Source organism: Dermacentor andersoni, chromosome 3 (assembly GCF_023375885.2).
Source record: "Dermacentor andersoni chromosome 3, qqDerAnde1_hic_scaffold, whole genome shotgun sequence".
Classification (NCBI taxonomy): Eukaryota; Metazoa; Arthropoda; class Arachnida; order Ixodida; family Ixodidae; genus Dermacentor; species Dermacentor andersoni.
Genome location: NC_092816.1, coordinates 151,821,388 through 151,950,983, shown reverse-complemented (window position 1 = coordinate 151,950,983; position 129,596 = coordinate 151,821,388). Strand labels below are relative to the sequence as shown.

General features: G+C 46.9%; 1 protein-coding gene across 1 annotated transcript; it reads right to left on the bottom strand.

Annotated features, from left to right (window-relative positions):
* Nucleotides 1-46,680: 46,680 nt before the first annotated feature.
* Nucleotides 46,681-109,067, bottom strand: LOC126524621 (fatty-acid amide hydrolase 2-like). The gene is made up of 8 exons (XM_050172922.3): nucleotides 108,208-109,067; nucleotides 83,262-83,475; nucleotides 61,446-61,655; nucleotides 59,564-59,683; nucleotides 53,091-53,248; nucleotides 52,874-52,977; nucleotides 51,761-51,946; nucleotides 46,681-48,344 (listed from the first exon to the last, which is right to left on the bottom strand). The coding sequence occupies exons 1-8, from the start codon at nucleotides 108,394-108,396 to the stop codon at nucleotides 47,924-47,926; spliced, it is 1,602 nt and encodes a 533-aa protein (XP_050028879.1). The 5' UTR covers nucleotides 108,397-109,067; the 3' UTR covers nucleotides 46,681-47,923.
* Nucleotides 109,068-129,596: the final 20,529 nt, after the last annotated feature.

Here is a 129,596-nt window from a genome sequence, read left to right as displayed (position 1 = left end):
TGGTCGCGCCTTCTTTCACTTGTTTGACGTTCCACCGAGTGCATTACACGCACAAGCGAGTTATAAAACAAATGCATTTAATACAATATTATTAGTTAGTTTAACGTGGTTTAAAAGCATTTTAAAGCTTACAAGATGTACACTGAATGTGTATTCGACTAATTTGTAATTTAGTACGCTTCGCATTATACCACGAGGGAACGCTGTGGTGGCGTCATCACTAGAGTCACTGGAAAAAAATTCAGAGTACCGCAAAGGTCGGGATTTGACTGGCAACACTGAGCGGCCACCGCCATATACCTTCCAAGCCGACTGCGTCGCGTGGAGGCCGCCGTGTTGGAAGAGCTTGATATTCAGTGACACATCGGGTTGAGTGTTTAATGAGGTACAAATACTTTGTGCCCGGAGATAATGGTTGCTAAGAACAAAAAGAAAACGTTATTTTGTGCGAAGTAATGCAGCCGGCGGTTGTTTTGCACTCCGATCGTGTTTACTGCTGGAACTGTGCTATGATTGTGGGCAGCAGCTTAGCGCTGCTATCGGGAGCTTATGCACGCGTTTTTTTTTTCCCTTCCGCGGAGCGAGCTACGTGGGAAACATTTCGTCACTACGAGCCGGAATGAGGCAAGCTTGTGCTTTTGGCCATGAACATCGTGGACCGCCGTCGGCTTCTATTGAATGTTTCCAAGCAGGACGAAACTAACACCTGACAGTGTCATCGGCACGTGCGTTCATTGTATAATTTCACAAGCTAAATCGGATACATTTATTTAGTTTGTAATCGGATACCGCGCGTTCTCGACTCTGCCCGGCGACTTCGTCCGCCGTATACGCACGACACACTGCGACTGCCGTGTGCGCACCGGTGTTTGGCCGTTATCATAAGACGATCTGTGCGCAGCAGGCGTAAAAACCAACTTCGATTACCATTTTGGGCACTAAATCTTGTGGAAGGCCAATATGAGCCATTTGCGTTATTACAGCAACGTATATGTACTTCTGTACACTGATAATGCGCGAGAGTTTGCTACATTGCAATTTATGAACGCGCCTGTCTAGTGCGTCCATGAGCGGCTACTCTTAACTTATTTATGACTGTTTTCTTAGACTGCCAAGATATGCTGCCTGTGTAAAAAAAAAAGCAGGAACGCCGGCTGGTGACGCAGCACTCTTTTTTTTCTAAATTACATAGGCGATGTATAAAATTATTGTGCTTTCAGAGTGGTTTATGTAACATGCATAGTGACAGAGTGAAACTAAAGCTACTGGGCGTTCTGTTGTTTTGTATTTCTTGTTATGCATCAAGCACAACATTATTTGGGCATGTACCGTTTGCATTTCTACATAAAACATAATATGTATGCTGACTTGAGTTATTGCATGTGCTCGGCTTACAAGCTCAAAATTTGAAGCATGTGTTGTGAATACCACCTGGCCATTGGTCTCAAGCTCGAAATGCGTATGTACAAATGAGCAAAGGATAAGTGGAAAAAAGGAAGTATCATGGGCCTCGTATTGACCAGGTTTTTATTCACTGCGATCGTCACGATCTGCGAAAAACAAGTGCGATATGGGTCGAGTGACTCGAGGCGAGAGCGCGCGGAGAAATCATGCGAGTACCTGGTGCACGTGAGGACGTGGCATTCTCGCGCGACAAGTGTGCTTTCGCGTGCCACGAGCACGGAATAACCGCGTGTGTTGAGCAACAAACGCGTACACGTGTACCCGCGTCAAGCGTGCAATACGCGAACGATCCCTACAATGAACTCCTATTTTCGTAGCATCGCTAACACCGCGTGCACTTCGCTTAAGTATCTTCTAAAACAGTGCCGAAAAGCACAAGCAAGGTATACTTATACCTCGCACACGCGGGTGTTTGTTGTAGGCTTGAAATTCTCCCGGCCGGTTCTGTGTAACCACGCAGAACGACGCTCTCGGTCATTTTTCCCGGCCGGAATCTAGATAAAAATGTCTTTCCAGACTCAGTTCGGTTGCTGCATCCGAAGGCGCAAGCAGCCAGGCACGATTTCCTTCCAACCAAATGCGAGCGCGACAATCGGAACACAAAAAAACGTAGGGAACCTGCGCTGCCTGCGCTCCAACTCAGCGGGCCCGCCCGGCGCTTGGAAGGTGTATGGCGCCCCAGAGGTCACGTGGCACGGTTGGGCCAATGAACGCGCCGGCGGCGCGGGGAAAACGAATGCGGTACTCTGAAATTTTTTCCAGTGACTCTAGTCATCACATACATTCATCGGGCGAGCGTGGCGGCTAAACATCGAAGAGACCCAGTGTAAACAAACTCGTACAACGAGCTTGCAGTGCGCGACGTAGTGATCAGGCTCGACGATGACCACTATTTCTTGGATAGTTCTGTTCCTCCGTGAGCAATCTTTCCGTGCACCCCGAAAGACTGCTAATAGCTTAAGCGATTTTACAGATCGCAACGCGTACCTACTGTTCACGGCACAATCCTGAACAAACAACTTATCCGGTGCTGCTTCTGTGAGTGCGCCGAGTTCCTCTACTCTGCGTGACTGCGAGCGTCACGAATATTGCATAGTGTGTGCAAAAGGAAGACAGCCGATATAGCTACGATGCGACAAGGAGGTGGTGCCGACGATGGATCTCGCAACCAACACAGTGACGGAGGCATCGACAAACTGCAGATAAGTATATGTCTACTGTTTCATATTTAGCATAATAGTGCACGGATTAAGTCACTTTCGTAGTAACGAACTGAATGTCCAGCAGTTTAAGAAAGGCATGGAGAGCCAATGAGTGTTCGTGCTTTTATAGGTACGTGGGCCCGCGAAAATATGGAAAAGATAAAGGTAACCTTCACTAACTTATTGATATAACAGAAATTCATCAGTGACATTGAGCCCGCAGAATCTATGGAAGAGTATCTTTATCCAGGTGAAATATCAATAGCAGGTACTGATATAAAGCAGGAAACTTATACAAAAATTTCGTGGGTTGAACAGCACATGGGAGGCATTCCCGAATCGTGATCGCCACGTTACCGATATCCTTGAAAAATGTTTAGAATCGTTGCATTATACCGGTTATGCAATATGGGACATAAACCTGGAGGTTAACAAAGAAACTTGAGAAGTCGAGCGAAGTAACAAAAATTGTTGGAGATAGCATTAAGGCAGGAAGGCAGTGGCGTAGTAAACCGTGGCAACTGATATGCTAGTTGAGATTAAGAAAAAAAAATGGAATTGGTGGGCAGGCCATGCACGTCTTCAATCACTTGTTGCCAATTTATAACAGGTGATTACATAAGCGTGACAGAATGGATGTCAAGGAGAGAGAACTGCAGCCGAGGATGGTAGAAAATTGTGTAATGGGACCAAAATATGATGTTTGTAGGCATAGGATGCAATCAGCTCGCATAAGACGGGATTGTAGGGAGCGCCATTGATTTTGCAGTGAACAAAAATAGGTTTCTGGTGCTGACAGTAGAGACTCGTGAAGGTTCGAGGACATCTCAGCTCTTGGCACACTAATAAACATTACAATTGGCTCTGAAAAAAAACAACCCGTTATGAAAAATAAAGGAATGTTGTCCCGACAAATTGTTTTATTATGCATACACTAAAGGCTTCCACAGTTAAGGGCAGTTAGTACCAATAGTGCAATGAGCATTTTTATTTGTAAATAATGGTTTATATGCGGTTGATTCATTCCAACAATCCACTTTTTTTGCAGCAAAACATTCTGCTGCTGGAGGCACTCAACCGCCTGGTGGCAGTAGGCGAGCGCCAGGCACGTGCTCTTGAGAGTGTGGCAAGGTCCAGAGGGCTGCTCTGCAACATTAGGATCAGTGCCCTCACTGCTCGCCAGTCGAGCCCCCAGAACACACCTTATAAAGGAGCTTTCAGTTTATTATTTTGTTTATTATTCAAGAGCATGAATAAAATTATTGCAGCAAACATTGTGCTGTGCATATTCGGACACTTGTAACATGCACTTGATGTCTCTTCAAAATGGGCGAACATGTAAGACAACCTGGACCGTGTAAATGAAAAAGACACTAATGCAGCATATACGTCATTGTGCTGTTTGTTCTTTCTTTGTGCAAGAATACAGTGGGTGTTGATTAGCCACAAGATGAACGGTGTGTGTATTTCACAATGAAAAGACAGGAAACGGCATGACCTTAATAATGCTGTCACCTATAGACTGTGCACATTAATGCAACACTCCCCGATTTAAACGTGTCATTACATGCATGTTCGATACCACATATTCTTTAACAATGTCATATATTTGCATGTACTAATTTTCACACAGCTTAAGCGCATGCATAGCTCATTTGTGATGTATCCATTTCATAGGCCAAATAATTGTACACTTTGTCCTTTTGTGTTGTATGAAAAGCGGCATCGTCTAATCGGATACAACTTCACAAGACAGCAGAGGCCCCGCCCAGATGACCAAAGCGCAGCAGCCTCCACGTCTAAAGAAATAGTCCCTCTCCAATGAGCGGGTATTAGTGCGTCCAGCGGCACGACGTCAGTGTAGAGTGTGTGCCCATTGGTGCAGGCTTGTGTTCACCTGCCGTTGAAGTGCAGATTCTGCGGCCTCCTAAAGTTGTATCCGACTATAGAATCGCGTAATTCCTTGCACTGGTTGCATAGACTTTAGCAACTTGATAGCACACAATCATCAGGAACAGGAATCTATAAAGGCACCCAAGCAAAGCTGGCTGGCCACACTGCCATTATGAGGGGCTGTAAACAGTTCTCGCCAAATATTCCTATGACATCCTTGAAAAAGAGGTGGTGTTTGGCACTTTAGAATCAAAAACAGATTACAGTGAATGTTGTGTACCACGTTAAAACAAACTGAGCTTGGTTATCTGCACAGCATGTAATGGAAGCTTGTACTTCACATAGGAAACAAAGTGCTCTGTCCAATATAATTGTCGAGTTCGCTGTGGCACCTATTATGTCATTAGTGTCAACATACAAATTTTCAAAGGCCATTCATTTCACGATTATTTTTGTATGATGGTTCTTTCAATCAGTCCTTGTATTACATGAGCAGGTGGATTTGAAAGCGAAGCTTTGTTTGCAAACCTTCAGACTTCCACAATTGTGTGGCAAGGCACTGGCATCGTGTCGAATAGCTCACACTTCCTCGGTCCTGCACCAAAGAGGCCCAATGCTCTATTTGAAGTTGGATTGCGCAACAATTCGACGGCACACAAAGAAGAGTAACACACACAGCAGAGCGTTCTGCTGTGTGTACTTCTCTTCTTTGTGTCCCATCGAATTGTGGTGCAATTCAGCTTCAAGCTTCAACAACGAGTCTTCAACCTCACCAATGATCTAGTTATTAAGCCACAATGGCGCACATCTTTGAAATGTCCCAACACCAGTTAGCTCTCCAACAAATCACCGCAAGCATAAAATTTTGCTGCACAGGTGTATGCACGTGCCATATTCTGTACCATTAAACTCGCAGGAATCAAAGGGGCAAGCATTAACCAGCCTTACTGCTGCCGTTACCATCATCACCATGACACCAATAGAAAGACAGTGCTGTGTTTCAGTAAAGGGAGTGCCAGAGGGAAAGGCGTGACAGCGAAGCTTGAGGCTTACAATAAAAATAGCATTTACAAGACATGTTCAATGCCAAAATATGCTGCATATCGCTCATCCTACTTTGGTATTGCGGCAAGCTTTTACACGTTTGAGCATGTCACAGTTTGTGTAATCATTGCTCTAAAGCTGTACAAAAGGTCCAGTCGCTCTGCAATCTTTATTTTTATCATGGCGGGTTAAAGACCCACTTTTCATTGGTATCTGCACCACATTTCTCCCGACATGTAATTTTGCCCCGGTGGTTCACGACATCTTCACGCACACCGAGTTCTGCAGAGCATTGGATCTGCATTGTCCTACTGAAGAATTAGAGCCCCATTATGAGACGAAAATATACGATTTGTCCATACAGAATAACGCTGCCCCCCCCCAAAAGAAAATACACTGAACCACTGGCACATGCACCAACAGTGAACACAGCAAACACTCTGAAGTATTTTCTCCATGCAAGCCAGCACACTAAGATTTTCAATGCATTTTCATTTTGCCATAAATGCATAGGCACAACCGGCTTGGCGCGACATCCGCATCTCGCACTGCAACGAATTGTGCAATGCCTTGCTGTTTCATAGTGCGGCCGATAGATGACGCATGACCAAAATTCAGCATTATGCATACTAAGTAACTTGTACTAAGTACTAAGTAATCTCATAAAAAACCCCAAGTTCTTTATGAGATTAGCATTCACAGCGTACTTCACACAATTTGTGATATCCATTTATACTTCATTAACCTCTTTCCCCAAAAAGTGAGCCATTTGGAAGGCACCCTGATAGACAAGTAGAACAATCGGTAAAAAGTCAGCAACCAGCGAAAAAGTCAGTATCATAGGCTGCCGCATGTGTGACGTCGGTAACACAAAATTTAAGTCGGCTACACAGAAGTGACAAATTTGGCAATATGGTGCGTCTAGACATTGCTTCAATGCTAATCACAGTAACGCTGACATTGAAGGCACCTTAATTCCTACGTACGTTCCGTCGACACACCCGACTACGTTCGTAATGTTTCCGCGAAGTAAGTCAGCCGCAGTCTTCGGGAAAGCCAGCCACCGCTTCCGCACTGCCGCATCAATAAGCGCATCAGACATCTCTTACACAGAGGCTCACAGTAGTTTGATGACGTCCAATGTAAAGCTCGGCGCCGACGCTTCCCTGAAAACTCCCAGTCCCGTAGAAACGGAGGGCGCAGAGGACTTGCTCTTCAACGGTGAGCGAATGAAGCCCGCCACGCTGTCTCCATAGACGAGATCGGCTAGCTCGTCACACAGCCAGCGCACTGATGTCTTCGACAGGCCAAAATGACGCTGAAACTCCACGGCGGTCATGTACGCGAACGGGTCCAGACGGTCACACTGACGCTTGCTGCCGCTGGATGCAATAACACAGGCTGCTGCTGCCGCCGCCATGTTCCCGAGTTGAACTCGGAGGGGGTTTCGCGATGTACGAGTTTAGCACGAGTTCGCCTGTCAATCAAAGCCAGAGGTCACGCCCCGCGCGAGGCATGTAACTCTTGTGCGCGCACCCACCACGGTTGGGCCACGCCCACCTTATCTTTCGGCTACAGCGACGCGGTGCCGAGCTGATAGGCATCAACAATATTCACCACCGACATAAAACGCACAACACACTGTCATCGGTGATGTACTGCGCACTACTATCAAAAACAAAGCGTTGACTGTCGCTGGCTTATGCATATATCTTCTCGGGCTGAGATGGCCCCACAGCACGGTTTTATTACCTGCATTGTGGCGACGTAGCGCACAGTAAATAATTATCGGCACGTCTTTGTAGCTGCTTGCAAGGCGTCGATGCGCCGAGGGTGAAGACGATGCTGAGGAGTGCGTATCGCAGCAGTCGTTTGAGATGGTTGCTCTGTCATCGGTGATGTATCGGAGCCACAACGTCGTAAACACGATCAGCGTCCGAGAATCGCTCGCTCTTCTAGACCCAGTGCAATGGCATTTCTTTATCACAAGCACTGCGCACTCAACAGTTCCAACACCTTCCTCAGTTCGAAGTCTCATTTCATAACCGCACGCAAGAGCCCTCACCTGCCAATATGCGATTGCTGCGGTGTCGTTACGATATCCGTCTGCGATCGCTGTTGGCTCCAGCATAGTAATCCGCAAGCACCTTGGTGCGCACAAAACACTCAAATACTGCGTACATGCGCTCAGAGGCACTTTCACGGGGCAAGCGATGACAAGCGATGAATTGTGTCAATGAGAAGCACGCACTTCTTCGCAATGCATCGCCGAGGCTTCGCGCACAAAGATAAACTGGTGCATTTTCACTAAACTGCGTCACTACGGGGAGTACGGACCGCCATTTTGTAGCGACAGCCGTTGCTCCCGTATTTATGACTAGTGTATCGTTTTTAGTTGCTAAAGCGGGGGCCTTAAGGCGCCTGCGATGAACAGCCGTACCACGGCGCTGCGTCTTTATTCCCCTAATAGAGAAAGAGTGGTGATCACTGACATTATTGAGAATAGCACTGTAGCGCCCCTAGGCGACTTCTCACCGTATGAACTGCCTCGTGCGTGCAACCCGCTTCAATGTATCCGCTTCTAAGCTTTCGCCTCACTGTCGCCACTCGCGGCAAGAAGTGCAAAATTTAATAATTTGCTCGATCTCCGTTTGTCATCAGAAATTTCTAGCATTCAAAACAAAAAACAGACACTTAAAGAAATAAAAATGTTCGTTATTTTATTTGTTGTATTTTAACGTATTCGTTTGAGCGCAAGCGTAGGCGCAAGAATGCGCCGCATGTACCCTGTTCGCATTCGATAGAGGATAGAAAGATAGTTGCCGGAAGAGGAGGCACGCCCTTGACGCGCCCGGGAAAGGCGTGGCAAGCGGTTCACGGCAAGTGTGCAGACAGACAGCGGGACAGTCACGGTATTTTGCCAAGTTGCGATAATCCGTTGATAACAACACGCGGCGCTGGCGCGTTTCGTTGTGCAGCCGTCTGCGCTTGAAACGTGGAAGCAGCGTGCCGCGCAGGGTGCGCTCATGTTGTCATACGCGGCTTTTTGTCTACATATTTTTTTGCCTGTAGCCTTTGCGCGTTTCACGCTATCTCCGTTCACGGACTGCCGTCGAGCAAACTCGGGTAAAACTCGGGTGAACGAGAAACTCGGCGCATCCTGCATAGCACCCCTGGTCCCGTGCTCTATCTTGTTCCTGTTTTTGGCGCTATTGAAAATGAATGAGCAGGCACTGGCATTTTTCGTCATCGTGCTTCGCGGAATCCGTCTTCATTTTCTGACGTATTTTAAATGCAACAACCAGTTACATCATGACTGCAAGTATATAGAGTTTGAACAGAGATTCTCGCTCGCGTTGTGCGAGTTGTGTGTGTATTACTGGTTCTTGTCGCAAGAATGCGAAGTCGCAGACATTCCATGCGCAGTGCGTCCGTGCAAGCGTGCGCATTCGAGAAGGACTCGTTCCAATAGCACCGGGTCGCAGGAACGCCTTGACAGACGTCCGGTTACCAGAGAGGGAAAGCCGCCTCGCAGGTCCTTTAGCTCAGGAATGGGACCGGTGTTTTGGCTGGTAGCGAAGGCCGCGTAGATGGCGAGTGCGGGCCTCGTGAAGGTCCGGACAGGTCTCTAGGAGGCGACTCAGAGGTTGCCTCTGTGGATAGGACAGTGCATAAGGGGCAGATAAGTGGGTCAGGCTGTACACCGGACGTCGAAGTGGCCCAGATGGCAGGAATCAAGGCGGCGCCCACGCGAGTCCTCCTGAGCGCAACCTCCACTCAGCGAGTTATGCCTTCCGCAAGGTCCGGTCCACGTGGGGAGATGAGTGCACGCGTGGAGCGCTGGAGTGATTTTTTGCGCAGGAGCAAGCTGTCCTTTGTCAACAGACGAAGTAGAGGCAGCGGGTTTGTGCTTCCGCTGGGTGGCAGGTGGCATCTGCGTGCAGTTGCGTAGGTGCAGACCGACGGCTCCACAGTACCAGGACCGGAGAGGCGAACGAGTTCATGAGGCGGTCCACGTCTGAGGCTGTATCTAGGGAGGCAGTCAATTTTCTATGACATCCTGCGTGCCGCCTGTGTATAAAGCTGTCCCACGTAACTTGAGCTAAACATTGAAAATATGAAAATGCCACGTATCTGTACAGAACCAAGGTAATGTTGTTTGCCATTGCTTGGAGATACTCAGGTTATTTTTCTCATTCCATCTAATTAGATAATTACTCAACTTATCAATCATTGTAGTTAGATGAAAACTGTAAATGAGAAAATTGTAAAGCAACATGAAAAACTCACGATACAGGTTCCTTTTGCGCAATGCGTCCTACATAAAAGGGTATTGCGATCGCGAAAGAAGCCCAAAAATACACGCAAAATTCCCGCGCGAATAACTGCTCGAGGCACTTTGCCTGAATTCGCGAGCTTCCTTCACGCACGGAAATACACTTTTATGTAGCGCGTATTGAGCAACAGAAAGCTGTATCGGCAGTTTTTCATCTCGCTGTACAAATTTTAACTGACACTTTTCATCTAATTATATCATTTCAGATGTTGATTAATTAATAAGGACTAATTATCCAATTAGCCATCGGAGCCAACGCAGCCATCGATAGGTGTGTCTACGTGCACCTGTATTGAGTCACAGGTGGCTGTGAAGGCGGGCTATTGTACTGCCTGACGGTTGCATTGCCGCAAGCGAATCAGCGATCGGTTGTCGCTGGTTAGTAGTGCCTTGAGCCATGAGGGAACTTGTGCGACAGACTGTTTTAGTAGTAGCGTGCTAAAGACGTCACAGCCACTAGAGCTTCACTGTTTAAGCTGCGAGTCATACGACGATGGTGCACGCCTTCGTAGATCGTGTTTAGCTGTGCTTCCGCCTGAAGGGTCGAAATATGGGTGAGCCGAAGAAGGCATGTGACCACCCGTATGGCCTTTTGGTTCGCGGCTTCAAGCGCGTCCCAACCTCTGGATGCGAGGCGTTGAAACCGGGATTGATAGACAAACCGAGGTAGCAGGATCGACCGCACCAAAACGCTGCAAATTCTAAAACATGTACCCCCGGTCCTTCGAGAAATGCGGTGGATAAGATGCAGTGTATTAGCGCTCTTCCAACGTGCGGAGCGAACCCATGTACTCGCAGAAGAAGATGCTCCGATTTCTCCTCCGAGCACGCGTATTTTTGGTACAGTGGCAACTGCTTGGCCATTTAGGCTCAAAAAGATGGAGGCCTGCAGGAGGCGATGGCAACCTCGTATACTGGTGATGGACATCAATGTGGTATTTGTAGCAGGAAGTGTCAGTCCTATGCGGGCACACCAGTCTGATTTCTTGTTCAGGACAGTCTGGAAACTATCCTGCTGGCTTTGCAGGTCTGCCTGCAGTGTCCAAACTGTCACGTCGTCCATGTGTATAAGGAAGAATGTATATTGAATACCGACGTGTTGCCACACGAGGGACAATAATGCAATGGTAAACAGCATTGGAGCCAGCACTAACCGGTGCGGTAAACCTCGCTGCGAAACATGTCCGGTTCCTGCCCTGCCGACTTAGATATACTAAGAACAGTGTGCCAAAAAGGACATCACAAGTTCGATGACGAGTGGCGAAAGTTGAAGCCATTGTAATATGCGAATGATCACCGAGGGGCTAACGTTGTCGTAAGCTTTATGGACATCCATGGTATGGCAGGTTGGAACGCTGTTTGTTCTCCCTCTCACAAGCGCCATGGACATCAAATTTTCTAGGCCATCTTCCGTGCCCAAGTGCGTTTGAAACCTTGTGCCAGGCGTGCATTTTCGAACACCAATCGTCTCATCAATCCCTACCCTTTACCTTCATGCCCCTGCCATCCAATTACTGCGACCGACTCGAGATCCAGCGACTCAACCGCAGGATTTATCCTCCGCCTCACAAAAAGCTCAGCACTGAAGATGCCGTAGCTCTCCAACTTATTCAGACCAACGCATTTTCAAACCTCCACAGATACAGTAAAATGTTTCCACATACATATCGCGGCATTTGCCCCTGGTGCGGCGACACGCGCCCTACACTCTTTCACATTTCGTGGGGGTGCGGGGGCAAACCTCAACACTTAAAGACGCCTAGCGCGTCATTTGAGCGGTGGGAGGTACAGCTGACCGGCGATACCCTGGTGGGACAAGCTCTCGTCCAGCAAGTACGTCGAGCAGCCATGGCCAGTGGAGTCCTGGAATAAGGACACCACCCACTCGACCTCAAGAGCAACCTCCTCGATGGTCCGAATAAATGTTTTTTCTCTCTCTCTCTTTCCAAACACCAAGAAATGTGCGATGCCAAGATGCGTTAGAGCAACAGGTAGAAGATTACAGAGCTTGTCCAAAGGTTTTCCTGGCTTCGGCAACGGCGCAACTTCGGCATGCTTACAAGATTCAGGCAGCTCTACGGTCGTCTAAGCTACATTAGGCAAGTCAAGCAGCCCCTGTACTGCAGGGCAACCGATGTTCTTGAACAATTCATAAGAGATCGCATTTGTGCCTTGTGCCTTGCGTACCTTTACCCGGTTAATAGCTGCCTGGAGCTCCACCATTCTTAACTGGGCTCGCATGCCGTCGATTTCTGACTTAGTGGAAGTCGTGCCAACTTCCGGAGGAAGGCTATACGAACAGTTGAATTGTGGTGGGGCCTGATCGTACACTAGGAAAAAAGCCCTGGCTACTTCTTGCGCGAACTGGTTCGGCGTACATCAAGATGACAGGCCTGCACTGACTGCAAGGTCCGGCGTACCTTCGCCAAATTGAGGCGGACGAAGAAGATGGGCACCAGCCCAGATGCGCACCAGTCCAACCACCTTATCTGGGAGCGGCGGTCTGACGCGGAGGGTCTATTTATGTTTTCACAAAGCTCAGCGGCTACCAGCTCTCGGTTTAAGGCTTTTTCTGCACGACGGCGCTGGCGCACGAGAATGTGATTCGGTTGCTTGTCGGACGGACACTGCCATTCCATCTGATGTCATTGAACGGCTGGCGGCGCTTACGGCTACAGTGGACTTGGATAGACTTCTGTTTGATTGGACAGTCTTTGGACGTCATATCATGATCGTCTGTTTAGCACAGTCCACGTTCATATGTGGGCGTCTCAGCTACTCCATAGAGGCGTACGCAGAATGTGGGCCGGAGGCTCACATATGACCTGGGCGGAAACACCGAGCAGTGTACCACCCCATGGATGCATCCTACATGGAACTGCAGGATGCATCCATAGTGGAGATAATACGGCTCGGTGGAGTCCGAGGACCTTGTACTGTGTCCAGGCACGCGCGTCCATGACCCCTGTATTGAGCTGTCATGAACTTGTGCATTGAACAGTTCAAAGCATCAACAAGCCTTTCCCGTGAGTTGCCCAGGTCAATACGTGAGACGATATATCAAAGCAAAATGAAAAATTAAATTATGTGGTTTTACGTGCCAAAACCATTTCCTGAATATGAGGCACGCCGCAGTGGAGGACTTCGGAAATTTCGACCACCTAGGGATCTTTACCGTGCACCTAAACCCAAGTACACGGGTGTTTTCGTATTTCGCCTCCATCGAAATGCGGCCGCCATGGCCGGAATTCAATCCCGCGACCTGGTGCTCAGCAGCACAACACCATAACCACTGAGCAACCACGGCGGGTAGCAACGCAAGTCCGAGCCAGAATTCAAGTATGCTTGCACTTGAAGCGCCGTGGTTTGCACTTGAAGCGCCGTGGTTTTGAGGCAAGCGTCCAAGGCTGATTTCGATGTGTCGAAGCATTTCTGTGGTTTCACCATTACTTTATGCATCAACTCAGAGCCGGTGGACGCAGAAGCTGCCGAGCAGTTTGTTGCTTTGCGAGTTTGCGAGTTTGCTGGCCAGTGTTTCCAAAGCAGACGATCCACCTTCATTCACTTGTGAATCAGCCGTGCGCTTCGCATGGCCATTGAGACCATTCGGACAGGAGGACTGGAGGCACGGCCAATCGGATGGGGTGCACCGTCGTCAGTTCACCTGTGGCATGCGGCCAGCGCGTCCCCCGAAACCATATAGAGAAATAAACTGCCACATGAGCGGGGGTCTGTCTGCGGTGGCTGCTGTGAATCGCACCCATGCGTCAACCATGCGCTGTTTCTCACGATTTCCCGATTAGCCAGGCAGTCACGCCACACTTCGCTCTGTTTGCAGTGTGCCGCACGAGAGAGAGAGAGAGAGAGAGTATCCGCGCAAGCCACGCTAATCACAGCGTTCTTTTCCTAATACAAACCGCGTACCTATGTAATCATAATACAATATATTGGCAGGCATACTTCTTTCACGTATACACCTGGGCTCAAATTTCGCATTAGGGACAATCGTAATTGTCAATGATTTCTTTTTCGTTACTACAGTCCCTCCGGCTGGAAATATTATATAATGTAGTGCTGTCAAATGTTTGCCTTTCTCGTTGCCTGTTTGCTGGGGATAAAGTTGAGACGAAAGTTAAGACGCTCTGCCTATGAAGATGGCCCACATTTTTCGTACGATGAATACCTACAAAGTAGACATATCAATCAAAGACACAAATCAGAGCTTTGTACGACATAACAGAAAAATGAAAACGTAATGGTTACATGGGGGTTGCCGGTACCGGCTGGCTGAATATTATTTTATTTTGTTCTCGCAATAGACGGTGCAAGTTTTTTGAGCGAATAGTAGATAAAAGGTTCATGCCAGTTGTGCAGTTCCATTGCATGACGTAAGCTGTTATTGCGCATTGTTAAGAATTAAAAAAACATTGTAAAATAACCTACGTAGATACCTTGAGAAACTAAGCAGGTGGACCTGCCCTAACCCTTGGCTCCAAAAGCAGGCGATGGCACTGGCATGAATGTATGGTTTTTGCAGTTAGGTAGACTTCCTCCTCGAAGTGGTATTCCAGTAATACCATCAGGCTCACCTGCACAAGCGCCAGTAAGCCTAGTGGTGCGGGCATGCTGACTGTGGCACTAAAACTCAGGCGACGGATTTTTATCATGTCCCTTTAGGCACGACGTCACACCGGAATTGTACAATTTAATCCTGTCTCATCGAATGGCGAAAATGACTTGTTGAGTGGTGAGGGAATTCGGACCTTAATAACTAACCTATGAACATACACAGAAAAAAAGGTTATGAAAATTTCTTGCCTGTGCTCCTCCATTTCATTTGTAATGTACATTTTTGGTTTCTTTGTTACATTGTTGTATTTTTCGTCGCGGGATACCGAGCTTGAATGCCTCCTTTTCTTGGGCAACTGTTTCATTGCCACATGTTGTGTTTTTTTTTTTCATTCAGTCATCTTTGAGAAGTTGTGATCTATTGTATGTTTAGCCCTTGTGGTTAGTTTGTATGCAATATTTATGCAGCAGTATCACTTAGATGTCAAAGTATGATGCTATGGCTCTTTTTTTTGTTGTGAAACTCTACGACAGCATGTTCCTGTCACATGTAGTGATGTACTTATATAGTTCTCATGGTGCGTGATGATTTATGCACCTGTATATTATTTTTCTGGTGCAATTTCAGCCGCTGGCTATTTCTGTGTCCTTCTACAGTGCCCAACAGTTTTCTTTAACAATGCGTGTGATTACCTGTGAATCTTTTAGATGCAAGCACAGCGTGATGCAATATACATTTCAACGTGTCTGTGATATGTTGCATATGTCTCTACTACTGTAGTACTCGTGATTCTCACACTTCTTTAATATAGATACTGTAGCAGGTGATGTGTACATAAACAAGTGTTACTGTAAAAAAGGTCTGCATGTTGAAGGTTGATATAATACAGGAAGGTGCAGTTTTCCTCTAGTGCTTTTATTTACATGTCGCTACTACATCTTTAGTGCTAGCTTGTACAATAGAAATATTACTCTGTAACATTCCAGTTACTGAGTTATGCTATTTACAATTGGGAACACTTCGTTGAAACCTATCGACTGCTCATGCGTGAACACACTTCACAGGAGCCACAGCGTTTGGCATGTCGGGTGACCAGTTGGACGGCATTTTCATCACTAGAAAGGAACGTTGTGGTTGTTGTGAGACAAAATGGTGGAAGACTTGGAAGGTGCGCGTGTAACGTCACGTTCAATGGAGCGGAATGTGTTACGTACACTGTGTGTTTTGGCTTTCGTGAGCTTGTCAGCGTGAGTAGAAAGCGAGGAGACAGGCGCTTATGTCCATCATTGCGCAAGGAGACAATAGAACTCTCAGCGATACTGTGACGACAGCAGCAACAAGCAAATTATGAGAGACACTTTTAAAACGCCCCTATTTTTAGCTTGCTTTCAATCTTATATGTAACCACTAAAGATACTGTTTCACTTATTATAAATGCAGGCTTGGCATAGCCCTTCACTACAAAACTTTTCACTTCTCAACAAATGATGAATTACGTAGACATCAACTGCAATGAGTATGAAAAATGTCAGCAGTTTCACAGCATTAAATGCACAATGAAACTATTTGGCATCTGTTAAACCACCACATCTTACTGACACTACAACTGTGCGTAAGCACCTAGCAATCCTGACGCTGCTGTTGACGTCGCAGCTGCCACCGCACACTCCTCAAGTAACGCATGTGCGACGCATGGGTTGTGCCGAACACGCCACTAACAGTGTCTCGAACAGCCCGCCCTCTCAAATAGTGCATCCTAGACCCCGTGTTTGGGGCAGACCATGTGGAATGGGGTCGCCGTTACCGTCGAGCTTACTACTGCTGCTCCTGCCGTCGTCATCACTGTCATCGTCCGATTCTTTGTCGCCCTCAGAAAGGCGAAGGTTGTGCAACACAGCACATGCCGCGACAATGTTGGCCGCGCGTTCGGGCTCGCAGAGGAGGGTGCGGTATCGCTGAAGACAGCGGAAGCAGCTCTTTAAGAGCCCGATGCACCTCCCCACTACGGAACGCATGGCGGCATGTCCTGTGTTGTACTGCCCCTTGGCTGTCTGCACTGGAGGATGGCCGGGAACTGGGGTCAGGAGCCACGGCTCCAAGCGGTAGCCACTGTCACCTGCACGAAGATGGAAATAGTACATTGAGTACTCCTCTGACAAGAGGCAAGTTGACAATTGAGGAAAGCTACAGGATCATTAAACGAAGGTAGAGTTCAGAGGTTGGGAGTCCCAAGTAAAAGCACCAGTTGAGCATGTCCGTACCCGACACAAACTGTTAACGAATTTAGAAGCGCACTACTCGGTGCCTGCCAGAAGAAGAATTCAAAACATTTTGGTCCTATCAAGGATGCAGTATTAGCCCTAATGTGTGTTGATTTCTTCTACTTCTGGTAGGCACTGGGTGCAAGAGCAGCACTAATACGTTTTGCTTTCGTCTGCTCCTGGCAGGCACCTGATAACAGGCTTGTAACTTAAAACTTCGACCCTCGCCTATGGTGGCAGTAAATATTCTCATTTTTTGTACTCCTGGCACTTACTCATGTGCTTGTAATTTGATTAAGAGATTGTGTTGGAGCCGACACAGCGTTCTGTTCGCTACCGACGCATGACTGGGCAAAAAAAAATGTTTCGTCTCACCCCGGGATTCGTGATGCGCCCCACTTTGAACCGCCGGTGCAGCCATGTCATGCGCCACACGAACGAGTCGTGGTCCGACCCCGGTCGCACAGGGTCCACGGCCAGGATCTTCGCGTCCGCGTCACAGATCGGCGGCAAAATATGAACAGAGAAAGTGCCCGTTGACAAGAGCAACATAACTGTCAAAAAGAATCTGCACCAGAAAACGTGAGGTTTTTTTTACGAACATGCAGTTGAGGGCGTAGTATCCCTTGCAACACATGAACTCAGCGTTGCGCTCACCCTTGGTCGCGATAATGGCTATGAGGCTGCCGTCCACGCATCCGATGACGCCGGGAATAGCACTGCGCCGAAGGAAACCCTCCTTCACGGCTGCCTTTTCCTCGGCCGTTTTCTTGTTTTGAAAAAGCACCCATTGTTGCAGGCCCGTGCGTTCATGACAGCTTCTGCTACGCGTCGCACGCACTAGCTTACTTTCGACTGCGACACACGGGTGGTTTCCTCCTTCCCTACAGACGCTTGAAAGCTCCCGGTGGCGAAGAAGCACAGCGCACACATCACATTTCGCTCCACCAACAGTCCCATCGCTCGCTTCGCTTCTAGCTCCCCCGTCAGTTCCTCGCACAACAACCGCACCGTTTCCTTCGAGAGGTAAAAATGCCGTCGAAAATAGTCATCCGGCATGTCAAACGCTTCGTCTCGCTCTCCGGGTTCACGTCGGCGACGGCGGGGAGCCACTGCCATAGCGATGAGAGGGGCACCCATTTTTTATTCCTTGGAAACGACGCTGCCTCTGGCCGTGCCCAAATATTTGTGCCTTAAGCTCCGCATAATGAGTGCGTCAACGTCATTTTGACATTTCTGGTTTTTGTAGGTCTCTGACATCGCGTGCTTGACAGACAAAATGGGCGCGGCCCGGTCATTTCAGACCAATGGCTTCGCGGTGATGGCGGCAAAAGGCATAAAAAGTAGTGGCATTCCTACAAATCGCACCCTAGTTCTGCGGCTACGGTGGAGACAATGGAGACTGGTTGCGTGTGGGAAGGCGAAAGCTTGTAGTCTCTTTGTTGAAGTGTTTATCAAACGAACCATTTATTACCTCACGCACGGCGTCGTCGGTGTTGCCGCACGAAAATCCCAAGCTTTCCGAAAGTAAAAATTGGTTGTCGGGTTGTAGGTTCGAACAACCGACGTCCGGGTTGCGAGACTACCACACTAACCGATTCAGTCATTGTCGGATCATCATATAAAACAGGGTTATAAATGCGTGAAGAAGTAGACGCAGCGCAAGGCGCCAGCCAATCACAGGCGTGCCTTCCCTCCGGAGGAGGGAAAGGATGTGATCGCGTGTTCGCTCGCCTTGTGCCCGCCGTTTCCCGCCAGTTCAGGCCCGGCAGTCAGACGGGGAGGCCGCGTTTGGTTCGTTCTGCCGAAAAGCAGGCTGAGTTGAAGGAACGGCAGCCGGAAAGGACCGCGTGTCGTGCACTCGGCCAAAGAACAGGCGGCGTTTGATGAACGGCGCCGGGAACTCACCAGAGAAAGGTCTCGTCGTCAGGGAGCGCGAAGCCGAGGCGTTGCGACAACTAAGAGCCAGGTATCCCGAGCTTCGCTTGCACCCCTCTTCACAGTAGTGGACCATAGGCCAATATTTTTTACAGCGAAGCTGTTAAGGGCTAGTTCCCCCAGGATCGTGTCCGTGTGTAGATACAAAGCTCCACATACGTGGGCCGGTCAAGAAGATAGTGCAAGGCCTGGCCCACCCGCAGTTGAAGTGAAGCATGCGGTAAGCACTCTCCGTACGTTGGCCAATATAGTTCAATACCGGGCCGACCCACGGGAGGTGCAGTTCCTCATCAAGGGGCCTACATACACACCTTCGCTGGCCATCCTTATTCACAGAGTGGAAGGCTATCGAGTTTTTTTTTTTGTTTGTTTAGAAAGTGCGTGTTGAAATCATAGTATCAGCGAACCTAGATGAGGTCCCACTCAGAGCTCGCAAAGCGCAGGCCTGCATATGTATCTTATAAGGCATACGGCCACGGCAGCCGCAATTCGATGGGGGTGAAATGCGAAAACCACCCGTGTACTTAGGTTAGCATGCACATTAAAGAAGCCCTGATGGTCCAAATTATTCCGCAGTCCACGACTACGGCGTGCCTCATAATCATATCGTAGTTTTGGGACGTAACACCCTATAACGGCTTTCGGACCGCGTTTTCCACCTGACTCATAAATAACCTTGATCACAAATAGCAGATTAACGGAAGGTTCTGGGTTCAACCACTGAGTACGCTACAGTCATCGTTATTGACATATACTTTGCTACGAAGCGTCCGACAAGGCCAATAAACTGCCTACGGCCTACAACCGTCGATACGCGAGGGGAATCAGGTACCATGGATGTTGTTCACGCGACAGTGGACACACGAAGTGTCATCCTCCACCACCTGCTGTGGGTTTGCCCTACATTGAAACCGACGAGGATCCAGCACCTCGCAGCAGCGGGACTTTCGCCGCATAATCCTATCGATTACACTACGTGGACGCAGGGACCACATTATCGATCCCTCTTGGACTTCACTAGATCCGCAAATCTTTTTTTTTTCATTCATTTAATCATCCTTATTCGCCCGAATCCTATGCCCCTGTGCGTGCGTCTAAATGTCGTACAAAACTCCCTCAATTGACCTGATCAGGTGCCTAGAGACAGAATCCTTTAGGGATTTTTGAGCAGGCATTACGGCGGCGCCGAGCGACGCCGTGGCGTGTTCGTTCTTGGCGTGGTGGTTCTCCGGCCCGCGCGGACGGCGCGCTGTTCAACGTTGCTTATGTGATTGTGCTTGCGTTGCTTGTGTGTTAGTTGTAGGTTCTGTGTTACTTCGCGGAAAGCCGCGAGTAGTGGTGGTGCGGCAGTGCGGCTTTCGCCTCGGTGAGCTCTGGCAGTACAGAATATGTGGTGTATGACCCATGCTTCCTTGACAATTGAAATGTCGAAGTGGCCTAGCGCCTCGGCAGCGAAGTTCTGCGAACCGCGATGTGGCGTCGCCGTGTCCGACTTTGCTTGACGGACATCAAGGGATGTGCTGCTCGGTACCAGCCATGTAAATGCGACTGCGTCGACCGCCCACTGTTCAGCGCTGAATGTGTGTGCTGTGCTTCAAACGAATGGTGCAGCCGTGCAGCGGGGGTGGTGGAGGAGCAGAGTGGCTTAGGGGCTCCATTGGCACGTTCACAGATATATGCTCCCGTTTTGGTCTCATTAGCGGGTGTCGCGGCATTGTGGTGTGCTCTTTGCCTAGTATGAAGTTTACGGTGCTAGCACACAGCATGTTCACATTTTTCCGTGGTATATGTCATTTGCATGACGACCGAGCTGAAAACGAGGCATATGTCTGTGTTCTTTGCGTTTGTCTGTTGTAAATTACTTTCTATTTTGGAAGTTCTGGCAGTCTTATTACGCAAGGAGTGTGAACGTAAGCATACAAACATATTTCTGTGTGTCTGAAATTTTGAATCACCCATAATACCTTTTACGATTGATAATTGGGCTACACAGTCTGTGTCAATCAGCTACCTTTTGTTGCGACGATCTTCCATGTGGTACACTGATGCATTGTGCGCGTCTATTTCTGTAATGTAAAAACCATTTGTTTATTCACTCCATGCAAATGCACTGCTTCTTCGCCACAGTACATTTTAGTTACGCGGTGAAGCATGCTAAAAGTGGGAGAGGGCCGCTATCACTCAGCATAGTATGTCCACTCAGGCGACCTAAGAGGCGGCGGGCGCGCGAGTGTACAATTAAACTCTTATTATGCCCAGTGACAGTGGCCCCTTTCCACTTTTAGTACGCTTCACCGCAGTACATTGCTTATGCTTCACCGTGAAACACGCGTGTATCGCGAAAAAGTTAATCTTAATAAGCCCAATTATAACGTAGCTTTTGTAGCTTGCTACACCGTAATACAGGGGTGGAAATAAGCATCGTGCAGTAAAGCATACTAAGAATGGAAAGGGCACATAGGTTAACACTGTGCTTATTATTTTCAATTGTGCTATAATTTCCAAGTGCATCTGTGCTCTTGGTAACCTTAATTGACAATTCTTTCTACATTACAAATTCATATTGCAGGGAAGCTTACTAAAGCACATTCGCCATGTTGTAATGCATTATTCGCCTTAAATGCAGGAGCACAATGAGGATTCATGCCCATGCTTCTGGCTGGACTGAACATGCTCTTTCAGAATTGATTCGTTTTTCATAAGTACACTGGTACTTTACTCTAAACTGGAGGGCTGAAGTTGATATGGAAGCACAATTTTTATTAAGGGGACAAGATGTTGCCAAGATGGTTGCAGCACAGCTTTTTTTTTTCCTTCTTCCAGGAACCTTTTCTACTAGAAGCTTCCATTGCAGTGTTTCGAGCCTCTTTGAGCCAGCACAGTGTATATAAAGATCGGGCACCGTTTGGGAACGTCACCTATGCTCTCTGCAGTAAGCTGTGCACAGGAGAAGTTTATGCCTAAATAAATGTAGCATGACCAGACAAAATAAAAGAAAAGGATGGGCTGCAACAATACTAAGTGTTAAATGGTGCCTTATCCTGTCCCTTTAGTTTTCTGTTTTTGTACTTTTTGTTATGCATCCTCCACAGTAACCACGGGAGGGCGGAACTTGAGCTTGTTGGTTTCAGATCTCATGGTTGTTACTAAAAGAACAGTGTGATAAATGAACAAGGGCTTGGAGGCATCCAGTCACCTTGCTTGTCTCATGGTGTCGCTCCATGAGCACTGTGACCCTCCAGACCAATTGGAAGTGAGGTTTGTTGCAATCACTTCAGAACTGTATTGCCACCAAACCAACAGTGCTCTCAATGACAACTTTTGGCCAGTAGAATGCTTGCACCCAGCAATGTCTAAGACGGAAGCATTCAGGATGTGCGAAGTGGGCCTTTTCAAGCTGGCATCATTGCTGAAGGTGCTTTGCTTGTCTGCCCTCTTTATGGATACACAAAGATGATTTCCTCTTTGAGAGGGATTGTTTCAGAGGTCGTTACATGGTAACAATGCTGGATGTATAGTAGCAGAGAAGCTTGTCGTTGCCCACTGTAAATAATCTGTTCCTTCTCCACTGCCCCAGTGGAAGTGCCTACTTTTTGGACGCAAATTGCTGTCCATACATTCATGCATTTTTAGCTTGTAAAGACGTCTATAACCCCGGGCCTCAAGCTGGTCCTTGCTGATGTCATCCGAGAAGGCATTGGGGAGTATGGCGATGCACACTTACAAAACACTGTTGATACCAGTGAAACCAGATTCATTGAGCTGCTGTTTTTTTGTTCACTCCATCTTCGTCAGTTACAATGAGCAGTTTTTTGCCCGAACAGAAGGCATATGTAGTTGGTCATGCATAGCCTGCGCACAAAGACTTGTTTGCGTGTTACAAGAGACCTGCGTGAGAACCTTAGCACAGTGTCTATATGCAAAAACCTTCTGATGTGTTGATGACTTCCTTCCCTTTATCCCACTTTGGCTGATGAAGCCATCAACTGGCCTATCAGCTGTACAGACGGGATAGAGGCTCACGTGGTGGCGGCGTAGCTGGTATTGCTCGAAAAGGGGTCAACGTACAAGTACTTGACCAGATTGTTAACCACGAAAGCCTGTTTTCGAGAGTCGAGTTCTTTGATATTGCGTTTGTTCTTGTCGCTGTTTATCGCCCTCCCGATACTGATGACTTGTATTTGACCCAATTGTACGATCACGCGCTACAATTTCAGGGAAAAAGTATCATAATAACCGGTCATTTTAATTTGCCCTTCATTAATTGGCAAGAGCTTCATTATGGTTGCTCCACCCCTGGAGACACCATATTGGACATTATGCTTTCCCTTAACCTCGAGCAAGTCGTGAAAGTAAACACAAGAGGAAATGCAGTCCTAGATCTTTTATTTATCAGTGACATTTTCGGCGGAGGCAGTCTGCTAGTTGAGGAGGGTATTTCAGATCACAAATTAATTTTCTACTCATGGATTAAAGACAGATAGGCAAAAAAATGCTTCTGTGATAAAAGTTATCAAGGATTTCGCTCGCGCGGATGATCTGGCCATAATAGACTATTCGGATACTCATCTATGCGGTCCTATAAGTAATATAGAGGCAGCATGGAAGCGCATTCGTAATGTTATTCACCACTGCATCGAAAACTTTGTGCCACTAAAAGCGCTCCGTCAGCGTTGATTAAATCCATGGATCACCAGAGAAATAATTCAGAGTAAAAGAAAATTAAAACGATGGAGGAAGAAAGGTAAAACAGAATCCGAGCAGTTCAGACACCTTAAAGATGATTTGTTATGGAAAGTTAGGCAAGCTAGGAATATTTTTTTCAACAACAGCCTTGCGGAGTTCATTAAAAACGATCCTTCTAAGTTCTGGCGCTACTTAGGGAACACAAAAGTCGAAGTGTCCAAATTGAATGTCGATGGTGTCATCCAGACAGATCCTTCCAGCATAGCGGAGATCTTTAACGAGTACTTTCAAGGTGTATTTTCTGAGTATGAAGAATATGAGCCACGAACCACTGCATCGGACCTCCCGCAGGGCATTCGGGTAACGCGTGAAGAGGTTTTGGCATTGATTGTAAATGTTGATACGCGTAAAGCTACTGGGCCGGACGGTGTCCCGAACCTATTTTTGAGGCGATATGCCGAACAAATTTCTTGGTACCTAACAGAGCTCTTTAACTTTTCACTAGAAATGGGCGAAATACCTGATGATTGGCGTCTGGTCCGAGTCGTTCCCATACACAAAAAGGGCAGCCGTCTTCTGCCTTCTAACTACCGCCCTGTCTCAATGACCAGTCAATGCTGTAAGATGTTAGAGCATGTGATTGCTAAGCACATACAAGGCTTCCTCGCCGAAGAAGAAAAACAAAACTTTATTAGTAGAAAGAACTTCGTTGCCCCTAAAACGGGGTAACGCCGTGTGGTCGGGCCCCTATTCCAAGGCACCGCTGGCCCTCGCCATCCTTTCTGCCCTCCGGACGAGCCTGAGCTGATCCCCGAGGGCGGAGCTGGATAGCAATGCCTCCCACCTCGCTCTTGTGTTATTATCTTCTTGTTCTTCTGTGTGAGCTGTGCACTCCCATGTGATGTGGTAGAGCGTTGGTGTGCTCCCACACCACGGGCATATGTCCTTGTATGCTGTTGGGTAGTATATGTGCAATTTATGTAGGTTTATGTATGTGTCCGTTTGGAGCCTGCGTAACGTCGCTGAGTCCACGGCTGAAAGGTTCCTATGCGGGGCTGGGTAGAGCCTTCGGAATTCCCTGTAGTGTTGCAAGATCGCTTTATAATTTGGATCGATGGGTGTCGGGTCCTCCACGATGTTGCCATGGGCAGCTCGGCAATTAGTGAAACCTCGAGCCGCCTCATCTGCATGGAGGTTCCCAGTAACACCCTCGTGTCCCGGGGCCCATGTTATCGTTTGGGTATACCTGATGTCAAGGTCTCTGTTGATTTCGGTAAGTATCCGGCGTGCCTTCGGGCCGACTTGTCCCCTCTGATAGTTCCTACATGCGGCCTGAGAATCTGTGACTATTGTTAGTGGAGCATTGCGCTCTATGCCTTCTCTTATAGCTAAGGCGATGGCTATCTCTTCGGCTTCTAAAATGGTTGCTCGGGAAACAGAAGCACAGGCCGTGATTTTCCCTTTACGGTTTACGACAACTGCCACCATGTTCTTTGCGTTGGCCTGATATGGTGAAGCATCCGTGAATCGTGCAGTGTCCAAGTATTTTGTAGTTTTGTCTATGTATTCTGCTCTAGCTTTTCTCCTTCCTGCGTGTAATGTCGGATCCATGTTTTGTGGTATTGGTGATACCCCATATAAAGCTCTAATCTGGCAGGGTAGACCTTTGGCGTTTTGATATATTTGTATGCATTCTCCAAGGCCGATTCTTTGAAGAAGAGCTCTGCCGACTGTCGTTTGCGCCAATCGACTCCTCTGCGCTATGAGTTGGGCTTCAGCCAGCTCATCAAATGTATTGTGGAGGCCGAGGGCTAGAAGTTTCTCATTTGAAGTGTTGCGTGGCAACCTCAGGGCTGTCTTATATGCCATCCTTATTATTTTATCAGCCTTTTCTTCTTCCTCCCTGTTCATGGTATGGTAAGGTAGGGAGTACATTCGTCTGCTAATGACCAGGCTTTTCACAAGTCTGAGGGTGTCTTGTTCCCCCATTCCTGTCCGATTATGAGCCACACGGGCTATCATCCGGTTAATTTGTTGCGTTGTTTTTCTGATCGTGTTTAAAGTGTTTAAACATCTGACATTAGACTGCAGCCACATCCCCAACACTCTTACTATTGACCTCTCAGGTATAATTTTCCCTTCCAGCCTGATCTCGAGTTTGAGCCTCGGGTCAGTTCTTTGTTTTTTGGTTTTTGTGAGGCGAATGAGTTCTGACTTCTCCGCAGAACACTGCAGTCCTCTTTGTTGCGTATAGTTTTCTATTATATTGGCTGCCCGTTGGAGCTTTTCCTCCTTCTCTCCCAAGTTGCCCTTGGTTATCCATATCGTTATATCATCCGCGTACAGGGAATGATGGACGTCGGGGATTTCTTGGAGTTTTTTAGCTAGTCCAATCATGGCTATGTTGAAGAGTGTAGGCGAAATCACCGCACCCTGTGGCGTTCCTTTGTTAGGAGGATGGATGACTTCAGATTCATCGTTTCCTACTTTGATAACTGCTGTTCTCTGGTTGAGGAAGCTTCGGATGTACTGGTACGTCCTTTGACCGCAGCTGGTCTCTGCAAGTCCATCGAGTATCCCTTTGTGACTTACGTTGTCGAAGGCCCCTTTTATGTCGACAGCCATGACAATGTGTTCTCCTGCCTTGGGGACGTTCGTCAATACTTCCTCTTTTAAAAGCAGGAGTATGTCCTGTGTTGACAGATGGGGTCTGAAGCCAAACATGGTGTCAGGCATTAAGTTGTTTTCTTCAAGATGACGTTGGAGTCTAGTGTTTACTAATCTTTCGAACACCTTTCCTAGACATGATGTAAGAGAAATGGGCCTAAGGTTGTCTAAAGTAAATTTCTTCCCTGGTTTCGGAATCATGATTATCACAGCGTGTTTCCATTGCTGTGGTATCGTTCCTTTGACCCAATGGTCATTTATAAAGTTCGTAAGGGCTGTTATGGCTTCATCATTCATGTTTCTAATCATGGTATTTGATATTTGATCCGCCCCTGCCGCTGTGTTCAGTTTTGTACTGGCGATCGCTGCTCTAACTTCTGCCACCGTGAAGAGTTCATCCATTTCTGGGTTTGGGTGTCCGGTGTAATCAGCTTGGTATGGGGGTATCGGGGCTTTGTTACCGAAGCATTTTCTATGGACTGCCTGAAGGAGTTCTTCTTTTGTGCCTGGGTACGAGTGTAGCAATCTCTCCAAGTTCTTTTGTCCTTCGCGTCTGGTTTTGAGCGGGTCAATCATTCCTCTGAGGATGTTCCACGTTTTTGCCGTCCCTAGGGTTCCATTAAGTGATCCGCAGAAGCGTTCCCAGTTGGCCGTTGTAAGTTGATTAGCGTATTCCTCGGCCTGCTGGGTTATTTCTTTGATTTTCATTTTGAGTTTGCGGTTGCATTTCTGTCGCTTCCATCTTTTGGTCAGGCTTCGTCTTGCATCCCACAGATGCAATAGGTGAGGGTCCACTTCAGGTGTTTTGTCCGTCCTGGTGATCGTTTTGGTATGTTTCTGCTTTATATTTCGTATGCGTTCGCACCAATTATCTAAATCGTTTATGTCCGTGGTTTGTTCTTTAAGCGATTCTCTGTACGCCCGCCAGTCTGTTATTTTAGCTGTACCTATTTGTTTGCGGATTTGAGCTGTGCGGATTGTGGTGCTTATAATGCAATGGTCACTTCCTAGATTTTCGAGGGTGTTGCACCACTCCGCATTTGGACAATATTTGGTTATTGTTAGGTCCGGACTTGTGTCTGCGGAGATACTATTCCCTGTTCTTGTTGGCATTGCAGGGTCTGTTAGAAGTGTCATTCCGAGTGCTTCTATTTGTCCCATAATATTTTTGCCTTTATTGTTCTGGGTTGGATACCCCCAGCTTGAGTGCCTGGCATTAAAATCCCCAACTATCACTAGAGGTCTCCCCTTCGCCATTTTTGCTGTCTCTTGAAATAGTTTGTCGAACGTTGCTCTTTTCTGACTCGGCGGGCTGTAGACATTAATTATGAAGGCACTCTTTCCTCTGGTGCCTTTATATGTGATTTCTGTTATTATATGCGGAATGTCCGTTCCTTCTATGGATTTGTGACATATTGCTGTGACTTTCTTGTCCACCAATGTTGCGACCTTCCAGTTTTCACCTTCGGTATTGAAGGTTTCGTATCCCTGTAATTTTGGGTTTGTTCCGGGTTCTTGCAATGCAATGATAGCTGGTGACCTTTTTTGTGTCATCACCAGCTGCGACAGTTGTCCCATTTTACGCCGGAACCCGCGGCAGTTCCACTGCCATATTTCGCACTCTTCGGAAGCGTGCTTTTGATGTTTAGGCATTGTGTGTCGCCTGGGTCATGGCCGACAGGCCTGGCCTGTTGTATACTTTCTCTGCTTTTTCTCTTATGCTGCTGCCTGTGGCATGTTTTCTCAATGCTTTCGTAAATTCTATTTGTTGTGCCTGGATTTTCTTGTCCAGAGCTTCTAGTTTTCGATCTACCTGAATCATCACCTGCTCTATGATTGTGGGTATAACTTCTTTTATGGTTTCTTTCAATATTGACAAGGTAATTACGGTGTCGCCTTCTAAATTCGGTAGTTTTTGTCCTTTCTGTCCTGTCTGGACTGGTTTAGGTTCTTGTTGTGGTTGCTGCATTTGTTGCTTTTTTAATTGCCTATTTTCTCTTTCTAGGTCTCCTATTCGCACTCGCATTAGCTCTAGTTCGCGTTCTAGGCGTGTGAGTTGTGTTGTTTGGTGTGGGGGTTGGGAGGCGATTGCTGCCCAGCTCACCTTGGTTTTGCCTTCCTTGTTCAGCGTCTTCTTGCTCTTCTGCTGTTGTTTTGTTGTTTGGCCCCTCTCTTGGCAACTGTCCCTGGAGTTGGAGTGGTCTCGGGAGCTGGACCTGGATCGGGAACTGGATCGGGACCTGGAACGGGCCCCGTCTGGTGATGCAGAGCCCTCACGGTCCGTGCTGAACCAGCGTCTCTTGAGGATTCCGTTGGCTTGTGGTCGGCGTAGACGTTGCGACAGTGGTGGCCTGCCCCTTTGGGGGACCCGTTTGAGTTTCTTGGTGCACTCCGATGCCGCCGTGGGATGAGCCCCCCCGCACAGGGCACACTCTGGCTCACAGGTGTGGTCCTCAGGAGGGTCCCTTAGCCAACAATTGCTGCACGCCTTTGCCGTGGGCGTTGGACAAACGTCCGTTCTATGTCCCTTGCTTTTGCACAGTTTGCAGTATTGTCTCGTGGGCTGATAAGGCACACATGGCATTTCGCCACCGTAATAGTAGACGAAGCGTGGCACTATAGGTCCATCGAACGTTATCATTGCGGTTTCAGACTTGCCGAGCATCCGGGCTTGGACGATTGTCACTCCTTGAGTGCGCACTCGGAGATGACTTAAAAGTTCATCTTCTGGGGTTTCGCGTTCCAGACCGTGTACCACTCCTTTAAGGTACCCTTCAGGGGTGGTTATATAGGTGTTCATCGGACGTTTAGTGCCATTGAGCTCCAGCGCTTTGATCTTCACGATCTTCTCCGCCACTTGTTCGTATGGGGTACTTACAATGATTATGTTTGACCCGTTGCGGAGGCGAAGCAGAAATTTATCGCTCCTGCAGGTCTCCGGGTCGCCGCTTGCACGTTCTATCGCTCGCGCAACATCGTAGATTTTAAGTTCCTTTACAACTAGCCCTGGCTTGGGACGCATGATAATTTTCATGTCATTTCTGGGAAGCGGCGCCGCGCGCGTTCGACGTCGGGCTCTTATAGACGCTACGCCGCGTTTAGCTCGCTCTCCCGCCTTGGCGTTGCAGCTGCTGTTGCCTTCACCGCCGCCTCGAGCTCCGCTGTCATCAGAGGCTGCTCGCACTTGTTTTCTTAAACCTTTTCGTGCTCGCAAAGATAGTGCAAGTTGCCACTGACCGTTCTTGGCTTCGTCGTCTTCCCTTGCTGAGTCTTTCTCCTCGTTCTCGTCGGCGTCGCTGGTTGATTCCCCCTGTATCACCTCGTCAGGTGAGAGGAAATCCTCTTCAGCGTCGGCCGCAGATCCCGCTTGGTGTTCGATGGCTTGGTCATCCGTGTCCATGGTGTCCTGGGCTAGTTCTGGGTCGTTGTCCGTTGGAAGTTGGGCCGTGGCGGCGCTACGCTTGGGCCGGGAGCTAACTGCCGGGGGTCCGCGCTCCGCTACGCCGCTAGGCTTAGCGTGGCGGGCCGGCATGCTCGGGCGGTGGTCTTATCTTCTTGGAAGAAGCCGGGTCCACTTGTCAAAAAAGGGGGAATCAGCGTGTTCCTGGTGTCTTCCTACACAAATCCTGCGAATTCCGTGGTGGTCACATTATTTTGACCGCTACTAGGCAAGATTATTGACGGAGCCGATGCGAACACGTCTGTACTCCTCGGCGCCACCTGGCGTCCCCCCCCTTCCTCGCCGAACATAAAGTTTTATCGGTTCATCAGCACGGGTTCAGAAAGGGTATGTCAACAGTTACACAGCTGGTATCGACATTGCATAATTTGTTTAGTATTCTTGACATGACTGGCCAAGTAGATGTATTGTTTATGGACTTTTGCAAGGCATTTGACAAGGTACCGCATAATAAATTATTGTTTAAGTTGGAGAGCATTGGACTTCCACTCTTTGTTGTTAGGTGGATTTCCGCGTACCTTAATCATAGGCAACAGTTTGTAGAAGTGCAGGATTTTTCTTCCAGTGTGCTGCCAGTTACTTCGGGGGTTCCACAGGGGAGTGTGTTAGGGCCATTGTTGTTCTTAATTTATATAAATGATTTAACGAAGGTAATACCAAAGGATGTCTCAATCAGATAATTTGCTGATGATTGTGTGGTTTTTAAAACAATCTCGAATGCAAATGACCCCGCCTCTTTACAAGCAGCTGTTCTGGCAATTCACGACTGGTGTGAGAACTGGGGCATGGAACTGAATAGGGAAAAAAACTGTTCTTCTACGTGTAACAAGGAAAAAATGCCCGAGTACCTTCACTTACCACATTAACGGCAGCATTGTAAAGGAGGTTGATAAATGTAAGTACTTGGGGGTAACTCTTACCAGTAATCTTTCATGGGGTGTGCATATTTCAGACATCTGTGCGTCAGCTTTTCAAAAGCTATGTTTTCTTAAGAGGAATCTTAGAAATGCTCCTGTAAGTGTTCGGCTTCTAGCTTATAACGCATGTGTTAGGTCGAAGTTAGTGTACGCGTCTGCGCTGTGGGACCCACATGTCAAGAAGGATATAATTAAACTTGAGGGTGTTCAAAGAAAGGCTGTACTGTTTATATTCGGAAAATATAGAAGGACGGATTCACCATCGTCTCTGATGAAACGTAATAAAATTACAACTTTGGATATACGTAGAAAAATAAACAGACTTTTGTTACTTCACAATTTTATGACCGGAAAAATCGCCCTATCTGAATCAAGTTATGTTCAACCTGCTGCTACTAGGAAAACAAGGCACACAGCACAACATTCACTGAGACCTATTTTTGCGAAAACTAATTTCTACAAATACAGTTTTTTTCCCTAGAACAGTTAAAAGTGGAATGAGTTGCCGCCAAGTGTTACCAAGGCCGAAGACTTTTCAGCAGAACTGGAACGTTTCTTTTGTGAGCAATAGATGTTTGCAATTGTATAAATGTAGGTATTTGCTGCTGGTTTAGTTCTGTTCTGTCTGCTTTTTTTGTTTTTTGTTTTGTTGAAAATTGCTTCATTATGTTAGCGCTGTTGCTTTTGCCCCATTTGCTGTTTGAGAATTTATTGCTGTTATTCACTGTTTGTCGTTCCGAAAATGCCCCTCCTGCTAGGGCCACAGAATTGACCTGCAGTATGGTTAAAAAAAAACTGGGTCAACCACATGTTCAACTGGCTTCCCACTAGTTTTCCCAGCGTCTGCATTACCAGGGTGCTGCTCATAGATATCTGTTTTCTTGACCTTGCGCTGCACTTCAACCATGGTCACTAAGTGCTATAATCATGACTTGTGCTATAATCGTGCTATACATCGTGTTTGTGATATAACTCATGACTTGTGCTACAAGGGCTTGAGGAACACCTTCATTTATTTACGCCCTTGTCATGCTGTATGAAGCTTCGCATGATAAGTGCGACAATTAACATCTGTTGGTTTTTCAATGCTATTCTTGTCCAGCATGCTGAAAGCTATCCTGAGCGCTTCAAAAGCAATACTGCTGCCTGACAAGAAGTGCAAGTGTTGCTATAACCACATATGTGACACAAGATGAAGAAGGCCACTGAGTGTACAGGTGGTTTACTTCATATACAACAAGCTTGTTTCTCCCTTTGCAATGAGTAAATTCAACTTGCTTCGAAGACATGGCCTGTGACAAATTGTGCTAGATACTGTGTCCACTGCAAAGCTGAAGATGTGTACCAGATCCTGACACCCGCAGCGGCTTCTACACCGGGGAAACAGGCTACTATAAGAACGACTGCCTTTACTAATATGCTAATAACATGAAAACGGGCAGAAATTTGGCTATTCATTAAGCCCATTTGCAGGTGCAAGCCGCTCTTCCACCACATGTGTGTTGTTCACAGGAACTGGAGCTATACAAATGTAGATAAAAACAATGATGTTTGAAAGTAGTAGAGTAGAGCTATATTCTGCACAAGCAGTGCTACTTGCAGCGCTAGTAACTTATAGCTACTATTCATGGCTGCACCACCATGCAAAGGCACTCTTCTTGAATTATTAACTTCTATTTATTATATTTATGGTGGCCATATATTGCAATTACATATCAACCACATTGTGTGCAATATGGTTAAATGATGTCAACTATGATAGCCATTCCTAATCTGAGATGCATCAAAAGAACTAATATAGGTATCAATTGTAATTCAAAAAGACAAAGACATCCAGTGCACAGGATAAGTGACAGACTTCCTTTTATTGAACAAAAGTCACATGTGTCACATGTCACCAGCAGTGGGTAGCAAACTTGCAAGCTTGGCTGACAGAGGCAAAACTTAGCAAAGTGCTACAATCATACTCAAATGTCAAACGGCCTATGACACAAAAAACAGCATTATATTGTAGAGAATGAAAGGGCAATACTCCATCCAAGAACACACTATGACACCACATACTTGACATGGTGCAAAAGATGTTAACATGCCCTCCCCATAAAAAAAACACTGAAAACATGCCTTCAAAGGCAATGTGCTGAGTCTGAAAGAAAGAAAAAACAACCGAAAAGGTTTCGCTAAGTCTTTCAATTATTAAAATTGTCAAACTGTCTTGTCACTTCTTAATGAATCTGCACAGCTGAAAAGGAAGGAAAGAAAGCCAAATAGCAGGGCCACAGAATGTCACCAAATAAAGAAACCTTATTACCAAGGATACCTTTCGTTTAGTTGTCCAACTTTGCAGAATAATTGTGTATGAGCTGCTTTTGTTTACAATGGTTTAGCAGATAGGGAAAAAATGACCATGAGAGCACCAGGTGTATGTATAGTCGATGCGCAAAAAGCCACTGTTCTCTTACTTTTTTTCTCTACTACTATTCACCAACATTTAAGCGCCTTAATATCACTGCTAACATCCTACTGCAAAACACAAGATTGGGCAAGTTGTGGCATAAAGAAAATTGCAGTTTCACTCATACGGCGAAACAGTGATGCAATAGATGGTGAAATATGCGCAGGAAGCTTGCTTCATGCGGTGTTTTTTGAAGTGAACACTTGCCAGTGCAAGTCAGTAATCTCCTTTAAAGAAGTAAGATAAGTACGAGTCGGATTTATTTGTGGGAGTTGTGTCTCGCAGTGTTGAAGTGGAAAGACTCAACTTTTCTTCCTCCTCTTTCATATCCAGACTTCGTCACCGGTCTCCACCAAAACAACCCTTTAGCTTTTTACTGCGGAATTCGTTTGGTTTTCTCAAATCTATATTTGAGCTACCCATCGCTAGGTCTCGCGGTGCCCCACAACCAGCCCCATTCAGTAAATCTGAGAAGTCAAGCACTAGAAGAAGATTAATGAAGCAGATGCGCCCAAAAACTGTCATTACATGTAAGAAGAAAATTTAACATAGGCCTGCCTTCACAAGTGGAAAAGTGATGATTAAGAACTTGAAGGCATGGACGCCAGCTCTATATCCAGTAAGCTGACATTGAACAGGTGTTAGCCAATCATGGCACCTGTTGGCTAGATCGCACTCTACAGGATCAGTATTCACCACGACTTTACCTTTAGCAGAGTAGCTGAAATGTAGAATTGTGGACTGCCAATCTTTTGATCATATGTTTGAATCCACACAGCACAATGAGAACTTTATCTGCAATATTCTAGCAATAAATTTAGGAATTCGAGTGCCAACACCAGTAGACATCAGAACCAGGGGAGTTAGCCCATAGCAGCTATTGGTGTAAAAAAGAAGACTGGCATAAGCACAAGAATTGAGATGGGCGCGCTACATGCTTTTGTTATGGTAGTAGTCCACTACTTTGGTGCCACAGTTAATGATCTCGAATGAGTTGAAGGAGCAAGAATTTAGCCCAGAAAAAATATTAAGCTTAGAAGCTGTATCTAGTTGTAGCATTTTGCCTATGTCACTTTATATAACCCTGTCCACACTTACCTAAAGCACATGAGTGGCATCCTGAAAAAAAAATTGAGCTTTTGATATTGCTTTGGAGAAAATTCATCTGTTTCGGCCTAAAAGCGTACATACATACTGCGCATACCTGCATTCGGTATACCTTATCACCAACTGTTGAGTCACCTTCTTACCTCATCAGCGAATCACTCCTGCAACCAAGTGGGGGTTTTACGTGCATTTCCACCTGTGCAGTTGGTAAAAGTCTGGCTGTTTACTGTAACTTCATATTTCAAACATTTGGTTTGCATAAGAGGCTTTGGCAACACTGGCAACCCTAATGCCTGGGCAGGCTTCACGAAAGGCCACCAGTACCTCCTCGTTGCAGACTGTGTTCAACATCCTTCTTGGTTCGACTGTGACTTCTTGGTTCGACTGTGGTTGGCTATGGTGTCAGGTGTGTTGCCTGGTTTTGGTAGTGGCATCATTACCAAGTGTTTTCACTCTGTGGAGAATTTCAATATTCCAGATTTCATTGATTACAAGCAATAGTGCTTGCTTCCTCGTTTCAGCAAGATTCTTCAACATCTGCAACATGACTCCATCTTTGCCACGTGCACTTTCAGTGTTGACATGCTCGACAGCAACAACAAGTTCTGCCATAGTATAAAGAGGTTTTCCATTCCTTCGTTGGCAAGTGGTCATTAAGGTTCGTACAACTCAGGTGACGGTCAGTCACTGTGAGGTGGTCGGGGAAAGCATCTGCAGCTTGTTCCTCAAATTTCTCAGATGTGCACTGAAGATCGAGCAGAGTGTTTTCAATAGTATTACAGTATTTGGTTCATTCTGCTATACCCGAGAATGTGTTACAGCTTACTGAGACCTATACGTTCAAATGACGCGCAGTGGTCCATCCACTAGTGTCTGGCAAGTTTCTTAGCATGACATCTTGCCTGCTCAGTCTCGTGCAGAACATTGGTCAGTGTTTGTCGCGTGCAGCCACAATTTAAGTATACCGTATGCAGGTTGGCTTGCTCACCCCAAAGTTGCAGCAGGTGCTTGTCAGGGCTGGATGTTGCCCCTGTAAGCTCTAGTTCGCATGTCGCTCTTTGCAGTGTGTAAAGGATGCGTGTTGCTAGCGATTCTTCATCACCTTCAAACTCTGCAGACTCAAGTGCATCACAGAAATGTTCCCAGCCTGAAACCCTGATTTTGTGAATGTGGCACATTTTCACCTCTACATCAAGTATTATATCGGATAATGGTCGCTGCCTCTTTGGGCAGATTCGCACTGACACTCTGGATGAAGGCCCCAGTTGCCCATGCTAGGTAAGTGTACTGCCCTTCTGGTTTTAATGGAGGGTATGGCAGTTAAAATAGTTGGTGTCATTTCTTAATTCGAGGTCTGTGGTGTCTGCTTCGTCAAGGTGGCATCCTCTTGGCCGTACGTCTTTGCATCCCCAATATACGTGATATGCATTGAGCTCACCTCGACTGAGTATTATGTGCTTGGGAAAGCGAACTTGAAGATGTCAAAGCCAAGTGAAGTCGCCTCTGCAGAGGTAGAGCAATGCCAAAACGGCTTCCTTTCACTGCGTTAGCATGCAGCACACCACCACAACTTTCTGATGAGACATATGTTTATTCAAGTTGTTCCTTCCTTGCCCTAATTCAATAATAGCCAATTTTAACACCTGCAAATCCACTGACTTCAGAAAACTGCTGATCTTTAGCCACTTCTAGTAGCTTATTGCTTGGTTAATTTTCTAGTTGGGCATGACATGCTTTGTGCTTAAGAAATAAACTGTTCAAACAATTCTTGGAGTAATATTAGGACAGGCAACTCTGACTGAGTCATCACTGCTTTTGTCGCAAAATGTGGCAGTGAGCTAGGCAGATGCTGTCGAGACAGGGTAGTGTTTAGGCTGTTTGAGTACAGAAGAAAGAAAATTGGAGTTGTGAAATTCAAAGCCCTATTTTTACAGCCTCTCTTTGTTGTGCTGACATTAGAGAGCTTTCGATTAGTGGACGCAAGCAGCATGCGTAAACAAGCACTTTGTTTGAGTATTTCTGGCATGCATGTGGTTTGCATAACCACATGGATGCCAGCAGCACACGAGTCGCTTTAGTCCTCTTATGCACTATTATTATTTTCATTGTAAAGCAACCAATATTGCAGTAAGTCTGATCAGCCTGCATCAATATGCTAGAAATTTTTGAGCACTTAAGGTGTGTTGGCTGAGTGTTTAATGCACTTCACCACACCCTTGGCCATTAGACTTGTACTTTCCAGTATTACTTGCTAATCAACTCTTCAGGTGGTTACGTTATTTTTCTGTGCTGTAAGATTAGTCTGACAGTCCTAATAAAATTGTTGAAGTGAAGGTGGGGCCTGCTGTATTGACCATGTTATTCTAAAACTGTTAGGTCTGACACTGTCAAAGCATTTGGCAACTTTATTAAGCTTCACCTCACTATATATGCGTGCTGCGGTGGGACCATTCAGCATGTGAAAATAAAAATACCGGCAAATTGAGAGTTCGAGAGCACCTGAGATCATAGTAAAGCGGGCAGGGCAGTATCTTCAGGGTAACGGGGACATCAAAGCTGGAACTAGGGCTGCCATACATCCCGGCAGCGCAATACACTGTTTGCTTCCTCGCATTGCACAAATTTGTTGCGGTGACGTTATTGCAAACGTATATACACATTCATTCGTCCCAACTTTGCACAGAACCGTGCGTCTCATTGCTAAAACTAAGAGAGCGAAAAATGGGCAGAGATGCAGCTGAACATCACGGCACAGTATTAAGCTCCACGTCACTGTGTTTATCGCGCCCTTAGTACCAATAATATTCAACATTTACTTTGCATTTTAGTTCGTGGGATTCAGGCAGACAATTTGATGTCACTAAAGCTCCGTTATGTTCACAGTACTACGCGATAATTGTCGTCAAGCCTGCGATAAAAGTAAATCACGTGATGTCACAGATAGCGCACTAGCGCTGAACACGATTGAAAATATGCGCTGCCCCATTTCAAGGACGCGGGAACAGTTGTGAGCAAACACCACCTTAAGCATTACCTTACTTACGTAACGTAAGTCGTGGCAAAGAACACGTACAATACCGCCGCCTACGACGCCCGTCAAGTAAAGGTGCATGTGCGATGTGATGACGCTGCTGAAAAGGGGCGAACACGGCGACGCTGCTGCACAGCGCCGGTTCGCAAATTGCATTGCCGAGGCGCGGCGCCACTTGAATATTTCGATCGTCAGCCCCACTAAGTTCGTAAGAAATATGGATCTCACACCACCAGAGTTCACCGAGACTAAAAGCCAACATGCCACACCACTACTATAGCATGACTTTTGGCCAACAAATACTGAAGCACTGCGGAGACATACGACCAGCGGTCGGCGTGGGCTGGAGATTCAACGCACGCCACGGCATCACTTGGCGCCACCATCGCGCTTTCTCACAAGTCCCTAAATGATCCTGTCCCTAGGCACCTAGGATAAGGTCACGTGAGGGCTTTTTGTACGACATTTAGAGGCACGCACCCCTGTATGCCCTGAGGCATTTACCCTCGCATTAAAAAAAAAGAAAGTGTCAACCATGAGATCCCTATTCATGACTTCCAGGCACCGAAAGAAAAGATATTTAACGTATTGGCATAATAGCTTACTCATACATGGCGTTCACAAACCTACACCGTCGCTTTTTCTCTACATGTATTGATCCGAACACATCAAATGACTCATTCAGCGAAAAAGCAGGTGTTTGTAGCAGGGAAACGGCACCTCAACTGTCATTGGCAGTAACGCCAGGTAACTTGCGCGCCTCGTAGGAACAGAGTGGGCTAAAGGGAAGACTTGCTGTCGTGCTGATGCGCCAGGCATTGCGTGAGTGGAGAGGGTGTTGCCGCTACGTCACGTAACCTTCGCTCACGGAAGCCTGTTCTTTCCGTGCATTCCTTTGTCCGCGCAAGCTTTCGCTTGCGTTCTATCTGCGCCTCCGTAATGACTATGAAGAAAATAATGTATAAAAAATTCGCCAACGATTACGATGCTCTCTAATGCGAAATTTGAGCACAGCTTTATACGTGTTTTCATTTCACCATGTATTGGCTGGTGCAGACAACCTGTCACGTGCGCCGCGGTGCGAACGGAGCGAAGTGTAGCGCGACTAGCTTGCTAATCGGCAGATTTCGAGTGGCTATGGGCGGGTTGACCCGTGGGCACGATTCACAACAGGCGCCGCAGACAGATCTCTGCTGATGCAGCACTTTGTTAGCGCGATAACGCTGAGCGCCCCGTGTTGCTAAAAATCCGTTGTCAGCGTCGGACGTCGTCTCGCGAAAAATCTTTTCGAACCACAGCCATGCAGGTTCTCCGCGTAGAGCAGAGACGTTACGGAATTAATTGAATTCTTTAAAGTAAGATGCGTCAGAAAAATCGTTAAGTATGCACTAAAGACAACCTACAGACATGACAGCGTCGGAGTGTAATTTGAGTATAACAGAAAACTCAATTCTGCTACGCCGAATCTCAGGCACAAACCACTTTTCCAGCGTTTATGCCATACATATACCGGCGCGGCCCGGCAGGTTCCTGCAACACCACCATCGCGCTCGCCTCCGCGCATCCGCAAGAAAGCTGCGGTTGCCTGGAACCGTGAGAAGCAGTCAGGGATCTTTTAATTTTATCGGGTTCCACTATTAAAGGCGAAGCTTAAGTGTCCTCCGAATTTTTTTCCCATTTGATACGCGCTCGCCACATACGTTATCGATGGCGTCATCAGTGAACAGACGACATGCGCTGCTCTAGCGCCATCTCGTAGCGGTCATCTTCGCAGTACACGTCTTCCGCAGCACTGCGCTTTTAGAGGGCAGCTCTTAGACCATAACTATGTTGGCTTCAGAGGCAGAAATTCAAGTGGGAGGCAAGGCACCAAGGCAACCAGTAGGTAAGGCTTCTTAAGTAACAAAGGACCTGATAAAGAAACAACAAAGCATGAAAACGTCCAACTCAAGAGACCAGATAGAATTCACTGAACTGTCAAAGCTGATCAACAACAAGAAAGGGATATTCGAAATTATAAGGTAGAAAAGATCAAGGAAGCAGTAAAAAATCATTAGCCATTCCACTCTATGAAGATGGATGACCAGCGAAGCTGTTTAGCGCACGACAGAGAAGTGACATGGAATTTTGAATAAAGGTACGAACACATTTATTGTCCTGATCGGTGGTAATCGTGACAATATATATGCACACACATTCCCGAATCACATCTGTTATTAAATGCGTCCGTCACGTAAGGCAATGAAAGGCTCATATCCCCTGAAGCAATGGTTCATACCAGCGTAAATAAAAATGCGTCCGAACATATTTGTTGTCCTGATCGGTGGTCATCGCGACGATAGGTATGCACACACATTCTCGCATCGCCTCTGCTATTAAATGTGTCTGTCACGTAAGATATTAAGTGGGTCATACCCCCTTAAGCAATAGCTCATATCACGGTAAACAAAAAAATTTAGCGCAGCCTCGCCATTACGACGATAGAAGAGAAATGAAATTCTACTGGAATGATGAGAGGCAAACGAGCCAGCTCTGAAAGAAGACGACGATGCTTCAGACATTGCTGATGCTGGGGATTAAGATTATTATTATTATTATTATTATTATTATTATTATTATTATTATTATTATTATTATTATTATTATTATTATTATTATTATTATTATTATTATTATTATTATTATTATTATGAACGTCTGTTCTGCCAATGAATGGCTCTCACCCCCTTAAGTCATGAGCGGCAATGGAATCATTTGTGGAAGGAGTCGACGACGACGAATGTGTGAGCGCGGTTGCGCCGAAGGGCGCCAACGCACTAGTTCCACGGTTTGTGGACGACGGAAATGCCCGAGCCATATACAGCTTCGCTGTAAAATGGACGCCGCATGAAATCAGTGACAAGAAAACTTGGTACAGGACAAAACAAAATGTATACACTGGAAGATAGGCAGGGTAATATCATCAGCAATTTCTATAATTTAGTGAAAGCGGAATAATTCTATACTGACCTGTATTGTACCCAGAGCAGCCACGCTACCTTCATTCGAAGTAGTGATCAACAGGATACAGAGGCTCTTTCTATAACAAGCGATGAAGTTAGAATGGCCTTGCAAGATATGACCCGGGGACAACCAGCAGGAGGAGATGGAACAACCGCTGATTTAATTAAAGATGGATCATACGTCATACTTGAAAAGCTTCCGGCTATTTATACGCAATGCCTCATGACTTCAAGTGTACCAGGAAACTGGAAGAATGCCAACATATGCTGTTTCATAAGGGAGACGTCAAAGAATTGAAGAATTATAGGCCCATTAGCTTTCTTTAAGTATTGTATAAAATAATGACCAAGATAATTTCCAATAGAATCAGGGCAACACTTCAGTCAACCAAAAGAACAGGCTGGCTTCAGGAAAGGATATTCTACGATGGATCACATCCATGTCATCAATCAGGTAATCGATAAATCTGCGGAGTACAATCAACCTCTCTATATGGCTTTCATAAGTTATTAAAAGCATTTGATTCAGTAGATATCACAGCAGTCATAGATGCAATGGGTAATCAAGGAGTACAGGAGCCATACGTGAATATCTTGCAAATATCTACAAAAATTCCACAGCTACCTTGTTTCTCCCGGAGAAAAGTACAAAGTTACCTGCCATGAAAGAGATGAGGCACGGAGACACAATCTCCCCAATGATATTCACTGCATGATTAGACGTATTCAAGCGATTAGACTGGGAAGGCTTAGGGTGAAAAGCTACCGGCCCTTTATACGCAATGCCTCATGACTTCAGGTGTACCAGAAAACTAGAGGAATGCCAACATTATACTGACCCATAAGGGAGACATCAATGGAGAATGTCTCAGCAACCTTCGGTTTGGAGATGACATTGTGCTCTTCATGAACACTGGGCAGGAATTACGAGTGATTGAGGAACTCAAATGAGATAGCATAAGAGTGGGGCTCAAGATTAATATGCAGATGACAAAGATAGTGTTCAACAGCCTGGCAAGAGAACACGAATTCAGGACCACCAGTCAGCCTCCAGAGTCTGCACAAGAGTACGTTTATCTAAGTCACTTACTGACAGGAGACCCTGATCGTGAAGAGAAAATTAACAGAAAAATAAAAATTGGTTAAAAGGTGGGAATAAAATGGAGGAATAAACGGGGCCGCTAGTCCAGGGCTCCGCTGCCTCTTGCCATCTTCTCAACTCTGGATTACCTTGAGCTGGTCATCGAGGGCCGAGCTGGACAGCAGTGCCTTCGATTGCTCCCTCGTGGTGTTCGTGTCGTGGTGTTTTATGTTGTGTAGCGTGCACTTTCACGTAATGCGGTATAGGATTGGCGTGGCCCCGCACCAGGGGCATTCGTCCCTGTAGGCTGTCGTGTGTATGCGATGAAATATGTGTAAGCTCGTGTAAGTGCCTGCCTGGAGCCTACGCCAGGCAACGGCACCTCTGTCTTTGGATTTCGAAGGGGTGGTGAATATCGCAAGCGACTCCATCTGTGGTAGTACACGATGGTTGAATACTCGAGGTCGACAGGGTGCGGTTCTCCTGCTGCAGGTGTGATGAGTGCTTGGTTATGCACGAATCCTCGAGCTGCTCTGTCGGCCAGCAGGTTACCCGTGATGCCAGTGTGGCCCGGTATCTAGATGATGGTTTGGGTGATGTCCTCAGTGTCCTTCCTCCTTGAGTATTTGAGCTAGGACTTGTGCGGCGCGTCTTCAAATTCTTCACTGTAGGAAGTAGGGGCAGGCCTGCTGAGAATCCCTGAGGATCGTCCGTGGTTTACTTGCGTGCTGGCCTTCACGAATGGCTAACGCGATGGCCAGCTCTTCAGCTTCCGCGATAGTGCAGGGGCGGGTAGGCGCACCGGAGGTAACGTGGCCTCAGTGGTCGCAGACGACCACCATGGCGCCCTCGTTATTCGCCCCATACATGGCGGCGTCCGTAAAACCGTAGTAGTATCGCCGTAGTATCGCCGTAGTATCGCCCTAGTATCGAAGTTGAATGTGTTGTTGCGGCTATGGTTGGCGATAAGGACATTGAATCCATCAAGCCCATCGACTGCTACGTCAGCTTGTAGAAAAGGAAGGAAATGTGGTTTATTGGCTTAGTTACACGGTTCCAGTTACGAAAGCCCACTCCATGCGAGAGCAAGTTAAACGTCCGAGTTCATACAGGACCTTCCGTCCCCTGCTCCAAACGTCTCCGCTTCTAATACCGTCGTCTTCCATAGCCGACTAGCGAGTCTGAAGACTGTCCAGTAGCAAATCACACTCTACCACTGCCTTGCGATGCCACGCCCATGCTCGCAACAACCTGCCGTAACTCAGCCTCCGAAGAGACTGGTTGGAATATGTGGCAAGAAAGCAACCTGCGACTCCGAGGCCGTCAACGTTGTTCCCCTCTTTTTCATCCTTCGCCCAGGCTGCTATGTACTGGTGGGGTGATGGCCTTTTGTAGGGCCCGTCAAAAGTCGGTGTCCACGAGGCGTTGACCTCTTGATAGGTGCTGATGGATTGGTCATGGTTTGACTCGAGGTAAGCGTCTAATTACCTGCGACTCCTAGGTGTTCGTCGTTGTTTCCCGTTTTTCTAACTTAACTCAGACTGCCATGTACTGATGGGGTGATGGCCTTTCGCGGGACCCGTCAAGAGTCAGTGCCCATGCTGCGTTGACGTCTGAATAGGCGCCGATGAATTGGTGTTGGTTTGACTCGTGGCACGCGTTCAATTAACACCTTTGTGGTGTTGAGACGTAACAGTGTTCTCCATTTGCTGGGTCCGTGTTCTCCTCCTGCTGGAGCGCAGGTTATGGTCCAGGTTTTGTGGTATCGGGGCAACGTGATACCTGTCCTGGATGTGACGAGTTATCGAACAGGTTCTTGGATTCGCGCTGTTTTAGCGTAGAAGCCCAAGGTTTGTAGGACTTGTCCCCCGTACGAGTGTGTGCAAGTCTCTGTTGCACGACGTAAAGGGCTTCTGTCAGTTCGTTGAGCGTGTTGTGTAGCCTTAGCGCCAATACTTTCTCACTCGATGTGCTGATCGGCACAGCATTTAATAAAACAACGTTTGCTAGTGAGCGTCTTTCCTGTATGGCTTGTGTTTCTTTTTTCCTACTAAGTTTCCGCTCAGCGAAATGGTCAAAATGCTGTTTTAGCTCCTCGTACTCTGTTTTTCGTACGAATCTCATAGTCAGGGTGGCGGCGTCACAGTAGCCTTCTATCAAAGCCTGTCTTCGCGCAAAGAACATGCAATGCTATCAACTTTCAATTGCTTTTGGGGGTGTCTATATCCACGTTCAAACCCTGATACTAAAAACAAACTTCACAGCAAATAAAACCTGTTATAGCACACCATTTAATTTCTTTTTAGCTTTACATTTTCTGTAAAATTGTAGATCACGCCACTGTTGACAAGATTTCCTTATGTAAGAACTCTTCGTAAAACCAAATTCAAGCCAATCCCGTTGTAGGACATATCATGAGAGAAGGCGTCCAACAAATGGCGAAATGCTCTAACGAAATAAAAACTTTGTTGAAGTCAGTCTCAGTTCCTTGGCAGCCGCTATGCTGCAATTGTAAGGTGCTAAGAGTGGCCACAAGGACACTGGAATTTCTGAAATTTTATGTAATATTCAGCACTAAGGCTATCAGGGCCAGCCGTCTTGTCTTTCTGCAGAGTTTCTGCGGTAAACTCAATTTCTTCTCGCGTTATTGGCCCATCAACGCTGAATCAATCATCTTCTTGTAAGTGTGGCATAAGGGAGATGAACTGATCAGCTTATTCCTCGTAGCCATTTTAAGGTCTAACTGCAATTAAAATATTTTCATAATGAGCTTCAAATACGGTTATTATTTGCGACCACCAGACTCAACATTCGTCGGAACGTACACAGGATCAAGTCGACCGTAGGAGACGCCTTTAAAGTGCATAAACCGCACCCAAGTAGGTGTGTAGGCTCCCGCGTCTATGAGATTGTGGTCTTCCGTTAACTGATGTAGGAAAATAGCACTTACATCATCACCCTTCGTTAGGTATGAGTGATCTCTGGATTGACCAACACGGTTGGTCTCGCAACACTACCAAATCTCTGTCAGTATCTAGGAGTGGAGGAAGAGAGAGGAAGAAAGCCTTCCTGTCGCTTACTTTTGAGTGAGCATAAACGCCAATAAAATGGCAATTACGGGGAACGAAGAGAAGTAACAGCATATAAAGTGACCTTCCCCATCAACACGTAGCGACAATGAAGAGCTATTTAACTGCTTTCTAACTAGCAAAAGGCATCCAGTGGAAGCACCACATGCTTGGCCAATACACACCTCGTAATCTGGTTGAAAAGTTTGCAGCGCAAGGCTGACATCACTAGCAGACGAAATCTTGGTCTCTTGCATTGCACCAACATCAATTTCATGCTGCCTAAGCGCGTGTAGTAACTGCTGCTGACGCCTTATATTGCGCAGCCTACGCGCGTTGAGTGTCGCTGCACATAAGGGAAGGGTGAAGGCGACAGCCATTTTGCTCACCTGAAGCTTTTGTTTTTCATCGCCCTTGGCGACAGGTAAATCTGTGGTCTTGCTCCCTTTGAACTTCTTTGTAGCACTCGCCTGACTACGCTGACAAAACCGGCGCTGCAGATCATCACCAGAGGAGGGAATTCATTGAGCACTAGAAGCCACTTTCTTGGGTGTCTCTACTGCACTTTCTGTTACGGCGTCGTTGCACGGTGCCGGACGTTTCTTTGCCTGGTTGCTGTCCATCGCCTTTTCTTATTCCTTGTCATCAAGGGACTTTTCTTTAGGGTTTGTTAGGTCATGTGGTCAAGCCGAGTTATCCTCGCCTGAAGCTTCGTTAGTATTACTTGAGCTGCGGTGTCTGCTCGGCATTGGCTTTGGGGACTCCCATTCCTAGGCCCCGATGCCATCCTTCAAGCAGAGCGTCTCGGAAGTCAGGAGCGCGGTATGGTCTGCCACTCAAGTCCGAATGAAGAAAAATGTAATTCAAAACATTGTTACCGGTTGGTAGGCGCGGGAGGACAACTTGCATCTTCATTCGGAAACGGGGTCGCCCACTCGATACGCTGTTTCCAGCAGAGAGCATTTCCGAGCATAGCCGTCCCACACGCCAAGGTGGCTCCACGGTGATGGTTGACTAATGCTGCGTCTAGTGCGTGCGTCATTGCACACGTCATATCACTGCATCCGTCCCTGCCTCGCACGTATCGCTTGCTCTCCGGATTTCATCGGTGCTGTGTCTACTGCGATGCAGTCCGAAGCGTCTGCCTCAGCGGCAGCTGTGAAACGTGATCACCCACCGAAGCACGCCTCAAAAGACGAAGCAAGGGGACACAAAAGAAAACGCCATATACGCGACATATCTACCATTAGGCACAAAATAAGATTCATCGATCTACAGCAAAATAGTCCGAATATCTCCAGCCTATGGCTAACGTATACGCAAACACACACACACCGGTTCAGCAGAAATAACTTTAATGCATGTCGAAAACATTACTCTAAAAGATTTCACCTAAGCGGTTACAATGCTTTCGCACGCCCGCACGTAAGCAGTCTTGAGTGTCTATGCTGATGTCTTTTTCCTCTTCACCTGGACTAGCTGGCTTTCCGCGTAGTTTCCAGCTTATTCCCAAAGCTCGAGAAATTAATCGTGTTGGTAGCTCTGACGCGAACAATTTCGCTGCGAACTGAGTAAACTCACTATATGACGCTATACATGTCCAAGCACGAACCCAACGCTCGTTACGCAATACGAGCAACGGAGGCCCTCCTGCTACACTTAGCACATTGAGCATGTTTTAAGCGGTTTCTGTTTATTTTCTTATCGGCGTCATGTCCTTTTCATCACCCCACCTGATACTACGGCTAATACCTTCATCTTCCTAAATTTTACGATTTCTATTTCTCTCTAATGCTGATCAATACACTCTGTTGTGTTCCAAGAAACAACTGGCCACTTAGTTAAGGTGCCCAGCGTTTTAAGCACTATAATCGGCCTGCAGAGCGGCCTGTATGTTTTGCTCCACCTGTAGGTGATGTAGGCACTAAGCTCATGCACTGTACGTCACTTCGCCCATGAAATTGTCGTAAAGCTCAGAGGGCGTTTTCAGTAATTGTCCACTTACTGGACATGTCCATTTTGCCTGCTGCTGAAGTTCCGTTCGGCTGGGCTAGGCTATGCGTCAGAGAGACAGGCAGCCCCAGCCAATCAGCACTCCAGCAGCAGACGAAATGAACATGTCTACTAGGTATAAACTTGCACGATACGCCCTCTCCCCAGGTCCGCGGAGTTTAAAGAATTGACATTCGTATTGACATTGCAGTCATGTTCCGAGTAACATCCCAGCGCGTCTACTAAAATGACATTCATCATTTTAAGCTGTCTATACCGAATACGGAGCCAAGGAAAATACAAAAGTTCCAAAGCGTCACCACGGATATTTGGAGGAACTGCCATCATATTACGTGTATGCAAAACAGATGGTCGTGTATAGTGCGTTGGGTCCAAAGGAGAGGTTCATTGCTGGACCTATCGCAATTACGTTGAATTCCAGAGGCACTATTCCAATCCACAGAAAATATTGCTGTTCGTTCCTGGTTCATTCATTCATTCATTCATTCATTCATGAAACTTTATTTGCTGAAAGACGTCGTAGTCGATGTGGTCAGAGCCCTCAGTCTAGGACTCCGCTGGCCTTTGCTGCCCGCCGGACCAGTTGGATGAGGGCTAGTTGCTGTCCTGGATCCGAGCTGGCGAGCAGTACCTCCCACTGCACCTTATTAAGGGTGTAGATGTGTAGGTGCTTACCTACCTCGACGGGTTTGATGGGACAATGTTTTACTCCAATAGTCTCCTGTGCCAGTCGTCTTTTTCAACTTCCCTTGTTCCAGTACTCGCCATTCTGCCTTTTAAACGTAGTAGCTTGCGTGAGCGCGCACATTTTCCCATTTTTAAGGTAACCAGCCTTCCCTTTACTACATTCTGGTAACTGCCACCCAAGTTTAGATGTTTTATAATATCCTTGTCATCCCTAAAGCTTATGTAAAATGGAATAAGACTTACAGAAGTTCAGAATAAATGAATCTATGGCGCCTGTGTTATGTTTCCGCATGGCTCAAAAGTTGATACCGTATTGACCCAATCACATTTCATAACATACCGAGTGCCGTAGCTTCCGACTACAGTAAGGATAACCAAAACATGCAGGACCAAGCGGGCGTTGCCATCATTTACAGTGAAGTGGCTACCTTTGAAATATGAAATACGCACATTTTCCATCGTCACCACGTTTAGAGCATACTAAACTGGTCTACTTCTGAGCCCTGCATGCTGCAGCTTAGAAACACAGTCTATCCATGTTCTACTTCTGTAATAGTAGTGAAAACCGACTTTATTGATGGGGATGACCTCAAGGCCTGCGATGGTATGGGGTAAAATGTTGCGAAGCTCGTCTATTCACAAAGAGTCCAAACCGGCCTTTCAGATGTAGGAGAGGTGCGTGTGATACAAGATGCCGTTCAGCCATGTCTGTAGGCCGTCTTCGTCTCCCATGATAACTTTGGCTTAGACGGCAAGACAACGCCCCATTTTTTTCTTTTTGTATCTGGGCAAATACAGAGTAAGTGAGATGAGTCTGTGGGTTGTAATGCAGTGATTTGGGCTTGTTGGTATGACGCCGTGAGGCTTACAGCTTGTGAAAAGACAAGGACGAAAGGAAGACGTGACACACACAGACGCCTGTGTGTGTCACGTCTTCCTTTCGTCCTTGTCTTTTCGCGCGCTATAAGCCTCACGGTGTCTACGGGCACATCGTATCGGCGGCAAAAGGGTCAGCTGCCCGTCGATTTGCTGCAAACTTCTCTACAATTTCGCGTTCCGGCAGGCAAGCTCGAAAGGCGCCTGCCAACCTCCGAACGCCTTCTCGAGCTCAGCCGCGACCGCAAGGCACAGCCTGTCCATGTAGGGCGCCGCGACCACTTGCACGCCAACCGGCCGGCCGTCCGAAGTCATGCCCGTCGGGACCGCCGTGCTGGGCAGGCCGGCCACGTTGGCCGGCGCCGTGAGCGACACGTGCCCCGGCCGCATGGCGTGCTCGTTGTGGAACGGCGCCGGTCCCAGCGCCGCGGGGCAAATGAGCACGCCGTCCTCGCCCAGCGAGGACAGGAGGCGCTCCCGGAAGTCTCTCGCCATCGCCAGGTAGCCCCGCACGTAGCCGGAGTCGGGCTTCGGCATCACGCTCTCGATCGTGGTGCACACGACGGCCGGAAAAGTGTGCACCGATCTGCGAACGACATAGAAGACGAACGTTTTCAGAAAAGTGAAGCTTGTTTAACCCAAGGCGTACCAACCGAGCTGTGACGCCGAGCTTTTTGGTAATGCATTAATTTGCTTGAAGTTTTCTTCTTGCTTGAGTGACCGTGCGAAAACAAGAAAAAGGCGTGGTGTCGCGCCCTACCCCGTGTGCCTTGTATGTGTTGCCCGTGACAGTTTGGTAGCCTTGGCACAAGCGAATGCAAGTCTCTTATCATTTCCACTGTGTGATATACAAAATTCATTCATAAAGCTTTAACTTCTGCTTTACGTGCTGTGTTCCTGTTTGTCAAAGCCCTTTTCCGGTGATGAAGCAATCCGCTTGGAGCTCGAGATAATGCGCACAAGGTAATTAACGTTCTTTTAGCAGTGTCCTCGACCGTTAAAGCCCAAGAACTGCCGCCAGCCCGGTAGCCAACCGTCTGAAATCACATTACAAAAACTTTCCATTCCTAGCCTTCTATGTGGCGTTATTTCTTGCGTTGTCTCTCGCTGCAACAGTGCTCAAAGCAATAACTTGGCAAAGCTTCAAGTAGCGTACGTATTTCTTATTTTATTTCAAAATCGGTCTGCTGTGAAATCTAGATGTGTTGCAAGTTCAATAGATCACAATAATTAAAAGATAAATTATGAAAGAGCGATCATTTCTGCGATCAGAATATTTTCATGTGAAACGGTTTCAAGGTGCGCAGCTTTGGAACGCCCCCAATAACAACGCAGTATCGATGTGTCTGGTTCACAAAACGTATTTGCTTACAGAAGTGTACTTGTGAAACTTCGTGCTTAAATGTAGAGGTCACGTGACGTTCAGCCTGCAACGCTAGCCCAATCAATGCACACGCGCTCTACTTACATGTCAGTTGGAGTAATAAAGTGAGTTTTTACAGGGGTTTATAGTTTTAACCTTCTTTGAGTGCCTTATTACTGAACAACGCCATGTTTAAGCTTCTTTAACGCAAGCGCTACATTTCGATGCCCCTTTTATGGCCACCTATAGTAGCTGCTGCATCAAGACGGCAAACTAGGCCAGTTGGTTGGTATTCAGCGCCGGGTCATTGTTTTATACCTTCTTTCGTCCTTGTCTTGTGTTCCACTGTAACGAACCTTACTATAGTAGTTAGCCTGTTTGACCCAGCTCCATTATTTGCTAGGACCCCGCTTCAAAAGAAAGAAAAAAATAATAGTTTGATCCCGAATCTCCTTCTTTTTCTGACGTTGAAACACTTTCTTCAACATGGCCTAAATCCCGCCACTTAATTTATTGGTGACAGAAGGAGCACTTCGTTTCTACGCTGGAACAGCAACGTATTGAACCAGTAGTTTACGAATCGATCTGGTCATGTAGTGTGTACACCTGAGATGAACTATGAACTCTGCGTCGTGAGAGAATTGGCGATTATGTTCTGCGTAGCACCTTGCGTGAGAAAGCACTTAAGGTCAGCCCTTTACTGCGCACTGCGTCAAATATTGTGGCGCACAGTTTGAGGAACCATCCCCAATGACATTCAAATCCTATGGGGTTCAATACCTAATTTCAATTATGTAAATCTCATATGGAGGCCGATTTTACTGTGCAACAACGCTCCTGACGCCACAATTCGATCGCTCTATATTATACCTAACGACAACTGTATTTCTATAGCTAGTTTACTTTGTTTGTAGAAACGTTGCAAGACTTAATAATTTGATCCTTGGTGATGCTCGGGTTCATTCTTGGATTTATTCACATGCGCACTGTAGCAAGCCTGGTCATTTTCGTTGTATTTTTCAGACATTTCCGCCACTAAGCTATATGATAATAACCTCTAAACACGTGTTCTGCCCAAGTGGAACAAAATTAATTTCTTTTTTTTCTTTTTTTGTGTGTGGTAAAACAGCGGCTTGAATATGAGGCATCTCGTAGTGAGGGACCCCGGATTAATTTTGACCACGTAGAGATATTTAACGTGTCCCCAGTGCACAGGACGCTGGCGTTTTTGCATTTCGTCCCCATTTCGTCCGCAGCCGGGATTCGATCCCGTGACCTCGTGCTTAGCAGCGTCTAGCGAATTGTAAAGCAGTCGCTAGAGGCAACTCAGCACACGCATTAAGTCCCATTCGAGGTCACGGATTTTTAAGAAGAGTAGAGCGAAAGGCATTGAGTCTGCGCGTGGGAGTCTAGTAAGAAAGGGACGGAAGATTGTAATTATTATTTGATTTGAATACATACACACACATGGTAGGAAACAGAGTGCGAGGAGCAGGCTGGCAACTGCCACTAGAAAGGGCACAACGCCGGCCTACTCTTCAAAGAGGAGGAGACAGAAACATAGAAATGGAGGATAGGAAGAAGGGGAGGTAGGAAGAAAAAAAGTGAAAGCACATGTCACGCACAGCACACGTGGCACAGAGTAGGGCCAGTTAAAAATTATGCCGATAACAAGCACTGTAGAAGCTGGTGTGAGTCAAGCTTTCATGAGCCGGCAAAGCAAAACGGTGCATCACGATCACTTTACGTTATATTACCACCATCAGTAGATTTCATGTGACTCGGCGCCGGACGCGTAGGATTAGACTGTCGAAAGTGTTCCTGACACTGCGCTAACATACCGAGCTTGTGCGCCCGGTGCCAAGTCGCAAGAAGCCTATCGAAAGTGATCGCGTTCACGATAGCGACAGCTTTTTTGACGGGACACACCACAATGACCAGCATGGCGATGACGACGACGTCATGCCGAGTGGCGGAAATTTGACAAAAGAATCTTCGCTTCAAAAAAATCCGAGGACGCCTCAGCACTTTTTTTGAGTGGCGAATGCGAAAGCATTAATATCTAATAGAACGCCGCCCAGCGGTCCTTCGAGTTAGGGATTCCTCGCGGACAAGCGAGCGCGTTGAGACACTTGGCGCGTTTTGACTTGGCCTTACCGAGGCGCAGTGAGAACGCAGGCGAGAACTTGCGAGAGAGAGAAAGACAGCGATTGTTATGGGGAAGACGCGCTAATTTTCTGCAGCCCTTTAGGCAGCACGACTCAGCGCCATGAGAGCTTGCGCGCGCAATGAACGCGCGGATAACACAGGCGTCCGAGAGATAGGGTGACGTGGCGTCGCGGCGATGCCCTCTCCTCTCGCGCAACATCTGGCGCGCTTTCGAGGCATCAGGTGTTCCCTTTCGCCCACTCTACTCGGTCGAGACGCGCTCGTGACGTGGTATCGCAGCCAATGGCAATGGGCGCTCAGGCAATGGGCGCTCAGCAATGGGCGCTGCTACAGACGATAGACGCGAAGCTTTTTCGCGCCATGGGCCATTTGACGCTTTTGCATCAAAATGAGCTGAATGAAGCCGCCAAGCCAGAACATTACGCCAAGTTTGTACGATCATAATTATTATCGCTATAGCGATCAATCACCTTCCGCAGAGGATCCGCATTGTCTCGACGAAAGGGTTGATACGGCGGCCGTCGGCGTTGGTGAAGAGGCGCGACGCTGGCTCGCACTCGCTGGCGCTGAACTTCGACAGCCACATCTCAAAGCCGCACGAGAGGGCCTCCAGCTTGATGGGCTCAACAGGGATGCCGCACTGCTCCTTCAAGTGCCTGGCCGCCTGCGACCATTGGCGGAGGACGGCCTTTGTATTCAACCAGTTGTTTTATTCAATAGTTGATTTGTTAAGGAAAGAGATTCATGTCCCAAAGCAGCTGAGGGCTACGATAGGCGTTATACATAAAGATAACCGCGCCATCTTAATCAGAAACACAATTTAAATAAACGTGATTTTCTTCTAAATAATACAGTTTATTTACACATCGCACAAATGCGGTTACACCTGTTTAATATAGTGCGCTCCATTAGAGCACCTATATTTCTTCCCGTCTTTTTGCCCCAGCATGAAGCATTTAAGGAAAGTGCCGTTGGGTACCTCCTGCGAAGCGGTTTTCAGCTGGCCGGGCAGCGGTAAAAGCACCCGTATGGGAGCCTCTGGTTCTAACGCATGGGTCACTTCTAATGCTGGAAAAGCTGCGAGTGATGCAGTCCTAAAATGTTCCACCCAACCAAATTCAAGTATAACCAACAAGAATACTCATTGTAACAACGTCAGTTACAGCTTTAGTTGATACAAAGGGTCAATAGAAATGAAGATATAGTGGAAATAATAATAATCGCAGACGCAAAATAACTTAACCTGCATAGAAGTACAAAGTAAACAGAAGAGGAGCGTACATGCAGCACTGTGCCTGATACAATAGGCTCTCTAGAAAACAATCTCATTACACGTATGTTTTTTTTTTTTACAGTCTGTAGTGCCTGATGAAAAAATTTGCCAAAGGCGCTTTTATTGATGGAAGTACGCACAGTGGGCTTCTAAAACGACATGTTAGAGAAACACTATTAAATAAACGTAACACATTCCTCCTCATTAGAATGAGAGCGTCAACATATTCGAAAAAGCTGCAAATCTCGCTATGCTCCCAAGCTGCCTGCGAGAACAGAAGTTATGAGCGAGCGAACGCAATGTTCGCCACATGCTTGCCTTCCGCACTGCCTCGCGCATGTCGGGGTGGATGCGGCTGAAGAAGCTGCACCCTTCGTCATCCGCGTAGAAGACCTTGATCTCACTCAGATCGACCTGCAAGCATACGCCGTAGGGTTCGGGTGGGTTAACTGCGCAACGTGGTGCTGCGTTCATGAAGACTCACTTAAGCAGACAGTCGCGGAGTGCGCGACTGTATCCGTGCGTACCTTCTTGTCGAGCTGCATGCGCGCCAGTTGCTCGGGCGTAAGCATGACCTTGAGCATGGCCAGCAGGTCGCACGCGTAGCGAGTCATGGGCCCCGTCGAGTACAGCTTCATGAACTCGTCGTTGAAGGGGTGCCGGTGGCCGTCATAGGACAGGACGCCTGCACAGCATCATGCCGTAGGGGAACACGTGATCGCACCAAACCCACGCGAACCGTCGGTTGGTCGGTGCATCGGAAATATGGCTCTTCGTACCGTTCGAGGCTGTGCCAAGCGGTTATAAAGTGATTGAAAATGTGTTCGACGTTGTTATCGGTAGGCCTAGTCGTTCAACGCTTCGGACTATTTTTGCGCATGCGTGTTTCGTGGTTCGCCAGACAAGGGTGTTCCTTCGGCAGTCCATTAAATTGTTACGACCTGCCGTATAGTTTTCAATTCGGTTTTAATTACGTTTCGATAGGCAAGATTAAAGGAATCGACGCAGTCGGATAGGGTGCAAGCTGGTGTTCACGACGGCAAAGCGGCAACCGAATCTCGAAGAAGGTAATGAGAACTATAATGCTAGGCACAAGAAAAAAGAAAACTGCGCTGCGTGGCGCATAATTGCGGTGGCCGTTGGAAGATTGACGTGTTCGACGGTGTTCGACGGGGATGGTTGAGCACAGGAGCGTAATGAAGGACGCGAGGCGAGCCGATGGGCGCGACGGGTGTCAGAGAGCAAAAGCCAAAGACCCGAACGACACGGAGCGAGGCGGAAAAGTTAGAGCATACGCTACAAGCGACAAGGAGGAAAGAGAGGGGCACAAAAGGAAGATGGCAAAACAAAAGAAACTTAAAGAGATAAAATTCAGTTTGTTAAGGGATTATTCATGTAGGCAATCTCTTTCCGTGTCAAAAAAAAACATCAAGAATGAGAGACGGCTTGCTCATACACGTCTAAATTTTTCGCTGCATCATGTAGGCCTCAATATTTCGCACGTTTGTTCTAAATGTGATGTACCAGCTAGCCCGACAGCAAACTTTCTTCAAATGCAATAGTGGGATTTTGAGTCCGAAAGCGACACAACTGTGACAGAGTGCGCAGTTGGCGGTCTACGGAGTAATTTCTGCCACCTGTTTTTTTTTTTTTTTTTTTTTTTTTTTTTTTTTTTTGACGTGCGTTTAAGGCCAAGTACACGAGCGTCCTAGCAGTCATTTTCGCCCAGAGTGAAGTCGCCGCAACGGTAATCGAACCTGTAGCCTCCTGCATGTCAGAAGAATGTAGGTCAGAGGCTGATTGTATAATTCGAGATTTTCAGAAGGCTTCTGACTCGGTCTCACATCAGAAACTAGGACAGAAGCTTGTGCACGTTATTATTGATAACTGTGTTGAAAATTGAATAATGGTCTACTCAACATGCCGGAAGCAGCGAATTTGTCCTAAATGGGAAATGCTCTCTATGGGTTGATGTCACATATGGAGTTTTGTAGGGGTCTGCACTCGGACGTCGGCTATTCCTCGTCTTTGTGAATCGAATTTCTAATGAAATCAAGTCACCTGAATGGCTGTTCGCCGATGATTATGTATTGTACTTAAATGTGTCCAAGTGGCGGATTGCGCAGAGTTATAGGAAGATCTCCATTGCGTTGAAGCGTGGCGCAGATTAAACAGAGTTATTTTGAACATGGATAACTTCGCGCATGTCAGCTTCACCAGAAAAGCTTACATAGTGCACTATCTTCATCATTATCATAAGCCTATCTTTATGTACACTGCAGGACGAAGGGCTCTCCCTGCGATCTCCAGTTACCCCTGTCCCGCACCAACTGATTCTAACTTTCGCATGCCAATTTGCTAATTTCATCACCCCAGCTAGTTTTCTGCCCTCCGCGACCGCTCTTCCCTTCTCTTGGCCCCCATTCAGTAACTCTAATGGTGCATTGATTATCCACTCTATGCATTAAATGGGCTGCCGAGCTCCATTTATTTCTCTTATTGTCAATTAAGATATCTGCTATCCCCGTTTCCTCTCTCATTCACACCGCTCTCTTCCTGTCTCTTAACGTTATGCCTAAAATGTTTCGTTCCATCGCTCTTTGCGCGGTCCTTCACTATTCCCGAGCTTCGTTGTCAACCTCCAAGTTTCTGTCCTATATGTTGGCACCGACAGAATGCAGTGATTGTACACCTTTCTTTTCAGTGATAGTAGCAAGCTTCCAGTCAGTATCTGGTAATGCCTGCTGTATGCACTCTAGTCTTTTTTTTTTTATTCTTCTGTAACTTTCATTCCCACGATCGGGGTTCCCTGTGAGTAATTGACCTACATAAATGTACTCCTTTACAGACTCTCGAGGCTGCCTGGCGATCCTGAACTCTTGTTTCCTTGCCGTAATCAAGGAGTACAGGAGGAGTGCATGAATATATTAGGAAATATATACAAACATTCGACAGCTACCTTGGTTCTTCACAAGTAGAAATTTACTTATTAAGAAAGGGGTCAGGCAAGGAGACAAAATGTCTCCAATGCTTATACACTGATGCTTGGAAGAAGTATTCAAGCTATTAAACTGGGAAGGCTTAGGAGTGAGGATCAACGGCGAACATCTCAGCTACCTTCGGTTTGCAAATGACATTGTCCTCTTCAGCAACAGTGGGGACGAAGTGCAACAAATGATTGAGGACCTTAACAAAGAAAGTATAACAGTAGAGTTTAAGATTAATATGCAGAAGACAAATATGATGTTCCATAGGCTGGCGAGCGCGCTATCGCTGCAACCTAAATAATCAAGTTGTTCTCCAGGAGTGAGTGAGTGAGTGAAAAACTTTATCAGCTCTAGATTCGCTGGTCTTCTGCGGTCTTCAGATGGAATCGTCCATCTTTTAGCACAACGGTCGGTTGCCCTTAGTCCAGGGCTCCGCTGGATGCTGCTGCCAGTTGTGCTCGCCGAATCAGACCTTCTTGGTCGACCTGGCGATCGCTGGAGAGCACTCCCTCCCATTGCTCCGCACTCGGGTTTGGTATAACGGGTACCACGTCTATCTTCTGGCATGCCCACGTTATGTGGTACAGCGTGGGTGTTTCGTGGCACCAGGGGCATGTGTCATTGTATAGTGTGGGATAAATCTTGCTGAGTACGTGTAGGTTCGGGTACGAGCCCGTTTGTAGCTGCCTCCACGCGACAGAGTCCTCTCTGCTAAGGGAGTTGTGCGGTGGTGGATACCGCTTTCTGCAGCCCTTGTAGTAATTTGTTATTGCCGAATAGTCTTGGGGTACAGGTTCGGTCTCCTCGAGGTCGCCTACGTTGGATGCTCGGTAATAAGTGTACCCTCGAGCTATCCTGTCCGCCTCTTGGTTCCCTGCCACTCCCGTGTGTCCCGGCGTCCATACTATCGTATGCCTAATTGGTTCTTCTTTTGTTTGTCGTTCTGTTATGTGGTCTCCGGAGCGGAGTATGCGGAGTGCTCCGTGCCCTATTCTGCCGCGTAGGTAGTTGCGGCACGCTGTTTGCGAGTCTGTAAGGATTGTTAAAGACCGTTTAGACCGATAGCCCTCCGCTGCCGCTAGAGCGACGGCCGCTTCTTCAGCCTCGACTATCGTACAGCCTTGCAGTGATGCGCTGGTGATCTCGCGTAGGTTCGAATCGATCACCGTTGCTACGGCGTTGCTGTTGCTCTGACGCGCTGCTCTGGCGTATGTGGCTGCGTCCACATATACCGTCGTTTCTTGGGGTGCTAGGGTCTTTTGTAGGTATTCAGCCCTCGCTTCTCTGCGTGCTTTGTGTAGGTTGGGATCCGTGTTCCGGGGTATGGGTGCTACTTTTAGTGTGTTGCGATACTCATCCGGAATTGTTTCGGTCCTCTGTATCTCTTGAAGTTGATCGGCGCAGCCTAGTTTCTTCAGGAGCTCCCTGCCAGATGGGGTCTGCTGTAGTCTGCGTTGTTGGGAGACTAGTTGCGCCTCTTTCAATTCGTCGAAGGTGTTGTGTAGTCCTAAGGCTAGGAGCTTCTCGGTTGAGGTGTTGTGGGGAAGGTGGAGTGCGGTTTTGTAGGCTTTGCGTAGAATCGCGTCCGCCTGTTGTACCTCACTCTTGATGGGATTGTAGTATGGGAGGCTGTATGCCACTCGGCTGACGACCAAGCTTGTGACCAGCTTGAGTGTGTCCTCCTCTCGCATGCCGTGGCGTCTGTGTGAGATGCGCGTGATCATGCGGGCCACTTGTAGGGTGGATGCCTTCAGTAGGGCGAGGGTGTGGGTGCAGCGTTGGTTTGACTGTATCCACATCCCCAGGATTCTGATGTGCGTCTTTTCCGGTATCGCCTTCCCCTGGAGGTAGACGTTGAGCTTTAACTCGTCGCTGGTGGGGACTGTGCGGTTTTGCTTTCCTCTCCAAACTCTCAGGAGCTCGGACTTCTCAGTGGAGCAGGCTAGCCCTCTTGCTCTGACGTAGTCCTCTACGCAGGTGGCTGCTTCTTGTAACTTCTCTTCTTTCTGTCTGAGCGAGCCTGTGTTAACTAAGATGGTGATGTCGTCGGCATACATGGCATGGTGTATGTCGTCGATTTCATTTAATTGTTTTGCCAAGCCAATCATTGCTATGTTGAAAAGCGTGGGGGAGATGACCGACCCTTGAGGCGTCCCTTTGTTTGGAGTAAGGAACTTCTCTGATCGAAGCCCTCCGAGGCCAATCGTTGCCGTTCTGTTTGAAAGGAAGGCTTTGACGTAGCCGTAGACTCTCCTCCCGCAGTTCAGGTCGTTCAAGCCCGTGAGGATAGCCTCGTGGCTTACATTGTCAAAAGCCCCCTTGATATCCAATGCCATTATTATATTCTCCCCGCTCCTGGGGACGTTCCCGAGTACTTCTTCTTTGATTTGAAGCAGTACGTCTTGGGTGGATAATTTTGCTCTGAATCCAAACATGTTGTGGGGATACAGTTCGTTGTCCTCCATGTAATGTTGTAGTCTCAGCGTCACCACTCGCTCGTACAGTTCTCCAGGAATCTAATTTCAAGTGTCTCGGCGTGATTTTATCTCAGGATGGATTGTGGTCGGAGCCCGTTGATAGCGTTGTGCGTAAAGCCGGTTCTACACTCGGTTTCCTTCAGATGAATATTAGGCAGGTGAGAAAACATGTCAAGGAGGCTGAGTACAAGGCTTATTATGTAAGGCCATTACCTGGGTATGCCTGCCCTGTGTGGGATCCGTCCCATATTGTAAGAATTAAAGTACTGGAGTCCGACCCCGTTGGGTGTGTCCTGGGGCGATATAACCGGTTTGATAGCGCATGAAATCTAAAAAAAGGTTTTAGGATGGCGAACACCGCCAAAATATTCGTTTCAAGCTCTTTTATTCAATTTACAACAAAGAAGCTAGAGTTTGGGCCTCGTCATATTTGCGTCCTCCATGTTACAAATCTTGCCGCAGAGAACATGTTTGTAAGGATGGGGATTTTCTCCCCAGGACAAATCTTTTTAAAATTTTCTTACTCTCCTAGCACCATATCCGAATGGAATTTGCTATCAGCGGAAGTCGTGAGCCGAAACTCTGCTGATTTGTTTTATACTGCTCTATACAGCCCCAGCCCCCCCTCTGCCCCTCCGCCCCCCCCCCCACGTAGTAATGCCTGTTGACGCTGCGGGATTTCTTTGAATAAAGAATGTCACTGAACCACCTTGGCGGGTGAGGGACCTTTCTGACCCTACTCAGTTTGTCGGAGAGCTTTATTCTAACATAAAACAATGTGCCACGTATTCGGTGGACATGACTGGCTAGTTTCAAACATATCTACCCCACGCCCCCACGACCACAAATATACCAAATTCAAGAAGGAGATGATTTTCACATGGCCCCCGTGACATTCCGGTGTCTATTGCAGGCTGACAAGCCATGTGGTACCATGATGAGTACAAATTGCCCATCGTAACTTCTAAAGCACATACCGTACCGGGGCTACATTTCAGGCACAACGTAACTATCCCGCGGTCTGAGCAGACGACCTGGAACACAGGGGGTAGAAAACTTCTGGGACCACAAGTACTTTAGCGTAACGGTTTCACTAAGGAGAGCAGAAAAATTTTGCAGCATCGCATCTACATCGTACTGTATCTTTTTTTATTTACCTCTCTCTATCGTTTGTTTCCTTTAACTGGTCAATATTTTATAAGTACCGCTTGCCTAAAGGACAAAGAGTAACGGGCCTGGATGCCTACCTCTCCTGCACATACACTTAATAAAAGAAAACGAAGTTGTTCTTTAGAATTCTGTTCTTTTTAGGCTAGACACACTATCTCTGTCACCCCATCCGATTCTTGGAGAATACCCCACAGGGGGAATCAGCGTAGTAGGGAATACACGCAAACCAACGAAGCAACCAGTCAATGGTGTCCTCTGTGTGAGCCTACGGCTGTACCAGTAAATGATTTTCCCGCCTGAGGAATCACTGACGTGCATTCTGATATTATTTCCCCTGAATAAGGAAATGATCGGAAGCAAACGTACCAGGTGTGGTCATGTGGCCGAAGGTGCCGCAGTAGGTGGACGGGATTCGTATGCTGCCGCCAATGTCGGTACCGATGCCCAAGAGTGCGCCCGCTGCAGAGATCAGGCTGCCTTCGCCCCCTGCACTGACAGGAGAGGTGGGCGAAATGGTGGCTTCTATATTGCACTCGAAGAGCAATGAAACAAAGCGGAACGAAATCTGAAAGGAAATCCTCTCTTCTGCTTCTTTTTTTATGCTGCAGAGAACAGACGCGACACACGCACACTGGGACACCTTACACAGGGTGTTTTCTTTAGCTGCACCAAATTTTTATAGAATCATTGTAACCCTTGATCTAAATTACTCGATGAGGCGGCCATTACTTCTACGAGAAATCAAATGTACAATTGCATATAAAGTCATTACGCTAATTAACTTTTTAATCAATTACTTTACACCACATATTTCGCTGACTTCGCGCAGCGTATCCACTTGAAACAAATTCTCTGGACAGCACCAGCTCCGAGATAATAAATTTCAACATGTCCGTCGAAATGCATTGGTGTTCCGGTTACTTCTGTGCTTCAATACATAAAACAGCGGTTTCTTAAAAAAGCAACTGTAACGCCAATCCATTTCGTGGGACACTTAGAAAATTAATATCTCGGAACTGGTGCTGTCCAAAGAATTTCTTCTAAGTGAATTCGCCGAGGGAACTCCGGGGCTAGAATTCGTAGATTCGTATAATTCGCACACATTCCCGTGGGAGTTGTCTGTACTTTGTTCCTAAAAGCGATCCGAGCGCAAAGCGTTTAAGCAGGTAGACGCAAAAAGGCGACGTCGCCTTCCCTGTTTTTATCTTATCTTCCTTTTTTTTTCTTTCTTGGATCGATTTCAAAACCAGGGGCGCTATAACGTTCAGCTATTCCAAACGGTTTCGATTCCATTTCCGTTGTTAGCCCTCTGCGATTGGTCAAACATTTTGGATGCCACGCCCACTTGGCTCTCTGTCACGAGATTGTCGTGAAAATCACGAATACCCCCCATCTCAATATGACGCGTATACCTTTATTACGCATGATTAGGTCGAACAAAACAAAAACATTTATTTCTCATTCTGCGGCTTTCTCGCCATTAGCTTTCCGCTGTTGGGTGTGACAGGCGAATCATGGCTAGTTCACTTGTCTGTCATGCGACGTCGCAAAACAGCGAACTCACTCCGTAAATGGGACGTGTACGCACTCTCAGATGCAATAAGAGGCCAAACAAAACTGCCTATATATATATATATATATATATAACCCGTGACTAGGGGGCGAGAGGAGGCGTTTCGAAAGGAATAAAAGATGGCTATCCAGGGAGCGCTCATCAATTACTGTTTACTCGCCGCTACCGGGGCGAATTGATTTGTTTGACTATATATATGATATAAAAATTTTGCGGGACAGCATAAGGTTGTCGAGCCACGCGTAGAGCATCACTCTGCCAAATCTTCACAGCGGATATACCTTGGCCGCAATAAAACAACTGTTTTCACCTGTTCTGCCAGGTGCTTGAACCTCAAGAACGGCTTAGGCGAACAAAGCAAGGGCCAACAGCTACGAAAACTGGACTCGATCGGCCTCGCGTTCTGCATGATCGTTCCGCACGCTCATCTTGCCGGGCTCTCGGACGATGAGCTCCGGGAATCTGTGCCGAAGTTCATCATTGTACTGCGGTAGTCGTGTCTCATCTATCAATTTATGGCGCCCCGTAGCGTGTTCCCGCCGACCGAAGACGTGCGCTGCAATGGCAGCGCAACACGTGCGTTCTTTAACGTCGCTTTTTTTTTTTTTTCCACAGCCATCACTCCGCGCTTTCTCGCGAATTCGGCGCGACTTCGCAAAAGTGTTCCCCCCTCACCGCTGCTTCCGCCGGCCGTGCGGCGAGTGTCGTGCGGGTTGTGCGTGCGCCCGTGCAGCTTGTTGAACGACTCGGTCCAGAGGCACAGCTCGGGCGTGTTGGTGGTGGCCACCGGGATGGCACCGGCCTCCCGCAGCAGCCTCACGGCCTCGGCGTCGCGCTCGGCGCGGTCCCCCCGCCACGCTGGTAGGCCCGCGTCCACAAGAAGACCTGCGATGCGGGAACCACAACGACGAAAACAAAAAAAATAATAATAAGCGCATAGACTTTTGCAACATTACATTAAGAACGAGACACATAAGTGCCCGGAAAGAAATGTTTATTCTATACTTAAATGTGCATAATCAAGGAAATAATTATCAAACAATAAGCACGATCAAGGATAACGAAAATAAAATTTTGAATACTTTGAGCACTAGGAGGCAAACGCCAGGCATCAAACTGGAAGTGGTCTTTACGACGAGCGACCTATGCTTCAGTTGGAACTTGTGAAGACATCTCTCATTATATGTTATCCACGGATGTACACTACATTTGCTTTGCATTGCGCCCGCCATACCCCTACCGCCGGAGATCTGCAGTCTCGTCTATGCATGCCTACTCTAGCCGTGCTATCAAAATGGTTTGGTCTGGGTGCCTGTGGCTTTCGCTCAATCCACTACGGAGGATTATCATGAATCGGGCAGCAGTAAGTCAAAAGAGATGAACACTTAAATGAATGAAAGCAGGCGCGTCCCGAACTTGTCCTTCCTCGTCATGTGTTTCTGTTCTAAACCATTAAATCACGCTTGCTGGCTGCCCTTCACTGTGGTCAGAAAAGGTTTAGACGGTAACTCCGTGCTCAAAACCAAAACTTGGCAAGCAAAAAAATTTATTTATGATGCTTTGCCTGTAGGCGACACGCGTCCATAAAGGGTTAAGCAATTTACTGAGCAAAGCAGCTAGCTAGGTATAAATGTTTTCGATCGTTTCACTGAAACATAGGCACTATTAAACGGAACACATATGTGTGGCCCTCTAGGTGACGAAAGTTACGCTGAAGACTGCTGTGTGAAGCTATAAGCTATGTCATTGCACTGCACTGCTGTGTAGGAAATCCTTCAGCGCCACCGACCATGCACAAGTCATCTGCTACAAAACCGAGCAATTCTGCACTTGGCGTATGGGGCCGTTTAGACATGCTCTACACCGACGTGGTTTCTTTAATTAAATGTGGGCCGCACTGTGTATCTCAGACAAAAGGCAGGACGACAACAACCACAATGACGCCACGACGGCGAGATCCACGCGATCATGACGACGAAACCATGTCGGCCATTGTGTAACGTTAATTTGCTAATTATTAACCAATGGCGGTAACCATAAACTTTACCCCAACACTGTTACATCAGCAGCGTTAGGCTCACAACTAGCTCACTTAGACGATACTGCTTGCAACAGCTAAAGTTGCTTTCCCCGCTTGCCGGGGAGGAACAATAACCGCACAGATGCATTCAGAAGACGTGGAGTCCATTCTATGGGTGACATGCACAGAAAGTTTCTCGTGCACATGTTAATGTTGCGCTTTGAAAATATTTACTAAATACTCGCTTGCTCCCAATTGTCATGTAGAATACGAAACATGTAGTTGGTTTTCCATGTCTCCTCGGTGAACTATATGAAATCACGTCGTCTATATTCCGTCGAAGTAGGAAGCAGGCTGTGAGTGACGCAGAATAAATGTTTAATTTGTATACGTTAGTTGCAGCCCTTGTAGAAAAATTACTTCTTCAATCGTTCCGAATTGTCATACTGCCGATATCCGCAACGTTTTCCAATATCATAAAACAACTGCACAATACAGCAAAGCCGAATTAATTGAAAATAGGGGACAGGTTATGAGATATGTGTAGGCAAATTTCGAAGCACTTGAGTTAGTGGCAAGCTTTAGGACAAATTGCGCATTCAAGTGCTCCGAAGCCTTATGACACAGTTTCATGAACAGTGCAAAATTTAGCACGCTGCCCTGGCTTAAGAGAAAGCTTTAGCTGCGGCACAGCTGTGACGCCCCTTATTCAAATAAATGCAAAACGAAGAAAATTTTTTTAGATAAGTCCTGGTTAATTTCTAATAAAATTTGCTGTACTTAAGAAAGATAGTTGAATTCTAGCGACTGTTAAAAGAGGTATCTTGATTTATGGTGTTAATCTTCTACAAGAATTTCCTAAAATCATCATCATCATCATCATCATCAGCCTAGTTACGCCCACTGCAGGGCAAAGGCCTCTCCCATACTTCTCCAACTACCCCGGTCATGTACTAATTGTGGCCATGTTGTCCCTGCAAACGTCTTAATGTCATCTGCCCACCTAACTTTCTGCCGCCCCCTGCTACGCTTCCCTTCTCTTAGAATCCAGTCCGTAGCTCTTAGTGACCATCGGTTATCTTCCCTCCTCATTATATGTCCGGCCCATGCCCATTTCTTTTTCTTGATTTCAACTAAGATGTCGTTTACCCGCGTTTGTTGCCTCACCCAATCTGCTCTTTTCTTATACCTTAACGTTACACCCATCATTCTTCTTTCTATAGCTCGTTGCGTCGTTCTCAATTTCAGCAGAACCCTTTTCGTAAGCCTCCAGGTTTCTGCCCCATATGTGAGTACTGGTAACACACAGCTGTTGTACACTTTCCTTTTGAGGGATAGTGGCAACCTACTGTTCATGATTTGAGAATGCCTGCCAAACGCACCCCAACCCATTCTTATTCTTCTGATTATTTCAGTCTCATGATCCGGATCCGTGGTCACTACCTGCCCTAAGTAGATGTATTCCCTTACCACTTCCAGTGTTTCGCTACCTATCGTAAACTGCTGTTCTCTTCCGAGACTGTTAAACAGTACTTTAGTTTTCTGCAGATTAATTTTCAGACCCACCCTTCTGCTTTGCCTCTCCAGGTCCGTGAGCATGCATTGCAATTGGTCTCCTGAGTTACTAAGCAAGGCAATATCATCAGCGAATCGCAAGTTGCTAAGGTATTCTCCATCAACTTTTATCCCCAATTCTTCCCACTCCAGGCCTCTGAATACCTCCTGTAAACATGCTGTGAATAGCATAGGAGATATCGTATCTCCCTGTCTGACGCCTTTCTTTATAGGGATTTTGTTGCTTTCTTTGTGGAGGACTACGGTGGCTGTGGAGCCGCTATAGATATCTTCCAGTATATTTACATATGGCTCATCTACACCCTGATTCCGTAATGCCTCCATGACTGCTGAGGTTTCGACTGAATCAAACGCTTTCTCGTAATCAATGAAAGCTATATATAAGGGTTGGTTATATTCTGCACATTTCTCTATCACTTGATTGATAGTGTGAATATGGTCTATTGTTGAGTAGCCTTTACGGAATCCTGCCTGGTCCTTTGGTTGACAGAAGTCTAAGGTGTTCCTGATTCTATTTGCGATCACCTTAGTAAATACTTTGTAGGCAACGGACAGTAAGCTGATCGGTCTATAATTTTTCAAGTCTTTGGCGTCCCCTTTCTTATGGATTAGGATTATGTTAGCGTTCTTCCAAGATTCCGGTACGCTCGAGGTTATGAGGCATTGCGTATACAGGGTGGCCAGTTTCTCTAGAACAATCTGACCACCATCCTTCAACAAATCTGCTGTTACCTGATCCTCCCCAGCTGCCTTCCCCCTTTGCATAGCTCCTAAGGCTTTCTTTACTTCTTCTGGCGTTACCTGTGGGATTTCGAATTCCTCTAGGCTATTCTCTCTTCCACTATCATCGTGGGTGCCACTGGTACTGTATAAATCTCTATAAAACTCCTCAGCCACTTGAACTATCTTGTCCATATTAGTAACGATATTGCCGGCTTTGTCTCTTAACGCACACATCTGATTCTTGCCTATTCCTAGTTTCTTCTTCACTGTTTTTAGGCTTCCTCCGTTCCTGAGAGCCAGTTCAATTCTATCCATATTATAGTTCCTGATGTCCGCTGTCTTACGCTTGTTGATTAACTTAGAAAGTTCTGCCAGTTCTATTCTAGCTGTAGGATTAGAGGCTTTCATACATTGGCGTTTCTTGATCAGATCTTTCGTCTCCTGCGATAGCTTACTGGTTTCCTGTCTAACGGCGTTACCACCGACTTCTATTGCCCACTCCTTAATGATGCCCATGAGATTGTCGTTCATTGCTTCAACACTAAGGTCCTCTTCCTGAGTTAAAGCCGAATACCTGTTCTGTAGTTTGATCCGGAATTCCTCTAGTTTCCCTCTTACCGCTAACTCATTGATTGGCTTCTTGTGTACCAGTTTCTTTCGTTCCCTCCTCAAGTCTAGGCTAATTCGAGTTCTTACCATCCTGTGGTCACTGCAGCGTACCTTGCCGAGCACGTCTACATCTTGAATGATGCCAGGGTTCGCGCAGGGTATGAAGTCGATTTCATTTCTAGTCTCACCATTCGGGCTCCTCCACGTCCATTTTCGGCTAACCCGCTTGCGGAAAAAGGTATTCATTATACGCATATTATTCTGTTCTGCAAACTCTACTAATAATTCTCCTCTGCTATTCCTAGAGCCTATGCCATATTCCCCCACTGACTTGTCTCCAGCCTGCTTCTTGCCTACCCTGGCATTGAAGTCGCCCATCAGTATAGTGTATTTTGTTTTGACTTTACCCATCGCCGATTCTACGTCTTCATAAAAGCTTTCGACTTCCTGGTCATCATGACTAGATGTAGGAGCGTAGACCTGTACAACCTTCATTTTGTACCTCTTATTAAGTTTCACAACAAGACATGCCACCCTCTCGTTAATGCTATAGAATTCCTGTATGTTACCAGCTATTTCCTTATTAATCAGGAATCCGACTCCTAGTTCTCGTCTCTCCGCTAAGCCCCGGTAACACAGTACATGCCCGCTTTTTAGCACTGTATATGCTTCTTTTGTCCTCCTAACCTCACTGAGCCCTATTATATCCCATTTACTACCCTCTAGTTCCTCCAATAACACTGCTAGACTCGCCTCACTAGATAGCGTTCTAACGTTAAACGTTGCCAGGTTAAGATTCCAATGGCGGCCTGTCCGGAGCCAGGTATTCTTAGCACCCTCTGCAGCGTCACAGATCTGACCGCCGCCGTGGTCAGTTGTTTCGCGGCTGCTGGGGACTGAGGGCCGGGGTTCGATTGTTGTATTCATATAGGAGGTTGTGGCCAAGTACTGCACCAGGGTGGCCAATCCTGCTCTGGTGAGAGAGTGCGTTACCGGTTCTGGTCACCGGGATCAGGCCGCACTCCAGGCCTGTTTGTGCAATTTTCTCAACACACGTTTTTTTTTTTTTTTTTGTATTTTCCGGTGGAGAATAGCGCGGCACCGGGATTTGAATCACGGTCCTCTTGCACTGGAGACGGATACTCTACCGTCCCCGTAGGAGTTAAATTAAAAATTAATTTATGGGGTTTTACGTGACAAAACCACTTTCTGATTATGCCCGCCGTAGTGGAGGACTCCGAAAATTTCGACCACCTGGGGTTCTTTAACGTGCACCTAATTCTAAGTACACGGGTGTTTTCGCATTTCGCCCCCATCGAAATGCGGCCGCCGTGGTCGGGGTCCGATCCCGCGACCTCGTGCTCAGCAGTCTAACACCATAACCACTGAGCAACCACGGCGGGTCCCGCAGGCGTTGTACGCCTCATTTAACCTACAGTGGTGCCCTACTTGGTCAGTCAAGGTGGACCAATCTGAGCTCGGTTATACCGCATGGATGGCACTCGGCTAGAGAACCTGGTATTTATGACCTGCACATGTGAGTGTGAGGCCAAACATATTTGAAGATATATATCTTTTTTTTTTTTTAGGAGGGTTCCCGTACAGTGATAAAATAAAGGAAAAGACATTAAAAGAAAGAAAAAAAAAGAAAGAAAAAGGGGCGGAAAAAAAAAAGGAACATAGCAGGTGATTTGAACTCGTGACCCTTCGATGTTACCCGGAAAGATAGCTCAGTCGGTTGGTTCGTCAGGCCCCAGGCTACTTTCAAGCGCCACAGTTCCTGCTCCGAGCCTCACACTTACGTGGAAAGAGACTCATGTTGTCCGCGGTAGTAATTATATAATACTCATGTTGTCCGGTAGTAAATATAATTATAACCCTAATACTAATTGTAAATATTCATCTCATCTATGGGATCTAATGCGCGCGCTGTTGCTTTGTCTCTGCGTGTAGTAGTTGAGAGAGCCAGTTTAAGGGCGGAGTAGTTGGAAGGCATACTTTATAGGAAAAATGGCCGCTCAAGGAGAAGAGCGAACTCGAGCGGCTTAAAACTGCCTTAAAATATTTAGACTTGAGGGAAAGCTTCGTTAACAAACTATAACACGGCAATCAGCACTCGAATACGACGAGAGAAATTACTGAGACGTGGAAAATTGCCTTGAAAAAAAATCTGGTTTGCTAGACAAATGCTTGTATGTATTGAACCTCTTAAAAGATGAGGGGTGAAATATGCGCTCACCGAGAGGGCATCTTCAGCACGAGACATCCCCAAGGCACCTTACAGAGATGTGGAGAGCCTCGCGGCCGGAACGAAGCTCTCTCTCCGCCGGCCAAGAGGGGGAAACGCGCTTTCCGATCGCTCAAGGTTGCGCGGACAAAGCATAATTCTAGCGTCTAGGAAAAGCTTAACCAGGTGCGATGGCGGCACGCATAGCGTGGGAAGCTAGCCACCAGAATAACTATACCAAAGACTGCTGCTGATGAGGGTGAAATACCTTCGTGTAATTATAATAACCCTAATAGGACTACTTTCGAAAAAAAAAAAAGGAAACGGCCCAGAGGGCTATACTACGAGAGCTATGACTGATAGTTTTCTATATATATATATATATATTCATCTCATCTATGCAATCGCATGCGCGCGCTGTTTCTTTGTCTCTGCGTGTAGTACAGTTAAGAGAGCCAGTTTAAGGGCGGAGAAGAAGAAAGAAGAGAAAAGCAAAAAAAAAACTGCAGCGCCGTGGTTTTAAAGCGCACCCGTGGTAGAGAAACGGAATGCGATATAAGCGTGCGTAGCCATGATACGCACACGACAAACTGCCTTAAAATATTTAGACTTGAGGGAAAGCTTCGTTAGCAAACGATAGCACGGCAATCAGCACTCGAATATAATTATAACCCTAATACTAATTGTAAATATTCATCTCATCTATGGGATCTAATGCGCGCGCTGTTGCTTTGTCTCTGCGTGTAGTAGTTGAGAGAGCCAGTTTAAGGGCGGAGTAGTTGGAAGGCATACTTTATAGGAAAAAAAAATACGTAAACCTTAACATTAGAAGCACGAAGTTTACAATTTTGTAACTTTGCACCAAGAACAAGTATCGCAGTTCTACAAAGCGCATCCGTTAAAACATCCTAAGTGGACAACTTATTTCCTATTAACTTCTAGCTTACGTGAATTTATTGCAACGTATACAAGAGCATTGCCATAGTCATGCTTCCATGTTGGTGGCGCGCTTAAAGTTGTGCTATGAGATGCATTTGACAGCATTTTGATATCGTTTCACATTGCTGAGTTACCGAATTGTGAACCTGACAGTTTCGTTTCTAAAGATTTCCAATTTTCGACAATGTCTTTTCTAAAATAGATAGCCTAAATAAAGCATTCACCAAAATGACACTAGACTTTACCTATTGTCGTTTAAGTTCAACAAACTTCATCAAGTTTAGCGCACTGGTTGCCGAGAAAAATGATTTCTCCTTTCCCTGGTATACAGATAGGGACCCCGGAGCTAAAGCTACCCCTTAACTACAATTACCCCTCAGGTAAAACTTAGTGAAAATGGGTTGAGTTGAGTTGAGTTGAGGTTAATGGCACATAAGCAGCTTAGGCTATCATGCGCCAAACACTAGGTATGGATTCTTTCAATAAGTTGGGACACCTCAGTGAGTCCTTGTCTGGGCAAGGGCCCGGAGAGTCCCAACAAGTTAACTAAGGACCTCGGCCTTCTTCTCAGGGATGAGAAGGTGGATGAGGTGTTCTGTAATATGTTAGGTTTTAAAGTTTTAAGAGAACTCCAGCTTCTTTTAAAAAGTTAAAAACACATGATACTTCAACAAGGCCATCCTCTCCTAAAATCAAAGCTGGGTGAAAAGGGATATGTTCTTTGTAAAATATGGTAAAAAACTTCTTCCTCAGTGGTTCAAGTTTTCTGCATGAAAATAGGATATGGTTAACTGTTAGTTCATCTTCACATAGTTCACAGTGGGGTTTGTCTTGCTTTGTTAGAATGAAGTTGTGTGTTAGGTGTGTGTGTCCTATGCGAAGACGGCACAGAATCACTTCTTTGAAACGTTCCTGGTGTGTGCAAGATTTCCATTCGCCTAACACAGGTTTTAGCAGGTGTAATTTGTTGTTTACTTCATTGTTCCAAGCAGACTGCCATTTCTTTCTTAGTTTATGATGTATTAACTTCATGCAGTCGTTGGGAGGTATCTTTACTTTTGAGATTTCTTTGTGCCGGGCTTGTGCCGCGCATGCGTCTGCTCTCTCATTGCCACTAATTCCGACGTGGCTCGGAACCCAGCATAATTTAATGTTCACTCCTTGTGTGGTGGGGAAGCACTACTGAAAATCTCTGTGCGAAGTGAAATACGTGAGGATCCAATACAACCTGTTCAAAAAATTTGTTAAACAGGTATTGGAAAGTTTCACACGCACGTTGTGGGCTATATTGTCACCCAGCTATTACAACGAAAACAGTTTACCAAAAAAAAAACGTCTGCCTTTTGCGATGGCTGGTCCTCGGAGAGCGCGCGCGCAACCACGAACTTCGTCGTTCTCGCCTTAAGGGTCCCGTGTCAACACGTGCAAACTTATTTTGCGTCATTGCTCCCCTCTCAAAAGCGACCGGCCCGTTCACTTCAAAGGCAACGGGCGCGCACTATGGGTAAGAGTGCCAACATGAAAATACAAAAAAAAACATACAGGAATGTACACAACGCTGAAGCAGTTTGTGAGGTTTGCCTATCCCTCGCGTGCGTAGTACGGCTTCATCTGTACTACGTGGACGACTTCAGCACGGGGACGGCGTCGGCTCGAACCAGGATCAGAGCTTTAAGGCACCATCACTGAGGCGGCGTACAACTTCATAGGGGCCGAAATAGCGGCGCAACAATTTCTCTGAGAGCCCACGGTGTCGTATGGGTGTCCACACCCACACGCGGTCGCCTGGTAAGTACTGGACATTCCGTCGGGTCCGGTTGTAACGGTAGGTGTCGGTATTCTGCTGTTTGCGGATGCGATTCCGAGCAAGCTGGCGAGCTTCCTCGGCTTTCTCGACGAAATCTTCAGTGGTGTCATTCCTTGTGGCTCCGCGGTCTACCGGGAACATGGCGTCTAAGGGGGTTGTAACGCGACGTCTGTAAACAAGCTCGAATGGTATTGTAAGCGGTATTGTAAGCAAACGTGACGTATGGCAAAATTTCATCCCATGTTTTGTGTTCCACATCAATGTACATGGGGAGCAATATTTCCCATGTGTCGAGGGAAGCGCACGTTACAACCACGTTTATGTTCATTAGCAACCGGGGAATCTTAGCATGACGAAATTGTGACGTTTGTGCGTTAATTATCAGCCTTACAAATATTTAATGAACCGCCGTTGTTCTTCCGGAGTTTTCTTCATTCCTTATACGAGGTTCGTTGTACGTTTCACCGGTGTCCTCATTGAAAAAAACAAGGCACCTTGTCTATGTTTGGTGAAAGTAAGGGCCAAGTTATCGTTGATGTGTTGGCATAGTTATTGCTGTATCAAGCTGCGTTCTACTTAGCGGATGGTGTAAAGTTTCGGCGGGGACTTATTCGTTAACCCGCAATCCTTTGTCATTTTTATTCGACAATTGCACCCACGTATCAGAACAACGTGCCTAACGTGGTCTGATTGAACAAAGCGTCACAGATGTCGCCACCACGCATTGTTGCCCGAAGCTCGTACAAACAGGTGGGCACAATATTAGAGCAGCAGCTTCCATGTTTGTTTTATGCGGATGACATTGTGTTGTTTGGAAACAGGCAGTTATATGCAACGTCAGGCTAATATCTGTGGTCAGGAAGGCGAGAATTTAGGTCCGAAATTTAGCATAATAATATCAGATTTTATAGTATTCATGAATGAATGAATCAATGAATGAATTATGGGGTTTAACGTGCCAAAACCACTTTCTGATTATGAGGCACGCCGTAGTGGAGGACTCCGAAAATTTCGACCACCTGGGGTTCTTTAACGTGCACCTAAATCTAAGTACACGGGTGTTTTCGCATTTCGCCCCCTTCGAAATGCGGCCGCCGTGGCCGGGATTCGATCCCGCGACCTCGTGCTCAGCAGCCCAACACCATAGATTTTATAGTATTCAATGAAAACAGTTGTCACACAGTATCAATACAAGACCATGAAATAACTCAGGCAAAAGAATGCAACTACCTTCGTGTATGGATAAACGAAGGCAACAGATATACGGAAAAACAGGAAAATACAATCATTTCAAAGGAGAAGAGAAACGCGGCCATAGTGGAACACAGACCGCAATGGGGCTACAATAGATACGAGGGGATCCGGGGCTTGTGGAAAGGTGTAAGGGTTCCAGGACCTACATTTGGAAATGTGGTTGTTTGCTTGAAGTCAGGGATACAATCAAGGCTCGATGTCAACCAAAGGTCAGTGGGACACCTCACATTGGGCGCTCACGCAAAGACTACAAATGAAGCTGTGCAGGGTAATATAGCCTGGACAAGTTTCGAAGTGGTGGAAGCTACGAGTAAAGTTGGTCATGAAGAATGGCTGGGTAATATGGAAGAAATTAAATAGGCTTGGAGAGTGTTCAGATATGTGTAGGGGAAAAAAAGATTGATACACAGTGAAGGAAAATAACTAGAAAGCTTACCAGCAAGTATGCGGCCTGTAGGGTGAGCCACACAGCAAGAAAAACATCAAACGGAAAGTCAGAGAGGCTGAGAGTATCTCCTGGGTTGGACTAGTTTTGAAGTGAGGGAAGCTCGCAGTAAAATTGAGTATGAAGAACGGCTGAGGAATATGGAGGAAAGTGAATGGGCTGGGAGAGTGTTGAGGTATCTGTACAGGAAAAACATTGATTCACAGTGGAGGAAAAGAACTAGGAAGCTTACCATCAAGTATGCGGCCTGTAGGGTGGGCAACACAGCAACAAAGAAGGTCAAGCGGAAAGTCAGAGGCAGAAATAATCTCATTTCTGGCGGCAACGGCAAAGAAACATGCTATGAGTGACTACCTTAGAGGTAAAAACGAAATCAGGAAAGAAACAATTTATGATAACTCAAAGGGAAGCTCATTATTTCTCGAAGCGAGATCGGGATGCCTTAGAACCCGCACCTATAAACGAGATATAAGAAGGAATGAGAAGCATGTGCTTGCGGCGGTAAAGCTAGGGAAACGATGGAACATCTTTTATTAGCATGTGAAGATAGCTGTCCAGTGGTCGATTTAGGTACCTCTGGCCTGCTTGAAGCCCTTGGGTTCAGCGAGAGCAGGAAGAAAGTAAACGTGTCCACAATATGGATTAGTAAGAGGCGATTGGAGGATTGGTGGAAGAAAAGTAGGGATACGGCAAAAAACGGAGACGTTGTTATGTCTGCAGTGCTTCCCTTTTGCTCACGGTTCCATCTTCACAAGAGATTATCACGCTCGCCGACGGTGGCTTTTATTTTTATTTTTCCGCCAACGTGATTGGTCAGGAAACGCACAAAAAGAGCGTTTGACAAGAATAAACCGGATTGTCTTCCTGACCTCGGTGCTGGTCGTCCGTTCCTCGGCTACCGGTGGTCACTCTGCCACCGAATACGTAACAGCGTACAAAAAAACAGAGTTCCTAGTTGTGGCTAAGACAGTTTGATGCCGGGAATTGTTCGTGCATTTTTTTCTTAAGATAGGTAGGACATTAGGCAAAAATACGGACAAGAGCTTGATGGCAGAACCCACCGCCCTGTTTGAAAGGAAACGCTCATAGCATCCATCGAACCATCCATCCAGCTGACATCCGCGCCTCCGGTAACCCGGTATTCGCTGAACGCTGAGTTCACGGAGAAGTTAAAACTCTGAGTGCCCTTTTGGAGGCTCCCTGCCAGGCGCCAGAACAAGCTGCCATTCAACATTGTTGGCAGCGATGACTGGTGGCACAAAAAACACTAGAAACAATTATTAGTATTTGGCAAGGGATCAATATTTTTTGCTCTTTAATATGAAAAAAATATAACTTGCGCTCAGAGGAAGTGCTTAAGCAGCAACACCCGCGCTCTCCCGGGCACATTTATTAGTCGCTGTGCAGTGCAGAAAGTAAAGCTGCTTAGCAGAAGCGGTAACGGAGGTCGCCGAAAGTGAGGATTGCAACCGGTTCTGCTTCTGCACTAAAATGTATGCAGCAGAAATATTACTTGCGCGAAACCCATTGTTTCTTGTTCATGAGTTTGAGCGTAACGCTTGAGTGTTACGTGCTTCGTTAATGTTCATGTGCAAGACTTGATGTGGTTTCACCCAGTGTGATGAGATGACTGCAGCAAATAACGAGCGACCAGTGATGATGCCCCGTGATTTCAGTTTAGTTATAAGTGCTTGTGATTTGTCGTAACGTGAGTGGGATGTCCGTTTTATTATTTGGTTACGCGTTATTCTAACCTCGATTTCTTTTTTCTCTCTTATGAGTAGCGTTTAGGACTGAGATATCCAGCCCTAAAGATGCCTACCTTTCTGCATTGCTTCACTTAATAATGAACAGTAACTGTTGTTTTTGATGCTGTTTCGATTGCTCTTTCAAATATTCTTGTTGACGCCATATATGCACTTGTAAAGTAAGCTGAATTCACCGAACACGTTCATCGACGCCGTCATGTTCGATGGCTTCCTGGAGCCCGCGAATAGACGCCAAGCGCCTCGAGCGGCCAGTCGCGCGGCAATTTTGCGTGCATATGCGGACTTCTTTGACGCTCGGAAAAACACTTGCATGTAGCTCGTATTACCTACAGAAAGCTGTATCGGGAGTTTTTCATGCCTCTCTACAATTCTCTCATTGACACTTTTCATATAATTATAATATTTCCAAAGCTGATTAATTTATTAAGACTATCTAATTAGGCGGAATGAAAAAAAGAGTTCGAGTATCACCAAGCGACGGCAAACAACATTACTTTGGTTCTGCGTAGCTGCGTGGCATTCCCATATTTTTTACATTCTGGCTAAAGTTAGCTGGGGCACCATGTATATGCAGATACATGGTGCCCATGTTATATGATTTGCGCCTATTCGTTTTTCGCTGCCCTATCTCACATTGTTTTGTCTGCCACGTTTGTCTTTTCCGTGCGTTTTGTCTTGCCCATTACTTTGATTGCGATAGCAATTATACTGTCACGTAGAAGTGACTGTGACAGAAGACAGTAGCAAAACTGTGAATAGCGAAACGAACTCTTTATTGGCCGAACATGTGCCCAGAAAAACAGGCAACACTCGAGGCCCAACGACAGCGACGAGCACAGTCGGCGATCATCGGAGTCCGATCTGCGGGTCAAGCATGTAGGCGTTTATATGCATGACTCGTCGAACGTTCCAGCGTAATAGCTGGCGCCGGCGTGCCTTCCAGAAAGTAGGGCGCGTATTGCGCTGAGTGATGAATGTATGGTACGGGTGAAATACAGTCCAAGGAAAAACGATATATAAGTACACCTGTCAGTATGAACACTCCAAGCGAATTTGAAAGGTCTAAGCGTTTCTGTGCCTACCCAACCACGAAACCCGTCAGTCCGTCTGTCACGTAAGAGGAATCGGTGCTATAAATACATTAATGCATAAAATAAATTCCAAAGAAAGAACGTTGGCGATTGTCAGTTCCGAGCCTACGACCCCACGCTCAGAAGCCGAGTGTCTTACCCACTGGGCTGCACGCTTGCATAAGGGTGAACATAACCATTTGAATGTGCTATACCGACGGTACAAGATTAATGTCAGAGGAGTACAGTTTTTATGAAGACTTTGTTAAAAGATTTAGTGATGGTGGAATGAACGCTATCCAAGGACCACACGTAGAGCCGACTTGGAGCATTGCGAAAACTGAAAAATTCAGATTTTGCGGAAATTTAATACTGAACCCGTCACATCCCCAATGCGTTTCGGTGGTCGCAGGATGTGCTTTATGTTGGGACGTTTCTTCACCCACAGAAATACCCCCGATCTCTGAGGGTTCATTAGCTTCGTGTCGCGCAACACACACAGATAAGCAGTAAATGAGTGGATAAGGACGATAAATAGTGATAAGGGGTTATATGGGTCTCATCAGGATTCATAATGGTTCGTCGGGAATGCATAACGTGCTAAAGAGCGATAGTTGGAGCAATTCTGATAAGTTTAATAGCATTGATAATGGTTGGATCTAGTTCGACAAGGTTGATAACGACCGATAATGGTTTATTCTCATGGGATCAAGTTTTATAACATTGATAATGACACCCGGCTGCGTGCAGATAAGCAGGTAGCACAATGCTTACGCATACGTAGCCAACTCCCAGAGAAGTCTCTGCGTGATTTCTTTTTTTTGTTTTTGCTTTCAGCGTTGACGTGAGGAGCGTGCATATATTTAGACATATATTGTTGTAAGCCATGCCATCTACATGACATGCTCATCTGTGGCTCATAATAGCCCACTATCCTATGACTAAGGTTGGTCGTACTATAGGTTATACATTCTTGACCAAGTTATTCCTCAGAATTTTCGGAATGCCCACGAAATGTCACGAAAGAAAGCAGCGGCAGCGCATGCATTTTATCCTAAACCTTCTGAGTTCATTAAAAGTGCTAAACAGTATCAGACCTCAAACCTTAATGTGATGCATTTTTACTGGCGCGGCTCCGCAATATCTCCGGGATCGGCCCCTGAATGAGGTTTGAAACACACTCGATACGAGAATCGGGTGGTGAAGCGGCTAAGAAAGACGTTGTGTATAATAAATAGGCATAAACTAAATTGTAAGATGGGAGGATTCGCACAGCAGCTCGATCTTCTAACCATTAGGCCATGGGCGCGTCCCTCAGTAAACGGAATAGAACATCCTTAAGGACTTCCCGTGTGCTGGCCTGCGCGTTGAGACACTTGGCGCGTTTTGTGAACACTCCGCGAGATTCTTCGCTTTCATCAACAACTACGCCTAAATGTCCTGATTTCTTTAGTTTTAACACGTTTTCTAAAGAACATTACACAAGTTAAATGTACGATTTCCCTTTGTGTCATAATTTGACCGGCGGGTGGAGCGAAAGACGTCCAGGCTTGTTGATTTCCCAATCGCGCAGGGACCGGTGGACAGAAGAAACTGTATTCTGACCTGCGTTTAGACAACTTTGCTTGCTGGAATGAATTTTAAAACAGCCCACGCAGGCTCTGCAGACCATGAAAGCCATTCCGGCGTGTCCCATCGTTTTCCCCACACGTAGTAGTGGAGGTACCACGGATAGAACAGTACCTGCCGGTGCGTAGTTTCCGCAGCGAAGCACCACGTCCCTAATATCGCGCAAGCGTGCATGCCCCCCCCCCCCCTTGTATTGTCAGAACGCCGGCCGAGAAGCTCCGGCGAAACGCTAAGCGCAATGAAGCAGGACGGGTTCGCGTATATGCGCAAAGACCACTCCGTTAGTTCAGATGCCGACACAATGTGCTGCTGCCTCTGCGGCGCACGCAGCAGTTCAACGCCCGAGGGGACCCAGACGACGGATATATTCTTCAGGCGAGGACTCTGACGATGCGCGATCGATGAGATAATGTAGAGCAACCGCGAGCGTCCGTCGGTCCGGTGAAGGCAGTGCATACCTGTCGGCGGGACGACGCGTTAGGAACGCAGGCGAGAGCTGGCGCTCATAAGGAACGCGTGGATAACACAAGCAACCGATACCCTTAATGACGATCAGCATCTCTCTCTCTGTTAACCACAGAAGAGTGTCTGCATTCGGCGTCGGGTCGCCGTATCTGCTCCGTCCAGGCGATGCCCTTCACCACGGTGACATACTTTCCCGCGTCATTCTCACTCATCCCGTCTCTAGTTCCAGATCATGTTGGTTGACAGGGAGGAAGCAGCCGACACGGCGCATGGATTCCCGTGCAGAGGAGAACCGCCCCTGCAAATCAAGCCATCCTTACGCTTATTAAACACGTTTTCTCTCTCTCTCTATCTCTCGCGCGCGGATTTTCCGCCAAGCGCCGGTTGCTACAGCAACGGGAGATGAAACCTTTTGTCTCTAAGTTGCCTCGCACCGGCGACAGGTGGCCGCTGCCGTCAGTGTACTGACGGGTGCACGACGTTGTTACTTTGACTGGCCTCGCAAGCGCAGGTTGTCCCCCTTCCCCCTAAAAGAAAGGAGTATACAGGGTGTTTCGGTGAGCACTTTCAAAATTTGTTTGAAGATTGCCTGTGGCTGATAGCCCAATTCTAGTCCATGGGCTGGTCTACTCGGAGAGGCACCTATACTGCCACAAGAAATTGAAATGCATAATCACATTATTAACATAACTTCACCAATTAACTTTTTTAGCGAATTCGCTTATGGCAAATATTGTCATATACAAATTCTAGCGGGTGAGACTGCAAGGCCTATCCATTTCGAAAGAATTGTGTGGCTGCCACCATTTAGGAGAAACGTACCGTCGAACTTACGGTAAAAATCCACTGTCGCTCCACTTACTTTCTTAACGAAACGTCGTTTTATGCACTGAAGCACAAAAATAAAAGGAAAGCCAATGCATTTATCCGCAAAAGTTCGGGAATTAATGTCTCAAAGCCGGTGTCATCCTGAGCATTCGTTTCAAGTGTATCCGCCTTGCGAACTCCTCGGCTCCAATATGCAAATTGCAACACGTGCCATAAGCTGATTAGTTAGAAACATAATTAGTGAATTTTCGTTAATTAGTCGGTCGTGCATTTCAACTTTTTTTTTTTTTTGCAAGCAAGGTCGGCACCTTCGAGAAGACCAGCTCATGGACTAGAATTGTGCTATCTGCCACACACAATTTTTTTTTTCACTTGTTGAAAGGGTTCGCGTGAAGCGCCCGGTATACCGTGCACCGCAGCCCAGACGTGGCACGGCGGGAACAGGAGGCCGAGGCCAAGCGGACAACGTCGACAAAACCCCGCAGTTAAAATGCGGGACGAGAAAGCGCGCGTCGCGTCTGCCGTGAACGTGTCGTAGTACGGGAAGGCGAGGTCGTCCCAAAGGCCACAACGCCGACAAGACCCCGCAGTTGTAGCCGATGCTGTTCGCGATCATCGAGTCTTCTCTGTCCATGTGTCTACGCACGCCACATCACATGCGTTTACTTGGTAAACTTACGTTTACTGCAATTCATGCTGCCACTATAGCCGCGAGCCTCACTCTTCTTGTAGTATTCGAACATGTAGCTATCGCATTCATTGCTTCGGCCTTATGGCAAAACTGATTTAAGCGCAGCAGTACGAAGGCTCCGCAGCTATTCCTAGGCATTATAATGAACATTTCATTGATTTATTTATTGTTTATATTATTATTATGTTATTGTTAAGTTTTTATTGTTAAGTTGTTGTTATTGTTATGTTGTTGTTGTCGTTTTTGTCGTTGTCGTTGTTGCTGTGGTGGTGGTGGTGGTGGTCCTGCAACATGGCACGAGCCCACGGTGAGAATATTTATTTATTTATTTATTTATTTATTTATTTATTTATTTATTTATTTATTTATTTATTAATACTGTCAACTCTCATAGAGGGTCATAACAGAGAGGACAATACAATTACATACATCAAATATGTACAATCTCTATGTACGTAAAGTAGCTTAACACTTGTCAATTCACAGTGAATAAGATGTTCACTTGAATGATGCTCAGCACACTTCTGACATTTATCAAAATACGTACAAAGCACATCAAGTCGCACATATCACTTGGCACTTCAAAACTAAATTGAAAACTCCCGTAAATACGCCTCAGCACCATTTTCAAAGTCCGTGACATTTTTTTTAGGCTAACAATAGCGTTTGGCAATTGGTTCCACATTTCTATTGCATCCGGGAAAAAAGACTATCGATATGTATCAGTGTTGGTATGGTACGGCATTATGACGTATCATGGTTAGTTCGCGGGTTTCTTTTGCCTGGAGCGTGTAGATATTTGAGTTTATCAATCTTAAGTTGATCCTGCATTATTTGATAAAGCATCTTCATCCTATATTTCCTTCTACGTACCTCAAGAAGATCCAAGTTGCAACGCTGTAACATAAGCGTGACCGATTCCTTCCTTCGGTACGTCGAACAAATAAAACGCGCCGCCAGTCTCTGTATCCTTTCCAACTTTCTCTTAAGCGTCACTTGATGGTGACTCCAAACAACGGCTGAATATTCTAGTATCGTCCTAACGAAGGTGGTGTATGCAATAAGCTTTACATTACGTCTGTCTGTGGCCACATATAAATATAGTGCCACAGGCACTGAGGCAAACGCGAAGTTAACTGACGGTTACCTTCACATTGGGCACCCCACAAGGAAAACTAACCCGCGATGAAGGACGGCCCGAAAATCGGGCAATGTTCGAACCACGGCCATCAGCTTTTCTGACACGTTACACCCAACGACGCCATCAATATCGCGCCCTGGTGCCAGCAGGAGCACAGGAACGCAGCATCGAACGCTGTCACGCCGCAGCAGACAAATGGATGCACGCGGTCGAAGCAACTGTGGGACGCGCAACTACACGCGCGTCGTTTGTCTTGCAGACACGCGCGAGAAATGCAAACCCGGTCTTTTCGAAGGTCACCGCACTGCGCGACGCACCCCCCCCCCCCCCCCGAACCTGGCGAACGTAAATGCTTCAGTCACAAACACTGGTGCGCTTGCACAGCCACGTGTCGAGTAGTACGCGTTGCCCTTATCAGTGTCTGAAGTTATCCGCTAAGCTATCTTCGCTGCTCAAGATAAAGGTTCTCTCTCTCTCTCTATCTATCTCTGTGCGCGCGCGCGCGCTCTGTGCGCGTGTGTGCGTGTGCGTGTGCGCGTGCGCGTGCGTGTGCGCGTGCGCGTGCGCGTGCGTGTGTGTGCGTGTGCGTGTGCGTGTGCGTGTGTGTGTGTGTGTGTGTGTGTGTGTGTGTGTGTGTGTGTGTGTGTGTGTGTGTGTGTGTGTGTGTGTGTGTCTTTATTTCACTTTGTCTAGTTTATTCTTTTTTTTCGTTTTTCCCCGTTCCGCAACTTCTTGAGTGCGGGTTGAACAGGTCTCTTGGAGCAGCAGAACCTTTAAGAAAATCCTCACTTTTCCGCTTGCACAATTGCGCCGAGAGGAATGTTTCCTGGCTCGGCTCTTTCCTTCTCAGTGCATAGAATAAGTAATAAAACCAAACAAAGGCGAAACTTAAGTGCATCACGGGGAAAACTTCGGACACGAAGCTGACAGCGGAGATTGTATACATGAATACACGCTGTCGCTCGCCGCACAATGGAAAACTGGATCTTCGTGCGAAGGGAAGCAGCGAGGCGTGTGCGCCGGATGTTTCTGGGAGGAGACGCGAGGAAATTGAGACGACGCATCTGTGGCAGAAGAATGAAACGCCACTCCTCTGCCATGTTGGTGCAGCGCCATAGATAGATAGATAGATAGATAGATAGATAGATAGATAGATAGATAGATAGATAGATAGATAGATAGATAGATAGATAGATAGATAGATAGATAGATAGATAGATAGATAGATAGATAGATAGATAGATAGATAGATAGATAGATAGATAGATAGATAGATAGATAGATAGATAGATAGATAGATAGATAGATAGATAGATAGATAGATAGATAGATAGATAGATAGATAGATAGATAGATAGATAGATAGATAGATAGATAGATAGATAGATAGATAGATAGATAGATAGATAGATAGATAGATAGATAGATAGATAGATAGATAGATAGATAGATAGATAGATAGATAGATAGATAGATAGATAGATAGATAGATAGATAGATAGATAGATAGATAGATAGATAGATAGATAGATAGATAGATAGATAGATAGATAGATAGATAGATAGATAGATAGATAGATAGATAGATAGATAGATAGATAGATAGATAGATAGATAGATAGATAGATAGATAGATAGATAGATAGATAGATAGATAGATAGATAGATAGATAGATAGATAGATAGATAGATAGATAGATAGATAGATAGATAGATAGATAGATAGATAGATAGATAGATAGATAGATAGATAGATAGATAGATAGATAGATAGATAGATAGATAGATAGATAGATAGATAGATAGATAGATAGATAGATAGATAGATAGATAGATAGATAGATAGATAGATAGATAGATAGATAGATAGATAGATAGATAGATAGATAGATAGATAGATAGATAGATAGATAGATAGATAGATAGATAGATAGATAGATAGATAGATAGATAGATAGATAGATAGATAGATAGATAGATAGATAGATAGATAGATAGATAGATAGATAGATAGATAGATAGATAGATAGACAGACAGACAGACAGACAGACAGACAGACAGACAGACAGACAGACAGACAGACAGACAGACAGACAGACAGACAGACACAGACAGACAGACAGACAGACAGACAGACAGACAGACAGACAGACAGACAGACAGACAGACAGACAGACAGACAGACAGACATAGACAGACAGATAGATAGATAGATAGATAGATCACAAATAATTGTTGAATGTTACCTTAACAGAAATAGTTGCATCTCATTTTCAGCACCATTATAAAGTATTTATTTGCAATCGTGCGGCGTCACGTCTATGCTAGCTACACAGGCTTTGTCGGCTTCGTAGAAAATCTTCATTACGGAAGAACGCAAGGCCAATCAGCTGATTGGATTAAATAATTTATTTATTTATTTATTAACGATACCCTAGTAGACGCTATCAAAACTCATGATCTCATGGCGAGCCGGTGAGCGAACTTGAAGGTAGCGTGGTCACCCACCGTGACATTTCAGCGCCTATTCTGGCTTATACGGGTGTCCCAGCCAAATTTAGTCAGGTTTTTTAAGTATGCAAATGCTACGTGGCTGGACAGAACCAAGGTAATTTTGTTTGCCGTCGCTTGGAGATACTCAAATTATTTTTTTCATTCCAGCTAATTAAATAATAAATCTTAGTTGATATAACTTCTGAAATGTTACAATTAGAAGCAAAAAGTGTCAATGAGAAAATTGTAGAGCGACATGAGAAACTCCCGGTGCAGCTTCCCGTTGTTCAATACATGCTACATTAAGGTGTTTTTCAGAGCGTGAGACAAGCCCGCAGATGCACGCAAAAAATGCCGCGCGACTCACCGCTCGAGGCACATTGCATGTGTTCGCTGGCTTCTTTCACGCTCTGGAAAAAAACACTTTTATGTAGCGCGTATTCAGCAACAGAAAGCTGTATCGGGAGTTTTTCATGTTGCTCTACAATTTTCTCATTCAGCCTTTCAACTATAACATTTGTGAAGCTGAATAATTAATTAGGACTACTTATATAATTAGGCGGAATAAAAAAAACATATCTGAGTATCTCCAAGCGACGACAAGCAACATTACCTTGGCTCTCTCCAGCTACGTAGCATCTGCATATTTTTTAACTCTGGCTAAAGCCAGTTGGGGCGCCCTGTATACGTATGTCAACAAGCCTCGTCTCGCGGTAAGCATGGCCATTTTGAAGCGCCATTTGTTAGCACAACTTGGCCCAGCATTAACCTTCGGCGACCCTTCTTAAGTGGCCCGCCTCCTCACCTTTGATCATGACCGAGTTCTTGGTGATGAAGGGCACCCCGAGCAGCGGCTTGGTGCGCTCCAGTTCTTCCGGCGAGCTCCTCCTGACGAGCTCGTCGGCTGCCCGGGCCTCGTCCACGGCGGCCTCGAAGCGTTCGTCCACCACCGCGTTCAGCACGGGGTCAACCTCGAGCACGCGCCGCTCGTACGCGCGGATCACCGCTTCGCTCGTCACCTGCGCCACGGTGAGCATTGCCGTTGACGTACAGAGCAAAAACAAAAGAAAGCAAAATTATTCCGCCTGCAACCCGTAACGAAACGCGGCAGAAATGCGCTGTGAAAGTCGCCGCCTAGGTTTGCGATTTTCCTTTTTTTTTTTTTCGTTTTTAACCGTGACAAATACATTTACAAACGAGTGAAAATCATTCGGAGGGCTGTAGCCTTCAACGAATACGTTGAAAGTGCCCCGCGAATATTTTGCTTTTCTTTCCCTTTCTCGAATTCCGTGGCTTCTAACTGCCGACGGCTCAGATAACTTAGCAAAAGATAACGGCACGCAATTCATCTTCTTCGGTCGTACGTACTGCGCTTACGTAACAGCTCTAGCTTTCGTGGGCTCGTCCACGATCGTGCAAGAGAAGCCTGCGGTCGATTTTCAAACTCAGGTGGCACACGAAATTGCACGGAAGCGAAACTTACTTTGCAGATGTGAGCCAATTTTGCGTAATATAATGGTGAGAGCCCTATCAGACGTGCGATGTAACTTGAAGCTCGTGATTAATTGCCGAAGTTTCATTGAATATCGGTTAATGCAGACTGGAACAGTTTCAAACACTGAAGAAGCATCCTCAACCATCTCATGATCTTACACGCAATACACCTTTCTGCAATGTTGAGTGATCACTGTGAAGACTGTAGTACAAGCTATGTACTCCATTTAGAGATCCTTAGACATGCACATTCAGTTCGTGTTTGCCTAGTAACAGTTCCCACAGGCCTGTTGACTTTAAAGAGACGTTCGGCGGCGTCAGAATTCATGACGTAAATCACGGCGAACTGATGAAGGAATTTGAAGGCGGCGTCGTTACCCGACTTTCCTTTTTGCCTCTTTCCTGGTTTACCAAAGCGTATTCTTGCGGTAAAAGTGGCTCTTTTGGTATTGTGGAATGGTAATTTACTAACACAGCTTAGACTATGTTTACCTATAGTGTCCCACTATAGCCTTTGACGGCAACACTGACGTCAACTCTGTCCTACACGTATAAAATGACGGGGTGTGTACACCAAGGTGATGTTTTGAGAGTTCCTTATTGATGCATGTCTAGCGCATCTTGCTCTGTACATCGCATCACTGAAGATACTTCCTTGAGCGTTGTTCTGTTGGCTCGAAACGTCTGAATAGCTGCACGAGGTAAAAATAGAAAATAAACATTAATGAGAACGCATGTAATGCAGCAAACGCAAGGTTGGGAGTGGCTCGCCTTTATTGGAGATCCGACAAATGTAGTTTTTCATGTGAGACCGTTGCTTTTCACAATATTAAAACAAGCAGTCGAATAGCGAGAAACCCTTTGGCCGCTGTAGGTATAGCGCATTGTATAACTCAGCAAGACCGAAGGCGTGAATATAGAAAGAGGTTGTAGATTTCGGCGATTTGTTGATGCTCGTAAGTCATGACATCCAGCGCACGCATAGAGACACGCGCGAAACAAACAGTGATTACGTTTATTCTGAACTGTCTTACCCCTGTCGCCATGGTCTGCATTGATTTTCGAAAGAAAAATTAAGATGTTTCTCAAATTTGGCTCGCGCTGAAAATCCAGCAACACTGTCCACCTTGCCAAGGTCGCGTGTCATCCATAACGTCCAACGGTAATAATCCGTGCTTTGCATTCGTCAACAAGAAGATAGAGGGATTTGTCACGAAGTTTTCTAGTGCTGAAAATCTAGCCATCGTCGCTTCGAATGTGGAACGGTCCCATCATTGTCTATGTGCCCATGGTCGTACGTTATCCCGCACGTCAAAAGTTGATGGCCCGTACTCCATCTAAATTTAAGCGTTAAAATGAACCTTGTGAATGGGTGAGGGTAATGTACGCGCACGGGACATTCTTTACACTTCAGTACTGTGCGCACAAAGAGGAAGAAATTTGTGTATGATCGCCGTTTTATTTTTTATCCAGCGCAGTTCCTTCGCCAACAGCGCGCAAACAATGTGGCGTGTAGCATTCATGGATACACACAAAACTGTCTCCCCTGCGCAATTTCCATGAGGCGGCAAATACCAAATGTGCGATCATCCGTTAAAGCACACCGAATCAAGAGAAGAAAAGAAAATGCTCGCTTAAAAGAAGGGCTGTTCAAAGCGGCGAGACTCCTACGGAAGGCACAGGTGTCCGCCAATCATACTAATTGGCGCTCCGCACGCACTCAACGGTCTGGAGAGGAGGATCGTAAGCAACGTCTGTGAACGCTCGCCATATTATTTCAGCAATTCGGAGACGGTACACGTAGACACCGTGGCTCCTTACGACGTCGGCACTTTTTAAGAAATCGTCGGCAGAAGTTTATCAGCTGACGACGCTGCCAATCAATAAGGACGTCTGCATTGCTAAAGGTCACGCAAGCGATATGTAAAACAGAGCCGTCTAGCTTATGATCTAGGTATTCATTCTGAACATCTTTCCTTCCATCCTGCTTCCCTTTCCATCAGTGCATAGCGTAATTGGCGAGAATAAAGCACCTCATACCGACGTTCGTGCACTTTTTATCAGTCAGCTCTCTCCCTCTCTCTCTCTTATCCAGCTTCATTTTTCTTTAATCCGTGCACGTAAAGTTCTGGCATTATGGCGCTCCAAATTGAGCAGAGACTTTTCAAAACGCTAAAGCTTTATTTCGCAGACGAACTGCCGAAATGACGGAGAATGTTGTAGCTGCAATTGTATCAAGCTTATAGACTTTCTGGTTCGTTCGAGTCTGCTGGATGATCCATTAGGCATGGCACACTCCATGTTGCTCCTTGCTTAGTAACTCAGGGGACCAACTGCAATGCATGCTCACTGATCTGGAGAGGCAGAGCAGAAGGGTGGGACTAAAAATGAATCTGCAGAAAACTAAAGTAATGTTTAACAGTCTCTGAAGGGAACAGCAGTTTACGATAGGTAGCGAGGCACTGGAAGTGGTAAGAGAATACATCTACTTAGGACAGGTAGTGACTGCTGATCCAGATCATGAGAGTGAAATAATCAGAAGAATAAGAATGGGCTGGGGTGCGTTTGGCAGGCATTCGCAGATCATGAACAGCAGGTTGCCATTATCCCTCAAGAGAAAAGTGTATAACAGCTGTGTCTTACCAGTACTCACGTACGGGGCAGAAACCTGGAGGCTTACGAAAAGGGTTCTACTTAAATTGAGGACGACGCAACGAGCTATGGAAAGAAAAATGATAGGTGTAACGTTAAGGGATAAGAAAAGAGCAGATTGGGTGAGGGAACAAACGCGCGTTAATGACATCTTAGTTGAAATCAAGAAAAAGAAATGGGCATGGGCAGGACATGTAATGAGGAGGGAAGATAACCGATGGTCATTAAGGGTTACGGACTGGATTCCGAGGGAAGGGAAGCGTAGCAGGGGGCGACAGAAAGTTAGGTGGGCAGATGAGATTAGGAAGTTTGGAGGGTCAACATGGCCACAATTAGTACATGACCGGGGTAGTTGGAGAAGTATGGGAGAGGCCTTTGCCCTGCAGTGGGCGTAATCAGGCTGATGATGATGATGATGACTCCATAACCATACATAGTGGCGACACTCTCACTGATGCATGTGCTCTTCGCACGCTGTCATGGATAAATAGCGCATAGAAAAATAAGGACGTCGGCTCCTTCTTTGCATTAGCGGGCTCCAAAATTGCGGTGGTGGCCACTGCCGATCAATCCGAAGGCGGGGACAGTTCCCGCCGAACGGCGCAACCTTTTCTTCTATTCTGCTACGAGATTAACCCTGCACAAAATTTCATACCTGTAACTGTCTCGGCTCCACTAGAAAGTTTAGCAAACCGCTGACCCTCCACCGCCTTCGCCACCTGCCAGCCATATACGTGTGCTAGCCAAGATGCACCAGGTTCATTATCGGCGCTACTGGTGCCGTCCTGATGACGGCACCAGCAACACCGATAATGAAATGACGATCTTGTCTTGGCTGCCCCGCCAACACAAGATCATTTGGATCGTTCAGGAATATGCGAATCCTTTAGTAAATGTGAATTGTTGGCGGCGATGGAGGACACAAAGAGGCACTTTGCGCCGGACCATGACAACACTCAATGTGGATTGTTTAAAAACCCGGATGGTCACGTTCTGTATTCACTTCTTGACAAATTCCATCATATATGCGCAGACAGTATAATTCCAGCCGAGTGGAAGCATTCTATAGTGGTTGCTGTTCCGACGCCAGGTAAGCCTCCTACTGACCTTAAAGCTCTAGCTCTGCACGCCATCTCTTTGACTCCAACAACATGCAAAATATTCGAGTGAATGTTAGCAACATGCATTTCCTGGTGGCTAGAAGGCGAGAAATAGTACCACCCAGTGCAGATTCTTTTTCACACACATTTGGACCCATGAGACGGCCTGGCTATCATAGCCTAGTGTGTTCTACATGTATCCACGTAAAGTAGGGTTTTATTGTGAAGAAGGCTCTCGCATGGGAAGCTGAAATGTCATCAGTTCTTTTGGTCGGTGCATCTTTTCTCGCTTCTTCAACAGTAGCCGTATACGTACTGCCATTGCAACCAACATCGCTAAAGCGTACGACGACACACAGCATAAAATCATTCACAACATGGAATTTCTAGATTTTCCCCTGCACGTAGCCCTCACTGTACATTCATTTCTAAATTCGCACACATTCTCCACTGGTGTCGATGATCGTCCAACAGGATCGTGTACCTCTAACAGAGCAGTTCCACAGGCCTTGGTCCTCGCACCTGTTCTCTTTCAACTTGGTCTTTGTTCCTCTGATGTGGATTCTACAAGATATCCCGCACATCGATTTTCTTATCTACACCCACGACGTAAGCATGTTGTCTACAAATGAAGACTTTAATGCAGAGAAACGCTACCTGCAACAGGCTTTGGACGTCATTGACACCTACGCTCGTTGCACAGGTTTGAAAGTTCCTACTACTAAATCCTCCTACATCCATGTAGCAAGCAAGTTTGGCCTATCTCGAGCTAATGTCTGCTTATTCTCGCGAGGTGCCCGTTGCCTGAGGTAGATGGAGTACGGATCCTTCGTCTGGATATTCACCAGTCTGAAACAGGATCCAAGTGGCTAGATAAAATAAAGAAGGCGCCACAGTCTAGTCTTCCCCTGATACGAAGGATTGCACCTAAATGTGGAGGAGCCCGTACTGAGAAAGCCCGTAGCATCGCTCAGGCAGCACTACAGCCACGCATACTCTATGAAGCTCAATTTTACCGCCTCACTTTGAAGCAGTGGAAGGAGATCGAGATAATAAATCGAGGTCAGGTGCGATGAGAGCCTCCAATCACCACTCTCCCCGGCATTACCCCTCTGTTCACCCTTCGAGAACACGCCCAGCTAAATGTCATAGCGGAATCGCCAACCCAACGTGAACGATCACGCGAATTATAGGCAACACGTTCCAGTTGCCGCTAAATTGTACGACACACACGCCGGCGTTGCTTAATGGCTATGGTGTTGGGCTGCTAAGCACGAGGTTGCGGAATCGAATCGGGCCCCGGCAGCCGCATTTCGAAGGAGGCGAAATGCGAAAACACCCGCCTACTTATATTTAGGTGCACATTAAAAAACCGTTGGTGATAAAAATCATTCCGGAGTTTCCCACGAGTTCGTGTCTCTGGCACACAAGACCCCATAATTAAATTTTGTACGAAAATTTTGTACGTTATTAAACTTGTACAATAATTTCACAAGCCATCACTCAGGACACCTCAAGTAGATGAATTGTGCCCTTGGAAGTACACTTGCATAACAGACAACAAATATCCCAGCTGCCAGGAAAAAACCTAAGCCAAAGGTGCAGTCGCACATTTGATGTTCCCTTGGATTAATGTGTTTTGTATACGGTCGCTGCTGTTACTCGTGGCAGTGGACTCTCAGCATGGATCAGTCCTGTACATTTACCTCTGCAAGGAAATAAGGATTATACAAGACATGTCTATGGCTCAATTCTGCTATATATATCAGAAATCACATAAGTACACATATACTCCCTTTTCTTAAGTGCCATGAAAGTGCTGAAGAGAGTCAGCAAAGCTACATCAGTTTGCCAAAAGATACGAGCACATAATCTTCACAACAACTCGCCTTTCCAAGTTCACGTTCACTGGTTACAAGGGCACAGCTCTTACCCTTTCAGTGCAATGGAAGACAGCCAAGCATATGACAAGAAGAACACGCACCCACCAGCACTTCTTGTGCTAGACTTATTTACGACTTTTCTAGCTGAAAAAACATTCCCTCAGACACGACACACGTGCTTTTATCCCTCTCCCCCGTTTTCGCGCTCCTTCCTCCGCAACCTGTGGACGAAGTTTCCGTAAGAAATATCTGGGGTGGGTAGCCCTCACACTTGTCGTTATCTGTAAGGGGAATGGCTTAGCCAATGACGGCGCCACCTACCCCAACTGTGCAACTCTGGCACAAGACGCGGATTTGTGCCACCTACTGTAGACTTGCTATATGCGAGACATAAATGGGAGCCTTTGTCCGGCCACTCTAGCCTCTGCAGTGACCGAGATGCTGGCTTCAAGAAGTGTAGTCAAGACGGCTCTAATTAGAGAGCCTTGTTGGACTTCCTGAATGACGAAGGATTGCATTAATATTTAAAGGCGTTTTTCTAGTTTTCATCCATGTCATCAACGTCACCCGGTTATGCCACTGTTCAGGACAAGCTAACGCATCGGCTCCCAGTCGTGAAACTGAGAGAGCTTTCTCAAGCGCGGCCCGAGACTTCGCGTCGCAGTATCTGCTCCGTCCAGGCGCGCTAGTGACGTGGCGTCGCGGCGTTGCCCTCTCGCCTCACGCGACGCCGCTTCTCCCGCTCTGCTCCGTCGAGTTGCGCTTGTGACGCGGCGTCGCAGCCAATGGGAATTTAGGTACCGTTTCGCTGCTACGGACTCCGGCTTTTCCGCTCAATGGGCCGTTTGATATTTTCGAGTCGAAAGTAATGAATACACTATTAGCGTACCTCGGCAGCACTTCGTCGTTAGTTCGAGTAGCACGTAGGAAACATCCACCGCGGTTGCTTAGCGGCTATGGTGTTGCGTTGCTAAGCACGAGGTCGCGTGATCAAATGCTGGCCGCGGCGGCTGCATTTCGATGGTGGCGAAATGCAAAAATGTCCCTGTCCCATGCGTTGGGGGTACGTTAAAGATCTCCTGGTGGTCTATAATTATTCCGATGTCCTCCACTACGGCGTGCCTCATGATCAAATCGTGCTTTTGGTGAGTAAAGCCCCAGAATTCAATTCAAGCACGTACTAATATCTTCTAACATATGGCAAAGACGGATAAAATCGGACTATACCAGTAAACTGCTAAGAAAGCAGCGCTGTTTCGGCTAAAAACCACGTAGTACAACAGAAGAGAACACAAACATAGCGCACATGTCTGAGACACACATCCAAGATCCCATCATACAATATAATAAATAAAACGAAAGGGAAACATAAGTAGAGTGAGTCCTCACGCATATAAACACTACAGATGTTATAAGTTTAATATAATAAAGACTTAAATGTCTACACAGAGGTAAAATAACGTCGCAAATGTAACAAACACTGACTGTACAAATCGTTCGCAACCAAAAAGCATACAGGCGAATCAAACTGGCGATGATGGAGAGCAGCTGCTTCCCCGTTCGCTCAAGCTCAACGCGACTTCGCAGTCATCGCGCAGAGGTCAATGTCCAGTCAAATAGTGACTGCGCGAAGGATTGACGACTTTTGACTAGCGCCGCTTAGATGAGGCTGCCTTTCTTTCTCTCTCGCTCTCTATTTTCTTCGTTTATGAACGTCGCGATGTCTTGTACCCGTTTCCTTCGTCTATTTTCGTTCGCAGCCCGTTAGCCCTGTTCGTTTCACGGCCAGCACGGGAATGGCAGGGTCAGGAGGACACCGCACAAGCGACGTCTGGAGGGCGCGCACAAAGAACAAAAAGAAGAGCCCGTGACCGAAGAACTCGTTGAGGGCGCTGTCAGGAAAGCGCGGCGCCTTCAGCCGGCGTGCATGCCAGGATGACGCCAGCCGGCGTGCTTCCCCGCCCTCGAGGCCGATTGACGCCTGCGCACAGATGCTCGCGCCCGTTCGAGCACTTCTGCGAGCGACTACTTCAGACTGCTTGTACTCACTCCACACCCGTCAAGCGCAATCTGTCTATTTGCAGCGCTTATTCGGCGACCTACTCTTGAGCACCACAGCAGGCCTTCTTTTGGTTTCTCCTCGATGCCCACGTTGGTTCCACGTTGCACTATACGGTCGGGACCATGCCAAGGCGACACGGCCCAACGATATAAGAGGAAATATTGGGGTCTCGGAAGAGAAGATTAACCTCCGTATTCTGAAATGCAACTTAACTTGAAGCTCACGCTTGACCTGATATAAATTACGCCTGACGCGAACACGCCGAAGACGCTCGTTGCGTTTCTTTTGGCGCGTTTACGACAGGCATCGTTTAAATCAAGTCGAGTATGGGCTTCCAATTACGATGCATCTATGAATACGGGGGTAAGTTAGTCATATTCGATATCTAGAGCGCTTAGTACAGGTCTCTATTACTAGAAGGCCTACTAGATCATATTGGCTCTGCGTCCGTTCGTCGAGGCTGCATAACAAACATCCAGTGTTCCGAAACATCAAGGGAATCGTAGTGGTTCTGAAGGAGGTGCAACGAACGATATGATCTTGCTCCTAAGCCTCACGCAGTTTGAAAAGCTAAAATTCAGTGCACGACGCGCAAGTTTATACGTGCGAGGTGAGAAATATAAGATAACATTGACACGGCATCCCGGCCTTGCGAAAGTGGATGTCTAGCGAAGCTGTTGCAAGGCCACCATACTCTGTTTCATACATCAGGTACAACGCTGTGGAAGCTATATATATACGCAAGTAGTGCGGTCTCCAAATTTTATCACTCCGCGCGTTTCGCTCATGTCTCGCTGGGCGCCAGCGGCGTTTGCTCGAGCGAGCATGCACGTGATGATGCCGCGACGGGATGCAAATAAAAAACTACGAAACGGAAATCAATGTAAAACAACTTGTTAGAAGCCGAATGAGCGCATGTTTAGTCTGCTTCTAAGGAACGGTAAATTCTTGTTCTCATTCAGAACTGACCTTATGTTAACAACATTTTCGAAAAAATTGGTTAGAAGACACCGAACTGCTTTTTTTAAGTGCGAACGCAGCCACTGCAAAAAGTATCTCTACCCTCCACAGTGTTATGTGCGAAACGGGGTATTATACACTTGCTGGTGGGTGTATGAGGTGTTTTATTATTTTAGAGTAACCGTAGTGATAATCAGTTTGGTACCTCTGTCGTTTCGCAGCGTTTTCAGCTTCCCGGCGCTCATCGTCGTCTTGGCAGGCTTGTCGCTTGCGCTCAGCTTCTCTGGCACGACCTTCATGTGTGGCACGTGCCCGACACCGTTGCTGACAATGACGTTTCCGCTGCCTTCAACTTAGCCTCGTATCCACGCTGTCCCTAGGGAGCCCTAACTACGCGTGGCCTACCTATAGCAGTGCCGCAGCGGGATTCTCTGCGGGAGTTGCAAACGGAGTGATTCAGCCAGCATGGTGGTTACGGGAAGTGCGTGGATTTGCCTAAACTTCGTCCTTCTGGCTTCAAACGGCTTCGTGGCTTTGTAAACTCGTCACTTTCAACAATGTACTGCGTAATAAATAAACAGACATTATTAAAACTGTCCGACGGCAGGATTTATTGAAACAAATGCTGTTCTGTACGTTGCATGCGCGATTACAAAGAATATGTGCACTTTTCGCTTCACTGCGCTGAGCGCTTGAAGCCTGCTTCACCTCCGCCGCGGGTCCGTCCGGTATTGCACAACCTCCGGAATCGGTCCACATTTTTTGCCCATGGACGCGGACACGCAAAATACCGACCAACAAGAGGCTAACGGCTTCGCTTCTAATTTCATTGACATTGTGAAGTAGAAGACAGAAGCGTCCGTCTAAATAAAAAATGAAGACAGCAAACTTCAGATACCCTAGGCTCTTAACACATTTACTGCGATAGTGGTAAGCACCATATTATTTTAGCGTGTGTGCATATTCCTCAAGCAACTACAGTCGCCCTCTACGGGGAATTGAGCAAGAACCCAGCAATTAGAACCTGGAGAGGACGCTTGCGTTCCTACTAGAATGAATTTTTTTAATGAAAGCTAAAACACAATATTTATTAAACAATCAAAAGGTATAATTAGAAGTTTTTGATAGTAGAGAAAGGATATTGAGGACTACAGAACTTTTCCCTTTCTCATCTTTGTGACGTACGCAATTTTCTTTTTCTGTGACATAATAATGCATGTTATGGAATGAACTACGTGCATGAAGATACTTTAGCACTTTCACACTCCCCCTAAGTAAGCCACATTTATTTAGTAAATATGCTTAGCTTCATGAACCCTTTGTTCGAAAATAAATATTGAAGCTAGACGCTTACACTAATCCTTCCTTTGTGATTGTTATTGCTGTTGTTCTATAAGGTTCAACATGTTGCTGTTTTACTGTATTGTATTCACAGAATCATCGGACAACCTTGTCCCTCTCGTATTTTTTTATTACCAAGCTGAGGTGACGTTGTCGTCAGTGTAATAAGTTTCGAGTACTTCTGTAAAACAGTCACTTTTTCCAATCATTGAGTGAGACAACGCCCGAGCACCTCTATGCTCGACGTGACTATACGGCATGGCGGTTCGGACGACTTCCAAATTTCAAGTCTCCTTACACAGTTCTTCAATTCATTTTGTGTGTGTGTGCGTGTGTGCGCGTGTGTGTGCGCGTGTGTGCGTGTGTGCGCGTGTGTGTGCGCGTGTGCGCGTGTGTGCGCAAGTGTGTGCGCGTGTGTGCGTGTGTGCGCAAGTGTGTGCGTGTGCGCGCGTGTGTGTGCGCGTGCGCGTGTGCGCGTGCGCGTGTGCGCGTGCGCGTGCGCGTGTGCGCGTGCGCGTGCGCGTGTGTGCGTGTGCGTGTGCGTGTGCGTGTGTGTGTGTGTGTTTGTGTGTGTGTGTGTGTGTTTGTGTGCGTGCGTGCGTGTGCGTGCGTGTGCGTGCGTGTGCGTGTGCGTGTGCGTGTGCGTGTGCGTGTGCGTGCGATTAGGTCACAGATGAGCAGGCAGTTGCTCTGTTAAAGGCTTCTAGCTATTCATGCTCTATGGCTCGTTTCCAAAGGTCCCGCCTGAGAATTACTCGACTCTGAGGTCAAACCTTCTACTACGACTGATGTCGAGAGTAAAACGACACAGCCGAGATTTGCACGTATTTGTTTTCCCTGTACAATTTTACTGCTAATTTAATAGGACAGTCGGCGACCGTGAATTCTGCGATTTAACTCTGCAAACCACGTTGTCTTTTCGATGGTTTCCTCGTTATTGTTCCACCAAACACCTGATTCTCGGCACATATTGTATTGTGAGTATCTGCCATGTATTAGGCTTATCATCGCTATTGCAATGTACGCCTTATTCGTGCCGCCGCCGCTACATTCATGGGCATAATAACGAAGAATTGCGCGAGAGGACATCACCATCTTGTCGAAAACAATTCCCATGCGATGTACATAAGGTAGTCTTTGTCCACTATAGCATTCTTTCTTTTTTCAAATTCTTAGTTTTAAGCGTGATTCTTTTTTCTTTTCTTTTTTTACGGCTGCGACCTTCCCCATAAAGACCGCCCTTCAGCTGTTGGGTCCTTATCTATTTCGCCGTATAGTGGGTGAACGCAATGAAACCGTAGCTGTGCCAGCGATGCCGCATAATGTGATCCTCGTCCACAACAGTACTGCTCGTTCTGGGCCGCTGTGTTGTACGCGTGCGAAAAGCCGAATTTCGGTTTCGCCCCACGTGATTGGCTTAGATTGGCCTGGGCCGCGATGTCGGCGCGGCCTGGACAATGCTCAATGCGTTCAGGTCGGCAGCAGCCAACAACAGAGCACATAAACCAGCAACTATAGATGTGACCCGTGTATTACGTACCACACCTTTCTCTCGCTAAATGCACACGCAAGCAACTATCTCGTGTATTGTGGATGTCATTGTTCTTTTCTTTTCTTTAGATGACGGTTATTGTTGTGTGGCAAGAGACGACCCGAAGGGGCGTACATTTGTCTAAGATAGCAGGCTGTCTGTCTCCTGCGACCGGAATTCCTTCTCTCGGCGGGGTCACCGTTATCGTGTGGCGCGTGGCCGGAGTCATCGTCCGAGAAGGCACGTGTAGCAGCCTGTGCGTGGAAGTAGGCGGAAGCCGCTCCTTTCGCCCTCGCGTGTAGCCTTGGCCTCGTGGAAAGTTACCGACGGGATCGCACCCTCTCTTCTGCGGCGCCGTTGTGCGTTAGAAACCGTTCACGGGGATGGGTTTGTCGCACGACTTGACCACCATCGCGGCGCGACATCGGAAATGGGAGCACTTTTAAGGCGTATTTTTCTGAGGAACTTAGGACCACCGGGTTTCCTTCGCCGATTTGTAGTCCCAGTAGGCTGTGTAAGCTGCACCAAATGTCCACCGCCGAAGTAGCGTCAGTGAGCGCACGTCTGTTGCGCGGTATAGAACAATAAATTACATCAAGCCTGTACATATAATATATGCGCATAGGCATCCTTAAAGCGCGAAGAAGCCTTAATGAAATAGTGCACGATAATCAACAGCTTCGTTGATTTTTAGTTTTTTTTTTTTTGTCTCGGCCGCATTATTCTTGTGCCGTTCAGTACTTTCATGTCGCTGGTTATGTGCTTATTCTTCGCCAACCATTACGTTTCTTTTTTCGTGTTTCTTTCTCAATAATGATATTTTCACCTCCTCCTCCTCTTTCCCAACGGATAGATGTCAGTGTGGCAACGCCACAAGAACAAAATATGCGCACCTGGCTATGCATTTTGCTCTCTACTCCATTCCATAGAATATATAGTGTGACCCGTTCAAATCGAAGAAACTTGGCTCGTGCTTCGAGCTCGCGCAATTTGCGACAAATGTTCTGCGCAAAGCAGTCGTTAAATGCCGAGAAACAGTACTGGCATGTAAACCGGCCTTACTACGGCAGGCCGAATGTCAATCAAATGGCGCCCAGAACTCATGGATAAGTGAACACGCTCCCAGTTTGAGCTTTCAGGTTCCCGAAGAACAAGGCCGGTATAATGTAGCGATTCCTTTCGCTCGATGCCATTCCTTTCATAGCCAACCGATACTGTGGATGACGTGGGCGGACCGCTCACGAAAGGCGAAAATGAACATAATTTGAATAGAATCGTCACACTATCCCCGCCCAATTTACCACAAGGGCTCATGCATGAAACACCAGCCACACAATAAGGTGTCCAACTATTGCGACCCATTTCTCGTATCACACATGAAATTACGCTGCAGTTTCATTCTGCACTATTAAGCAAAGATTGAAATAATATATGAACAGTGTTTTGGCTTTGTTACGCGCTAAAGACACAGCTCTTTCCATACATCTTTTTCTTTTGAGGCGTTTTGTTGAAGGACAAAATTTCTCAAGAAATAGAGTTCCCAGAACATTTTGTAAATATCTATATACTTAGCTGTCCCTAAGGGACTATATTATTACCCACCGCAGTGCTTAGTGCCTATGACGTGGCGCTGCTAAGCACGAGGTATTGGTTTCGATTACCGATCGCCGCGGCCGCATTTCGATGGTGGCAACATGCGGATACGCCCGTGCAATTATATTTAGGTGCACCTTAAGGAATCCCAGGTGGTCAAAATGATCAGGAGTCGTCCCCTACGGCACTCCTGATAATCACATCGTACTTTTTACACACAAGATCTCCTAATTTAACACAATGTATCATAAATTAATTTCAAATTTAAACTGAACCGTTACTAAGCTTTCGGAGCAGGTTCTCAGATTTGCGCAATGCTAGAATCCTAGAAGGTCCCGAAAGACCTGCGCGGACTTTTGCCAGCGGTTCTGGATAAGGAGTGCATAACGGCCATCGCTGGTACGTGGTGTGGGTCCCCAAAGGCATACACCGGTCTGCCTTATCTTTTACGCACAGCTTGTTCGCGTAGCTAGCCGTACCTCCTCTGGTTCGTGAACTTGCGAGATGTCGCGTGTGGAGTGCGTCCTCTAGAGCTGATATTAGCAGGGGGAAAAAAAGCCCCGGCTTCTGTTCTTTCTTTTTTCTTATAGGCTCTAATAGGCAACAGAGTTGTTTCATTAAAAAATGAAATTCTTGATCTCCCGTTTCAGAATGACCCTGACCGTCAAGTTTCCGATGAAGATTACTAGGGGGAACTCTGGCACTGAGGTCGTCTAACTTGGGTGAGGAATTCTAAGTGTAGTACATGGATCCGTCTGACCTCCGTTCTTATGGCTTCGCACGTTCTTGTGGCTTTGTTCAATAGCTTTATCTATCTTTCTATTGGCTTAAATTTCAATGGAATCCTGTTTTTGTTTCTAAATGCATCAGGCAATGAGGCTATGCGCACTTGCATACTCAGTTGAAGTTATCTGAATTCATAACGCAACATGTTCACGAAAATATCACTTAATGCCACAAAGCCAACTGAAGCCATAAGCACGAAGTTTAGGCAAATCCATGCACTAACCAACATTCCCGTGTAAGTTGAACAGCCATGCTTTTCAGCTCCCGTAGACGCTAACGCCACGGTGCCCTCTGGTGATCTCTGTGGGAAACTCCAGGGTTGTGAGAAAATCTGGAACATTCAAGCACTCTTGAAAATTTGCGCATCGTATAGTCATGTACGTCAAGCGGCGGACATGGTAATATTTATTTTGTTATTTTACGGGACTCAAAGTACACTGCCTGCTTGCGTTTATTAATGTTGATGAAGTCTATTATGACTGTTTGCTGTAATTGCGTGTGTGAGTGCTCTGCGATAGCGGCATGATGCTTTGTATAGTGATTTCTCCTGCGAATATTCTTTGTACCCACCTTCTGAAGCCCGTAAAGGATTGTGAACTTGTTTAGCTATCTAGTCCGCTTGATAACGCATTAGCATTAGGAGTGTCAAGGTGTGAAAGAAAATCCAGACAATAAAAAACATCCCGTGGATGTCATGGGAAATATATCAACGTCCTAGCTTTTTATAGGACGTACTGAGGACGTCCATGGCGCCATGCCTACGATGAATTTTAAACACAGCTACTACAGCTGGCCACTGATTTATTTATTTCTTTTCACTGGGCCTTATTTTTGTAGTTTGTATAGACAGAAAATAAAAGATTCGCTACCGTAAGTGAACGCTTCAAGCATATAAATGAACGCAGGTGGCATAACGACACAGTTCATTTTTCCCAGCGAAGCTGCCTATGGCTAGGATCTGGAAAAACATGTGTCCGATATGTTGACAAAAAACACTCATCATGTGGAGTGATCCTGGTGGTAGTGCAGAAACGGTCCAAGCTAAATGGCTCATGGGGCAATCAGCGCTGAAACTTCGCGTGCGAACAGCAGCGCCGTAACACAGCCTAGCGAGTGGTGGGCACAGTCTACAGTAGCACATGCTGCGGTTTTGCATAAGCAATTTCACCGCTCATGTTGAAGCGCATGTATCCAGCTTCTGACCGTTCTGGCCACCGACGTGCTAGAACGTAGCAGCGCATGCGCTCCTCGCAACCCGTATGACAATGGACAGAACTTCGCTGGGTGCATCGACCTAAGCAATCGTTAGTATAGGCGCGCGTCTTCTATCGTTATATATGCCGTGCAATCTTCGTGGCCTACCGACCGGAGGGTGTCAGCATATTTGAGTCACACACTCAAGCTGCCTTCTGGCCAGAGCTGGATGCCGATACGCGTGTGGGCTCGGTGACCTGTAAGACGCCATTGAACTACCCTTGTCTTACGTGGGACCTAAAAAGGTCCCAGGCGCAAGGGTACGAGAAGATTTTTTTGAAAAAAAAAATGTTTTGTGCAACTTTTTCACAAATTACTAAAAAAAATTATCGGCGCTATAAACGTAAACGCGCAAATGCCACTGCCCGTGCGTTCGTCGTTGTCGTCGTCTTCTTCCACAGCTGGTTCCATTGTGCAAAATACTATCATCATCAGCAATAGCTGGAGCGTCGTCGTCTTCTACAGCTGGCTCCGTTACCACTCATCATCCCAGAGTAGAATTTCACTTCTGTCGTCTTCTGGGTAGGCCGCGTTGACGGGGACAGGAGCCATCGCTTAAGCGGGTATGAGGTATTCATTGTCTTACGTGACGTACACATTTAATAACAGGGGTGATACGTCAATGTGTGTGCGTGCCTATATCGCCACAATGACCACAGACTAGGACAATAAATATTTCGTAATTTTGTTCGATATTCTGGCTGACCTCTGTGACGTGCGCTAAACAGCTTCGCTGGTCATCCACCTTCACATAGTGGAAGGGCTCGTGAATTTTGATGTCCCTCCGCTCGCTACAAAGGATCGGTACGGACGATAGGCGCGGCAATTCGCCACGGTCGACGACGTTTGTTTCGCAAGAGGAAGCTCCACAGTGTAGCCGTGGCTTTTTTTTTTTTTTCTCCGTCAGGATCAGTTTCTTCTGCTCCAAGCAGGTCTCTCTTTACCGGAATCGCCTTTGCGTGGCGGCAGTGATGGCACTGCTTCAAGTGATGTTGGTCTGCTTGTGTAGGCCGGCGGTATAGTCCCCGCTTGAGCAACTCTTTCCGGCACACAACATCAATTATTTGTCCATCAGCTGAGAGTCATGAAGCCGTGTGTGCACGAGGCCCGAGATGTCTTTTTCTGTTATTACTGTTATCCGGCCTTAAATGGAAACGCACGCATGTGGCGTTCCTTAGTTCCGCAAGTTTTCCAACGTAGATAGTTTCCCACGCACTCCTTCCGCACCTGCCAGTCATATATATATATATATATATATATATATATATATATATATATATGTGTGTGTATATATATGTATAATTCCCCATCAATGTGAGAAATTAGCATGCATGCGAGAGCATTATTTAATAGCGCTGCGGTAAGGCATTGTAGACCAAAGGAACACAGTGATAGCCTTAAGGTTGCCGCGATGTGTGCACACATCTGATTGTCACCCGCCGTGGTTACTCAGTGGCTATGGTGTTGGGCTGCTGAGCACGAGGTCGCGGGATCGAATCCCGTCAACGGCGGCCGCATTTCGATGGGGGCGAAATGCGAAAACACCCGTGTACTTAGATTTAGGTACAAGTTATAGAACCCCAGCTGGTCAAAATTTCCGGAGCCCTCCACTACGGCGTGCTTAATAATCAGAAAGTGGTTTTGGCACGTAAAAACTCATAATTGAATAACATCTCACTGTCCTTTCGGGATACTTGAGCCCACCTTTTATTGCGGCTGACCGATAAGGAAAAAATATTGTTGTGCGATGTGCTTAAGCAACTGCGCTTATATAGAAGAGGCCGTTATGGAGAGCTCCGGATTAAGTTTGACAACCATTTAACGCTTTAACAATATTTTGTTCGGTCCATGAAAGTGTACATATTGTATATGCACTCCTTAGTTTCAAGTGTATTCACTCGTTCATATGTGGAAAGAACTTATGCAGGGTGGTTGCATCTGAGGACATGTAGAATAATCTTCACCCTTCGGGCTCATTAATAGCGTGCACCTTAATAGGAGTAAGGGTACACGTTTACATTCTTCTCTGTCTAAATGTGGCCGCCATGTTCGCGATTCGTACTCGCTGCCTCGCGCTCACGAAGAGAGAAACGTCGCCGTCGGACTCCAGCTATCTAAGCGGTCTCGGTGTTGAGTTCAGTTGTAAGGACCCATTGGCATGGGTCACCAGCGCTGAACAAAGAAAGACCATATCGGATGAATCAGTGTGGTGGGTGTAAGAAGCGAGGTGCGATGAAATAAGGTGACTTGCAGTTTTTCGTCTTGCTTTCCAAACGCGAGTGGTTTAATGCTTCTATATCGGAAGGCGCTGTTACGCTGAACGGGCCAAGCAGTCAGGGTAAACTGACATGCTTTCGAAATGCCGGGGCCGTAATGCTGACGGACTCAAAGTCGGCGTTACAACGGTTACACCGTGGTCTACCTCGAGAGAAGTTTACAAGGCAATCTCTGGCCCTGATTAAAGAGCTAGGGAGCAGGGGCTCTAAGGTAAAATTTCAGTGGATCTCATCCCACGTAGGAACTGAAGGAAATGAGAAAGCTGACGCCCTTGCAGGCCTAACGCTGGCATGCGTCGTAAAAGTGAGAGCGGCAAACACCTTTCAGAACTTAAAGGATGCACTCCGCAATCACTTTAGGACAATCCGCAACACTCCACACCAAGCCTTCGCGACCCATGGACTTACTCGAGAAGGAGCACAGCATCAGAACCGACTCAGCGTACACCCCTGCTTGGTTATTCGAGACGGGACGATGCGCTTGCCCGCTCTGTTCGGGTGGATGCCAGCTTTTTCGCTTTCAGATATCAATATGAGGCACGCCGTAGTGGGTAACTCCGATTAATTTCGACCACGTGGGGTGGCTTAACATGCACCCAATACACGGCACACGGGCGTTATTGCATTTGGCCCCCATCGAAATGTGACGGCCGCGGCCTGAATTCGGTCCCGCGCCCTCCGGCTTAGCAGCGCAAGCCACCACGCCACCACACGCGGGTTAGGCGCATGTTAAAGAGCCGCAGCTAGTTTATTTATTTATTTATTTATTCAGAAATACTGTCAACCCTCAGTTGAGGGTCATAACAGGGAGGGATGTTACATATACGTTCATACAAGACAGCCAGATACAAAAGAAATATGCACATGCACTACAGTGTCCTACGGATACAATACAAGATACGACATACAGACTGTAAGACATGTATTCAAATGTTCAACCAGCTGCCGTACGCACACAAACAGAAAAAAAGGAAAAAGATAAAAAAAAGAAAAGAAAAACACTTTACAATATCCACATGGTACAGTTTTAGTAAAGAACCTTTATAGCATTTCTAAACAATGCAGTATGAGAACTGTGAACAATTTCTGCAGGCAGCTTGTTCCACAGCTCTATTGACTCTGGGAAGAACGAACAACGAAAGGCATTGGTTCGGGACAAGTACGGTTGAATAGCTTCACTATGATTTAAGTGGGAGCTCAGTCTGCCTGGAGGTTTTAAATACAAATCTTTATTAATTTTTAGTTCGCCGTGAATTATTTGAAATAACGTTTTTACTCTCTGCTTCTTGCACCGATCTTCCAATAATTCAAGACCGCAAGACTTTAACATCGCCGAAACTAAGTCTGTCCTTCTATATTTCGAACAAATAAAGCTACACCTGAACCGGAGCCCTCCTCTGTTCGGCGTCTCAAAGCGTCACCTTCTCGGGGCCTTACAAATCCAACGAATGAACCCGCATCGGCACTAAGTGAGCCCGCTGTGTTTTTTTCCGATTTTAGTCTGTTCAGGCATTGATCAACCGTGGTTTGCTTAGAGAAGCAGGAGCTTCCACAAATGCCATATGCCTCGTGCGCAATATCTGTTTTTGCACAGTGGTAAGAAGTGCATATAAAGCTGCATATAGGAATTACAGTGATGGCGCGAATTGTCCCGTCGCTGCTACAAATGTCAGCTGCAAGTGATATGCTCAGAAAGCTGCTCGTTATACAACGCTAGCTATCGCACTCCCTGCTTCGCACTTTACGATAAATTTTCTCATTGGACTTTTGATTGATTGATTGATTGATTGATTGATTGATTGATTGATTGATTGATTGATTGATTGATTGATTGATTGATTGATTGATTGATTGATTGATTGATTGATTGATTGATTGATTGATTGATTGTGAATACCCCTTGCGGCATTTTTTTCGTGCCGTACCTTATATGAATGATGCTGGAGACATGGCCGGTGATAAAACCCTCGACGTCGACTCACCAGTAGTACAGCGCAGAACCACTGAGCCGCCTTGACGAGTATTTGGAGAATTATGATCACTCGTATACTTACCATCGGTGTACGTTAGTGTTGAGACGTTAGCCGGGTACATGCTAGGCATGTTTCCAGCACTTGATTTGCCGAGAAGGGGAAAAAAACGTTTGACATGTTAAGAAGTGATGGACGTTCGACCACGTGCTCGTGTCCGCAAGCTTGTTCTGCTCGATGTACAAACAACAGTGCCAAAGGTTATCACGTCTTTTTCTCTCATTCCCGCGCGACAGGGATGCCTTGCACTCAAGGTGACACGAACTTGTAATCCGACAAGGCCAGAGATGCTTAGGCGGAGCACTTCTCGTTGAAGCTGCCCAGCTGAACATCTACAAGAAGCGACAACACCAACCGCCACGATACCCGCCAACATCGTCCGAGTAGTTAGTTCGCTACAGTGCTTCCAGCTGCCAAAGCCAGAAGGTGGGAAAAAGCTGCGCTCGAGCGATATGCAAAGCCGCGAACTGTAGTGCCCTTATCGAAACCTTATTGCTTAGCTTGACGCCAAAAATTGGGCGCGAAACCACTCTGTGAAGGTGGAATGCCAGCGAAGCTGTCGTTTGTGCTCCCAAATTCGCCCCAAATCCGTGGTGTGAACATGGTTCGCCAGCAAAGCCAAACGAGTGCATGAAATAAAATACGTTTCTTTGTAATTTGCCATTGGGCATACTTCTCAGTTAATTGCATGAAATAAAATACGTTTCTTTGTAATTTGCCATTGGGCATACTTCTTAGTTAATTGGGTTCATGAAACCTGGAACTACTAGAGTTTTATCCTAACAGACAAACATGGGGCTGTCCCTATCCCTCCCGTAAAAGCCCATGTATTGACAGCAAATGGGAATTCCACAACTTTCACAATTTCACTGTGAACTACCTGATTATAATAGTAAATGAAAATCGGCGTACCGATAGAGTCGTCTTAGCGGCCAATTGTCATGATTTTTTTTTTGTTACTTTTGATAAAGCAAGAGTGACGATTGGTACGCACACGCATTCTCCTATCACCTCTGTTATTAAATGCATAAGCATTTCTATGCCTACCCAACGAGAAATTTGTCCGTCACGTAAGACAATGAATGGCTCATCCCCGTTAAACAATGGGTCATACCCCCGTAAGCAAGCAAAATAATATTATTAGCCGCCACCTGAGGCCACCACAACAAAAACCGCCGGATCATTCTTTTTAATAAATTTCTTCTTCTATCCTCCTGAGAGTTTACTGATCTCGAAAATGGTGCCTCTTGATAACTACTCTACTGAAAAGGCATATCCAACTGATGAGACATATAAGCTCTTGCATAGAATGAAGCAATTTTGCATCAAATTCCGGAGCTGAGCTTTTGCATGCGCAGATTTGTTGACGGACAGAAAAAATTCACGAAACCCTGGCCCCAAACAGCCTCGCTGTAATGACGTGCAGACCAACAAAGGTACGTAGTACCGCTGGAAAAAAGTCGATGAGAAAGCAATCATTGGTTCTGTCTATCGATAAATCGTTCTCGTTATGTTCGTAGGTGACATAAGAAAACGCGCAGAGGGCAAGCAGATGACAAGGCGCGCATTAGTGCACTCTGGCTGGTTTACGCGCACCTGATGCACCAAGTGCTTGTGAAATTTCTATGAACATAGGAAGACTGTTTTCTATGGTCTACATATGTGACTACGATCAAGGTTATATGTTTTATTTCTGTGGTCTTTATTTTTAATTGCAAGTGATTGTACGGTGTTACGTATAGCGAACTGCTGAACAGCTCAAAGCTTTTGCTTCATCCATCATCGCCCTTCATTCACTACAAATTTTAGAGGAGGGAAAAGATAGGAAAAGACACGCAGGCTCAATAACCAAACAGTCAACGCTAAACAACGTAATGCTGTGAAGAAGCGGACGACCTACTGAACCTGTTGCAAATGCTTCTCAATATGTGTTAAATTAATGAACCAGTCTATCGATAAATCGCATCACTGGTTAGCCGCGGCTACGTATGCCGTCCACAACGCTAAAGGCAACCAAGTTGAATTACGGCGTGAAACAGTTGGGCCGCTAAAAAGAGAGAGAGAAATAAGATCGCAGATAGGCCAGCTCCTCCGGACGGACACGATCTTACGTAACGAATACTATCCACAGTCGGCAAGTGTGTCCGGCGATGAAAAATGAGGCAGCCGGCTGGCACCACCCGCCACTTTTCCTCGTGTTCGTTGGGGGGCGAGGTCATCAGCAGGCTTGAAGAGCGCTCATCTTCCGGGAGAGCGAGGAGGACAGCGCGCATGCTTTACTCTCACCGAGCGGGAAGGAAAAACGCTGACGCCTCGAAAGGGCTGGCGTCCACTACGGCGCCACGCTATCCGAGAGACCTTGACGCCGCATTACGCAACGGGAGTACTCCGTAAGCTAGTAGTCGCTGTGTACGGCTCCCCTTCGGGGCATACAGAGCAAGGAGCGCTCCGCGCCACCTACAACATTGTCGGGCCAGTGACAAACGCCTTAGAATGCGTAAAAGAGGGCATATGTCGATGCGCATGTGAACGAACACGGTAAGAAAGAGAACGAAGATTGAGCCGCGGCGACCGCATTTCCATGGGGGGCGAAATGCAAAAGGCGCCCCTGTCCCGCGCATCGGAGGCACGTTCAATCCGTCTTCCCCCACTACGGCGTGCCTCAATCAAATCGTGGTTTTAGCACACAAAACCAAAGAATTCAGTCAAATGTCACAGCTATTCTCTAGTAAAACGTATGTGTGCTCACTAGCCGCTAGAGTGAGCAAATCAATTAAATAAGGTTGAAGGATCTTCAAGCGTACAAACCTGCAGTGCATCGAGATACCCTTCAGTGACAATTTTTAATGCAGAGGTAGTCTGCCGTCTCAACAGCAACTGTGAACACCGTGCACTGGTCTATGCTGCCAGTAAGTACGCCTGGCAGTTGCCCAAAGGGCGGCTCGTATTGGATGTTTGGATTATACTGGATGCCTAAGGAGCTGGTCGACAAACTTGATTTGCTACCGAAGTGCGTTGAGAGCCAGGTGAAGACAGCGAGAGACAATTAATATGACTCTGTGCATTGTAACGTTAACTACTCTGCATATTTTCTCACTGTTCTCAACTAAATGTTCGTCTTCACAAAGCTTTTGTGTCTTTCTAATGCACACTGCGCAGGAGCGCGTAGCTGTACACGCATAGACGTGTGTACGCGTCAAGTGTGTGCTTACTCACACTGGAGCTCGTTAGAAATCGGATCGACTAAGAGCGATTGCTGAGCGTTGCTTTATCTGCTGTGGTATTATACCACGCTGTTTCAAGAAACACTGTGTGCCGACCTCGTATCGTCCGCAAGCTTTTATCACAGGAATTTTCCCACAGTGCATATCTGGTTTCACAAAATATAGGCCCTGTTGCTTTATTTTTTCTAGAAAGAATCTTTGACCTCGCAAAACACGAATCTAAGCGTAATTGGCCGAAACCTAAGGAAGCTTATGAGGTTTCCCTAGAGAGCTTCCTTCCAACGCAGCTTCATTCCCGCGGGCCAAACCTAACCGACAAGGTTTCTCTAGAGTGTTTCCTAGTGGAGTTCCCGCTCCGCGATATGCCTCATCGAATGTGATTGACGGGGTTTCCCGAGGGAGTTTGTACTGCGTGGTGGTTTTAGTTAACCGCGGAGTGCAGACCCTGCAGTGTGACTGGCAGGCTTTCTTTCCCTCGAGAGTTCCTCGTTTCGGTTTCACATCGCGCCAAGCATCGATTGCTATGTTCGATGTCACACAGCCGGTGTAACGACATTTCGAGGCCACTCTAGCAACAAGTGGCAGTGGATGTGTTTACAGCACAGGTACACGCCAGCAGCTGACATTCCTTTCCTTGCTTTCTCTCTCTCGACAATGCAAACTGCAAACTGACAATGCAAACTGCAATGCAAACGAACTGCAAACTGCAAAGACAATGCAAACTGCAAACTGACAACGCAAACTGCAATGCAAACGAACTGCAAACTGCAAAGACAATGCAAACTGCAATCACCAGCAAATATACAGGATACCCCATTTGGCGCCAGCACTGTTAAACGGCTCGAACGTGGTTAGATGAATAAATTTTGTTTCTAAATGCACAAGAAAGCAGCACATGCCAGCTCGACGCATCACACGCGTGTGTGTATGTTTCTTTTTTTTTTTTAACTACATCACTGGCGTGTACCTATAGTGAATTATGGAACATGATAATTTCTTTCTTGGCACATTTGGGTGGTGAATACGCGCGACCGGAAGTGTTCCGGGGTCACGAACAAACTCCTGTGGTCATACAGTTCCCCACTACAGCTACTAGAGGTAACCCTTGCTCTGCGATCGTTCGGCTATGGTGTTAATGACGGTTAGTACATAGATTTGTGTGATCTTCGTGCTTGCGCCTCCAGATGTTCTTGCGGCTTTCTTTACTACGCTTTTTCTGCCTTTAATTGTCTCGAAGCTTGAAGCAATGCCTTTTTTTTTTTTTCTGAACGCGGAAAGCAAAAATACTCTGCACAGTTGTACAACCCGTGCGCATTGCTGCACTTATAACGGAATATTTCGTTCAAACTGATCGACTTGCTAAGTTGCAAGTCCGTTTGAAGCCAGACTGACGGAAGTATAGGCCAACACGTGTGCTGACCACCATTCCCGTGCTGGTTCAACTGCCATAGTCGCAGCTACCGTAGACGCACGCTAGCGCGAAAGTTCCCTCCGGTACATACACTTTGTGTGAAACCGCTATGCATGGGCCACCGCACTACTAATGAAAGGGTTCATCTACTCACCCGACCGTGTCGTATGGCGTCTGCCAGCACCACGGCCGGCGCAAGCAGCAGCGGGTCGCGCGTCCCCTGGACGCGCTGCCTTCGCCGGGTCAGGTTGGCCACGAACAGCAGCAACTCGGAGATGCGGTCCAGCACACGCATGAGGAACTCGGAGAGCAGCAATCGCACCGTTGCCACCGCGGCAGCCATGACGTCGACTCTCGAAGTGCGCTGTACCGCTCGATCCTCGGGAGACCCGCCTGGGCGACGTTTCACGAAGCGTCAACCGAGAAACAGATTCCAAGGGTATACCGTATGCGTGACACTCAGGGCATCGGCGACGCAACTCGGCGGCGACAGTATTACCCGACGAATGCACTAGCACCCACTTCGCGGGGCACAGCCCACAGAAGTACACACGCACGCACGGCCGCGCCGAGGGATCAAACTTCGATCGCACGTCGGCGGCGCCCAAGACGTGATGCCGAGCGCATACGTCCGCACCGGGCAAATGCGTGAGCACTCGCTGACCAGCACCGAACACTAAGGAGTACGCGCGCAAACGCACAGAGTCCGTCGTGCGCGGTTAGGTGCAAAGCCAGTGCAGTCTTCTCCGGCAAGGCACACCGGCTTCAAAGAGTTGCGGAAGACGCCCCCGCGCGCACACGTAGAGTTCCAGAGCTGCGAGTCGAAGCGGGTCAGCGCGTGGCAGGGCGAAAGAAAGGAAAACGCGGAAGAGACTTCCTCGCTTATGTACGGCGAGGCCGGACGGAGGAGACAGGTCCCAGGTGACGAGAAAGAGATGCCCCACTGCTCCGGCGAGCGCAGCACTCAGATATAACGGCGAAACCAACCGACCGACCGACCGACCGCGAGCGCGCGCTCTCTCTCACTTCTCCCGGCGTCAGTTGGAGGGAGAGTTCCGGACTGGCGGCCTCGGCTAGCCGAACTCCGCTAGCGCTTCGCGTCAGCGCGCCGGCGCGCCCGCAGGGAGAAGGGTCGCTCTCTCTCTCTCTCTCTCTCCATCTCACTGTGTGTTAGTGTGTCGGCGGTGCACCTGTATAGGTCGCCGTCGCGTGTCTCTGAAACTCCCCTGTCCTCGCAACCACAGCTCAGGAGACGAAATAGAAATACTGTTCGGGAGGGAAGGTAGAACGCGGCTGCTCCGCAGACTTCAGTGTCGCCAAGCTGACCTTAAAGTCACGTCGCGCTAAGATAGAGCGGAACATCCCTTGGCACGTGTCAAGTGCCGATCGTCTGCACTCGTCCGCTTGGCCTCGATGTCGATGCTATCTTCGTATTCCTGTATTCATAGTTATATTACGAGAAGCCAACAAAGACACCAAGGAAAACATAGGGGAAATTACTTGTACTTACTAATTGAATCAAAGAAGTCAAAAATAATGAAGGAATGACACTAACTTTTCCTCGGCGTCTTGTTCCCTTTCAGACCCGGAAAGCCATGCCACATTCTCAATCAGCGACGGCTTATACGCACAATTATTTGTAAACACATACCGCGTAGTACTCGCGTAAAACGTGCTTGATGGCTCGCATTTCGTTGCCGTGGGACAGCTCGTCGCATTTCAGCGGAATTATTCAAAAAAAAAGTTACCGGCACGATGTCTCAGGCTTCACATTTATTACCATTAGCTAAAGGTACTCGACCTCGAAATCCTAGCAAGAGTACTGGAAAGCGCCAGGGCTCCCTGAATAAGTTAGTATAAAATTTTAAAAACCTTAAAGACTTACAATATATGGCTCGGTTTCAGTATGCCTCATAGTGTCTTTATCCACGAGGTGCATAGTTCATGACGTCATCATACACTGGCTCGCACCCTTCTGCGACTACTGCTATTCGCACACGCGAGCGCAGTCAGAAAAAGCGCGCAGCACTCGCATTTATGTATTTATTTTTACAAGCAACTTCATCATGCCTAGCCATAAAACCACGCGATGTCATCAAATTTTGCTCTTTGTGTCATGGACGTCAGTTCTTGCATTGCCAAGCCGACTTTAATAGAAACTACGGTATTATTTTTGTCATTATTTGTACTCCCTACGAAGAAGTTTGCGGATATGTTTCTACAGGTACGACCATATGTGTAAGTATACACCTCTAGAAAACGTACTCAAGAGAGGAACTTCAGTGTTCAATAATGAAAAGCTGGGCTTGTTGGAATGTTTAGCTTAGATGTCATTTAACTGCTCGGACAAGGTTGCTTCTGCAATTCCAAGGATGCCGATTACAGCGAAATCCCTGCAATTTGACATCTCTAAATTCGAATTGACGGAAAATTGACAGTTGGTTGCTGCAGAGACGCATAGCATAGACACAGGGGAAAGTTCCCGCAAATTTGAACTCCGAAGCCAAAGCGATGGTTACTTCGAAAAAAAAAATTATCGCTAACGCATGGCGTAACGCATCTTATTACATTATTACCGCCCTTACAATGCTAACGCATGGTAATGCGTTAGCATTGAATAGCGACATAAGGTATTGCCAAGGTCGAAGCGAGTTATGTATGAGGCGTTTACTGCAGCAAAACTCCTTTTTCGCGTTTCCGCAAGAATAGTCGGCGCCATCTAGCGCCGCCGCCGCGAAGCGTGCGCGTGACCTGTGAAAAGCATAGCGCGCCGGTGCGTGCGGACGCTGAGATACGCGTCATGCGACCAACCGGGCTTTTCTCTCGCGCTTCATTGTGAACAAGCTGCGCCACGTAGTGGCGCTGCCGAGACGTCCACGCGTAGCCTCCGAGACGAGAAGCGTGGCGCGTCGGTGCCTGCGAACGCTGAGAATTGTTCCCTCGCTTGTCGCACAATCAGTGGCACGTACTCAGCGACCCAAGGTGGCGGAAAGTTGATTGGAAATCGTCACATAGCCAATGCATCGAGTTGCTGTCCTTAAAGGGACACTAAAGCGAAACAATAAATCAGTTTAGACTAATGCAGCATTGTTTGAGAACCCTGTAGGCAGTCATTTCAAAAAAAATTGTTTATTAGATGAGAAAATGAAGGTCCAAGTATGAGTATTTGAATTTCGCGCCAGAGCCCCAGTGCCGGCACGTCAGCGTGACGTCAGGGATTCCAAAGTATGTTTTAGCATTTGGGCCGCGTTGGCTGAATAAAGGTTCCCGAAACTTTCCATGTTTAATATTTGGTTCCTTTAGAACACAATGTAGTCAATCTGTACCGCTATATATAATTAGTAGGCCCTAGAAGATGCCATCAAAATCCAAGACGTCACAGGCCCCAGGTGCGGAAACTTAAGTAGGCGTCGCCACCCGTATTTCGTTCTTGCGCTTTTTCTGGTTTACCAAACGTCTTATTGTTGTAAGAGTGGTGTTTTTGGTGTTGTAGGACGGTAATTTACTGATGCAGAAGAAATCATTTTTCACTTTAGTGTCCCTTTAAGGATCTATTGTGACGTGGGTTCCAATCTGCTAAGCATCGGAGAAATTTAAGGGATCTATTTCGTCGATGTAGGATGGAAATTTCTCAGTGGCACATGCCTAGTTACCCAAGTTGGCCTCAAAGAGGTTCATTGAAGAGAAGCACAGACCGAATGGGACATGTACCAAGAGGTCCAAGCCAGCATAAAAGAGCTTCTTCGAACAGCGGTGCTTACCCAGTACCTTGTAGCGCCCACTGACGCCATTACGCGCACACGCTAAAGGTCGGCGCTCTCGATCGGCACTTCAAATGTGAGGGAAAGGAAGTCAGGCGGCTTGGCGGTGTAAGCGCAGCACGCGCTAGTCCATTCTAAGAGCCTGCTACGCTGCTCCACTGGTTCTGGCGCTCCGCTGCAAGCCCTCCGTTCGCAACATTGGTGACCCGGACGTGACTATGGACTACGAGATGATCGACCACAGCAACCTACCGCCCTCAGGCAACCTTCCGCCTGACGCTACCTCGCGCCCACATGACATCGCAACTCTACTGCTTCGCCTGCCCACGTTCTGGCGCAAGCACCCACATGTTTGGTTTACGCAGGTCGAAGCCTCCTTCTATCTGCACCACCTCGGAGATTTCTCGGTATCGCTACTTACTTGCCAACATGTCTCCTGAGGTTGCTCACGAGGTAGCGGACGTCATCGCTGCCTCTTTAGTGGATGCTCCTTACCACAAACTGAAGCAGAACACTTTAGACCGCACCACGGCGTCTGGGAGCGCGCCTCCAGCACCTGTGCACTTCCCAGCAGCCCTTCCGAGCTGCTGAACAGCATGCGACGGCTCCTGGCTCAAGCAACGTCGACGCGAACGGTGCGCTGTTCAAGGAGCTCTTCCTGCAACGCTTGCCGCAGTCAACCCGCCTTGTCTTGACCGCTGCAGGAGACTTGACCTTCGAGCGCCTAGCCCAGCTCGCTGATCGAGTCCACGACGCGACTTCTCCTTCTGTCGCCGCCCTCTCTTCAACACCAAAGTCCTCTGCGATGGCCCGCTTAGAGTCCCGGATCGACCAGCTCGCCGTCTTTACCGTACCGGTGCCCTTCAGAAATCCTCTCCTGACCAGCGCGGCTCTGCCTGACGCCCCAGCCGCAGTCCTATTTCACCGAGCAGTCCCCGCTCGCGCTGTCCTCGAAGCTCGCCTATTGCCTGGTACCATCGCACTTTCCAGCACCGCGGCCGCCAGTGTAAGTGGTTGGGAAATGCACTGCAAGATCACTGATGGCGGCATGTGACCTCGCCTGAAAAATGCCTGCCTTTTAATTGTCATGGATCGCATTTCTGGCCTGCGCTTCCTTGTATACACTGGTGCCTAGATAAGCAAACTGCCGTCCTCCAAGCGTGACCGCGCTTCTAAATCACCTGGTACTGCGCTCTGCACCGCGAACCCTACCTGCATCGCCACGTATAGTCTACGGTCTCTCGCTCTCGACCTTGGCCTGCCGCGCACGTTCCGGTGGGTCTTCATCGTAGACGACGTCAATCAGCCTATCCTCGGCTCTGACTTCATGACCCATCTCGACCTCGACGTCAGCACGCGCCGCCGTCGCCTGATTGACAGCAAGACGCGACTTTCCATCCCTGAAGTTATGTCTGCTGTCGCTCCCACTGGCGTCTGCACGCTGACTCCACCATGCCCGTACGCTCGATTCCCCGAAGGCCTTCCTGAGGGGACGAGGTACTGCAATTTAAATCAGCCGCCCAAGCACAGCCTAACCCACGACATTGTCACGCGTGGTCCACCCGTCGCAGCTCGTCCAAAGAGCCTCTTCGGTCAGCGTCTGGCCATAGTTAAACGGGAATTCGAGAACATGCTCCAGCTGGGTATCATTGGCCCTTCGTCCAACAGTTGGGCATCCCCACTTCATCTGATGTCAAGAACCGAGTAACTAGCGTCCGTGCGGCGGCTACCGAATGCTCAATGCTCAAATGGTCCACGATAGCTATTCCCTTCAACACATTCAAGATTTGACAGGCCACTTGGAAAGGAGCCAAATCTTTATTAAAGTCATGGAGGAAGGAAACCATAGGAGAGGCCCTGGCCAGCACGGATATTTTGGAGGAAGTGTGGCAGGATCACGTGCTGTTTTTCGCAAGGGAGCACTGAGACTGGTAACCCAAACGTTAACGTTGCCATAGCAACCGTGCTCCTGAAGCTCACGTTGCTGCACTAGGCCTCTGAAAAAGTGAGGTACGTTTTTTTCGGAGTGGGTCTTTCTTACAGCAGAGTCTGTTCGGAAGGCATGCAGACTTCGGAGTGTGCTGTGTAAGCTTGAAACATGTTCTGATTGTCTATGAGTGTCAGTGTCAGCCAGCAACAGAGACACTCAAGTAATCACGGCACGGGTCTTCGTCGTCGTCTTCAACGCGCCACGGAAAATCAGAGGAGTGCGTCTGCTTCACTAAAGCTGTTACAGAAGTTTCGTAGCTTTGTTCTAACGCGCGTCGGCAACACGCACTTCTGGTGGCTCACAGCAATGCAAGTTCAAAGCTCGCGCCTATCTGCTCCGGCGAGCTGACTGGAGGCGCAAATGGAGATGGCACACCAACATGGCTGCATATCCGGCTTCAAAAACATGACGTCAGAGCCTATCCTATTTTGTTTCTTTCCTCCGTGGGTAAAGTGAACCTTCTGAAGGCAAAGGGTCCCCGTTGAGCGTGCCGATATCCAGAAGACGGCCATTACTGCACTCTTCTGCCTGTTTGAGTATGTGTATATGCCCTTTAGGTTACGCAACGCAGCTCAAACGTTCCAACGATTCATTGCCGAGGTAGCGTGCGGGCTCCCGGCTGTGTTTGCCTTCATCGACAACATCCTCGTCGCGAGTTCCGGTCCACAAGGCTATGAGCGCCACCTTCGGGAACTCTTTCACCGCATTCAACAACCAGAAATTCGTCTTTGGGTTTTCCGAGCTCGAATTCTTGAGTCACCACATCTCGGCGCTGGGAATTCGTCAGGTGCCCTCCCATGTCCAGGTCGTGCAAGACTTTCCAGCACCCAATACCCTACGCCCACTGTGTGAGTTACTGGGCCTAGGGAATTTCTCGCGGCGCTTTATCCGCACTACGCACAGCTTCTGTTCCAATTCATAGTAAGGTTTGTTACAACGCAACACAAGACAAGGACAAAAGAAGGTATGTAACGACGACACAGCGCTGTGTGACCTTCTTTTATCCTTGTCTTGTGGTGCGCGATAACGAACCTTACTATGAATCCCAACCAACGGGCCCGACTTGCCGTCTTTCTGCTCAAATTGACTGACCGTCTTAAGACGACCAAGGGCTCCTCATCCGTGATTTCCTGGTCTCCCGAAGCTCAAGCTGCTTTCAGGGCTTCTAAACAAGCCGTCTCCGATTCGGTGCTTATCATCCACCTGAGAACTAGCATGCCTGGTCGCATTATGGTGTATGCTTCCAGTGTGGCCATTGGTGTTGTTCTCCAGCAGCAAATCGATTTCAAGTGGCATCCAGTGGGCTTCTTCTGTCAGAAGCTCCAACCTGCCGAGACTCGCTACAGTTTTTAACCGCGGGCTGCTCGCTATCTACTGCACCACCCAGCACTTCCGGAGTTTCTTGGAGGGGGCGCCATTTTATATTCTAAGCGACCTCTGGTGTATGTCTCCAGTACAAACTCTTCCAAGTATTTCGCACGTGAACTTCAACCGGCCTATATATCGGAGTTCACTACGGATATCCGGCACATCAAATGCACCGAAAACGAGGCAGCTGATACACTCGCCCGCACCACCTCCTTCAGCACTTCCACATCAACTGTGGAGTGCCAACTTGTACCTCAGGCGCAGATTGAAGACCCCGAGCTTCATGCGCTGCGTGACCAGCCCCGTTCCCTCCGTCTACAACTCGTTCGTCATCTGCTTGTGTCTGGCTCACTCTGGCGTGACATGTCAACGGCTACGCCTGGCCCCTTCCTTCATTCCAGCTGTCTTCCGTCAAGCAGTGTTACAATCCCTTCACGACATGCGCCATCCGAGCCACGCAACGCCTCGTTAGACAGCGCTACGCCTGGCCAAGCATTAACGTTATTACAGCGATGTTCGCCAGTGGGCACGTTCGTGTCTCGCGTGCCAGACCAACAAAGCGACCCGTCTCACGCAGTCTTTCTTGCTACCTGGCTGTCGCTTTGACCTCGTCCATCTTCATTTTGGTTGGACCACTTCCTCCCTCTCACGACTGCCGGTGCATTCTAACAATGACTGACCGCTTCAGCCACTGGCCCGAAGCCATGCCCATTCCTGGCATCACTGCGGAAACCGTCGCCGAAGCCTTCCTTTCAGCATAAGCTTCCCGCTTCGGCTGCCCCCGCATTGTGACCACTTATCGCGGCCGGAAATTTGACTGTACTATGTTCCCTCAATCGCCTACCTTGGCGCTAAACACTGCCGTAACACCGCATATCATCGCTGCTCCACCGCCAGCTCAAGGCTGCCCTCACTGCTCGCCTAGATCGGGAGCACTGGATCCACTACCTTCCTATGGTGCTTTTCAGCCTACGCGCTGTCTTTCGTCGCGACCTTGGCTGTTCTCCGGCCGAACTCGTCTATGGTGCACCTCTGCGGCTTCCTGGAGACTCGCTCGTTCGGCCCCCTCGCCCCAGCCACTGCAGAGCCTTCATGCCTTACAGGACTGCATTGAGCAACTGCGCCCCATCCAGCCTTGAGCTTCGGACCACAGCATCTTTGTGCATCCGGGCCTTGCGTCTGCGACCCACATTTTTCTCGGACGAGACGCTGTAAAGGCACTTCTTACACCCTCCTACAATGGGCCGTATGGTGTCCTCCACAAGACGCCGAAGTCCGCCACCATCTTATTCAATGGTCGCGAAAAGGTAGTCTAATTACACTGCCCCAAACTGGCCTGCCTCGAGACGTCTCCCACGGAGCTCTCGGCGGATTTCGCCGGTGTATCCGCGGATCTGCATATAACCAAGACAGCACCGTCTCAACTTCGTCTACGAGTAAATTTCGCCGTTCCGTCTAGGCGCGGGCCCCTGTAGCGCCCACCGACGCCGCTACGCGCGCACCCTAAAGTTCGGCGCTCTCGGTGGGCACTGCAAAAGATTAGGAAAATAAAGTTGGGCGGCGCGTGCTTGCTGCAATCGCTCGATTCGTGACAACCACATTTACAGCGACTCACGTCGGCGTGAAACAGCTTCGTTGAATAGAGGCACGTATATGCACATCGGTACATGCTAGGTGGCCCAAGTTGATCCGATGGTTGATTTCGAACCGTGTTACCTCAGCACAGTAGCCCGACGAGCTAACTTTCGACCACAGAGTACCCAGTGCCCCGGGTAGGCTGTAAGACGGTTAGATACAAGTGTATATAGAAACAGATATGTAGATAGCCCCCGAATAGTGCATCAAGTACCCAAAGAATGAAGAACTTCCTCTCACACCTTACGGTATCCTGTTCCTTCTTTTAGAAAAGACAATCAGTAATACACCATATGATTTGTTTATGCTATTAGGACTCTATTCAGTATGAAGAAGCCACACGTTGGACAGCCATGCCGAGCCACCTCGCTCGATGAGTTCTGTCTTTCGAGAGGAGGCTGCTCAAGTGCGTAGTGCGGTTGGAACTTTCGATCCAGTTACTGAGTGGATTTCGCATCCGGACGCTTGTCTGTGTTTGCTTCATTTTTGAACTTTTATTGGACTGTGTAGCACATGTGCGTTCGTATACCGCGTGTGTGTCTAAACATAACTTAAATAAGGTTCGCATTGTATTACTAATATTTCCATGCAATAAAGAGAAAAAAAGGGTGATCATGGCCTAATGGTCTTACCACAGGGGTTCTTTGCTCGACAGCAGAATTTCATTTACACTGTCGGTCACACATTACTTTTTTCTTACTAAAGCGTGGCGATACAGAAACCTGCGTGCCGCAAAGAACCAAGAAGGAGCCAAGGAATGATTCGCATTAAATAAACAATAGTTTTGTTTTGACACACCGGCTCAACACCAAAATTAGCGAAGCGAGTCGATTCAATTGTGGCTGCCTCCGCTCATAAGTTCGTGATGTCACGGCACGAAAGAACCGAGAACAAAAGAATGAAGCAGAGCACGTGTCGCGCCGCGCTTCCTTGGTCTTGTTTGCATCGTATTCGTGCCTTGAAATGAGGAGCATCACAATGTAGGAATATTTTCCTTTTATTTTCAATCCTGCCACTCTCGTATGGTACCACGTCAGGTGGGCAAATAATTAATGGTACATGGAAGGAAATGTTTTCTGTGAGTACACGTCGCACTGCTATCTGAATAACGGAAGAGAAGCAATATAACACAGATTACTGTTTCTCCGGCCGGACAACGCAGTAAAGCTCCATGAAAAGCAATAATGCTCTATTACTTACATTTTAATACCATCAAAGTAAAAAAGAAGAAGTGAGGCGTGCAGACAGGACACAAGAGTAGAGAAGTGGACAACACGAACGCCGACTATCAACTGAAGGGAGCACTGAGGCGAAAAAAGAAAGAAGACACAAAACTCATCTGCGCGAACTCAGGAATGGTAACACCACGTGTCAGTCGGGTACACGTGCCGGTCTACGTGAAAGATAACTGTTGAGGCACTTAATCTCTTCCTTATGTAAAGTAATCGAAGGCTGACTCACGCGCGCACTTCCACCATTATAGATATGCCATGCCTCCACCATAAGACGCGTATCTTCATTCTTATGCCTGTACAATATCGCGCATTGATCTAACTCTGGCGTACAGTTACAATCTCGGCAATGTAGCGAAAGATTAGAAGGCGATCCACCGATTAACGACTTTTTATGTTCCATTTGCCTCTAATTGATACACCGTCCCGTTTGCCCTACGTAGAACTGGCCACAGCTAAGGAGATTCATTTGCGCAAGCTCAGGAATGTTAACACCACGTGTCACCATTCGTACGTTCCAGCTCCAGTTCTACCAGTTCTACGTAGGGCAAACGGGACGGTGTATCAATCAGAGGCTAATGGAACCTAAAAGGTCGTTCACCGGTGGATCGCCTTCTAATCTTTCGCTACATTGCCGAGATTGTAACTGCACGCCAGAGTTAGATGAATGCGCGATATTGTACAGGCATAAGAATGAAGATACGCGTCTTATGGTGGAGGCATGGCATATCTATAATGGTGGAAGTGCGCGCGTGAGGCAGCCTTCGATTACTTTACATAAGGAAGAGATTATGTGCCTTAACAGTTATCTCTCCCGTAGACCGGCACGTGTACCCGACTGGCACGTGGTGTTACCATTCCTGAGCTTGCGCAGATGAGTTTTGTGTCTTCTTTCTTTTTTCGCCTCAGTGCTCCCTTCAGTTGATAGTCGGCGTTCGTGTTGTCCACTTCTCTACTCTTGTGTCCTGTCTGCACGCCTCACTTCTTTTTTGCATAATGAATCCTTACCAACTAGCTCAGCTTTCTGTCGTTCTAAGCATCAAAGTAAAATATCTGTCATCCACCGGAGCTGTAGCAGGAAGCTATAAAGGAAACTGTAAGGGTTTCTCAAAAAGAAAACCTCGCTGTTGAAGCGAAAAATGATGCAGAAACTCCACTGGATTTGTATAAGTATGCGTAAGCGTTATGCCACTTGCTCATCTCTGCGCAGCCCGGTGTCATTATCAATCTGGTTAACTTGATCCGACCAGTATAAGCACTTATCAAGCCTTATCAATCGCTATCCACACTGTCAGACTACATCCGACCCGTATCGACCTTTCGGCTGTTATCCTTATCGGACTCGATCCAACTCTTATCAACCCTTATCGGCCGTTATCAGCCTTACCACAATCGATCCGATCCTTATCAATTCTTGTCTGTATTTATCAACCTTATTGGACATGATCCGATCCTTATCAGCTCTTATCAGCCCTTATCTACCTTATCGGACTTGATCCGACTCTTATCAACCCTCATCGGTTCTTAACAATCTTATCCGACCATTATAAGCCCTTGTCGCTCTTTAGCGCCTTATTCATCCACGTCGAACCGTTATCAACCATGATGAGACCCACACAACTCCTCATCGCTCCTCATCATCCTTATCAACTGGTTGACTGCTTACCTGCCTCTGTTGCGCGACGGGAAGTGCATGAGCCCTCTGAGGTCGGTGGCATTTCGGTCAGTTAAGGAACGCCCCAACGGGAGGCGCATCCAGCAAACACGGAAACGCATAGGGACAGTGGCGTGTTTGGCATTAAACTTTTGCAAAATCGGAATTTCCCTAATTTCTACAAAGCTCCAAGTGGGCTCTACGTATGGTCCTGAGTTTTATTACACCATCACCAAATCTTTAAAACAAAGCCTTCACAGAAACTGTACTCCTTTGACATTTATTTTGTACCGCCGGTACAACACATTCCAATGGTTCAGATATGGTCACCTTCTGCAAGCGTGGGTGTATTTTTGCATGACACTACTACTAATTCCATGCAATGGAGAAAAAAAAAGTTGCGGAGTCATTCCCCCTGTGAAGGTGGCTGACCTGCGAAGCTGCTATGGTGGAATAAATTATGTTGGTGTAGGGTTTTGTTTGTGCGTAACTATACAAATAATTATATATATGTAATGTATGCGAAATATAAAGAAAAAGCTCAGTGCCCTTCTACTTTGTGAAGGATGATCAGCGAAGCTGTGTACGTGAGTCCCTTAGGAGGAAGCTTTAGTTCGGGTGCTCCTATCTAAATACATGCAAAAGGAGAATTATTCTTTATCGGCAACCACTGCACCAAATTTGACAAACTTTGCTGCATTTAGAAGTTAAAATGTGGTGACTGCTCGTTTCGAATGTTTTATTTAGATCATCATTATTTGATTCAAATTAGCAAAAATCGAAAATTGTCAGAAAGCTAAACTATCAAGTTTACAACTCTCTCACTCAGGAAGGAAAAATTATATCACAATTCTGTGAATTGCATCTGTTAGTACATTTAAAGCAGACAAAATCGATACGTTATACATGTATTTTAAAAAATTCAGTAATACGGTAATACATCTTTTGCACAACCTTTGTACACAACGTTACAAATTCACGTAAGACATAAATTGACATATCGAATTTGTGCGCTTTGAATGATCTAATCGATACCTTTTACAGAACTGCGACATCTGTTTTTGACGCAGAGATATTGATTTATAAACTTCGTGCGCTTTTTTATAACTTTTGAATCTTTGCAAATGCATTCATAAAATTCAGGCTAAATCGTAATTCCGCTTTCAACAATCGCTATAATTTAACTTTCTCTCTCAAATACAACAAATTTCCTCAAGATCGGTCCAGGGGTTATCTCAGAAAAGCGTTTTTGCGTTTTACATGTATTTGAATAGCCCGTGTTGGAGTTGGGCCCGAGCTAAAGCTTCCTCTTAATGGCGAACTACACATCCGCCGCGGGTCGGCCCGGTATTGCACCATCTTCGGTATCGGCCCACGTATGAAAAAAAATGTTGTCCACGCGCGCACGCGATCCGCCACCTCCGAGCCATAGACAGCTTCGCTGTAATATCAGGCGCGCACAACGTCACGCCTGATGCATACACAGAGCTACCGGCGAAAGGCTTTTACGACACCGCTCTAAAGACGCAGGTGTTGTCGACGCAGCTGCGACGGAGCGCCGTTTAGACGCAGGTGGTGGTTAAACCGAGCTTCGACGCGCATGACGATATGCGTTGACCGGGGCACAGTCCAAAGCAGTGCACGAAACAAAACACGTTTGTTTGTAATTTGTGATCGAGAATATTTTCTTCTTAATTAGCTGAATGAAACTGGCACGGGCTATTTTATTCTGGCGGACAAACATGGGGCTGTCCGTTTCCCTCCCGTAAAGCCCATGCATTGACAGCAGACGGGAATTCCACAATATTTAGAACTTCACTGTGAACTACGTAATTCTGCGGTGTAATGTTAGAGTCTTCTTAGCGGCTAATTGTCATATAATTTGCTTCAGGATAGTTTCGATAAAACAAGAATTACAGCTCTTTATGTTACAATACTCCATCTGTAGATGCCCATGTATGGACAGCTGCAAGCGGGAATTCTGTAACGTTTACAACTTAACTGTGAACTAATTGTGACAAGTAAATGAAACTCGGCGCAATGATAGAGTCGTCTTAGCGGTCAATTTCTGTATAACTTTTTCCAAGACACCTACATTAGATTGAGAGCTACAGAGCATTCTCGCGAAAGTTGACTTTGCAGCAAGATTTTTCTGTTCGCCGCCACGATTTTTCCGTAGGGTAAACATCAACGGCTTCGCTGTGAAAAGTGGGTCTTTAGCCCACTCCAATAGGGAAAGTCAAGTTTGGAGGTTTGTTTGTATGTATGCGCCAAGTAGAGCATCTGACAGGGAGGACTACTTTCTCTCATTGACCCAGCACTTACGCACTGACTGTATATTGATTATCTTAGGTAACTTTAACTGTGTGTGTAGTGCACAAGATCGGTCGTCTACAAAGCAGCGCCACGATACAGGTGCTGACGTTTTGAATGCCATAATATGTGACTACCAGTTTCTTGATGTAGGGTAACACGAAAATTCCCATTTCGCTACACACACTTTCAAGGTATATGTATCGTTATCTATCCTCCCTATAATATACGGTTACAATCTGCACCCTGGGTTCTTCAATGATCCTTGCTTGGTGTCGGTTTGTTTTGGCAACAGGCAATTTCAATGTTCGCGGATGAGCTAGAATTTAAGGAATATAATATTATGTTACTCTCACATAATCCTTTTCTAAAGTGCGTCCCGGAAATTCTTATTAATTATAAAGTCGCAGTTCTTTATCTCTCTCTGCGCAGTGGGATATATTCAAGATAGTAGTTTGCTCAAGAAGCAACAAGCTTAAAGCTCAAGCGCACAAAGTCTTTGTGCGCTCTAACAGCTTCAAGATGCAAGTAAACCAACTAGCCCAATTATCCATTTTGTTACAAGAAGTTAAAATGACAGCCCTTGAAGAAGCTTCCATATCGTCTTTTGAGAAAAAAGGAAAATATAAAGAGTTGTGCGAGCTGCTAAACCTGCTACACGAACTTGAATGCCTGCATCCTGGCAAGTACATTGAAGACATTTGCGACATTAAGGCACAAATGCAGATAATGGACACTGAGAGATGCAGGGGCGCACTGGTCAGGCGTGTACTTGTCGGTATTTGGAGCAACAGCCTTGTAGTCGTTCGCTCGGTGATGAGCATCGGCATGCTCTGTCGAATCAAGTGCTCGAGATAAAGTATGCCGGAGTGATTGTTAATGGCTAGGCTACGAAAATGAAAGCGTTCACGGATCATTATGAAAATATTTTTCAGTGTCATAAATTTATTAGTAATGAAGCTGTAAGGGAAAATTTGTTTTATTACTGCCACAGCTCAGTCAAGAAGAATGTGATGGTGTAATTATTAGTAATGAAGCTGTAAGGGAAAATTTGTTTTATTACTGCCACAGCTCAGTCAAGAAGAATGTGATGGTGTTGATAGAGACATATGTATCACAGAAGTTGAAGCAACCATTGCTTCACTAGCGAAGGGCAAAACACCTCAGCCTGATGGTTTGAGTGCGGAATTTTATCAGTGGCTTTGCTCTATATTGGCTCCCTTTCTGCTCAAAGTGCAGGAAAAATCTTACCGCATTGGATACCTACCCGCCACCCTTTATCAAGGGCACACAGTGCTTATCCCAAAAAGCAATGGTGCAACTAAATTGCACAAAAGTCGTGGGATATCACCCAATATCACTTTGCAACGTGGATTATAAAATATTTGCGAAGACCTTAGCTAGTCGCCTTCAAGACGTAATTGAATCAGTGGTGGGTGCCCATAAAACATGTGGCATTAGAGGAAGATCAATCCAGACAAATATCCTCGTTGCGCGGTCTGTGCTGGAGTGTGTAGCAGACTGTCCAGGCTAATGGCACAAGGCTAATGATTAATGGTTGTCTAACCGAATCTGTCTACCTGAGGGGATCGGTAAAGCAAGGTTGTCCTTTGTTTCTTCTAATATTCGCTTTGCAATTAGAACCGCTTCGCGCACGCATTCTGAAAGTTCATGCCTTTCACGGGTTCAAATTATTATCCAACGAGATCCGCGTACTTGCCTATGCAGATGACATGGGCTTCTTTTGCGCTTACAAGAAAAGTGTAGAGAATGCCATCGCCATAACGCAACAGTTTCGCTCAGCTTCTGGTGCAGCAGTAAACATTGAGAAGAGTTAAGGGTTTCAATTCGGCCCATGGTGTACGATGCCAACCCACAGGTATTCAGTGGAGACAAGAATTTAAGTACTTGAATGTGCCTCTCTCTCAATATTACCGTAGTAATCCACATTAGTCAGCAGAAGTTGCAGAAGTACAACGTACGGTTAACAACTGGTAGGGATGGCAGTTGTTTATATTTAGCCGAGCTGAAGCCTGCAATGTGTTCTTAGCAGCCCGACTTACATATGTCCTCCAGATATTACACTGCTCGCGGCTTAGGTTGCAAGCTTTCCATCGTGTGTTTGCTAACTATGCATGGAGCTTACGTGTTGAGGCCATGCGACGTGATAACCTTTTTCCTCTTGAGAGTAGTGGTCTTGGCCTAGTTCACCTTTTTGTTAGGTAACTTGTCTCCCGGTTATTCCTCTTTCATGATGTAAACAGTCCATTTCTAAGAGAGATATTACAACTTCTAACTATCAATTACCTTCCGAAGATAATTGTCTACTCATTTGTAAGAGATGCACCACGGGCTTCTCGAAGGATGTTGTCGAAGGCTTTCACTTTCTTAAGGCTCGCTTTAGTATGGATTATATTTTCACTGCCTCCCGCAAAGAAATTTTTGCTGCACTCATACACACATTGTTTCCTGTTCCCCATTATCGTGCGCCTTACTTGAAATGTCATAACCTAAACGTGCTTAACCGCGTCCGTCGAATGATCATTCCAGATCCAGAGATGAAAACATTTTTCTTTAAGCTACATTCGGCAACCCTTCCTGTCAAAACCTGCTTAGAGAAAAGGGCCTGTTTCATGCCGTGGTCGACAAAGTGCCTCTTGTGTCCACATGCTGAAACGATTGGTCACTGTTTTGTAGATGGTAGAGATGCCGTATTCTTCCGGAACATTCTCCAAAGAACACTTAAAAAGATGTAGGTGTCGCACCATACGCAATTCGTTACTATCATTTAAAGATCCCTATGACCCACCATATGACGTGTTCATGGTATTTGGCCTGCGTAGTCTATGGCGCAGTATAATGCGTGACAGACACGCAGAATCACGGCGAAGCACTTGGTCGTTCTTTCAGCAATTTGTTGCCTACCTTCGTAGTCTGTGCGCTGCACAAGAAACAGCGCCGGACTGGGTGCCTTTATTGGACACTTGCACGTGCTTGCCTGACTTCTGAATGTGCATTTAGTCATATTAAATTTCGGTAACGCTTTGTTTTTCATTTTGCTGAAGATTCTTCTAACATTTAATAAAGAAAAAGTCGGTGTTTAGCTCCAGTGGGTAAGGCACTCGACTTCTGAGCGTGGGGTCGTAAGTTCGAAACTTACCAGCGCCAGCGTTTTCATGTTGACTTTTTTTTTTACAACTCTGGGGATTTCCAACAAGGCATATGTAGTGAAAAAAATATATACAGAAAGCACGTCAACGCACTACAAGTGTCGCGCAGGTACTGCAACACTGAGCTTGGTAATTTATTTTCCGTTATTTAATTTATTGTCCGTTGTGTGGTCGACTCACTCGGGTTTACTCAGATTGAGAGACGCAGGAAGATGAAGCACAGGTTCCGAGTGGTTCGAGTCCGAGTTGGTCGAGTTGAGCCTGTGTAAGTGTTGGTCCTAGTTTGAAGGAGTCACAGTGGGAGTGAGTTCTGGTCGGGGAGTTGGGGGAGGGGGCAGTGATTTGGAACGTACGTGTGTGTGTGAGTTCAATAAATTTGAAAAACATGCGTGCTGCACTCGACGGCCTTCGGCACGATAAACATACATAAACTTGTACGTGCGTGCGCCTGTGTGCGCGATGGAGACCAGCAGAAAGCTCCACATCGACGCAGTGAATGCAGGAGGTCGCAGATGCGTGGCTAATCGGGTGACCGCCCAGAAGCCACCCGAGACGCAGAGACAAGACGCCGTCGAAGAAGATGCCACGGGTGCTTCGGAACAGCTTCGCTGGAGTTCCTCGAAAAGTGCAAGCACAGCGACGGCCGGGGGGGGGGGGGGGGGGGGGGAGAGCCAGCCAGTACACCATCTTGCCCGCGGCGTTTACAGCCACCAGCTGGGTGCTAAGTGGCGAGCATGCTGCAAGCGACCGGAAACCTCCTCTCCTGCTAGGGGAGCGTCGGAAGCGATAGCGAACGGAAGAAGAAACCGGGACTTGGAAGAGGCAAGATTTTCCTGAGTATCTCTCTGTATTTGGCCGCTTAATATTATCAGGTCATGTAAATAAATGTAAAAAAGTTTCTTTTAGAACCTCTGAAGTGACCACGTCGCCTCTTGAATACTAGCCTCGGAGAAAAGGTCAAAGCACGGACCGCAACTCGTGTCACGAATGTGACTATGTGTTTCCGATATGCGTGAGGCTACACGCGCGAGACCGAGTCCAGATTATTAGACGCGAATGTGGCTGTGAGTTTGAGTTCGTTCGAACCACGAGCTTTAGTAAAAACCTGTGAATAAAGTACTTCTTTCCGGCTTCGAGTAGCCTTTCGTGAGTTTCGGGTGCCTGGTAATGCAGTATTTGTTCAGACCTCTTTTTGTGATGTGTAGGTTTCAGCATACAACTTATATCCTGATTAGCGTTGAAAGGGCTCTCTACTCCTAGGGTATATAGCTTTCTCAGTGGCATAATTTTTATATACAAGTCCTTAAAGACTCAGATACGCTATTGGGTTAGTTGGTGTATTGATAACGCACTGTCTAGCTCAGCGATATTTCATTGGGGGTCAATGTGAATATGAGGGAGTCATGGTAGGCATGATCCCGTGAGGCCGTGGTTCTGTGTGAGCCTGCCTGACAGAATGAGTGAGTGAGTGAGTGAGTGAGTGAGTGAGTGAGTGAGTGAGTGAGTGAGTGAGTGAGTGAGTGAGTGAGTGAGTGAGTGAGTGAGTGAGTGAGTGAGTGAGTGAGTGAGTGAGTGAGTGAGCGAGCGAGCGAGTGAGTGAGTGAGTGAGTGAGCGAGCGAGCGAGCGAGCGAGTGAGTGAGTGAGTGAGTGAGTGGGTGAGTGAGTGAGTGAGCGAGTGAGTGAGTGAGTGAGCGAGTGAGTGAAAGCGTCTTTGAGCAATAGTAATTGTGTTTTTCTGCGCCTGGGGCGGATTCTTCAGGGGTGTCTTCCTCGTGTCTTCCCCGGAGGTCTTTACCCGCTGATTCATCCGTCCTCTATCGCAATGGTCAGCTGCCCTCAGTCCAGGGCTCCGCTGGCCTCTGCTTTCCGTCGTGCACGCCGCACTAGACCTAGCTGGTCTTTGCAGCGGTCGCTGGACAGCAGTTCCTCCCATTGCTCAGCACTTGGGTGTGATATGATTGGGACTACGTAAGTTTGTGTACATGCCCCTGCTATGTGGTATAATCTGGGTTTCTCATTGCACCATGGACATTTGTCTTTGTATAGCGTTGGGTGCATTTTACTTAGAACGTTAAGATTAAGGTACGACCCTGTTTGTAGTTGTCTCTATGCGACAGCTTCTTCCCTGCCAAGGGACTTGTGCGGCAGGAGGTACCGCTTCCTGCTACCTCTGTGATTGTCTAAAATGGTCGGGTACTCTCGGGGTGCAGCTGTGGGTTCTTCGAGGCTGTGGACGTTGAACGCTCGGTAATCAGTGTACTCTCGAGCTATCCTGTCCAACTCTTACTTCCCTGCCACCCCCGTGTGTCCCGGTATCCATACGATATTGTGTATGATCGCTTCATGTGGTTCTGTGCCTGTTTGTTGTTCTGTTTCACAGTCAACCGAGCACAGTATGCGGAGTGCACGGTGACTGACGCAGCCATGCAAGTAGTTGCGGCAGGCTGTTTGCGAGTCCGAGAGTACTGTTAGCGACCGTCCGATCACATGGCCCTCCGCTGCTGCTAGAGCAACGGCCACTTCTTCAGCCTCGACTACCATGCAGTCTTGTGGCGAAACGCTGGCTCTCTCTCGTAGCGCCGAGTCGACCATCGTTGCTACTGCACCTTTGCTTCCCTTTTGTCTACTGTATATGGTTGCGTCCACATACGCCATTGTCTTTTGGGGAGCGTAAGTTTTCTGAGGGTATTCGGCCCTTGCCTCCCCGTGACCTTTATGGAGGTGGGGGTCCATGTTCCTAGGGATTGGTGCTATTTTAAGCTTGCTGCGGTACTCGCCTGCCTGAGTATGATTTCGGCTTGTCCGAGTCAGAGTGAGCTGGACTCATTCTGATTTTGATTCAATTTTAATTGGACGTACCAGGGTGTGTTTGATTTTGGTAATTGTATATGAATCTTAGTTCGTCATAAGCTAAAACAATCTTTTTATGATTGAGTTTCGGTGAGTCTTGCTCATTTCACTTACCTGTGATTTAATGCAACATACTTATTGCTGTGAATAAAATAGAAAAGAAGTACCTCAAACAGATATAAAATTATAGCCCCCAGGCACGAGATATATGCAAGTGCTGAAGACATGAAGTACGTGGAGTTTTCAGCTGTAACGAAAAAAAATATAATGGCCTATCGACTTATTTTCAAAAACGAAGAATCGTGCCAAAACGGGAAACCTCTGCTAGACACGTGCGCGATCACAATGTACAAAAAAAATCATTTCAGCTCATCAGGCAGTAAAGACACACGCTCGTGCAAAAACACTCCTCAGCAAAATGATATGCGTATTTCTGTCAGTGACTTGGAGCTTTTGTCCGACAAGCCCGACGTAGTTTTGTTGGGTGAAAGCGCAACCTGTTAATTCTACTTTCTTTTTCTTTCTTTTGCCGGTGACCTCGTCAACCTTACGGCGCGTGTGTGTTTAGCCCTGTACTCGCGGTCATTTCACTTCGTAGATATATACATACAGACCGGCAACAGCATGAAATGCACCGCCGACATGCACCGCCGACACCGCCGACACGCTCGCTGACCGCAATGTGAAATCTTATATCCGTGTCAAGCGGGCAATTTCATTGTACTTACGGGGAGTGCACTTCGGGACCTTGAGTGACACTTTAGGCTACGCGGTGCTAAGCGGCAAAACAGAGCGCGCTCGCAGTAAAAAAAAATAAAAACATGGCGACGGATTAAGAGCGCGTTTTTTGAAGCCGTAGATTAAAAAGAAAAGAAACTTCTAAAAAGGTATTTTTATTATATTATAAATAAAAAGAAGCAACCTATTTTTACTCAACAGAAAACAAAAATATTCTTTTTTATTATAAGAGTTTTGAAAGTCAATGCCGGCGAGGATGAATGCCTAGCCAATCCAGAACAACATGGCAGCGTGCGACGAGGATGGCATGTGATGCTGCTAGAACAGAATATGAGCGAGTTCTGTTCTAATTATTTGATTAAAAGCTGTTCAACAACTAAAATGAACTTCTGTGTCCTTTTTTTATCGATTACATATTGTACCATCGAAAGCGCTGGCGGCCAGGCTACGGCCTCGGCCCACAAAGTGCGTTCCGTGAACGCACTCCGACCGGACTGCATTCTTCTGCGAGTACGCTATACATGCGACATTTCGATTTGAGAAAGTGCACTTAAACCGAGTGACACTCTCCGTAAGTGCACTTAACTTGCCCGCTTGACAGGAGTATTAGTCTGAATGTCCTCCTCAGCTATGGTTGGCGATGCATGCCCTGTGGTCGCAATTGTGGCCATTATTACTTGCAACCTGGATGTTGCATGAAGTATACTAAGAATGCGGACGTCGCGTATGAACTTGTTTATAGATATCGACTGAATACGCTTGCTGTCTACACTGTGATCATCCCTTTCGGTTCATCAAGAATGTTTTTTTTTTTTTTTTTTTTTGTTGCGC

What these genes read in the sequence shown, in the direction of transcription:
- LOC126524621 (XM_050172922.3), bottom strand. Translation starts at nt 108,396, where the DNA reads ATGGCTGCCGCGGTGGCAACGGTGCGATTGCTGCTCTCCGAGTTCCTC. An exon ending in ACGCCATACGACACGGTCGG is followed by an intron (nt 83,476 to 108,207) that starts GTGAGTAGATGA and finishes ACCGTGGCGCAG; the next exon opens with GTGACGAGCGAAGCGGTGAT. An exon ending in GCAGTGCGGAAGGCAAGCAT is followed by an intron (nt 51,947 to 52,873) that starts GTGGCGAACATT and finishes GCAGGCGGCCAG; the next exon opens with GCACTTGAAGGAGCAGTGCG.